The 144,179-nt window shown below is 42.3% G+C and overlaps 1 protein-coding gene across 6 annotated transcripts; it reads right to left on the bottom strand.

The window, feature by feature from the left end:
* Positions 1–39,754: 39,754 nt before the first annotated feature.
* Positions 39,755–138,499, bottom strand: LOC129697135 (pumilio homolog 2-like). Of its 6 annotated transcripts, none has more exons than XM_055635382.1 (22): positions 138,338–138,499; positions 137,637–138,007; positions 127,132–127,200; positions 113,016–113,121; positions 109,277–109,464; positions 96,993–97,159; positions 91,640–91,919; positions 84,392–84,485; positions 83,043–83,165; positions 79,755–79,897; positions 79,005–79,140; positions 73,407–73,550; positions 61,533–61,808; positions 58,960–59,196; positions 57,646–57,913; positions 55,637–55,766; positions 53,545–53,679; positions 53,287–53,424; positions 48,869–48,994; positions 47,911–48,032; positions 47,506–47,698; positions 39,755–44,065 (listed from the first exon to the last, which is right to left on the bottom strand). In XM_055635382.1, exons 2-22 carry the CDS (start codon positions 137,991–137,993, stop codon positions 43,934–43,936), a joined length of 3,564 nt encoding a protein of 1,187 aa, XP_055491357.1. In that variant the 5' UTR covers positions 137,994–138,007; positions 138,338–138,499; the 3' UTR covers positions 39,755–43,933. The 6 variants fall into 6 exon arrangements, with proteins under 6 accessions (XP_055491357.1, XP_055491361.1, XP_055491356.1 ...); XM_055635386.1 differs by having other exon boundaries at positions 53,551–53,679; XM_055635381.1 differs by having other exon boundaries at positions 83,043–83,168; positions 138,338–138,498.
* Between the last annotated feature and the right edge of the window lie 5,680 nt (positions 138,500–144,179).

The following is a 144,179-nucleotide window of genomic DNA, read 5'->3' as shown; positions in this document are numbered from 1 at the left end:
CACAGCCGTCTGGAGCGCGTGATGTCATTTGAAGATGGACACAAAGCTGGAGTAACTTAGCGGGACCGGCAGCATCTCTGGAGAGAAGGAATGGGTGACGTTTCGTGTCGAGACTCTTCTTCAGTCTGAAAAGAAGTGTCTTGACACGAAACGTCGCCCATTGCTTCTCTCCAGAGATGCTGCCGGTCCCGCTGAATCTACTCTTGCATTTTGTGTCTATCTTCAATTTTCTTGGCCCCGCTGTGGGGGTAGGAGTGGGGGTAGACCGTGAGCCACTGGCCGAGTTCGGCGATCATTTGCCTGCTTCTGCTGCTGTTGAAGATGAGGCGTTGCGTCACGCCAGGGTCTTGGGCCTGTCCCACTTTGGCCGTCAGTTCCGCGATAGGCCGTTGGCGCGCAAAGATTTTGTTCACTGCAAGAATTTCGGAGCCCCGCACGATGTCGGGACCAGCCCCGCACAACTCCATACTCCTCCGCGCTTCTAAGTGGGACCGGCCCCGCACGTCCATACGGTGCCCGGACGCCTCAAGCGACCACGAGGTCGCATAATTTGCGAGCCAAGGACGCATAAGTGGGACAGGCCCTTTACACTTATCCTAACCCATCATCAAACAATTGTAGCGCCACAAAAATCAACCTCACATATAAAGTAATGTGTGAAACTGTGATGCAGCCAATTTCCTCACTGCTCTTTCCTGGAGAAGTTGTGCTGAAATACTACTAGATCAGATCTCGCTCTATCAGTCTTTTAAGATTGATGACTTTGAGCCCAGAGGTGGAGTGGTGCACAGTAATGGTTCTCTATGGATTCACCCACCAACCAGAGGCTTGTTCTAGCCCACTATACAATGACAATTATAAGCATTCTCCTCCAGCAGATCATTCAGGCAGTAGATGCCTGTCACTTGAAATGTTCTCTTTAGCTCTTCCACACGTATTCCTTGAATTACTTATGTTACTTTGTGCGCTGAGATTTCTGCATTCCTCGGTTCTACACCCTCAAAGTCTGATGCAGCAACCTCCCTTTGATGATTGTTGCCGAACCTCAGTCACTAATAATTCATAATCAGCAACTTGTGTTCTGAAGTTTAGAAGATATGGCAATCAGTTGGCCTACAACCAAATATTTCTAGAGGAGTATGAATAAATACTATTAATTAAATTGTACCATCAAAAATATTAATTTAAGACAGTTTGAGCACCAATTTGACAAAGTATTAATCAGTAATATTTTCTAATGTATTACTTACCTGAAAAATGAGATGTGAAGAAAATCTTTTTTGCTCAAGACATGTTAGATTATTGTTACCAATTAGCTTTTTTTTGTGCATGCCCATACTGTATATCCCTCTTAAGCTGTCTCCTTTCCTCAATTTTTAGAATACCCTTGTTCATCTTTCTCACAACCCTTAAGGCCCATATTCCTGCTACCTGTCCTTATTTCCCCTCTCGCTCGCAACATTCTCCCTTGAAGTTCTCTCTCTCTAGCTCATTCACAATCTCTCTAGATGTTGAGAAGGGCAAAAGTGGAAGAGAGTGTGGTTGTTGCAGCTGAGGTTCTGAAGGATGTTGGAAGCAAAAGATATCTGAATGATGGCACAGGATCCAGGGATCCAGTCTGCTATCCAGGCAAATCATAACATACATAAGTACAATCAAGTCATAGGCAAGTTCAAAAGGCAATGCAAAATGGATCTAGGAGTACAGGTGCATGGTTCCTTGAAGGTTGACTCGCAGGTAGATAAGGTGGTCAAAAAGACATTTGGCACTTTGGCCTTCATCAGTCAGAGTATTGAGTATAGAAGTTGGGACGTCATGTTGCAATTGAAAAATACGTTGCTGAGACCAAAGATTATAGAGCGGAGCAAGATGCGCCACTCAGCAAAAAAAGCGTAGTATGACATGGGTGATTGTTGACGGTATTTTATCGGGCTGCCTCGACTACCGTCATGGCGTCTACATCTAAATCTTCATCCCGCTGCTCTGCTATCAATTGCTCTAATCGTCAATGTAGACGACCCGACCTGTCATTCTTTAGGTTCCCCAATAAAAAAGAAAGGTGAGAAAATATTATTATTTTCTGTCGATATTATTCTGTCCTGAAAATGTTATTTTCTGTTCTCCCATCAACGGCCATTGGGAAACTAGGTTGTCGGTACATTAGAAAGTTATTTGAATTATTTTTAATAGATCTTTACTTACCACAATTTTAAAGTCATCAATTTTAACACTTCTGTACATTTTTGGTTTTGTTCTTGTAAGGCAGGGGTCTCCAAAATGGCCCGCAGGACACATTAGGTCCATTCGAGTCCGGGAACGCGGCAGCTGTTATCGGTTATGTCCCTCGAATTGTCGAGACATCACAAGCAAATATCACAAGCCCGCCGTGAAGTAGGGTGCAATCAAAGATTATAGAGCTCCGCTCTATAATCTTTGGGTGCAATGGTGGGGTGGGGGGTTCGGCGGCGGCGGTCGGAATGAGACGGCTGCACTTTATAACGTGCCATCGTTCCACTCTCCCTCTCCCCCTTCTTTATGTATGTAAGTGTGTATATGTATGTGCGTGTATATATGTATGTGTGTATATATATGTATATATATATATATATATGCATATATTGATGTATATAATTATATATAAAATTGCCTTTATGGTTTATGTACATCATCTGACATAAGATAAAGAAAGTAATAGTGATGCTGTAAATCAAAGTTGCTTCTGATCCATGAGAATGAACTTTATTATCTCTAACTTGCCTCTCACACACAGGCACACACACACACACATTCATACAAATATATATATATATATATGTTAAATTTAATTTTGTGCACAGTGTGTGCTAAAGCAATACAAGGGAAACTGCACAATACAATGCAAGGGAAATTACGCAAAGGAGGGGGCTGGGGAGGAAAGATCGGAGGGGAAATAGGGGAACAGGGGGAAACATTTACAATAATATTAACTAAAATATGTGAAGTGATAGATGCTATATCAAACACTGTTCCCTACAAAACTGATTACACCAAAGATGATAGAGCGGATCAATCTTTGGAGTGGGTTACACAGCGGGAAGTATAACGGAAGTCGCGTTTTTAACAAATGGCGGCCGTGACATTCCGATACGTACTACACCTCAGTGCGTTGGTTTATGTCGAGTGGAGCATCCTGCTCCACTCTATCATCTTTGGCTGGGACTGCATTTAGAATATTGTGTTCAGTTCTGGACACCATGTTATAGGAAATATATTGTCAAGCTTGAAAAGGTTCCGAAAAGATTTACGAGGATGTTGCCAGGACTAGAGGGTGTGAGCTATAGGTTGAGTAGGCCGGGTCTCTACTCCATGGAGCACAGGAGGATGAGGGGTGATCTTATAGAAGTGTACAAAATCATGATAGGAATAGATGCACAGAGTCTCTTGCCCAGAGTAGGGGAATCGATGACCAAAGGACATAGATTCAAGGTGAAGGGGAAAAGATTTAATAGGAATCCGAGGGGTAACTTTTTCACACAAAAGGTGGTGGGTGTATGGAATACGATGCTACAGTAGGTAGTTGAGGCTGGAACTACCCCATCATTTAATAAACAGTTTGACAGGTACATAGTTAGGACAGATTTAGAGGGAGATGGACAAAGCAAGTGGGACTAGTATAGCTGGGACATTGTTGGCTAGTGTGAGCAAGTTGGGCTGAAGGGCCTGTTCCCACACTGTATGACTCTATGACTCTATGACTATGACTCAAAGAAAATTAACCAGAGGGTAGAATATTGTGTTACTGTGTTATAGTGCTACAGCGAAAGTACAAATAAAAAAAGTGCAAGGGCCACAATGAGGTAGGTTGGGAGATCAGGGAAAAAAAACTTGACTGATGAGAGAACCAATCAGTAGTCTGATAACAGCAGGGAGGAAGTTGTTGTATCTTTTGTCCATTTGGGAGAGAGGAGGAGGGAAGGACAGAGCTACGTGGGAATTGCATTTGTTGCCTGCTTTCAGTGTGAAGTATAGACAGAGTTGATTGGGAGCGGGGTGGTGGTGTGGGGGGAGGGGGGGTAGGAAGCTGATTTGTGTTATGGACTAGGCTACAATGACAACATTGTAAGTTCTTGTTGTCTTGGGCAGAGTAGTTGCCAAGCCAAGTTGTGTTGCATCCCGATAGAACGTTGTCATCCTTTCTGCAGCACATCTGTAGAAATGAGTAAAAGTCATTGAAGACATACCAAATTGCCTTCTTTAGTCTTAGTTTAGCTTTGCTTAGTTTAGCTTAGCCATACAGCGCAAAAACAGACCCTTCAGCCCACCGAATACTCGCCGACCAGTGATCACGGCACATCAACACCAGCCTGCACACACTAGGAACACTTTTACATTTACACCAAGCCAATTAACCTACAAACCTGTACATCTTTAGAGTGTGGGAGGAAACCAAAAATTTCAGAGAAAATCCACACAGATCACAGAGAGCACCGTAGTCAGGATCATACCCGGGTCTCTGGTGCTGTAAGTCAGCAACTCTATCTCTGCACAGCCGTGCCGTTTGTCTTCTGAAAATGTAGAAGTGTTGGTGTGTTTTCTTGGCCTAAACATGTTAGATTGAAAGATACCTAGAATTGAGTAAAGTTTGAAAGGAAAAACAAGAATAATGATGTAATATTTAATAATTGGCATCAGTAAACCAATGTGCTCAACTATGAAATTAGAAAGAGTTAAAAAACAGCTGCTCAAGGGTGCTATGCCATCCAGATCCTACAACTGTAGACATGCACAGGTATAAATCAAGGTCACATACAATAGACAATACACAATAGACAATAGGTGCAGGTGTAGGCCATTCGGCCCTTCGAGCCAGCACCGCCATTCAATGTGATCACGGCTGATCATCCCCAATCAGTACCCCGTTCCTGCCATCTCCCCATATCCCCTGACTCCGCTATCTTTAAGAGCCCTATCTAGCTCTCTCTTGAAAGTATCTAGAGAACTCGCCTCCACCGCCGTCTGAGGCAGAGAATTCCACAGACTCACCACTGTGAGAAAAAGTGTTTCTCAAACTGAACAAGTATGTATGGATAAATTGAAAACTAAACGTCACACTAACCACCTGGGTCTATTGGGTTGTTCCTCCAAAGCACGGTTGCGGGGTGGGAATCTGGGTGGGGCTGGTGCAAAGGCATATGTAAATTACATCCATTCCGATTGAACATATGTTAAAGCATTGGGCATTGTGACATCACATGATGGAACATTCACCAGGGGCTGGGCTGATTCTATGGGTGTGAAGCCAACGCGCGTTTTTGAAATATTGGGGGGGGGGGGGGGGGGCTGCGGCATCACACTCACATTAACCACCCCCCAAACACACAGGTGGGGGGAAGGGGGGGGGGGGGGGGGTATGAGAAGAGGGGAGGACATCACAGGGGAGAGGAGGGGAGAGGAGGAGGAGGGTCGGGACAGATTTGGGAGGAAGAAAGAGGGTAGAGAATAGCCAGAGAAAGGAGGGGGGGGTAGGGGGTAAGAGAGGGGGATGGGGAGAAAGATGTGGGGGAGGGGGGGGGGGAGGGGGAGGGGGGGGGGAGGGGAGGGAGGGAGGGAGGGGGAGAGGGGGAGGGGGGGAGAGAGGGGAGGGAGGGGGAGTGGGGAGGGGGAGTGGAGGGGGTGGGGGGAGAGAAGTGGAAGAGTGGGGGGGGAGGAGGAGAGGGGGGGGAGGGGGAGAGATGATGGGGAGACAGACAGAGGGATAGGGGGAAGGGGGCGGGGGGAGAGAGGGAAGGGGGTGGGGGGAGAGAAGGAGAGGGGAGAGAGGAGGGGTGGGAGGAGGGAGAGGGGGAGGGAGAGAAGAGGGAAGAGAAGTGGATAGGGGGGGGAGGGGAGGGAGTAGGGGGGGGGGTGGAAGAGAGAAGGACAGAGGGGTAAGAGGAAGGGGTGGGGGGGGGGGGGGAGAGAGGGGTGGGTGGGGGAGGGAGAGAGGGAGGAGTGGGGGAGGAGAGGAGGGGTGGGGGGGGGAGAGGGGAGAGGGGGAGTGGGGAGGGAGGGAAGGGACAGAGGGGGGGAAAGGGGGGGCGGGGGGGGGGGGGGGGAGGGGTAAGAGGGGAAGGGGGGGGGGGGAGAGAGAGGGATGGGTGGGGAGAGGGGGAGAGGGGGAGAGGGGTAGGGGGGGGTGAGAGGGGTAGAAAAGGGGGGGGGGGAGAGAGGGAAAGAGGGAATAGAAGAGGGAAACATAGAAACATAGAAATTAAGTGCAGGAGTAGGCCATTCGGCCCTTTGAGCCTGCACCACCATTCAATATGATCATGGCTGATCATCCAACTCAGTATCCTGTACCTGGCTTCTCTCCATACCCCCTGATCCCTTTAGTCACAAGGGCCACATCTAACTCCCTCTTAAGTTCCGATTGGACATATGTGAACATTGGGCATTGTGACATCACACGATGGCACGTTCACCAGGGGCTGGGGCTGGTGCTGCTTCTATGGGTGAGAAGCCAGTTTATTTTTGAAATTTTGGGGGGGTGGGGGGGGGGGGGGGGGGAAGGATTTGATTAAAAATGTGTACTTAAACACGACGAAATGTAATGAGGAGCGGATACTTAGAAAGAAAAGTGAAATCTCTACCGAAATGGAAAATATGTCGGCGATTCTGCGTCTGGTTTCGGAGTTGCAGGAATCAAAGGAAGAAATGCTGCCGGCAGCCGTCCATGTAAATGGATCCATTCCGATTGGACATCTGCGAGCATTGGGCATTGTGATTGGACATTGGGCATTGTGACATCACACGATGGAAACGATTCAAAGGGCAGAAAGGCAGCCGGACGGACGGCAGGCAACAGGCACACACTTTTATATATTAGATAGATGTTCGATTAGTTCAAAATTGCTTCAGACCCACTGTATTAGGATGATGTTCAAATCATTGCTGTGATTGAGTTGTGATAGCTTAACCTCAAAACCCATAGACCACCAATCCACTAATAAAGAGCAGAAGTAGGGTGGGTGCATAATAGAGGCATGATAGACAGGGCAAGCACAGAACGTTTAAAGTGAAATATTTTGTTACATTAATACAAGTATGAATAGTGACACAGAGATTGATATGCCAAACTTTTTTTTTAAAGAGTAAAGACACAGAATGTGGCATATATTTCCTATGGTTACAATTGATAGTTTAAAAAAAAGACCAGAGCTTTTTTACCCCAATAAGTATGATGAAATCAAGTGTAGAAGGACTTAAAAGGAGACACGTGATAGGAATAATGATGGTGCTGGAAGCAGAGAACAGTGAGAAATTTTAATGAAGATATTTGAAAAACAAAACCCCTCCCACAGTCACATGACCAAGGTAACCGACTGCCAGGTTCAACTACCAGCAGGCACCAGAATAGATGATAGTAATGAGGATGTAAGGTTTGACCAAGGGAAGTTGAGGAGATGATTTGCATTGGGGAAGCAATTGGGGAATTTATGAGCACAAAAGACCAAGTCAAAGTATCCTTTATTGTCATTCAGACCTTTTGGCGAAATTTTGTTGCATATAACAAAAATAACAAAAACACACGATAAACACAAATTCAACATCCACCACAACCGAGCCTCTGGTCGGGCTGCCGCCGCCAGAACGCCGCCACAGCTCCAAGTCAGGCCGCCGCCGGAACACCGCCACACCTCAGAGTCGGGCCCGAGGCCGCCCTCCGCCATTAGGCCTCAGCGCAGACGGAGACGGAGACGGGGGACACAACAAGAAAAAGTCGCCTTCCCCCGAAGGAAGAGACTAAAACCCTGCTTCTCCCACCCCGCCCCACACATACACAACCTAATAAACTACATTTAACTAAGTTTAACTAAAACAGACAAATAAAAACAACAACAAAAAAGAAAAAAAGACGTACTGCAGGCGAGCCGCAGCTGCCAGGCAGCGCCGCCACTTCCCACAAGAGTATTTATAGCAGGTTTTTATTGCAGAGAAGGAGGTAATCATGATGTAATGGGTGTATGAGAATTTCAATGTTAACTGATGGGCAGCACAATAGTAATATACATTATTATTGCTGATTTCCTTTTGTACTGCTTCATTTGAACAACCATCAAGATAGCTTTCAGATAAGAGATATTTCTCTGGAGGAAATAAATGAATGAACTCAATTTGTTCTAGTTCGCTGACATTAAACCTACTTTGCTCGCCCTTCACCTAAAGAAATGGAGGGCCATGAGGGTGTACCTGCTTGATGGAACTAAGTAACAAATATTGTTTACAAAAAGTAATGTTATATAAAAATAAAAGTGAATTAAAGCTACTATTGAATGTCTAAATGTGCAGCCATATAAGGATTGTTTGATATAACTATGGGTTTCAACCTGTGTATATTATCTCAACAGCCATAATTACTGCAATAACTTTAAACATGAGAGCCATGCTGGAAATTATATTTTCAAGTGTTTCAGGTCTTTCAAAACGATGTATTTTATAGAAAACTTCCATGCTTATAAATAATCTCAGTGAGATAATAAAAGCTGCGGTTGAGGGCGGTGTGAGCTGAATGATTTACAATGTGTAATTTAAAGTGAGGAAACAATCTGTACACACAGTTTAGAATAGTTTGCTTTGATTCTTGGAGCTATTTTTCACTGCAGGATTGTTGCCATTTGATGACATAAATTGAGCATGTTGAATACTACTCTACGGGATATGGGGAGAAGGCAGGCATGGGTTATTGATTTGGGACGATCAGCCATGATCACAATGAATGGCAGTGCTGGCTCGAAGGGCCAAATGATCTCCTCCAGCACCTATTTTCTATGTTTCTATGTTTCTATGTTTCTATGCTTGCTGCACGCCGGTTGATTCTTCATGCTTTTGCTGTCAACAACAAAACAACAAAGCACACGGTACCGCAGCTGCTTTACTGTGGTAGAGTTGCTGCCACACTGCCCACGAGACCCGGGTTTGATCCTGACTACAGGTGCTGTCTGTATGGAGTTTGTATGTTCTCCCCGTGACCTGCATGGGTTTTCTCCAGGATCTGTGGTTTCCACGCACACTCCAAAGACGTACAGGTTTGTAGGATAATTGGCTCGGTAGAATTGTAAATTGTCCCAAGTATGTGTAGGATAGTGTTAGTGTGTCTGGATTGTTGGTCAGTGCTGACTCGGTGGGCCGAATGGCCTGTTTCCACGCTGTATCTTACAACTAAACTAAATTAAACAGTTGGAGCGATGGAAACAAGAGTGAAAGCGTTAAAGTAGGGATGTGCAAAGGGAATTAAACCACTGTGCCATTAATATTTCCATTCCCAACAGTGTCTGCTATCTCAGCTGGCAAACCCCAGCTGGGTTTCATTGCAATGGCAGAGCAGCCTATTACATTGAGGTGTAATGGATGTATGAGAATTTCAGTGGTAAGCTGATAAGCAGTACAACAGTGACATTATCACAGAACTCCTTTTGTGCTGCTTCATTTGAACAACCACCAAGATGAGTTTCAGGTAAGAGATATTTCTTTGGAGGAAATTAATGAAAGAACAGAAACTGTTTCAGAAAGCACGAAAAGGTGGTGGGGGGAGGGGTTTGTTTCAAATCTGAACACTTTATAGAGAGTGAGTAAAAGACTGTAAGGTTAGGATAAACATCTAATATTTTAAATATTATTTTAATATTTTTAAACCAGTTTTCAAATATTTACCTGAAAGAATATGTCTTTTAGAACTTACTTTTTGCCTTAATCATGTAAAAATCTACCAGCAGAATTTAACAAAATATAAACCTTTCAGGGTTTTAATAGCAACTTTGTGATTTATGTGTATTTCCACAGTGTATTGGTGATCCTGATGTTACTGTCAGTTTGTAAATAAATGCAAATACTGATGTTTTTTTAACCATATAACCATATAACAATTACAGCACGGAAACAGGCCATCTCGGCCCTACAAGTCGGTGCCGAACAACTTTTTTTCCATTAGTCCCACCTGCCTGCACTCATACCATAACCCTCCATTCCCTTCTCATCCATATGCCTATCCAATTTATTTTTAAATGATACCAACGAACCTGCCTTCACCACTTCGACTGGAAGCTCATTCCACACCGCTACCGCTCTCTGAGTAAAGAAGTTCCCCCTCATGTTACCCCTAAACTTCTGTTCCTTAATTCTGAAGTCTGAGATTTTGTAATTCTAAACACAAAACCTGGAGCAAAATCTAAAATCAGAGTTAACTCCACTCCTTTCTGGTGCTTGGGAGATTAAATGCAAGATTAAATGTTGATGCCTTTTGAAGTAACCCCACAGGAAGGTGAAGCATGAATCCCAGAACACCGCACATGCTCAATAACCTATCAGCTTCTGAAAAGAACAAATAATGTAAATGACACGACCTTTTATAGACAAAATAATAGAGATGGAGGTGGAATTTCAAAAAGTAAAATCAGGAGAAAAAATAAGGGGAAAGATACCAGTGTAAGTCAAGAAAATATCTGCAACTATTCTTCCAATTTATTTTATTTACACAAGGGACGTGGGAAGTGTAATCAGACCCAGCATTTAATTAGCCATCCCTACTTGCCTGTGTAAGGATGTGGTGAGTGCCTTCTTGAACCACTACAGTATTTGAGTTCCACGTTTACTATAATGTTGTTGGGGAGGTAGTTCCAGGATTTTGCCCCAGCGACGGTGACGGAACAGCAATTATATTTCCAGACCTGGAAGTTGTGTGGCCTGGAGGGCAACTTTCAAGTGATGATGGTCCCATGTGTTTGCACTCCTCGTCCTTCTAGTTGATGGTGGTTCTGGGTTTGGAAGGTACTGTCTAAGGAGTCTTTGTGAGTTACTGCACTGCAAACTGCTGCTACTATATATTGGTGGTGGAGTGAGTGAATGGTGGTGAATGGTGTATCAAATGGGCTGCTACGTCCTGTATGATGTCGAGCTTCTTGAGTAGCATGCAGGTACAGCAGGCTGAATGTAAGCATGCAGGTAAAGCAAGCAGTGAAGAAAGCGAATGGCATGTTAGCCTTCATAACAAGAGGAGCAGAGTATAGGAGCAAAGAGGTCCCCTGCAGTTGTACAGGACATAGTCAGACCACACTTGGAGTATTGTGTGCAGTTTTGGTCCCCTAATTTGAGGAAGTTTGCGGATGACACAAGCTGGGTGGCAGTGTGAACTGTGAAGAGGATGTTAGGAGGTTGCAGGGTGACCTGGACAGGTGAGTGTGTGGGCAGATGCAGTATAATATAGATAATCGAGAGGTTATCCACTTTGGCGGCAAAAACAAGGGGGTTAGGTTAGGTAAGGGGGAGGTGCAGCGAGACCCGGGTGTCCTTGTACACCTGTCACTGAAAGTTGGCGTGCAGATACAGCAAGCAGTGAAGAAAGCTAATGGAATGTTGGCCTTCATAACAAGATGATTTCAGTATAGGAGTAAAGAGGTTCTTTTGCAGTTGTCTAGGGCTCTGGTAAGACCACATCTGGAGTCGTGTACAGTTTTGGTCTCCTAATTTGAGGAAGAACATCCTTGTGATTGAGGCAGTGCAGTGTAGGTTCACGAGATTGATCCCTGGGATGGCGGGACTGTCATATGAGGAAAGATTGAAAACACTAGGCTTGTATTCACTGGAGTTTAGAAGGATGAGGGGGATTTTATAGAAACATATACAATTATAAAACAATTGGATAAGCTAAATGCAGGAAAAATGTTTCTAATGTTGGGCGAGTCCAGAACCAGGGGCCACAGTCGTAGAATAAAGGGGAAGCCCATTAAGACTGAGGTGAGAAAAAACTTTTTCACCCAGAGAGTTGTGAATTTGTGGAATTGCCTGCAACAGAGGGCAGTGGAGGCCAAACCACTGGATGGATTTAAGAGAGAGTTAGATAGAGCTCTAGGGGCGAGTGGAATGAAGGGATATGGGGTGAAGGCAGGCACGGGTTATTGATTGGGGACAATCAGCCATGATCACAATGAATGGCGGTGCTGGCTCGAAGGGCCGAATGGCCTGCTCCTGCACCTATTTTCTATGTTTCTATGAAGGACATTCTTGCTATTGAGGGAGTGTAGCCTAGGTTCACAAGGTTAATTCCCGGGATGGAGGGACTGTCATATGTTGATAGAATGGAGCGGCGGGGCTTGTATACTTTGCAATTTCGAAGGATGAGAGGGAATCTTATTGAAACATATACGATTATTAAGGGTTTGGACATGCTAGAAGCAGGAAACATGTTCCTGATGTTGGAGTCCAGAACCAGTGGCCACAGTTTAAAGTTTTCACACAGAGGGTTGTGAATCTGTGAAATTCTCAGCCTCAGAAAGCAGTGAAGGCCAATTCTCCAGATGCTTTCAAGAGAGAGTTAGATAGAGCTCTTAAAGATAGCGGAGTCAGGGGATATGGTGAGAAGGCAGGAACGAGGTCCTGATTGTGGATGATCAGCCATGTAGCCATTTTGTGCAGCCATTTTGAGTTGTCTTGATGCCAGCATTGAGTAATATATTAAAGACTTCTGTTGTACCTTGAAGACACTCAAGTTTCTATTTAACGTTCTATTACTGTTGGGAGCCAGTGCAGCCGCAGCTGAGCAGGGCGCCACCATTTTCCGATTTTTCGATCATGCAGACCTAGAAAAAGAACACGAAAGGGGTGTCAGGAGTGGGATACTTCGGATTGTATCCAAAGACCCAGATAAGAGCCTAATTTTCGATTAAAAAAAAAAAAAAAATTTAAATGGAGTTCTGTAGTGTACTAAAAGTAACATGTCTCAGCAATTGGATCGTTTCGATCCCGAGCGAGAAAGGTGGTCGTCGTATTTAATGCGCGCTGAGTTTTATTTTGAAAGTATGGAAATTATGACTAACCTGAGGAAGAAGGCTCTCTTGTGTTCATCAATGTCGGCCAGAAACTTTTGCACTGCTTAAAAATTTACTTGCAGAAGAAGCAACTGAAGTTTCATATGCTGAAATCACAACGACTTTGCAGTTGCATTTCGAAGAAAGTCGAAATTTCCTAGCAGCTCACCTCGATTTCTACCGGATGGTGCAACAGGAAGGGCAATCGATCACCGAATTTCTTGCCGAACTTCACACCAAGGCAAAGGCATGTGATTTTAAAGCTCAATGCTACGAAAAATGCCAAGACAATGCGTTGCGGGATAGACTGGTCATGGGCTGCAGGCACGCATTCATCCAGCAGGCGATACTCAAGGAATTGGATGCCTCATTGAAGAATGTGCTACAGTGTGCTAAGATGGGCGAGCTGCTAAGTTAAGAACTGCACAAAATGGCCGGCGAAACAGCATCGAAGTTCCCTCGGGAGGTCTATACAGTTCATCAGACTCGTCCGCAACACCAGAAACCACTTGATTGACCTAGAGCAAATCCGGAGATGGTGGGACAGTTTCAGAAGAGCTGTCCCCCTGTGGGGGGAGGAACGAAACCCTGCTACCGGTGCGGCTCTACTGCTCATCATCACCGTGAGTACCCGTATATCGAGCCCGTTAGTTATGCCTGTTACCGAAAAGGTCATCTCCAGGCAGTGCGTCAATCCGTAGGAAAGCTGAGAAAGGGCAAGAAAGCGTAAAACACAGTCGACCAAATCGCGGAGACCATTCCTATTGAAGTGTTTACGATCACCGACAATCCGCAGATTTCGCTGCGGGTCTCAAACATCAATCTACAGTTCCAGGTGGACACAGGTGCAGCTGTGTCACTAGTGGGTCAGGACATCTGGGAGAGGATCGGATCGCCAAAACTGAAACCGGCTGACCTGCCTTTTCGGATACAGACGACAGCCCAATCCCACAAAAGGAAAATGCACTGAAGCTGTTTCCTGTAATGGTCTGACACAGATGTTGCCGCTGATCGTCGTTGGCAAAAAAGGAAAATCCCTGTGCGCCATCGACTGGATCCATGCTTTCAAACTTGACATGAACGCCTTGATCTACGATAGATCAAATATGGCATTGTCATCTCCCACGGATTGCAACATGGTCAGCAAGTGCGAGAACAACCTGCAGAAGGTTCTTGACCAGTTTCCAGCCGTTTTTGCTCCTGGACTCGGACATTGCACAAAGGTGAAGCCACGGCTCATACTCAAAGACGATGTAGTCTCTAAGTTCTTCAAACCAAGACCAGTTCTGTTCAGTCGGATGGAGGCCGTCGACAAGGAACCCTGCCGTCTTGAAGAAATGGGAATTATTACCCATGTGGGCCATTCAGAATGGGCCACACCTATAGTTGTCGTTCAGAAGCCTTGCGGCAAGGTGCGCATCTGTGGCAACTACAAAGTGACTGTAAACCCTCAATTACACATTGATCAACACCCCATACCAAGAGTGGACGAGCTGTTCGTGAAGCTGCAAGGAGGACCTTGCTTCTCAAAACTGGACATGTCCGACGCGTATCTCCAAGTGGAACTGGATGATGAAGCAATAAACCTGCTCGTGATCAACACGCACAAGGGACTGTTCAGATAAAACTGATTGTCGTTTGGACCGGCACCGGCGCCAGCCATCTTCCAGAAACTGGTCGACAATCTGGTTGCCGGGATTCCATATGTAGCCGCCCATCTGGATGACATAATTGTCACCGGTCGGACAGAGGAAGAACACCTGCAGAACCTGAAACAGGTCCTCACGGCACTGAACAACTATGGCAAGAAGTTGCGCATGGACAAGTGCACATTCTTCCGACAACAGGTCACATATCTCGGACATGTGAGCTCAGCAAGTGGCCTGAAGCCATCGGAAGAAAGAGTGGACGCCATTGTGAAAATGTGAAGCAGCTTGAAAGCTTCATTGGCAAGTTGAACTACTATGGCAAGTTCATACCGGCACTTTCGACTTTATGCGCACCACTCGTGGGACGACAGATAGCACAATGGGCTAAGAGTTCGGCTGGCGACCGGAAGGTAGCCGGTTCAAATCCCGCTTGGAGTGCATACTGTCGTTGTGACCTTGGGGCAAGACACTTCACCCACCTTTGCCTGTGTGTAATGTAATGTAATTATGTGAAGCACTTTGGGGTCAATGCAAGTTGACTGAAAATGTGCTATATAAATAAGATTATTATTATTATTATTATTACTGAACAACCTGGGAAAACAGGATGTCGAATGGTATTGGTCCAAAGAGTGTGACCTTCAGCAGGTTGAAGGAGATGCTCCGCCAGAAGATGCGTTTGGTCCACTATGACCCATCGAAGCCGATCTCGTTACCGCCGATGCATCGCCGTATGGTCTTGGAGCTGTAATCTCACAAACGGCAAGGAAGAACCAACCGCGTTCGCATCCAAAACGCTGACGACCGCCGAGAAAAACTACAGTCAAGTGGCGAATGAACAACATACAGATAAAGCAAATAATGATGTCTCTTCAAGAGAGAACGCTGAAGAAAAATCTGTTGATTCTGAGCCTTTAGCAAGTGTTGTGAAATGCAAAAAAGGCTGGCCAAAAGAAGTGAAGCGAGGTCCAGCTAAATGGAGACATTTAAACTGGAAAGGGGGAGTGTGATGTTTGGTGGGCTGTGTGGGGTGGGAGGACCCGTTGCTCCTCCAGTGCAGCAGGAGGCACTGCACAGGACAAAGGGAGATGTTTTGTATATAGTTTTTCCTGTCTGTAGACAGGGAGTGTGTAGCCATTTTGAGTTGTCTTGCTGCCAGCATTGAGTTATATATTAAAGACTTCTGTTGTACCTTGAAGACTCTCAAGTTTCATGCAGACCTAGAAAAAGAACACGAAACTCCCAACTCGAGGCTTGTAGATGGTTGGCCATCTTTGGGAAGATAAGAAACAACTTACTCACCACAGTATTCCTAATCTGATGGGGACCAGACTCGCAGCCATTGATTCCATCTACACTTCACGCTGCCTCGGAAAAACAGTCAAAGACTTGTCCCACCCCAGCCAATCCTTCTTCTCCGTGCTCCCACTGACAGAAGGTACAGAAGCTTGAAAGCACATGCCACCACTCAGGAAGAGTTTCTGCCCTTGTAGCCAGCTCTTGTATCTGCTCACATATGCTCTTTTAGCCAGATTGTATATAGGGCTAAATCAATTCCGGGGAATTCAGTGTAAGTAATACCATTGAATGGTATGGTGTGATTGCTGGATTTTCGCATGTTGGATATTGTCAATGCTTGGCACATGTTACTTGCCACATATTAACCCAGGCCTGAATGTTGTTCAAGCTTTGCTGCATTTGGTCATAGACTGCTTCATTATCAGAGAAGTTTGAACTGGTGTTGAACATTGTGCAATCATCAGCGAACATCCTTACTTCAGGTCTTGCAATTTAAAGGAGGTTATCGACGGTGCAGCTGATGATATAGCTGGGCCGAGAACACTACGCTGAGGAAATCCGGATGAGATATTTGACTCCTGTCTACTACAACCATTTTCCTTTGTGCTAGATATGATTCCAACCATGTTATTGCTCCTTTACACAATAATTATATTTTGACCTGTACTGTAAGCCAACATATTAAGTTACACACACAAGAGCTGCCAAGATCCTCATTCAATACCTGTGCAACATAGAAGATCAAGCTTTTCTGTCTCGTCTGGTGCCTGTTCTTATCGCTTTTATAATATCTGTGACCTATAATCAATCAGTATTCCAATTTCATAGAATATCACTTAAAAAAACACTATAATTTAACAAAAGAGTATTCAGTACGGTAAAGGAATGTCAATGCTGAAGCAGGTTACACAAAGTTCAAATAGTTGAGCTCAACCCAGCATTTGGAAGGGAGAGTGCCCAAATGAGCCGCCTTTTGTCATAAATGTCTGAAGTGTTTCCATTTTAGAATCTTTAAGAAAGAACTGCAGATGCTGGAAAAGGTAGACAAAGGCAGACAAAAATGCTGGTATCCATTTAAAATCTTGTAAGTTATAATAAGTTTTGTATTAATTTGTGAGTTTGACACAAAAACAAATTCAAGTGGAATTTACCAACATTCAAGTCTCTTAACGAAATGATAAAGAGTAAATTATGGAAAGAAATGTATGTGAAACTCCTGATTTTATTTACGTCTATGTTCATTTTGAACATGTTCACCTGGAAATTCTTCATCCAACTTAAAAAAAAAGGTGCTCTGTAGTTGGAAACAAAATCTTAACCCAAAGATGGCCAATGGTGCAATGATTCCTATGGCTTTTAGAACCGAGAATAAATCTTTCCATGAGGAGTTTGTTCGTTCTCCAAACCTTTTTTATATTATAAACAGCAATGCAATGCCTTAAATTCATCCGCAGAGTATTTTAATCTTACCGCTCTGAAAGATGATAGTTTGTATTCTGTTGCAGAACATCTGAGTTTTTCTCAGCCCATTTCCCCTACTTAAAGGGGCGGCACAGCAGTAGAGCTGCTGCCTTATAGTGTCAGAGCCCTTGGTTCAACCCAGACTTTGGGTGCTGTCTGAATAGAGTTTGTATGTTCTCCATGTGACTGCATGGGTTTTCTCCTTGTGTTCCAGTTTCCTCAAACACTCCAAAGGCATATAGGTTTGTAGATTAATTGGCTTGTAGAATTGTAAATTGTCCCTAGTACGCAGGATAGTGCTAGTATAGGGAGTGATTGCTGGTTGGCGCGAACTCAATGGGCAGAAGAGTCTGTTCCCGCTCCTTTTTTTCCCGCAAGTTCTCGCTCCAAGAGGAATCGAATATAGGAGCAAAGAGGTCCTTCTGCAGTTGTACAGAGCCCTAGTGAGACCACACCTGGAGTATTGTGTGCAGTTTTGGTTCCCTAATTTGAGGAAGGACATCCTTGCTATTGAGGGAGTGCAGCGTATGTTTACAGGGTTAATTCCCGGGGTGGCGGGACTGTCATATGCTGAGAGAATGGAGCAGCTGGGCTTGTACACCCTGGAGTTTAGAAGGATGAGAGGGCATCTCATTGAAACATATAAGATTGTTAAGGGCTTGGACACGCTAGAGGCAGGAAACATGTTCCCGATGTTGGGGGAGTCCAGAACCAGGGGCCACAGTTTAAGAATAAGGAGTAAGTCATTTGGAACGGAGACGAGGAAACACTTTTTCTCACAGAGAGTGGTGAGTCTGTGGAATTCTCTGCCTCAGAGGGCAGTGGAGGCAGGTTCTCTGGATGCTTTCAAGAGAGAGCTAGATAGGGCTCTTAAGAATAGCGGAGTCAGGGGATATGGGGAGAAGGCAGGAACATGGTACTGATTGGGGATGATCAGCCATGATCACATGGAATGGTGGTGCTGGCTCGAAGGGCCAAATGGCCTACTCCTGCACCTATTGTCTATTGTCTATTGTATTTCTAAAATCTAGAGTCTAAAAGGTCAACACTACATTCTTTGCCCCCAATGAGTTGGCTGCTTTCCATGTCCTGAAAATAGCTCTTAAGGGTAAATACATCCCATACTTTGGGAAAGGCTAATACATTCCGGCAAAGTTACATTTTCTGTTTTAAAAAGGTAGCAAGGAATTCTTTCCCAGATCAGGAAGGAATAATGGAATTTGGTTTTCTTAATCCTGGCTACCATATAACCACCTCAACGAGGTCAAGGCGAGGGAATGATCTGGTTAATTTAAACATAAACTCACTGTTCCATCCAATCCCATTACATTTCATTCTGAACAACTGTTCTGACAACGTTCTCCCTTAGCAAGAAATATGATTTAAAAACGCTTATCACAATTGGGAATTACTTGTGATCATCCACTCACATTCACATGCATCAGGTCACAGCATGTTTTAGTTTATCAATCACTCAAAAGGAATTGTTTGATTACACAGCTGCAGCTGCCTTTTCTTTTTATTACAGCTTCCTGTCTGACTATCCCGAAGGGAGTAACTCACATTATTGAGCAATATAATTAACCTGAGCTAAAGGGGGTTCTTCAGGTATGAGCAGAAACAATGCTTAGTTTAATTTAGAGATACAGTGCGGAAACAGGCCCTTCGGCCCACTGAGTCGAGACCGACCAGCAATCCCCGCACATTAACATTATCCTACACACACTAAGGACAATTTAAAGTGTTGGAGGGAACTGCAGATGCTAGTTTAAACCGAAGATAGACACAAAAAGTTGGAGTAACTCAGCGGCCAGGCAGCATCTCTGGAGAAAAGGAATGGGTGACGCTTCGGGTCGAGACCATTCAAAGGGCCTTGACCCGAAACGTCACCCATTATTTCTATCCAGAGATGCTGCCTGTGCCTCCGAGTTACTCCAGCTTGTTGTGTGTATTGAGGACAATTTGCACTTATACCAAGCCTATCAACCTACAAGCCTGTACGTCTTTGGAGTACCGATGATCTTGGAAAAAACCCACGCAGGTCACAGGGAGAAAATACAAACTCCGTACAGAGAGCACCCGTAGTTGGGATCAAACCTGGGTCTCCGGCGCTGCAAACGCTGTAAGGCTGTAACTCTACTGCTGAGCCACCGTGCCACCCAATGTTATTAATAGTCTACAGTAGCACTGTCCATCACAACTGAGTCCAATCCTCTTCACACTCAAAATCTATCTTTCTGTGTTCAGGTAGAGGATGTTGGATAGTGATGAGGAATGAGAGATCTGAATTCCATTACTCTACCCTGAAGATGGCTCAGTGCTGCCACTGTGCCAAAGATCCGGATTCAATCCTGACCTCATGTGCTGTCTGTGCAGAGTTTGCACATTCTCTCTGTGACCGTGTGGGTTTCATGTGGGTTTTCTCCGGGTGCTCTGGTTTACTCCCACATCCCAAAGACATGTAGGCCTGTAGGTTATTTGGCCTCTGTAATTTGCCCCTAGTGTGTTGGGAGTGTATGCAAAAATGAGATAATGTAGAACCGGTGTGAATACGGTATGTTTCCATGCTGTACCGTTCAATCAATCCTGGAAACATCTTCTATGCCATACTGGTTCAGATGGTCAATTCAGCAAAGGTGAATGAGCAAATCTAGAATCTTGCTGGCTTTGTCAGTCAGTTTCTAATCATCAAATTGGTCATGGAAGCACAGAGAGAGGTGCCTCAGAAACCAGCCTTTTGGCACACCAGGTCCACGTTGGCCATTGAACTACTTTGGGATTGATCCTACACTCATCCATTTTATTCTCCCTACAGACACTTCAACTGCCCCAGATTCTACCACTCCAGCGACAATTTACAGCAGCCAATCAGCCAGTCCGGTGGGCGGCGCGACTCTCGTCAGCAGCGGCCTCTGCAGTCTGTCCGCGGTTTATTATTTTTTGTCTGTGTTTTAATGTAGTTTTTGTTATTTTTTGTTGGGGTGTGTGTGTGTGGGGGGGTGGGGGTGGGGAAACTTTTTAAATCTCTCCCTGCACTGGAGACCCGACCTTTTTTCGTCGGGTTTCCGTTGTCGTTGGGGCCGCAACGAGGAGCGGCCTCCAACAGGAAGAAGCCGGGGACTCTGGTGCTACGACTCACCGTCGCCGTCGCGGGGCTGGCCGAGTCCGGAGCGGGTGGAGCGGTGGAGGAGCGCTGATGCTGCTGCTGCTGCTGCTGCTACCGGAGAGTCGGAGGCTCCAACGGCAGGTCTGTGGATGGTGGCACCAGGAGCCCGCGGCTCCCTGGAGGGAGACCGCTTTTCAGTGCTCTCGCAACGGCGACTTCCCCCGCCCGAGTTGCGGGGTTGAAGAGCTCCTGGAGCGGGGCCTTTACAGCACCACCCCGCGAGGCTTGGAATGGCCTCGGGACTCTGCGAGCGCACGCCGGGGGCTCTAACAGCAAGACCCGGTGTGCGACCTCGCATCACCCGGCGTGGCTTTAATGGCCGCGGGACAATCGCCATCGCCAGCCGGGGGCTTTGACTTTGACTCTGACATCGTGGGGGGGGAGAGTGCAGTGGAGAGATAAGTGTTTTTGGCCTTCCATCACAATGATGTGATGGATGTTTATGTAAATTATGTTGTGTTGTTGTGTCTTGGGTCTATTTGTTTGTAATGTATGGCTGCAGAAACGGCATTTCGTTTGGACCTCAAGGGGTCCAAATGACAATTAAATGTATCTTGTATCTTGTACCAATCCGTACAATTTGGAGATTCAGACTTTACTTTAGACTTTAGAGATACAACACAGAAAACAGATCATTTGGCACATCAGGACTGTGCTGACCAACATCCACCCCATACACTAGCAATACCCTACACACTAGGGACAATTTACAATTTTTCCGAGGCCAATAAACCTACAAACCTGGACACCTTTGTTGTGTGTGTGGAAACCGGAGCACCTGGAGAAAACCCATGCGGTCACAAGGGACTGCACAAACTCTGTACAGGCAGCACCTGTAGTCAGGATCGAACCTGTAAGGCAGCAACTCTACTGCTGCCTCACTGTGCCGTCCCTACAGAAAATCTACGAGGAAATCCATGCAGTTACATGGAGACTGCTCAAACATAAAACAGGCAGTGTCGGAGTTCAGAATGGAACCCAGTTCACTGAACTAGTGAAACAGCAACTCTGTTAGCTACTTCACTGTGCTGCCCACAATGGATTAATCAGATGCTGGCAGATAGGAAAAGTCCATGTACCAGATGCAATGAGTGTGGGCCCAAGACTTTTTTGTGGGTAGGGGCGAATGATTTCCTGAGCTGCCAGAGTGAAATGACGAGATGAATATCACAGCACAACACCAGTGTGGCAGATTTCCTTGCTGCCTACTCACACAACAAGTTAGCACTGGAAATTCTTGCCGAACAACACCCTCAGGGTGGTTTAGTAACCCAGGAGATTTTAATTGACTTTCTGAAAGCTACTCACCAAATCATTTAACCCCTGCTATCCCCATTCATGAATGGTTAAATATTAAAATCCTTAACTAGTAGAGTTGTTATTTCCTATGAAGCATCCTGCCTTGATATTAAGTAGTGATAAGCCATGTTTCTGGGTGCCATACAATGCAATTTGTATGATAAATAAGATATGACAATAGACACAAAGTTCTGGAATAACTCAGCGGGTCAGGCAGCATCTCTGGAGAAAAAGATGGGTGACAGTTTGGATTGGAACCCTTCTTCAGACCCAAAACGTTTCCCAATAATACCGGTGCCCAAGAAGAGCAAGGTGACGTGCCTCAATGACTATTGACCAGTGGCACTAACATCTGTGGTGATGAAGTGCTTTGAGAGGCTGAACATGGCGCAAATCAACTCATACCTCGACAAAAACAGTGGGTGTGATCTCACTGGCCCTCCACTTCGCTCTGGACAACTTGGACAACAAAAACTCATATTTCAGGCTGTTATTGATTGATTACAGCTCAGCATTTAATACCATCATCCCCTCCAAACTGGTTAGCAAGCTCTCAGTTCTGGGTCTCTGCGCATCCCTCTGCAATTGGATCCTCGACTTCATCATTCACAGACCACAGTCTGTCCGTATTGGTGGAAATGTGTCAGCCTCGATAACAATCAGCACGGGTGCTCCTCAAGGCTGTGTGCTCATCCCCCTGCTGTACTCACTCTATACTCACGACTGCGTAGCCGGACATAGTGCGAACTCCATCATCAAGTTTGCCGATGACACCACTGTTGTGGGACGTATCACTGATGGGGATGAGTCAGAGTATAGAAGTGAGATCGACCAATTGACAGCACAAAATTCTAGCTCTCAACACCAGCAAAACCAAGGAACTGATTGTGGACTTCGGAAGGGGTAGGATGGGAACCCACAGTCCTGTTTATATCAATGGGTCGATGGTGGAAAAGGTCAAGAACTTCAAATTCCTGGGCATGCATATTTCCGAAGATCTCTCCTGATCCCAGTACACTGATCATAAAGAAAGCACATCAGCGCCTCTACTTCCTGAGCATATTACGGAGAGTCGGTGTGTCAAGGAGGACTCTCTCGGACTTCTACAGGTGCACAGTAGAGAGCATGCTGACCATTGCATCGTGGCTTGGTTCGGCAACCTGAGCGTTCAGGAGCAGAAAAGGATGCAAAAAGTTGTAAACACTGCCCAGTCCATCATCGGCTCTGACCTCCCCACCATCGAGGGGATCTATCGCAGTCGCTGCCTCAAAAAGCTGCCAGCATCATCAAGGACCCACACCATCCTGGCCACACTCTCATCTCTCCGCTACCATCAGGTAGAAAGTACAGGAGCCTGAAATCTGCAACATCCAGGTTCAGGAACAGATTCTTCCCCACAGCCATCAGACTACTAAACACAATTTCAAACAAACTCTGAACTATAACAGCCTATTGCACTTTATCTGTTTATTTATGTGTGTGTGTATATATATTCTATGGTATATGGACACATTGATCTGATCTGTATTTATGCCTACAATATTCTGTTGTGCTGCAGCAAGCAAGAATTTCATTGTCCTATCTGGGACACATGACAATAAACTCACTTGACTTGATTTGACTCCAGAGATGCTGCCTGATCCATTGAGTTACTCCAGCGCTTGGTGTCTATCTTCGGTGTAAACCAGCATCTGCAGTTCCTTCCTCTTACTTCGACGGAGATGCGATATTTTTCCATATCGTATCTCCATCCCCACTGCGGCCTAACATCGTGGAGTTGGCTGCCTTTTCTGGAGACCGACGGGGGCTCCAAGCTGCGGGAGTCTGCGGGAATTTAACATCGCGGAGCTTGCGATCCCTTTGCCGGGGATCGAAGCTCCGTGGACTTTAACATCGTGAAGCCCGCGGTTTCTAGTAAGAAGAGGCCGACCCGGGAGCTCTATGCTGCGGAGAGAGTTTCAATCGCCCCGACATGAGAGTTTCGATCACCCCGATGGGGGCTTCGTTCATCGGCTGCGGGGGCTTTGATGGCCCCGACTGAAATTTTACTCCAGCCCTCAGATCTTCTCCTAATAAAGGTCATCATTCATAATCACATTGTATCTTTGTGCTCATTTTAAGTAATAGGATAGCGAGGTGCATTGGAACATTAAGTCTGCAATTCTTCACTATTCAAAAAACACTTCTCTATTTGGTGAAAATGTCACATTTCCTCATTATATTGTGGTGATTGTCAAGAGCCAACAAACACCATGATCATAAAAGCCTGGGAAATAAAGAAATTAGGAACTATGCGAAATTCATGCTAACTCTGCTGAAAAGCTGATGAAAGCTTGCTTTTAATTTTTTAAGGCAGTTGTCCAAAGATACTTGCCAACAAGGGGTGAAAGGCTACTGGAGGCTAATGGGAATCCCAGGATGAGATCGCAATCGGATCAGCCGTAATCAGATTAAATGGAGCAGGCTTGAGGGGCCGAGTGTCCTGGTCCTGCTAACTGGGTGAAGTTCTGGTCGCCAAACTACAGGAAAGATGTGATTAAGCTAGAGGGTGGAGAACAGATTCACAAGAACGTTGCCAATAACTGAAGTGTTATAAAGTGAGATTAGATAGGCTGGGACTCTTTTGGCTGGAGTAAAAATGATTGAGCATTGACCTTTTTATAAATTATGTTTGTAACACATAAGAGGCATTAGATGAGGCGACTATCCAGTCTTTTCCCCAGGGTATGGCAGCTTACAACCAGAGGGCATAGATACAAGTGAGAGGGGGGGAAGATTAACAAGGGAACATAAGGAGCAACTTTTTCCCCACACAGGGTATATGGTGCCAAGCTGCTACAAGGGGGTACAATAACAATGTTCAAAATACATTTGGAACAGGTACATGGGTAGAAAAGTTTAAAGGGAGTAAGGAATTAGGAATACTTTGTCACATGTGACTAAGCAATGAGCTTCTTTGCTTGCATGCACATTGTATACAGATAGCAGCCACCTACAGCCCCTATCCCACTTTCATGACCTAAATCGCGACCTCTGACAACCTTAAACGACCTAAAAAAAATCAAGGTTACGGTAACCTACAACCTCCTACGACTATGTGTAGAACCTCCTATGACCTTCCACGACTATGTCTATGGCCTCCTACGACTGTTGAAGACCTCCCACCACTATGAAGAATACCTCCTTCGACCATGTTGAAGATTGGCTTTGACTGTGTACGTTTTACTGCTGTTTGCAGTAGCCCTTTTGCTTCAGCAGCCTTTTAAGAACGGCAGAAGGGGAAGAGCAAGGGTGAAGAGGAAGCAGGAGGTCTAAATTGGTGAATGGAGATGACGTGATGGACTGTCCCAGTACATCAGATGACTGGAAGAGAGAGGCGCTGTGCTTTGACAATAGATGGAACAACCATTCCTTAAGGTCCCCCTCCTGCTGCCTGGTGAAGGTGTAGGGCATTGGATTGGATTTAATTTATTGTCATTGCACCTTTCAGTGCAAAACCTTCCTCCAGCCCTCTCTCACCACCAATGGGGCATCTGCCTCTGATGCTGCGTCAGGCACAGGAGAAAGAGCAGCTTTGCTGCCTTCAATGAGGCAGTGAAGAATGGGTTGGTGGTGGGGACATATACTATCACCCTGCAAATGGTTTGACTGCCCCAACCGTGGGAGAACAAAGAAGAAGAAAATTGAACTTTATTGCCTTCCATCACAGTGAGGAATGTGGAATCCACTGTGGTGGATGTTCATGGTAACTTTTATGTGGTTGTGTGCCTTGTTGCTTTTCACTTAGTATGGCTGTCTGGTAACTCAAATTTCATTGTACCTTAACTGGTATATGTGACAATAAACTGACCTTGAAACCTTGAATGATAATCGTGGATTTGCAGCCTAGTTTGCGAAGTGGACAATTTTTATTGCAGGATCCATCATGAACCCATGTTGCATAGAACAGGAAGAGCCCAGATGTGCACATTGGGGCCGAGGGCAAGTAAATCACATCCAGTCATCACTTGCAACAGTTTCCTTCACATTGGAGTGGCCTGCACTGTGCCTATGTCTCGGAACCCTGCTTCTGTGTAAGTTACGGAAGATCTCATTGAGCAAGTTCCAGCTTAGTATAGGGAATCTGACCCAGGTAGATGAATTTTCAATTATTCAATGTTCTCCTCCAGCCATGCACACTGCTCCACAGTACAGATTGCCACCCCCAACCATCAATCACCAAACCTGCCCACCTTCCCCACCCCTCACATTGGATCCTTTTACTGGAAGCCTTTCCTTCAGATTCTGCATCAGTGCAGAGCAGGCAAAATAAATCATATAGCAGCCCTTTGTATAAAAGGGTTTTTCGAAACTCCTCCTCAAAGCTTTCAATGACAATCTTAAATATATGCTTCAGTACCAAGATCATCTATGTTTACCTGCATTACATCACCTGTCTCCACCCCTTCCTTAACTCATCTTCTGCTAAATTAATCATCCAGGCCTTCGTTTGCTTTGGACTTGACTATGTCTGGTCTTGCACATACTTCTCTGTAGGTCATACAGTCCAGTGCAGGTGGGGGTCTTATCCAGTGCCAATTTCATCCACTGGCACTCTGCTGGTTTGCCTCCAGTAGCAACTCTACTTCAAAACACTCACCCTTGTATCAAACATTTCCCCCGTTTCACCCATTCCACCATTGAAGCCCCTGTTGCAACTGCCTGTACTCAAAGTGCTGTGATGCCCCTGGGAATTCTTCCTCCTTAAAGAAGCTGCTTAAAATTTATCTCTTTGCCAAAGACATTTGAGTAGGTACATGGATAGGAAAAGTTTAGAACGATGTGGGCCAAATGTGGGCAGGTGCGACTAGTGTAGGTATGGTACCTTGGTCAGCATGGACAAGTTGGGTCGAAGGGCCTGTTTCCATGCTGTACCATTCTATGATAATGCTTTTGACATCCACCATAATAAGCTTTCAATGTTGCCATGTTTAATTTTATTTGTTGTATGGCATGTCATGAGACATTTTGCTACAATGGATTAAATTAAAAAAAATAAGAGCAAATTAATGATGTTGTTAAAACACTTTATTTGTCTGGCTCAACTATTTTAAGAATAAGCGTGCTGTAAACAACGCATTATAAAGTTACAAGGTTCCAGATGCATTTCAACAAACTGCCCTACTTTCCAAGGACACAATAAAGCTTTCATTTCCTAAATTACACTGCACAGTACCTTCCTTGATTTAGCCACAGTTGTTAAGTACTATAAATATGCTGAAGTTCATTCATCAATACTTCAAACTCGGCCAAAGATCACTAATTGACACACATTGGTTTAAATATTATCCAATAACCCTATTTCCCATTTGCAGTGCTTCATCTCCTAAATGGATATAAAATATTATTGGCATGCACTCTTGGGAACTCTTGTGTTTAATAAATTAAAAGAGCGCTCAACAAAGAATTACTTGATTTGGCTTCATTGAAGGTTCTTAATCCTGGCAAATAGCTTTCACTTCAAGTCCCTTAGGACTTTCTACCTTGGCCAGATAATCAAACATTGAGGTCATTCAGTAAAGAAAAGATAAAGAGATCCTGTGGATCAAGTGATTGTAACAGGCAGGTTACAGATACAGGGACTGCATTCAACACCATGTTCATTCTGCCAACTTAGAATATTTAGATCCCTTTCCAGCAGGTTTGAAGAAACTATTCACCCAACTATAACTTGGTGAGGGGAAACTTTCAGAAAAGGCCATATATAGCTGTTACTTGGGCAAATATGAATTGATAAGGAAAATGTGGCATAGATTTTCAGCCAATTTTTTTTCTGCTAACATGATAGAGTTTCTGCAGTATTGATGAGGAAAATATGATTGATATGGGCTACCTGAACTTTTAATAGATGTTTGATAAAATATTGCAATAGTGGCTTGCCTATGAGATTGAATCCCTGTGAAGAACAGATCCAGCAGCTGCATGGGTTAAAACAAAATGGCTAAGTGACAGGAAATAGAAGCGGTTTTTAACTTCTTTTTTTCAGGCTGGAGGGAAGTGTACAGTGGAATTCCCCAAACATTGGTACTGGAACGACTTCATTTCTTTATATCAATGACTTGAATGTGGACATAGAAGCAATAATTTCTAGATCAGCAGAGCAAAACATAGAACATGAAAATGTAGTGAACAATGAAGATGATACACGCAGGCTAGGTGGATATGTGACAGATGAATTTCACATTTCACTGGGAAGACTATGGAGGCACAATTCTAAAAACAGTAAACAAGGGAAATCTGGTGTGTAAATGTATAAATTGTTGAGAAACCAGTTAAAGGAATGCATGGGATTCTGGGTGAATCTGCATTGGGAAGAATTATGCCCCTGTCCCACTTAGGAAACCTGAACGGAAACCTCTGCAGACTTTGCGCCCCACCCAAGGTTTCCATGCGGTTCCCGGAAGTTGCAGGTGGTTGCCAGAGGTTGCAGGTAGTGGAAGCAGGTAGGGAGACTGACAAAAACCTCCAGGAACCTCCTGCAACCTCCGGGAACCGCACGGAAACCTTGGGTGGGGCGCAACGTCTCCAGAGGTTTCCGTTCAGGTTTCCTAAGTTGGACAGGGGCGTAAGCATTCATATTCCTAGTCTATCCTAGTGGTTTGTGACTATCATCCTTTGTTGCTATTTTTCTTCATCCATTAGACATGGCAGAAGGATACCAATTTAAAGTGAAGGGCATTGCTAGAATCCCCTTAACATCAGATAGACCTGTGCAGATAGACCTATATTATAAAATAAAATCATTTTATAAATTGTCTACCAAGTCCTACTTAATAGTGGCAAATTGTCATGCAGAAAGAATTTGTAGCATTTTAACTATGGACTATGGTTGAGTAACGTTTAAATATTCCTGTAATTAATGAGCAGATGTAAGTATTGGCATTATATTCCTGGTTCTGCATCGTCATTTGATTCAATTTCTATTCTACGATGAGGATCTGAAATATAAGAGGACATCCTTTTCACCTGAAATGTTGATCCTCTCTATCCCCACTGAACCGCCTGGCCTGCCCAGTGCTGCCAATATTCTCCCACTTTGTTTTGGATTTGCAGCATCTGTGGCGTTTTGCTCCGATTTACGATATTCATTTGAAGAGATTCAGCATGCTGTCGAATACTCTAACAAACTTTGGCAGAGGCACTGTGGAAAGTATCCTGACAGCTTGCATCATGGCTTAGCATGAGCATTTCCAACACTCAATCCAGTCTATCATAGGCATGGCCTTCCCTACCCTTGAAAGCATCCACATGAGATATTGTCTCACAAATGTAACATCAATCTTCATCATCCAGTTAAAACCCTATTTTTGCTGCTACCATTGGATAGGAGATGCAGAAGCCTTAAGTACAAAACCAACAGGTGCAAGAAAATATGTAGGAAGGAACTGCAGATGCTGGTTTACACCAAAAATAGACACAAATTGTTGGAGTAACTCAGTGGGTCAAGCAGCATCTCTGGAAAGCAGTAAAAGGTGATGTTTCGGGTCGAGACTCTTCTTAAGACCGAGACTCAGGGGAGAGAGGTCTGGAGGTATGAAAAGGTTTGGAACAAATCATAGCCGGCACCGATGACCAAGGAAAGGGGGAGCCCACAATGATCCATTGTTGGCTGTCGAAGAGGTTATAATGAAAAGATACATGGATGCAAACTAAACTAGAACAGTTAGTTTCCTACAACCATCAGAGTCTTGAACTAACCTGCGCAACCCTAAACCTACCCCAGCAACGGAACACTATAGTCCACTATAGAACACTATAGTCCAATATGAACTACAATGGACTTGTTTTCTAATTCCATTTTTGAACTAATGTTTTATTTTGCGCCATCATTTTCTATTCACTATTTTATAATCTGTATTTTTTTTGTTGACTGAGTCTATGTGCCTATGGTGCTACTGTGTCAGATTTTCGTTGTACCTGTACCTAACAGCGGGTGTGATGATAAACATGATTTGAACTCGACTTGGAAGCAAAAATAGTATAATGTTTAATTAACAATGTAGTCACTCCACATCCTTGTTTACACAGAGGTTAGATAAAACCCTGCGTATATATCCTGAAACATCATCAGTCGAACTATGATAATATAAGCACTGCTGCAGAAAACAAGCTTCTAAAACAGAGGCTGGTTTTAGGGTCTATGAAATATAAAGGGCTAGGAATATAAAGAAGGGCAGTAATAGCTTCTTTAGATATCTTAAGGGAAAAAGAGTAGCAAAGTTAAATGTCCTGCACGGGAGACTGGTGACTAAAATTAGAGCATGTGGTATTGGGGGTAGGGTGTTGACGTGGATAGAAAATTGGTTGGCAGAGAGGAAGCAAAGAGTAGGAGTGAACAGGACCTTTTCTGAATGGCAAGCAGTGGCGAGTGGAGTGCCGCAAGGCTCAGTGTTGGGGCTGCAACTATTTACCATATATATTAATGATTTGGAAGAGGATATTAGGAGCAACACTAGCAAGTTGGCGGATGACACAAAGCTGGGTGGCAGTGCGAACTGTGAAGAGGATGTTAGGTGGTTGCAGGGTGACCTGGACAGGTTGAGTGAGTGGGCAGATGCGTGGCAGATGCAGTATAATATAGATAAATGTGAGGTTATCCACTTTGGCGGCAAAAACAAGGGGGCAGATTACTATCTCAATGGGGTTAGGTTAGGTAAGGGGGAGGTACAGCAAGACCTGGGTGTCCTTGTACACCGGTCACTGGAAGTTGGCGTTCAGGTATAGCAGGCAGTGAAGAAAGCTAATGGAATGTTAGACAATAGACAATAGGTGCAGGAGTAGGCCATCCGGCCCTTCGAGCCAGCATCGCCATTCAATGTGATCATGGCTGATCATCCCCAATCAGTACCCCGTTCCTGGCTTCTCCCCATATCCCTTGACTCCGCAATTTTTAAGAGACCTATCTAGCTCTCTCTTGAAAGCATCCAGACAACCCGCCTCCACCGCCCTCTGAGGCAGATGTTGGCCTTCATAACAAGAGGATTTCAGTATAGGAGTAGAGAGGTTCTTCTGCAGTTGTATAGGGCTCTGGTAAGACCACATCTGGAGTATTGCGTACAGTTTTGGGCTCCTAATTTGAGGAAACACATCCTTGTGATTGAGGCAGGTTCACGAGATTGATCCCTGGGATGGCGGGACTGTCATTTGAGGAAAGATTGAAAAGACTAGGCTTGTATTCACTGGAGTTTAGAAGGATGAGGGGTTATCTTATAGAAACATGTACAATTATAAAAGGACTGGACAAGCTAGATGCAGGAAAAATGTTCCCAAATGTTGGGCGAGTCCAGAACCAGGAGCCATAGTCTTAGAATAAAGGGGAGGTCATTTAAGACTGATGAGAAAAAACGTTTTCACCCAGAGAGTTGTGAATTAGTGGAAATCCCTGCCACAGAGGGCAGTGGGGGCCAAATCACTGGATGCCTTTAGCCTCCACAGATGCCCAATGATTCATTTATAACTACTATTTATATTCCCTCTAATTGTTCACAATCATACCTTTTGGGCTCATTATTACTATTCTAAACCATTCCGGTAGGTCTGACATCCAGAATTTGCCAGACAAATCTTCCAAGTTATTATGGGGAAGAGTTGGTCCAGATTCTCCTGTCTGCTACTTTAAGTGCCAAGATGGAACCTATCTGATGTAGAAATGTTTCAGGTTCAGTCTCATCAGGGTCCAAGTAATTGAAGAGGGGAAATTTTACTCCAGCCCTCAGATCTTCTCCTAATAAAAGTCATCATTCATATTCACATTGTATCTTTGTGCTCATTTTAAGTAATAGGATAGCGAGGTGCATTGGAACATTAAGTCTGCAATTCTTCACTATTCAAAAAACACTTCTCTATTTGGTGAAAATGTCACATTTCCTCATTATATTGTGGTGATTGTCAAGAGCCAACAAACACCATGATCATAAACGCCTGGGAAATAAAGAAATTAGGAACTATGCGAAATTCATGCTAACTCTGCTGAAAAGCTGATGAAAGCTTGCTTTTAATTTTTTAAGGCAGTTGTCCAAAGATACTTGCCAACAAGGGGTGAAAGGCTACTGGAGGCTAATGGGAATCCCAGGATGAGATCGCAATCGGATCAGCCGTAATCAGATTAAATGGAGCAGGCTTGAGGGGCCGAGTGTCCTGGTCCTGCTAACTGGGTGAAGTTCTGGTCGCCAAACTACAGGAAAGATGTGATTAAGCTAGAGGGTGGAGAACAGATTCACAAGAACGTTGCCAATAACTGATGTGTTATAAAGTGAGATTAGATAGGCTGGGACTCTTTTGGCTGGAGTAAAAATGATTGAGCATTGACCTTTTTATAAATTATGTTTATAACACATAAGAGGCATTAGATGAGGTGACTATCCAGTCTTTTCCCCAGGGTATGGCATCTTACAACCAGAGGGCATAGGTACAAGTGAGAGGGGGGGAAGATTAACAAGGGAACATAAGGAGCAACTTTTTCCCCACACAGGGTATATGGTGCCAAGCTGCTACAAGGGGGTACAATAACAATGTTCAAAATACATTTGGAACAGGTACATGGATAGAAAAGTTTAAAGGGAGGAAGGAATTAGGAATACTTTGTCACATGTGACTAAGCAATGAGCTTCTTTGCTTGCATGCACATTGTATACAGATAGCAGCCACCTACAGCCCTATCCCACTTTCATGACCTAAATCACGACCTCTGACGACCTTAAACGACCTAAAAAAAATCAAGGTCGCGGTAACCTACAACCTCCTACGACCTTCAAAGACTATGTCTATGGCCTCCTACGACTATGTTGAAGACCTCCCACCACTATGAAGAATACCTCCTTCGACCATGTTGAAGATTGGCTTTGACTGTGTACGTTTTACTGCTGTTTGCAGTAGCCCTTTTGCTTCAGCAGCCTTTTAAGAACGGCAGAAGGGGAAGAGCAAGGGTGAAGAGGAAGCAGAAGAGGTCTAAATTGGTGAATGGAGATGACGTGATGGACTGTCCCAGTACATCAGATGACTGGAAGAGAGTGGCGCTGCGCTTTGACAATAGATGGAACAACCATTCCTTAAGGTCCCCCTCCTGCTGCCTGGTGAAGGTGTAGGGCATTGGATTGGATTCAATTTATTGTCATTGCACCTTTCAGTGCAAAACCTTCCTCCAGCCCTCTCTCACCACCAATGGGGCATCTGCCTCTGATGCTGCGTCAGGCACAGGAGAAAGAGCAGCTTTGCTGCCTTCAATGAGGCAGTGAAGAATGGGTTGATGGTGGGGACATATACTATCACCCTGGTCTCCTCCAGGGGTCTCTCATGCAGGGCTACCTCGTCCAGCATTATCACCTCCTGTGGCATCACCTCCTGCCACTCCTCCTCCTGGGTGGGCAACACCTGCAGGGCAGGTTTTTTTTAGGGTTGTGCCCTCCCCCTGCTTTGCTGCCTTTTTGATGCTATCTCTAAAACACAAGTCTCCTCTCCAAAAAACTCTCCAACTATGAATGAACATGCCTTGGAATGACAGAGGTGACGTTCTGCTGATTAAATTATCTTTTTTTTTCTACTGACCTTTTTTTCACCCCGGAGCTATTACCTTCGACTGCCTCCAACCACGTACGACTAGCATCACGACCTACTACGACCTACCTATGAGTAAAAAGTATCAATTTTTTCCATGTCAACTTTTTTTTTTACTCGTGGACATTTTTTATCAGGCTAGAAAAAAACACTGTGACCTACTTGATACCACGGAGTACGTGGAGACCACTCACGAGCATGAAGAAGACCTTCTACGACCTCGTGGTGACCATGCTGCGAGTACGAGTCAAGGGCAAACTCGCAGAGGTCGTGAATAAGGTCGTGAAAGTGGGACAGGGGCTAAAGTTACAAAGCACGCCGGCTTCCCCCTTTTGACTCGGGTATCTTGGTTGGTGTGGACCAAGTTGGGCCAAAAATGCCCATTTCTGTACTGCATGACTCATTTGTAATCAACACTCCTAAAATGTGACTCACTTTCTTGCAACTGTACAATATCTATTTGAATGCACAAGTCCATAGTTACAGAAGTCTGAAGAAGGGTTTCAGCCCGAAACGTTGCCTGTTTCCTTCGCTCCATAGATGCTGCTGCACCCGCTGAGTTTCTCCAGCATTTTTGTCTACCTTCCATAGTTACAGATCCAGGTCTTCCCAGGCACAGGATCTGCCGTGTCTGCGCTTCACAGTTGGAACAAATCCCACAGCAGAGGAAGCTGAGATGAACGGACTGAAATCTGTCAGTGGGTTTGGGACTTCAATGCTCATGTGCCATAGGTCTGAGCTTTCCAGCATCCACAGGGGCAAAATACCAACTCTTTATCTTAGATCAGTTGACACTTACTGGCAAGAATTGTCCACTTTGAATAAAAGTTCAAAGACTCAAAAGTAACATTAAAACTGTGAATATTTAATTTCTGATCTTGACCGCTTTTGGCCTACAGTGCTGCGATTTCCGACAGAACGCCGCCACCTACGGCCGTCATTTTTGGCCACCTCGCCCAGAGCCCCCCTCCGCCTTACGCGTGCGAAGGATTTTTCCCATTGATGACAAATCAGAGAGATATTAATGTTTTTAAAAAATTCACCATTCTCTCTGCTGCCTCTGCTGGAGGGAGGGGGAGGGACTATAAAACCAGGAAGAGGTGTGCCTCACTAATTCTTTGCAAGATGGATGAAGCCAAGGGTCACATCTCTCTGAGCTCTGAATAGCACTGAACAAATGTCTACACATCTGTGAGTACCCTTAATGTGGTTTGAAAATGAAAATATGGTTTGTTTGAAGTAAAAAGACACTGCCTGCAAATGGTTGTTTGAATCCTTTGGCTGTAAGTTCAAAAGCACTACTTACTGCAAATGGTGGCATGAAGTTGAAAGGCACTACTTGCTGCAAATGGTTGTTTGGATGCTTTGGCTTGAAGTTGAAAGGCACTACTTACCGCAAATGGTGGCTTGGGAGCTTTGGCTTGAAGTTGAAAGGCACTACTTACTGCAAATGGTGGCTTGGGTGTTTTGCTTGAAGTTGAAAGGCACTACTTACTACACACGGTGGCTTGGGTGCGTTGGCTTGAAATTAAAAGGCACTACTTACTGCAAATAGCGGCTTGGGTGCTTTGGCTTGAGGTTGAAAGGTACTACTTACTGCAAATGGTGGCTTGGGTGCTTTGGCTCGAGGTTGAAAAGCATTACATACTGCAAATTGTGGCTTAAGTGCTTTGGCTTGAAGTTGAAAGGCGCTACTTACTGCAAATGGTGACTGGGGTGCTTTGGCTTGAAGTCGAAAGGCACTACTTACTGCAAATGGTGGCAGGTGATTTGGCTTGAAGTTGAAAGGCACTTCTTACTGCAAATGGTGGCTTGGGTGCTTTGGCTTGAGGTTGAAAGGCACTACTTACTGCAAATGGTGGCTTGGGAGCTTTGGTTTAAGTTGAAAATGCACTACTTACTTCAAATGGTGGCTTGGGTGCTTTGGCTTGAAGTTGAAAGGCACTGCAAATGGTGGCTTGGGGGCTTTGCTTGAAGTTGAAAGGCACTAACTGCAAATGGTGGCTTGGGTGCTTTGGCTTGAGGTTGAAAGGCACTACTTACTGCAAATGGTGTCTTGTGCTTTGCTTGAAGTTGAAAGGCACTACTTACTGCAAATGATGGCTTGGGTGATCTGGCTTGAAGTTGAAAGGCACTACTTACTGCAAATTGTTGCATGAAGTTGAAATGTACTATTTACAGCAAATGGTGGCTTGGGAGCTTTGGTTTAAAATTCAAAAGACAATACTTACTGCAAATGGTGGCTTGGGAGCTTTGGCTTGAAGTTTAAAAAAATCACCATTCTCTCTGCTGCACCTGCTGGAGGGAGGGGGAGGGACTATACAACCAGGAAGTGGTGTGCCTCACTCACTCTCTGCAAGATGGATGAAGCCAAGGGTCACGTCTCTCTGAGCTCTGAATGACACTGAACAAATGTCTACACAACTGTGAGTACCCTTAATGTGGTTTGAAAATGAAAAAATATATATATTTTTTTTTTGAAGTAAAAAGGAATTGCCTGCAAATGGTTGTTTTGGGTGCTTTGGCTTGAAGTTGAAAGGCACTACTTACTGCAAATGGTAGCTTGGGAGCTTTGGCTTAAAGTTGAAAGGCACTACTTACTGCAAATGGTGGCTTGGGTGCTTTGGCTTGAGGTTGAAAGGCACTACTTACTGCAAATGGTGGCATGAAGTTGAAAGGCACTACTTACTGCAAATGGTGGCTTGGGTGCTTGGCTTGAGGTTGAAAGGCACTACTTACTGCAAATGGTGGCTTGGGTGCTTTGCTTGAAGTTGAAAGGCACTTACTGCAAATAGCGGCTTGGGTGCTTTGGCTTGAAGTTAAAAGGCACTGCTGCAAATGCACTTGCTGTTTGCACTGTATATTGATTTTAGATAAAACGCTACACTTATGGCTGTGATTTTTGGCTATCTTACTCAGTCCCCCCCCTCCGCTGAGCAGGTGCAGAGAATTCTTCCTATCAATGAAAAATAAAAGTGTTATTAGTGTTTAAAAAATGTTGAGAATCTCTCTCCTGTCAATCACGCCCTGAAAGCCACACCTTTTCTGGTGGGAGGGGTTATAAAACGGAGTAAAAAGAAGTGTGGGTGTGGCTCAGTCTCTGCATGATGGGGGAGGGAGAGGTCATGACACTGTCTGACCTGTGAATCAACTGAACACACACTGAATGTCTGCTGAACTGTGAGTTTGGTGTTTTGTGTGGTTTTATGGTGGTTTCACCCCTGCATGAAACGGTATGAAGCTGCATTTGAATTTGGTGGCCTTGGACCCTGCTTGAAGTGGAATAAAACTGCACTGAATTTGGTGGCCTTGCACCCTGCTGAAAGTGGTACGAAACTGCACTTGTATTTGGTGGCCTTGGATCCAGCTTGAAGTGGTATGAAACTGCACTTGCATTCGGTGGCCTTGCACCCTGCTCATAGTGGTAAGAAACTGCACTTGAATTTGGTGGCCTTGAACCCTGCTTGAAATGGTAAGAACATGGATTTGTATTTGGTGAACTTGCACCCTGCTTGAAATGGAATTTCAAGGAATAGTCATGAGTCAACTGCCAGCCCACCAGCTGTGAGTGAGCTGCCAGCAGATCAGGCTTGAGGGACTGAGCTGCCACCCCAAGAACCCATACCAGCACTCCAGAAAGACCCCCCACTGGCCACCAATATTGGAATTGGTGGAATATTGCGTTGGGGAACCAGCCCTCCTGTGTGCACATGGGACCCAACGGGTCCCACTTAGTCTAGTAGAATATAAATCTTGTGTTTCCGTCCCCATCCCGAGGCAGTTCCTCTTCGTTGAAATTTACCAAGTTTACCAAGGTAAAAGATCTCACCGACAAATTCCTCAGAAATATTGCTGCAACTCTATGCTCCATTACTGGGTTCCACAAGCAGTCTAACACTGGATAACATTTGGGAAATACCAGCAAAGCAGTCAATAAGTTTGGGATTTTCACATTTCTGTAGGAATTCTCAACAGTGCAACATATGCAAAGAATTGTCTGCGTTTCCCCACAAGATCTTTGGTCCTTACCACAGACACCATTTCCCTCTAAGGAAACTATCTGAAACTGAGCTGGAGATATAATCTAAGGTAGACAAAAATGCTGGAGAAACTCAGCGGGTGAGGCAGCATCTATGGAGTGAAGGAATAGGTGACATTCCGGGTCAAGACCCTTCTTCAGACTGATGTAGGGGGGCGGGGTGCGAAGAAGAAAGGAAGAGGTGGAGACAGTAGGCTGTGGGAGAGCTGGGTGGGAGGGGAAGGAGGGAGAAAGCAAGGACTACCTAAAATTGGAGAAGTCAATGTTCATACCACTGGGGTGTAAACTGCCCAAGCAAAATATGAGGTGCTGCTCCTCCGATTTGCGGTGGGACTCACGCTGGCCATGGAGGAGGCCCAGGACAGGTCAGATTCAAAATGGGAGGGGGAGTCGAAGTGCTGGGCCACCAGGAGATCAGGTTAGTTATTGCGAACCGAGCGGAGGTGTTGCGCGAAGCTATCGCCAAGCCTATGCTTGGTCTCACCAATATAGAGCAGCTGATGCAATAGATGAGGTTGGAGGAGGTGCAGGTGAATTTCTGCCTCACCTGGAAAGACGGCTTGGGTCCTTGGATGGAGTTGAGGGGGGAGGTAAAGTGACAAGTGTAGCATTTCCTGCGGTTGCAAGGGAAAGTACCAGGGGAGGGGGTGGTTTGGGTGGGAAGGGGCAAATTGACCAGGGAGTTATGGAGGGAGCGGTCTCTACGGAAAGCCAAAATGGGAGGAGATGAGAAGATGTGGCCAGTGGTGGGACCCCATTTATAGAGGTGGCGAAAATGTCGGAGGATTATCTGTTGTATGTGACGTCTAGTGGGGTACAAGGTGAGGACAAGGGGGATTCTGTCCTTGTTACGGGGGTGGGTGGATGGGGAGTGAGAGCGGAGCTACGGGATATAGAGGAGACCCTGGGTGAGAGCCTCATCTATAGTCGAAGAGGGGAAACCCTGTTCCCTAAAGAATGAGGACATCTCCGATGCCCTGGTTTGGAACACCTCATCCTGGGTGCAGATGCGGCATAGACAGAGGAATTGGGAGTAGGGGGGGATAGAGGAAGCTGGGTGGGAGGAAGTGTAGTCCAGATAGTCATGGGAGTCGGTGGGTTTGTAGTAGATGTCAGTCAGTAGTCTGTTACCCGAGATGGAAATAGTGAGGTCTAGAAATAGTCCAGGAGATATAATCTATTTTAGTTATGTTGTTTGAGGGTTAAATAATACTTAGGAATTATGCCTTTGCTTTTCCCTCAGAGTTCCATGGGTCTTTTTGTGTCCATGTGAAAAGATGAGCATCAGTTTAAAATCTCATACAAAATGCAGCCTATCTGACAGTACAAGACTCCCAGTTCCACAGTGGAGGGTCAGCTGAGAGCACAGTGCTCAAATCCCCTCATATGGCATTTTAACCCACAGCTCCCCAGGCAAGAATGCCAACAACTGAACTAATTCAAAATGTATGAAAAAGATTTGTCTTTGAACAGAACAAAAGCAAATTCAAAAAAATAATAATTATATTATTATTATCCCACATGAAAATACGTTTCACATAATTGTCAAGATAGAGCCCACTGATAAATTTCTGCATGGCATTGGGGTTATGGAGACATCCTTTGGACAATTAAGGTATTGCAATCACATTGAACTGCAAAGATTTTAATTAAATGAAACTTAGAACTATGGTGAAACTGCAGCAAAGAAAAATACAGGTTCAAATAATTGTCTCTAATATATATTTAGGGACAGTTCTGATAATGTATCTAATTTGCAGTGAGACATAAATTGTGGAATGCACGATTCTATGCTCAAATTGTTAGACAAATGTGCTGTGTATATCCTGAAACAAAATGCTGTTCTTTTTAATATGACATGAATTGAAATTTAGAAGTTCTCTTCTTCAAATGAAACTGAATTAGATCAACATCAGTATGCTTCAGAACATGACAGAAGTAGGAGTCGACCTGACAATCACAAATATCTGTCTGAGCAATTTCAGCAATGTGAGCAATCAAAAATAGATTAGCAAGCAAAAACTTCAAGCCAGTCTACAATTTTGCTCCTTGAATTCCACCTGCAAAACCATAGATATATTATCTGTGCTCGTGCTTGCCTCTCATTCAAGATCCTACTATATGATCTGTGATATCTAAAGCCGAATATTAAGAAAACAGCAGTGCTTGGAATTTGTCAATTACGGAACCTCCACACTAATAGCATTGTTCTTTCTTGAACAGTTTTCTGCACAGTGAACCATTTGCTCCTTGTGATCATGCTCCCTCATTGTTGCCCATTATGTCTACATTACTGGAACTTACATAGGTAATTGCACTTGAAAATCATCTTATAGAATTACAAAGTGTGCAACTCAATATGTTGGCAGATAGCTTCTGTTAATACTCAATAAACACTGAGGCTGACATGGATAACGTAAAGACATTTTCATACAGAAAGCACAACAGGTTTAATTCATACGTTATTCACATTTTTTATATACAGCATATACAAAAATGAAGATTAGTCTATCTTAACTACCAAGGAGCCAGGTGGCAGACCTTATAACGCAAAAAATGGTCCATCAACTACCCATGGAAATGTCAGAGCTTTCTCTAGTGGTTTTGCGGTTAATTTCATAACAATTCTAATTGAAACTCAAATTTTGTTTCACCAAGACTCCTGCTATTCGAGCTAATACTAGAGCACAATCTCATAAAGTGACCTCCTTAACACGGCAAATAAATAGCTGCCATGGAAACCAGGGCTGTGCTGAAAGATGTTAATAAACTCACCACTGGCTGTGTACAGTGCCCTCCATAATGTTTGGGACAAAGACCCATCATTTATTTATTTGCCTCTCTACTTCACAACTTGCGATTTGTAATTTTAAAAAAATCACATGTGGTTAAAGTGCAAATTGTCAGATTTTATTAAAAGCCATTTTTATACATTTTGGTTTCACCATGTAGAAATGCATACATTTCAGGGCACCATAATGTTTGGGACACATGGCTTCACAGGCATTTGTAGTTGCTCAGGTGTGTTTAATTGCCTCCTTAATGCAGGTACAAGACCTAGTCTTTCCATCACCATTGGAAACTTTCATTGCTGTTTAAAGTTGTGCCAAGGAAAGTCAAAGAAGCCATTATGAGACTGAGAAACAAGAATAAAACTGTTAGAGACATCAGCCCAACCTTAGGCTTACCAAAATCAACTGTTTGGAACATAATTGAGAAGAAAGAGAGCACTGGTGAGTTTACTAATCACAAAGGGACTGGCAGGCCAAGGAAGACCTCCACAGCTGATGACAGAAGAATTCTCTCTCTAATAAAGAAAAATCCCCAAACACCTATCCAACAGATCAGAAACACTCTTCAGGAGTCAGGTACGGATTTATCAATGATCACTGTCCACAGAAGACTACATGAACAGAAAACAGAGGCACGATGCAAGCCACTGGTTAGCCACAAAACTAGAATGGCCAGGTTACAGTTTGCAAAAAGTACTTAAAAGGGCAACCACAGTTCTGGAAAAAGGTCTTGTGGACAGGTGAGACGAAGTTTAACATATCAGAGTGATGGCAAGAGCAACATATAGACAAGAGAAGTAACTGCCCAAGATCCAAGGCATTCCACCTCATCTGTGAAACACAGTGGTGGGGGTGTTATGGCCTGGGCATGTATGGCTGCTGAAGATACTGGCTCTCTTATCTTCATTGATGATACAACTGCTGATGGTAGTAGCATAATGAATTCTGAAATATATAGACACATCCTATCTGTTCAAGTTCAAACAAATGTCTCAAAACTCATTGGCCGTCGGTTCATTCTATAGCAAGACAATGATCCCAAACGTACTGCTAAAGCACCAAAGAAGTTTTTCAAAGCTAAAAAATGGTCAGTTCGAGTGGCCAAATCAATCACCAGATCTGAACCCAATTGAGCATGTCTTTTATATGCTGAAGAGAAAACTTAATGGTACTAGCCCCCAAACAAAGCATAAGCTAAAGATGGTTGTAATAAATCCCTGGCAGAGCATCACCAGAGAAGACCCCCAGAAACTGGTGATGTCCATGAATCACAGACTTCAAGCAGTCATTGCATGCAAAGGACATGCAGCAAAATACTGAACATGACTATTTCATTTACATGACATTATGGTGTCCTGAAATGTGGGGGACTATGTACAAACACTGCTGTAATTTCCATATGGTGAAACCAAAATGTATACAAATACCCTTTACTAAAATCTGACAATGTGCACTTTAACCACATGTGATGTTTTTCTAGTACAAATCTCAAATTGTGGAGTACAGAGGCAAATAAATAAATGATGGGTCTTTGTCCCAAACATTATGCAGGTCACTGTAGATGGTATAGTAAGCAGACCCCAAATTATCTAAATATGGCCAACATGATCTTTCCTGATGATGAATCTGTTTGCAGCTTTCAAAAGGTGTTACATTCCACAAAGCAATTAAAAAACTAGAAAGCAAAGAACGGTACGAAGTACACCTTATCAATGTCAGGTTGAAAATACAGATGTATTGGCAGGTATAAAAGGACTGCCCAAACTAATCGTATAAAATAATCAAAATATTAAAGATTAAACATTGAAATATGAACTAGAATAATTTAAGTTCAATGATCTTTTAGTATACATTTAAAAAATGATGACTGCACAGCCCTAATGAAAACACCTTTTATCTCTTCAATGCTAAGGACATCACATCCAAAGGCATCAAGATAAATATATCCCAATTGTTCCAAATCCAAAAGCCATTCTGTTTATACAAAATACTGACTTATAGGATCACTAAAATACAATCACAATCTTATCTTTCAGAAACTGAATATACAAAGCACGTTTCAAAATATTTCCAGAGGCAAAGAATACAAATAACTATTAATTATACATATGGTTGCAATTCTGCCTGCAAAACGTCATCAGGAAATGTACATAAGGCCTCCAGTAAAATGTACATCTATATGTAGTGTTACAACCGAATGTTCAAATAAAAAATTGACAATATCATACATATTTCCACTTATTAAGGTAGACAATTCCAAAATACAGTACTCTTCTGTACAAAAAGGATTTCACTTTTGAGATGGAAAGCTAGTTTCATTTCCATGGTAACCAGATGCCTCAGTCTAATCCTTTCAATTCTGACTATGCACAACTTTCACTTAGACAATGAAACATTACGATTGTAAATTTTTCAAAAATTACCATGTGAACAGAATCTCAATAGCTACAATTATAAACAAAACGTACTGTCCTAAGAGATAAAAAGCTAGTTCATTTTTTAAGCCATATAAAGAGACAATTTTTAAAAAATCACTTGATTTAAAGAAATTTACATTATACAACACTGCGAGGGAAGGGGAGCGTTAGTGAATGTACATTAAGATGCAAACTTTGTTTTCTAAAGGGTAAAAGACATCTTAACATTTACAGCATCAGGTTTACAAATGTACAATTTTACAACCAAACTATGCATTACTATCAAGTTAGCCAAGCTTCAGATTAAACATTGAAACTGCAGATTATCGTTTGTTTTGAAATAGTAAACTTACACCTATAAATTGCAAGTCTACACATATACATTATGCATTTGGAAGCAAAATCAGTTTCATTCTTTTTACATATGTTAAGTTGGGTAACCAAGACCAACCTTTAAGACCCCCTAATTTGCATATCTGCCCAAAATTTCTAATTGTTTACGTTGAAAAAGTAAAAATAAAACTGCCACACATTCGTAAACCTCATATTAGTTATTCAAAAATACAAATTCCCTCAAATCTTTGCAAAATAGACTGAAAAGCCAAATTTTGTTTAGAAAAAAATCAACTTTTCAGACAATTGTATATTTAGGTAATGTGTTTCATAATGATTCGTTACTGCCACCTTGCCCAATGGTTAAATACATATGTATATACATCACTTCTATACATTGTTGAAATAGAAAAGCAGGGCAGTGTTTATCTCAAAAAATAAAACCTATTGAGTATTGACATCTCTATAGTAAACATCAGGAGTAACATTACATATCAGCCAGTCACTTATGCACTTCCCTGAATTACATCAAATTTCAACATACCATTTGAGGTGCTATTTAAATATTGGTGTCAACAAGGATCTTGCTGAAGAACAATTCAACTTTAAACTATTTTCATAATTTGATGAATGTAGTATTTTAATCAGCATTTCCTGTAAGATTAAACTAATTTACTGGGCCTGAGAATGTACTAAAGAAAGTATCCAAAACTACCAGAATTTAAAGTGGTTAATCTAAAAGTCGAATTCTTATAAAATAAAGGGAAATTATTTTATGAGATATAAATTACAACATTCACAATTTAGTTTAATACAATTATTTTAAATTTATATATTCTGCATTTTACCCAGGTCTTCCCATAATGTGCCAGCAAGAAGAAACAAAATGCACACAGACTTGGAACTGGGCTGTGAGTTGCAATTAATTGGTAAAATATACAATTTACAATTAATAGAAATAATTTATAAAATGCAACAATAAAATGTTAATTTGTCTTTCTATCATTTAGTTTGGTGCACACAATATTTAAGTAGCACAGGTTCCAATATTTCTTGTGTAAATCAACTTTACATTATTCCATTTTGTGGTCCACCAATTGGCCCCAGATCAGTGTTATTCTTCATATAATACTTTTCCAGTTTGGCTAAAATGTGTTTTCCATAAGTGTATTTCCGTAAGGTTGTAATATGAGGACGAATCTGTATGCAAAAAAAAAACATTTTCAGAAACATCTTTTAACGCGATTCATTCAATTGATAGCAACAATTTACTTCAAAGGTTATGCCCACTATAGGTTGGTGTCCATATTTGCTCCTTTCATTCATTTTGTCCAAATATTTGAGTTGCAATTTTAAAGTTGTAAAATACCCATTTTAATTTACCAAAAATTTAAGAATAGATTCATAGACAACACAGAAACAGGCACAAGTCACCTAAGCCAACTAAGGGGCCTGAGCCAGTCCCATTTGCCTGTACTGGGCTCATATGTCCCATAGTGCAAACAAATAATTGTTTGGTTTCTGAAGATCTTCTGGGATAAAGTAGCCTTTCAATTTTATTGGAAAGGTATCATCTTAAGTTGTAATTATACTTTAAAATGTATCCTGACACATTGTAATAATTATTTTGCTAATTGACATTGATAAAGACAGTCATGGAGCATTACATTGGGACATATGGCCCATTGAGCCTGTGTTTTTTTATCAAGCACCTATTTACATTCATTTTAAACTAGTCCTGATTTATTCTCCCCACAGTCACATGGAGAGTACACGCAAACTTCTCTGAACATGGGGAAAATGTGCAAACCCCATCAGTGCATGGGGAGAACACACAAACTAAACATGCACACAGGAAGAATATTGGAACACACGCACACAGGGAGAACATTGGAAGAAAGCACAAATTCCACCTGTCCACAGCTGGAATATGCACGTTTCACCCATGCATGGGGAGAACTTGCTACCTCCACCGGCCCACTGGAAGAACATGCAAACTCAACAAACACAGCAGGATCAGGATTAAATCAATGTTTCTAGGGTTACATATGTAGGAAGGAACAGCAGATGCTGGTTTAAACCAAAGATAGACAAAAAAAGCTGGAATAACTCAATGGGATAGGCAGCATCGCTGGAGACAAGGAATACAAAGGACATTTATTATCACATACACCAAATGGTGTAGTGAAATTTGACTTGCCAATGCAGCTCACGAATAAAGATAAGACACAACATTAAATAATTTAACAACATAAAAACATCCCCCCACAATGGTTCCCACTGTGGGGGAAGGCAGCAAAGTCCAGTCCGATCCCCTGTTCACCCATAGTCGGGCATATTGTGGCCTCCGCAGCAAGTCCGATGTTTTCAGGCCATCTTGCCAGAAAGCTGGAACTTCAGCATCGGGTGAACACTCCTCAGTTGCTTGGAAATGTCTGGAGCGGCTGCTTCCTCCCCGGAGACCGCGGCAACCGTAATCCTCAGGCCGCACTGGCTGGAACTCCGACTCTGGCGATCTCGGATCCCAGGCTCTGCGGTGTTTTGAATCCAGCGCCGCCCGTGGCCGGATGTCGGCTGCCACAGCTCCTCGATGTTGAAGTCGGCTGCCACAGCACTCCGGAGCCCACCGCATGGCGACCTGGTAAGGCATCGCCCGCTCCGTTATGGCGTCCCTGCGCTGCGCCGCTGCCGAAGCTGCAGTCCTGGCCGGTCCCGACAGGAAAGGCCGTTCCAGTCCGATGGTAGGCCGCGAGGAGGGGGGGGGCAAAGAAGCAGCTCGGAGGGAAGCTGCCTCTCTGACCAGGTAGGCACTAGGAATAAGGTTTCCCCCTTGGTGATGTTTTGGGCAGTGACCCTTCTTCAGCTGCTCCACTAGCTTACTGCATTTATATTTTACCAGACCAAAGTGGACCCGTCCCCTCAATAAGCGGGGGGGGGGGGGGGGGGGGGGGGAGGAGGGGGGGAGGGTGAGAGGGGGGGAAAGGGGGGGAGGGTGGGGGGGGAGGAGGGAGGGAGAGGTGGGGGAGGAAGAGAGGTCCTGGAGGTGTGTGGTGAAAGAGAGGCTGGGGAAGAGAGCGGCTGGGGAGAGAGGCTGGGGGAAGGGTGGTGATGAAAGAGAGGCCGGGGGGGGGAAGAGAGTCTGGGGGGGGGGGGGGGGGGGGGGGGTGGGGGTGAGAGAGAGCCCAGGGGGGGTGAGGAGAGAGAGAGGACCCGGGGGGGGGGGGGGGGGGGGGGGCCGACATCCGGCCACGGGTGCGCTGTATTTAAAACACCGCAGAGCCTGGGATCTGAGATCGCCAGAGTCGGAGTTCCAGCCAGCGCGGCCTGAGGATTACGGTTGCCGCGGTCGAAGCGGCCGCTCCAGACATTTCCAAACCACTGAGGAGTGTTCACCCGACGCCGCAGTCTTCAGCGATGATCTTTGGTCTTCAGTCGACAGCCAGACCTTTTTAAATATGGGGGGGGAGGGAGGTGACGTCAGTCGCAGCGTGAGCAGACGGCAGATCCATTGTCACGTCATCAGCGGAAAAAAACAGCCGTTTTGAATTCAAAATTGGATTGGATGTCAACATTTTTATTAATGACTCAAGAAATAAAGCATGAAATTTACAGGTAAGCTGATTTCTGAATCCACGGGATAAAACTCTACAGGAATATGTTAAACTTTTACCATTAGAGCATCGTTTTTTTCGAGCAGATGTGATTATACAAACACAAACATCCAAGATCAGAGTTTTAATAGTTACTAGACCAAGTGCAGACCCATTGGGTCTGTTCCCGCAACGCATGGTTGCGAGGGGAGGGGGCGGCCTGAGGCGTCACACACACACTAACCAACCTCTCACACACAGTAACCACCCCCATCGATATATTAAGAAAGTAGGGAGGAGGGGGGTAGGGCCGCCCAGCAGTCGTCGGCCTCAGAGTGAGCGTGAGCTCCATGGCCTGGCGCATCGTCGACGCTTCAGACCCAGAGTAGTATGGGGGGGGGGGGGTGAAGGGTGGAGTGGGCGGACGGGCGTGATCCCGAGTGAGCCTGCTGGCCGCCAGCGAGGACAGCGGAAAGCAGTGGGGGGGGGGGGGGGGGGGGGGCAGCCGATCTGTGCCTTCCGCCAGCGTGTACGGGAAGGGTGGAGTGGGCGGGCGGGCGGGCGTGATGCCGAGTGAGCCTGCGGGCCGCCAGCAAGGATGGCGAAAAGCAGCTGGGGACTAGCCGATGTTTGGCTTCAGCCAGCGTGTCAGAGCCAGGCCGGGGGGGGAGTGGAGGAGAGTTGGGAGGCAGCAGCCGTTATGGTCGCGCGGGAGACGCGATGAGAAGGTGGTCAGCAGGAAGCGACAAAATGAGTAAGTGGGGGGGGGGGGGGGGGGGGAGTGGGGAGGGGGAATTTATTAAAAAGGTGTACAGAAAAATGACTACATTTAATGAGGATCAGTGAATGTAAAAGTAAAATCGCCAGCGAAATGGTAAAAATCTCGGCGTTTTTGCGACTGGTTTTGGCAGAGTAACGAATCAAAGGCAAAAATAATGACACGCGCCCACACACACAGTTTTAATAGTATATAGATGTTTCTTAGATCACTGAATTGTACGTCAAATATTAATCAATACTTGAATTATCAAAGGAATCAATAAAATTTACCTTGTGCATGATAATTTTACGCTGTGCTGGTTCTGCTACGTCAATCATCTTCTGAACCACATAGTTAGCATATTGATCTTTCATCATTGTGTATAAGGCACTGTGAGGGCCATCATTCTGACAGCAGATCTCATCAATCAATAAAGCACGCTCAGCACGGGAAGCATGGGTGACACACTTTTCAACAACATTGCTGGAAAAAAGTCATTAAATCTAATTTATTGGTCAAACAAAAGATCCTTGTTCAAATTTTGTTGTGCACAATAGCAGTGAGAGGGACTATTAATTAAAGACAATAGATTGTAGAATTTCGGATGTTCTAACAAAATTTGGGAATATATTCGTCTAGTGCTACTATTAATTAGTATGGATGTATACATTCACATGAAATTTCTATTCTTATACCTGGCAAACTTGTGCTGACTTAGAGCAAGAACCTTTCCCCTTATTTCAGCAACAATCTTACTCTTATCTTCAGGGCGTCCATGTTCCAGAACATGCTGAATGACATAATTTCCATACTGATCCTAATTAAACAAACAATAAAGAATGTTACAAATCAATTCAGTGAATCCTCGTAGTCATAAAAGGCATTTTAAAAACAATGTTTTCTGGACCACTACTCACGTACACATCATTCAGTCACCAAATCTCAATTATTAAATAATGGACAATCAATCAATAATTAAACACAAGTATTTTGTTAGATGGGGTTGTTGAATTTTGGTTCGCTCTAATACTGAGTGTATAGGATACTGGAAATCACCACAAACAAAAGTAAAGATTACTAGCTTAAAGAATTAGGTCTACTTCCTTTACAACTGCATAGACAAGTGGTAAACAACATTAGAAAATGGTCAAAGAAAGACACAAAATGCTGGAGTAACTCAGTGGGTCAGGCAGCACCAGTCAGGCTCCTGGAGAAAAGGAATCAGTGATGTTTTGGGTCGAGATCCTTGTTCAGACTTAGAGGTGTATAAAATCATTAGAGGATTAGACAGGGTGGTATAATAACAACATTTAAAATACATTTGGATAGGAAAGGTTTAGAGTGATATGGGCCAAACAATGGGATAAGCTTAAATGGGACAACTTAAGTCAGCATGGATGAGTTGGGCCGAAATCAACTGCAATTTTATAATGGATTGAATACATTTATGCTCAACATACTGAATAATAAAGTAACATCTGAACAAAGTCACTCAATGGAATGAGTGGCAAATCTGAAATCAAAACCATGGTAATGATCCAGAAGTTAAAACAAAGAATGTTTTGTTGGGCAAATCCACAGCCATGTCAATATGAGGGGGCGTAGAATAAATTAATTTATTCTTTGTTTTGGAGTGTTATCGTTTCTCCTTACCTGCACTAACTGTTCAGTGTGCTGATGTAGTTCTTCTAAGATTGGAAGAGTCTGCTCAGATGTGCAGTGCTCTAAAATACGCTGAATAACTCGACAACCATAAGGATGGGTCGACAACACAAACACCTGGAATAAATGACAAAACCATTGCAGAATTATTCAGACTTTTCTTCACCATGAATCTTGCTTCCTTTGAAGCTAACAAAAATAGATATTTTCTTTAGTGAAAATATTTTTAAGGTTACAGGGGCTAAAAAATACCATTCAGGAAACTTATTTCAAAAAGACATGGTTGATGAGATGCACCTATTTCAGAAAACTCTTAAACCCATTTTCAATATGTCCAAGCACTGTTATCCAAGTTGCTGAATAATTCTGTATCTGATAATAAATGATGTCCTCACTACAATCAATAAGCAAGAATTTGTCAATTCTTATTACTTTCCAATTATCTGTGTTTGTAACCGAGATAGAGATTTGTAATATCAAATCCCAAACTTGGCATTTATTTATCAATATATCTCCAATATGAATGAGGCGTTCGTCTTTATCAGATGGAAAAATGTGAGATAAGTATGATAACAAATGCCCATGAGTGAAGCTACTGCCATAATAAAGTTACAGCAGTTGCCCCCCATTTATCTCAGGCAAGTGATTTTGGATAAGTTTTCAACTCATCTGGATGCGTTTAGTTGCAAAGTTTTGGCGCAGCAAACCAGAAAAATAAAACATCAGACATTGGCAATATGAAATTAAAAAAATGGGATATGGGCATCTTCGGAGGGAGAAACACAGGATTAATTCTTAGAGGTGATTGGCTTTTCATCTGTGTTATTTAATCTGGTTTCAGAGGGATGGATGACTCACCTGAAATCAAATTACCTGACCGATCACTTGAGAATAATGGAATTCTCACCTTACATTGTTGGGGTATGAGTGACTAAACACTGAACTCACTTTCATTGGTGGTAAAGTGTTTTGACTACTTATTTCAACAAATATAATCTTTGTTTATAATTCTGGTGACCTCAAATTTATTGGACCTTGCCATAAGGTATGTAAATTGTTCTTCTACTGAAGCTGTCATAATATTACTGTAATAATTGACATTACATATCATTGATATAGCAATGTTGGTATACTGTCTCTTCTAATTTATTTTTAGCTGACACTTCACACTCAATGATGTTTGATCTTTACACAAAAGGCAAATTTGATTTTTTATTTGTCGGGCCATAGATAAAGACAAAGTACATACAAGATCCTCAAAAGTGCAAAGTCTATAGTCACAATCTTCCAATCCACCATGGATATGAGGATTTGTGTCAGAGGAGTGGAGGACTGAAATTGTTGCAACACTAATTTTTTTTAAAAAAGGGGAAGCTAAACATGACAACTATATGGCAGCACATTTCATGCCAGAAAATCCTCAGTTACAAGAAAGCAGAGGAAAATTAAATGAAAAGAAGTTATTTGGAAACTCAGCAGAAGGGGACTACAACCAAGTCGTTTTTTTGTGGTTGACCTCACGTTACAAGCGTCTGATACCACTTTATATTGTTTATATTTGGAAAAGTATAGGCTAACAAATACATTTGTAATATGGACTGGAAATTTGATATATTTCACATAATACATATTTGCAAACTTAGAAGTATGCAATTAAGAAAATGATGGCAGCATGCACACAATATTAGTTAATGGACAGAATCAGAAAATAGTTTCCCAGACCTCAAGGAAGGTAGACAATAGACAATAGGTGCAGGAGTAGGCCATTCGGCCCTTCGAGCCAGCACCACCATTCAATGTGATCATGGCTGATCATCCCTAATCAGTACCCCATTGCTGCCTTATCCCCATATCCCCTGACCGCTATTTTTAAGAGCCCTATCTAGCTCTCTCTTGGAAGCATCCAGAGAACCTGCCTCCACCGCCCTCCGAGGCAGAGAATTCCACAGACTCACCACTCTCTGTGAGAAAATGTGTTTCTTCGTCTTCGTTCTAAATGGCTTACTCCTTATTCTTGAACTGTCGCCCCTGGTTCTGGACTCCCCCAACATCGGGAACACGTTTCCTGCCTCTAGCATTTTCAAACCCTTAACAATCTTATATGTTTCAATGAGATGCCCTTTCATCCTTCTAAACTCCAGAGTGTACAAGCCCAGCTTCTCCATTCTCTCAGCATATGACAGTCCCGCCATCCCAGGAATTAACCTTGTAAACCTACGCTGCACTCCCTCAATAGCAAGAATGTCTTTCCTCAAATTAGGGGACCAAAACTGCACACAATACTGCAGGTGTGGTCTCACTAAGGCTCTGTACAACTGCAGAAGGACCTCTTTGCTCCTATATTCGATTCCTCGTGTTATAAAGGCCAACATGCCATTCGCATTCTTCACTGCCAGCTGTACCTGCATGTTTACTTTCATAGACTGATGTACAAGGACCCCCAGATCCCGTTGTACTTCCCAGTTTCCCAACTTGACTCCATTTAGATAGTAATCTGCCTTCCTGTTTTTGCTACCAAAGTGGATAACCTCACATTTATCCGCATTAAACTTCATCTGCCATGCATCTGCCCACTCCCCCAACCTGTCCAAGTCACCTTGCATTCTCATAGCATCCTCCTCACAGTTCACACTGCCACCCAGCTTTGTGTCATTTGCAAATTTGCTAATGTTACTTTGAATTCCTTCACCCAAATCATTGGTGTATATTGTAAATAGCTGCGGTCCCAGCACCGAGCCTTGCGGTACCCCACTAGTCACTGCCTGTCATTCTGAAAGGGACCCGTTAATCCCTACTCTTTGTTTCCTGTCTGCCAACCACTTCTCTATCCATGTCAGCACTCTACCCCCAATACCATGTGCCCTAATTTGCCCACTAATCTCCTATGTGGGACCTTATCAAATGATTATCCATGAGTCAACATTAGGATCAATGTTGATTTTGGTGTATAATTAACAAGCTTGCCTAGTACACAACCATAATTTCAGTCTCTAAACTAAACTAAACCTAAACGTTGAAGACAATGGCTTTCTGCTTAAATTGATGTTAATCTCCTTAGAACAGAGATTAAGGTTTGAAAGGGTTGCTCTAAACTTTGTGTTTATGGTGTTGATGAAGGAATTAAACATCATTATCTCGTAAAAGCAGATTCAATGACTGGTGAACATACTTAACATTATCGTAAATGAATCAACTGTTCGCATGTAACATTTCTGCAATGAAGGAATGCGATCTGACATGTATTTACAAAAGTGGTGGTAGATTTAAGTGACTATCAAAAGAAAATGATAGGGGACAACGGTAGGGAATTGGAGTAACTGCATAGCTCTGTCAAAGAGAGATTAATTGAACCAAGTGCAGGGGATGCATACTCTCCTGAGCCCACAGCAACTATGCATGAGGAAAATAGGTTTATCTTCAATAATTATTGTTTGGAAAATATATTTTTCTAAAGAACTTGTATGGTTAGTTGGTAGACAAAAATGCTGGAGAAACTCAGCGGGTGAGGCAGCATCTAAGGAGGGAAGGAAATAGTCGACGTTTCGGGTCAAAACCCTTCTTCAGAAGTATGGTTAGTTTGTCTGTTTAACCCTTTGTGAATTTAAACAATGGCCTGGCCATTGTTTTATAACTTTCTAACTCACACATATCAAATTAACAGAAGCTGTCAACAGTTTATTCAGTTAAAAGCTCATGTGTGGTAATAGGTTAAGAAACAAATTATGGAATTATTTCAGAGTTAGATTCAGGTTCATTCAGAGAAAATATTCAAAATAAAACAACAACAAAAAATTGGCTAATTATTCATAATCAATCACAATTGCAACCAAAATGTAGTCTGATAATCTAAAGTACATTTGGGTATATAAAAGTTCCATATAAGTGAATACCTGATAACAGAATAGCTAATTCTAAAATAATTGGTACAGGATATATTTTTTCTCAGGTTGAAATACTGCAGATTTGTAAACTGTCAAATAACTTCTTTATTTAATAGTTTCGTTCAGCTGAGAAAATAACTTAACTCAATGTCAATTATCTGTACATAATTTGCCAGTTAAATAAATTAACCAAGATCATGCAAGAATATCACATGTAGTAAGCACTGTACGATCAGAATATTGTAGCAATTTTACAAAAACATATTCCTGATGTGACTTTTCACATGTTGAAAACTTGTGAACTTTCTCTCCTTGATTTACTGTACTCTTAAAATAAAAGAAAATTGCCATGTACTCATGGCATTTCGACAATCTTCTCAATTGGGTGAGGTTCCAAATTAGAACCATCATTTTATAAATTTGACTAGTTTGAGTGGTAGCTTAATAAGCACTTCGATTGCATCAATTTTGGCACATAGGAATAAAGTGGTCACCACGTGTTAGGTTGTAATAAAAGTAAGTGCTTACCTGCCCTTTGAAAGCATCAATAATGAACTGGAGAGACTGTGGTTGCACACATTCAATGCACTTTTGAACCACATGGTTTCCATTTTGGTCCTTAACACATTTTAAAACGTGTCCATCCAATTCCTTTACCATATCATTCTGCATTGAGAAGAACATCATTAAAATAAAACTTAATTTAAGAAAATTATACTAGAGTATTAATATCTGTGCACCAATGATTATCCAAGTTTTAATTATAAAAAAGCTGTTCAAACTTACAATTACCTGCTGGTCTGCGGAAATGGATTCTAAAGCCTTCTGAATAACACGACAACCATACATCTGTAGAGCCAAGGGTAAAACATGCCCTCGGATGCGCTGGGCTAAAGCTAGTTTCTGATCCAAACTTCCAAACTAAAAAATTCAAACAAATTCATAAATTTCATGTCAAGCGAGATGCAGATCGACCATCTGAAAGGCTGCAAAATGTGTGAGGGAGGGGGGGAGGAAAGGAAGGGTGACGGCAATGGAAGCCGGTAATTAAGTAATGGTATTCAACTATATAATTTAAACAAATATGTAAAGCAGTTTGGACCAAGTATTAACTGACCATTGGAGAGACACAAAAACTACAGATGCTGGAATCTGTGGCAAAAAGGAACATCACGGGTCAAGTAGCATCTGTGAAGGGAATGGACAGGTGACGTTTCAGGTTGGGACCCTTCTTCAAATTGTGGATGAGGGAGGAGGAAGCTGGAGAAAAAAATGTGGGGCACGGCAAAGCCTGGCAGGTGATAGGTAGATACAAGTGAGGGGGTGGCTGATTGGAAGATCTATATTCCCTTAATTTTGAAAGAGCTGGTATTAGAGATGATGGATGCTCTGGTTATCATTTTCCAAAGTTCTGTAGATTCAGGAGTTGCTCCTGTCAATTAGAGGGGGAGAAATTGTGACCCCACTATTTAAGAAAGGGGAAGAGAATAGAGAACTACTAGCAGCAAAAGTGCCAGAATCTGCAATGTAGGATGGAATTTAAAAAAAACGTGAAAAAATTAATAGGATCATGCAATCAATATGGATTTATAAAGTAACAATTGTTTTGGCTAATCTGTTAAGAGTTTCTTTGAGGATGTCTCTAATGGAATAAGTAATGGGGAAACTCAGCAGGACAGGTAACATCTCTGGATCTCTGGTGATGTTTCGGGTCGAGACCCTTCTTTAGACGTGGAAACCCATGGATGTCGGGTATTTGGATTTTCTGCAGGTATACTGACATAGAAAGAGAAGTAGTCATCAGGCATGAAAGCGAGCAAACATACAAATCTTTCTCAGATTGGCCTGCAACGACTAGTGGGTTATCACGACTGATGCTTGGGCCCAGCTTCCTGTGATATATTATCAACACCTTGGCTGAGGGAAAGAAATGGTGTATTTCCAAATTTGCTGATGATAGTAACCAAGGCAGGAAAGTAGTATGTGTCAAAGGATGAGAGAATGGATAGTGCCGATGTTTACATGGACCTCTGTGTGCTTGTACATCACTATGCTGAGGCAGCAGGCAATTAGGAGGGTGAATAGCAATCAGAAACTTTATAGGAAAAGGGGTCAAGGAACTACAAATGCATGGAATCCTGAGCAGCAAATAAACTGCGGAAATCTGTGGGTTAGGCAGCATCTGTGGAGGAAATGAGCAGGCGATGTTTTTGGATGGGACCATTCTTCAGATAGAAAGATTTGATTACACACATAAAGATGTTGTATTCCAATTGCATTGAGTCTTGGTGATTCTAAACCAGGAATATTGTGTACAGTTCTTACCTTCTAGTCAAGAAATTGTGCATTTTACAGAGGAAGTGCAGGAAAGTTTCATTATACTGCTTCCAGGAATTATGCATTTTCCCCCAAGAGAGATTATGTAATTGGGTCTGTACTCCAGAATTATGAAGAATGACATTTATATTCATCGATATTTACAAGTTTCTTATAGAGCTCCATTGGTTAGACAAAACTGCTGGAGAACTTGAAAGTGATAGACAACATTCTGGACGGAAAACTAAGCTTGGACCAGGATAGAGAATTCCAAAGGTGCACCACTATTGCACCAAACCTGGAGTCTCAGTAATTGTGTAAAAATGGATTATTAGATTTGTCAAGGGATATTGGAATGTCAAGGGATATTGAAACGGGCTGGAAAACATCAGATAAAAAGATCAGCCAAGATTCTGATCATGGCAGAGAAGGCTCAAACGGCTGGATAGCCAACTCTTGCTTCTAGTTATGATCCTAACACACCCAAATCCTCAGGATACATAAGTTAATGTAGCTATTATATTCTCAAAACATTGTTTTAAACTTTAGAAAATATGCCTACCTCAAAGAATTTCTGTATTACATAATTTCCAAACACATCAGTCATCAGTTGATAAGCAGCTTGCAGGATCTCACTAAAAACCATCTGACGTTCTGCAGGCGTAGCTCGTTCTAATTTTTGCTGGATGAATCTGTCAGACACCCCCAAATAAAAAATGTAATTGGCTAAATGCTACAACCATTTAAAAATCAATTTTTCCTCAAAACATTTCATCAAGTAAAATTCTTTACAAAACTGATATTCAGGTTAACGAACTGCAGATGCTGGTTTAAATCGAGGGTAGACACAAAATGCTGGAGTAACTAGCGGGACAGGCAGCATCTCTGGAAAGCTGGAATGGGTCTGAAGAAGGGTCTCGATCCAAAACATCACCCATGCCTTCTCTCCAGAGATGCTGCCTGTCCCACTGAGTTATTCCAGCATTTTGTGTCTACACCCGGGTTAATTGCCTACTGAAGCCCACATCTTTTTGCTGTCAAAGCTGAGATGCCATTTTAAAAAGACATGGTCTTATCATGAAATGTCAGAAATCTTCCTCCATCATGGCGGTAAGGGGATGTCTCAGAAATACAAAATATGTATAGCTCCAGCACCATCTAAACAGAACACAGATGCCAAGACACACAAATTACAGCAGTTGCACAAATTAAAAAAAAAAGACAAATCTGAAAATGGTGCATAAAAAGGGGAGACTACAGTCTATTTGGGGCAGTAAATAGTTACCCAACAAGTTTTCTTTTTACATAGCAAGTAGTTAGGATCTGGAATACACTGGCAGCACCAGTAATGGATTGTGATTCATGTTAGCATTCAAAGTGAATTGACTAAATATCCATAGTAATGGGCCTTTTCCACTTGGCGATTTTTTCAGCGACCTACCGACATCATTGACTGGCGTATCAGGTCATCGTAAAGTTTGCGGCGTGACGACATACAAAGCTTGGTGTTTTTTCAAGTGTCGCAACATTTGTCACCGCTGGATTTTGAAATGTGCAAAATCTTTTGGCGACACTGATATGACGCCGGCAGTCGCCAAAAAAAATCGCCACGTGGGACAGCCCCTTAAGTTTTAAGGCTAAGGGAAGATGGCAAGAAAGTGGGATCAGCATGGTTACTCTTACACACAAACGGGTGATCACAACAGGTTGAAAGGCCTCCTTCCTCTGTGCCTTAACTGCTGTGATTCCTTTGACAACACTAAACATAGAAAATACGTGCAGAAGTAGGCCATTTGGTCCTTCGAGGCAGCATCGCCATTCAATGTGATCATGGCTGATTGTCCAAAATCAGTACCTCGTTCTGGCTTTTTCCCCATATCCCTTGATTCCATTAGCCCTAAGAGCTAAATCTAACTCTCTTGAAAACATCCAATGAATTTTCCTCCAACGCCTTCTGTGGCAGAGAATTCCACAGATTCATAACTCTCGGGGTGAAAAAGTTTTTCCTCATCTCATTCCTAAATGGCCTACCCCTTATTCTTAAACTGTGACACCTGGTTCTGGACTCCCCCAACATCGGGAACATTTGTCCCGCCTCTATTTTGTCCAATCCTCTAAGAATTTTATATGTTTCTATAAGATCCCCTCTCATCCTACTAAATTCCTGCGAATACAGGCCCAGTAGACCCATTCTTTCATCGTACGTCAGTCCCGCCAACCCGGGAATTAACCTGGTGAACCTACGCGGCACTCCCTCAATAGCAATAATGTCCTTCCTCAAATTAGGAGACCAAAATTGAACACAATACTTCAGGTGCGGTCTCGCCAGGGCCTGTACAACTGCATTCCTTGCTCCTAAACTCAAATCCTCTCGCAATGAAGGCCAACGTGCCGTGCCATTGGCTTTCTTCAATGTCTGCTGTACCTGCATGTTTACATTCAGTGACTGTACTAAATTTGTACAAATAAATATTGTTCCACATTGTTAATCAATACCATGAAATCAATATTATTAAACTTGAAAACATATGTCCACTTAAAAAAATCAAAAGAATAGTCTGCAGATTTTACCTAGACCCATGTTGGTCCTGGGAGAATTCAACTATGTGACCGACCAGATCACGTAGTTGAAGATTAGGGAAACGGTTATTTCGGAAGTCCTCCAACAGCCTACTACGACCCGAAGGCATGATATCAGATCTGCTGTATCGAAGACGTGAGGGAGGGAACAGCTGACTGCTAGAGCTGAACAGACTTGTTGAACCAGTTCCACTACGACTTTTAGCTTCGGCACCAGGTGCTGCAGAAATGAACCGACCACTGCCATTTGTCAGTCCGCCTGCAGTGAAAATATATGAAGCAACTTACAAGTCTGACCATTTTCAATATGACTGATTGGCATGAAAATCCAAGTTTTACAGTAATGGAATCTAAATTACCACTTAAATCTTAAATTACCACTTTCTTCTATTTCAAAAATGTTGTATACTACCAAAGAACTGATATAAACTCTTTCCCTCCCCTTCCACACACAAAAACAACATTCATGAATTTACTCGATTTAAGATTTATTCTTTATAATTCATTATTCAAGATATTCTTGAAGTTAGTGAAATCTAACAGGAACAATCAAAATGGAGCACTAGCAATGCAATAAAATGAACTTTAACTAAACAACATCCCAGAAATCAGCTGTATTTTTCAATGAATGAAACCCTATCAGAAGTACAAAAGCATTCAATGATAAACACATCAGTCCCGACAGCTGCAGTGCAGATGTGCATATCAGGCAAGATTTTGTATCAGTGATTATCTTACCATAACAAAGGAAATAGAGCTTTCTTTTTAAGAAGATATAGTCTCCACACTTCTGCACATTTCATTAGTGTAGTTAAGGGGCCAGAGATAAACAGCAAAAAAAATGTCACTTTTGATAATCACAGATGGTCATTCTTTTTATTATAAGCAAAAGCCAATAACACCTTTGGCATATCAGGTGTCTGAAGGATTACTGCATTAAATGATAAGGCACAAAATTAATTTGCAAAAACAGAATTATTAAGACTAATGGGACTGTCCCACTTGGGTGATTTTTTTGGGCAACTACAGGCGACTGCTGCAAAATTTTCAACATGTTGAAACATTTTCTGCGACAGTGGCGACAATTTTTGTTGTCGTAGGTTGACGTAGGTGTTGTCGTATGTTGTTGCCAGGTGAATTCCATTAAAATTAGTCCCTGGCAGTCGCCTAAGTGGGACAGGCCCATAAGCTCGCCTAGTTTGTAGAGTAAGCAATGGTCTGTGTAAGACTGAAGAGTTAACAGAAATACAGAAAATTGCACACTAAACCAAATCATTATACATTATGGAATTTAAAAAAACATACCAAGGTGCAGAGTAGATGACGATCCCTGTGAGGAAAGGGATGGAGGTGGTGTTAAAGAATGACCGGGATTCTGGCTGGGAAGGGGCATGCCAATTGGACCAGGCGAGGAGGAGAATCCCAAGCTGCTGTAGAATTGCTGTCCTATGGGAGGCAGATTGCTGTTGGGTCGTTTGTATAGATCAGAGCCAGTAGACAATGAATCTCTTCTGGATACACTGTTGCTTCCAGAACCGCCAACTGTAAAATTCAGTGTTTTGGATGCAAGATCAATAAAAGCATGTCAATATTTTAGTTATCATTGACTATTGAGCTGTAAAAATTATAAACCAACAAAGGATAACTGAGATGATTAACAACTGAATTACTAACTTTGTCTTGGCAATTTTCATGCCATTTCAATTATATTTACCGATGACCACAGAAAATAACAGAACTATTTTCAAGAACAAGACAGGGTATACTTTGTGTTCATTTTTTTTAAAAAAGGTTATACTTTAAAGGAAGAAACATGAGTTTAAGGACAACTACACGAGGGAAAATTTACAGAAAAATATTGACTTTTCTGAACACGCTTCTGAAAGTAGAAAATTGCATTGATACAAATGGAAATCATGTAAAAATAATCTGATAGATTTAAAATATAGATAAATAAAGTGCAACTAATAGCTGCATTTTCAATATGCTTTTAACAAGTACCACATTGTTACTTAATTACTTGGGCAAAAAAACACAAAATACATTGTAACCGGCCAAGTTTCAGTAATGAAAATATAATTTAGAAGCATATGAATCTTTAGGACAACTAAACATTTGTTAGGTCAGATCTTGCTGGCTAAAACTGCACGTTCCAAAATAAGTCACCTCTTTTTAGTCATCTAAATAGAGGCCTGGAATTTACAGACATACACCGTCAATTTCTCAAAAGAATGGAGCATGGGGGTTGGCTTACTTCTTGGATTTCACATCAGGTCAGATATGGCACAGAATTTCAAGGAACTACAGATGTAGGCTTACAATAAAAAATACAGTACTCAGTGACTAGGCGGGTCAGGCAGCAACCATGGAGAATAATGGATAGATGATGCTTCGGGTCGGGACCCTTCTTCAGAACTGATAAGTGAATTGATAGTCAATTAAATAGATCAACTTCTGAAAAGCAAAGTGGTCAAAAAATATGTTGAGAAACAAGTGTGGATGGTCTGGAAGGAAAGGAGGAAAGAAAGTATTTTTGGCTTGCACGAATGCCACAAGTCACGGTGGCTCAGCGGTAGAGTTGCTGCCTTACAGCGAATGCAGTGCCGGGGACCCGGATTCGATCCCGATTGCGGGTGCTGTCTGTACGGAGTTTGTACGTTCACCCCATGACCTGTGTGGGTTTTCTCCGAGATCTTGGGTTTCCTCCCACATTTCAAAGACGTACAGGTTTGTAGGTTAATTGGCTTGGTAAAATTAAAAACTGTCCCTAGTGGATGTAGGATAGTGTTAATGTGCGGGGATCGCTGGTCGGTGCGGACCCAGTGGGCCGGAGGGCCTGTTTCCACACTGTATCTCTAAAACTAAAACTAAAATAACTAAAACTAAAACAAAAACATCTGAATCTGGTATAATTTAAGGGTGCAGAATATATAAGATGCCTGTAAACCTGGTTAAGTTTCTTGATTTAAGACAACCTTCAACAAGGCACATTGTGTTCCTCCATCATTTTCGTACAAGGTGGTATTGAAAAACACATGATGTTTAATTCTTAACTTTAAATTAGCAAGCCTCAAAGACCCGAATTCTTATTAAAAAAGGCACAGCTAAAATAGTTTCTTTAATCAAAGAAAAGCCATGTCAAAATTTACGCGCAGCTTAGCATTTTTCCCGGATACCATAAACTCTCATATGGCCCGTATTTATGCACCCAAATTCTCATGCAACCAGCAAAAATGTCTACAGATTTAAAGCAAATGTGAAATGATATTTTTAGTTGATTATGTTTATGTTTATACATAATGGCACTGCAAGTGTGGGCAGAGTAGAAATCGCCATACTGGGAAGATTTGGCATTTTGTGTGATAGGGAGCCTTCATTCATTTTGATTTATTTTTGTTGCATTTTACACCGAATGTTTAGCCTTAAAATATAGAATTGTAGCGTGCATCATTCATATTTAAAAGGGGGAGGAGATGCAATTTATTTAAAGGTCCAAGCAAAGAATATTAATGTGAGGTGCGCAGAAATGTTTTTGTTTTAGCAATTTTATGCAACTGGCATCCTTCATTACTCATGGATGCAGGATGGCCGAGAGTTTACTATATGTAGACTTTCCCTCTGCAGGTGCACACGGAAATAAGATTACATTAAATTGAAATTTGCATGGTTTCTATTACAAATACATTTTCACTTTAAATTAAACTGAAAATTGTTCAATTATTACAACGCTCAATTTTTTTAAGCACCATTTTCCAGCACACTGAATAGATGCCAATTAAAGAAAAAAGGTTTTGTTTAGCTGTGTCTGGCTGATGTAACTACTGGAACATAGTATTCTTCACTCTATGTAAATGCAAACATACTGATTACTTAGGTACCTGCTGATCCAAATCCTCCAAGTGCTGAGCCAATTGCAGCACCCAGCGAGTTGCTGCTCCCAAAACCAAGCGAAGTGTTGTTTGGTTGGCCTGGCCCATGAGAGAACAATGAACTGCTCTGAGAACTATTTGAAAGGGAGCTACTGCCATAAAATGAGTTTGACTGCAAGTTGTTACTTTGCTGTTGCTGTTGTTGCTGTGGTTGGTTTCCAATTGGACGGAAGAGGCCATTTGCTGCTAGGCTGTTTGCTGTTCCATTAGCTGAAGCTGCCACAGCTGTTTTAAGAACATTGCATTAAAAAAATTAATACCAAGCCAAATAATTTGTTAAAATTGTGAAAACAATGAAATATCACACAAATTAAAACGGTTCCATTGTAATAGCAGATATCAGGCAATTATTTAAAATACCAAATTACATCACCAGAAACATAGAAAATAGGTGGAGTAGGCCATTCGGCCCTTCGAGCCTGCACCGCCATTCAATATGATCATGGCTGATCATCCAACTCAGTATCCTGTACCTGCCTTCTCTCCATACCCCCTGATCCCTTTAGCCACAAGTGCCACATCTAACCCTCTTAAATATAGCCAATGAACTGGCCTCAACTACCTTCTGTGGCAGAGAATTCCAGAGATTCACCATTCTCTGTGTGAAAAATGTTTTCCTCATCTCGGTCCTAAAAGATTTCCCCCTTATCCTTAAATTGTGACCCCTTGTTCTGGACTTCCCCAACATCGGGAACAATCTTCCTGTCTAGCCTGTCCAACCCCTTAAGAATTTTGTAAGTTTCTATAAGATCCCCCCTCAATCTTCTAAATTCTAGCGAGTACAAACCGAGTCTATCCAGTCTTTTTTCATGTGAAAGTCCTGACATCCCAGGAATCAGTCTGGTCAAAAAACGTAGTACAGGTGCACAACCTTTTATCCGGTGTTCCGGAAACCGAAAAACTCCGAAAACCGGCCATTTTTCCCAGGATGTCGTCTGCACACCAAAGCTCGCGTTTGGCGCCAAACTTGACCGAAACGACCCACGGTCAACCCAGGTCTGTACTACTGTCGTGGCTGCCTCCTCCCCGGAGACCGGGGAGACACTTAAACATCTGTAAATCATTGCTTAAATGTTAGTCAGTTAGTTTGGAGGGCTTTTATGTGAAAGGGAGGGGGGTTAAAGGGGTAAACTTTAATTCTTAGTCCCCTACCTGGTCGGAGAGGCGGGGAGCGGTCAATGCCTTACCGGGTCGCCGTGCAGTAAGCTCCGCAGCGCTGTGGCCACCAACTCCCAGCTGGGGCTGCGGGCGGCGCCGGTTGTAGCTCCGACCCCGGCAACTCTACCCCTGGCTGCGAGGCGCTCCAAATCCACCGCCGCCCGCCCGCAGCCCCAGCTCCACGAATGTTGGGAGTCGGCGGCGTCGCAGCGCTGGGATACCAGCGGGGAGCGGGCAATGCCTTATCGGGTCGCCGTGCGGTAAGCTCCGGAGCGCTGTGGCCGCCGACTCCCAACATTCGCGGAGCTGGGACGGCGGGCGTCCAGCCGCGGGCGGTGCTGGATTTGGAGCGCCTCGCAGCCAGGGGTAGAGTTGCCGGGGTCGGAGCTCCAACCGGCGCCACCCGCGGCCGGACGGAGCCCCCAGCTCCGCGATGTTGGGAGTCGCCGACCAGGTAGGGGACTAAGAATTAAAGTTTCCCCCTTCACACCCCACCACCACCCCATAAAATCCCTCCAAACTAACTGACTAACATTTATGCAATGATTCCCCGGTCTCCGGGGAGGAGGCAGCCAGCCGCTCCAGACTTTTCAAGCCGCCCGCGCTACCTACCTAATCTACGCTAAAAATCTTCCATTCGAAAATCCGAAAATGTCCGAAATCCGACAAGTGTCTGGTCCCAAGGCTTTCGGATAAAAGGTTGTGCACCTGTACTGCCATGTGAGGAATTATACACTTCCACAGTAAACTAACTTTCACCGAATTTACAGTTAAATTAAAAATCAAAAATGAGCCTAGGAAATTTATTTGGCAATCTCTCCCAAAAGTAGTTAAAGGTTGGAAGGTGATTAAAATTCTGCAAAACACTCTTCCAATGTGGGCATTTCGGCGAGGATAGTTTCTGTGGAAAATGAAGGGATAGATCAGCAATTTTCCTTCATTTGGAAGCAATGCGAATTGATATTGTGGTCATACTTGGTTAGCAACAAGGCTAACCAAGTATGACCACAAAATTATCTCGAGGCAACAGCAAAGTGTCCTAAAGTTTTCCGCACTATGAATAGTCTTTGATAATTTGGACAGGTTCGAAAAGCAAAACAAATATATTGGGAAATAGGTTTTGAACTATAAGAAATTGAAACAACATATTTTTTAAATAGTATGGTTGTGCCACTTAATTTAGATCAGTGAGGTACATTAAATCAGCCTTGATAAAATCCAGACAAAAGAAGAACTTGCACCACACCCAAAAGTGAATTGTGCAGAGCAAACTAAACACCACCAATCCTTTGTCCATATCTTGGTCAAACAATATTGGTAATTTCCCACCCCCCCCCACCTCTTTCAACACAGAGATAGCTAGGCAGAAAAGTTAATGTTAACACTAGTCTTTTAAAAATAGCGTTTTTAATTTTTCTTTTACAAATTACATCTGACTAAAGATATGTTAAAATTAAGTTGTTTGCCTGTGTATTAAACATCTTTCAAACTATGATGAAAGTTTGTACAATGTCAACAGACAAGGTGGAACAATGCGAACAATGGATATAGGCAAACAAATGTGGCTAAAGTGATCAGCCTGCCTTCCCTCAGCTACAGCTCAAGAATACAGAACAATTAGATTGTTGCACAAAGGGACACAGTGGAAGGGATAGCATGAGTCATTATCTTTCATGTTCTAACCCAAGGATGATTTTTTGAAAATTCTCTTTATTGTGAAATAAAACAATTTGACAAAATGCCCCAAGCCACATTTCATCTCATCTTAATTTCTTCTGGGAAATACAAGAAATGTGCAAAACACAATTGTTTATGGTTCAGGTCATGAAGCAAACTCCCTCAGAAATTCAAGTAGAATAGATTACTTTATCAAATTTCAATAAAAGTAAAAGTCCCAGATTGATTTTTGGATATGCCGATCCCTTGCACAAAAACAAAATCTATGACAAACCTGAATCTCGTTACCTTAATATATACAATGACATGCAACCAAATATTCAATGGAAACATGCCCTTCTTAAAACTTGTTTATGGAAACTAAGCAGGCTTAAATACAAGTGAAGGTGGAAAACAATGGAGTTTAGTTCATCCATTTTAGGCTACAGAAGCATCAAAGGAATTTATGGCCTACCTCTAAAAGTGGGCTTCAGTTCTCATTTTATACTTGAATGACTCCAAGCTGCGGCGGCTCGGCTGGACGGGCAGCATCCCCGGAGAAAAGGAATGGGTGACGTTTTGGGTCGAGATCCTTCTCCGGAGATGTTACCTGGCCCGTCGTAGCGCCCCGTGTGCGTCCGCGCCAGTGGCCAGCGCTCGGCCCCCGCCGCTACCAAACCTCTCCTGCCGAGTCACAACATCCTCCATCAAGGAGCCATTGGACAGGGAGAGAGGCGTGGCCTGCGGTCCCCGGCCCACCGGGGGACGCCCCCCTCCCCCGGTGTCAAAGTTTGTTTCTTAAAAAGCAGATAGCAACAAAATTGTTAAAGGTAATCCATGGCAATCTTTAATTGATTCGTCAGACGGGAGTGGCAAAGATCTACAATGAGCACAAACGTTGCTCAGCGCTTCTCGGGCTCCACTCACAGAACAAAGGAATGATAGCACAATTATAATTTTTCTTATCAGTAAAGCACTCCTACCAAGTCTGAATATGGCATGACTGAAGGTTTTTATAGCCTTTCACAATATAGGAAAGCTGGGTTCAAATCAAGCTCATCCAATAACAATTTATTACTCATCTCTGGAACGTCAGCTATTTTTTCAATCTTGGCTTCTTTATGGCCTTGAAAGAAGCACATGTTATTACTGCAGGATTCCATCTTAATTTCTTTATTGAAAAGACAACCTGTCCTCCATATTGCGTTCCATATAATTTAGTCATTCAGTCATGGCACCGAGCCATTCTTTTGTTCTGCTAGACCATGCTTTTGTAGAAAAATGACCCCATTTTAGATCTGACAATTAGATTTGACTATTAGCTCTTTCATTCCCTCATTTTTATCAAACATGATAACATTCACAGTCCTCGGTAGGTACACACAATGGTCGCAAGTATTAGAACAATGATTAGCAGAATGATATAGCCATAATGTATCACAGTACCCCAACGTCCACCAAACCAAAGTTATGGCTACCAGTTGAATAGTACCCCAAAGTCCATCAAACCAATGGTATGGCAACCATTTCTCACTCTCTTCATTGACAACCATCCTGATGAAGTAGGGTCAATGGATCAGGTGCGACCTGTAGGCAGTGTAATCCTTTCAGCCGATATTCTGGTTGTGCCATAAAGTTCTCACCTGTCCGAGGGTGTTGCCAGTCTCTTCGTAGATCGTTGCACAGGTGAGGTGCTCCCCCCCTCTCATCCTGTGGTGGGGTTTATCACCTTGATCTAGACGCTAGCGTATCCGTGGGTTCTCTTCCCAGTAGGTTTGGTTGGCCTACTTTCACATCACCACGTAGTAGCAGCTGCTGGACTGGATGCCACAGACAAAGCCAACATAATTATGATCTGTGTTGACATAGAAGGTGCCACTGAAGTTTATGACGTTGAACTCCTCAAATCCGACAGTAAGGCCAGGGTCAGAGTTGGCGGTCTGAAGTAACTCCCTGCCCTTGTTGCGCACTACCCAGTTAGGAACGATCTGCATCGTACCCTTTGGAACTTCCTCAGGTCAGTCTCACTGATGGGGCTGTTCTCTGGGCATACGTCATGGATATCTGGGATGTTGTTGTCAAAGTCGTCCTTGTTGGCACCTCCTTTGCTGTCACCATTGACATCTGGTCAGGGTTGGGAACAAAACGGCAATTGACTTCTCATCAGAAACGCCATCACTGCCATCCTCATCACACTGATTACCCACCAGGTCTGAGTCATTGTCTTCCTGGATAGGGTTATGCATAGTCTCTTTCAAGATGATCTGTTTTAAAATGTTCAGCTTCTCCCCGTCTAGACCCTTGGTCATACGGTAGAGCTCAAAATGCTTCAAAATTGTTGATCAAATGTGGTTTGTCTTTCTGAAGTTGTGACCAAAGGCTTTGCACTACCTCCTGATCTGTAAAGATGTTCTTTCTTCTGTATGGATCAGCTTTACATGTCATTGGAGGCAGCGATCAATCAGAAACACCTTGTTACCCCTCCTGGGTGGGGGCAAAGTCTTTCACACACCTCTTCATGCTGCTCTTTTATATGTTTAAGTCAGTCAACTCCTTTGTAAACAGCACAGCAACCCTTATACTGACATCGATACATGGTGAGGAAATCTTCCCTTTCCAAGTTTGGTTTATGGCCATGTTTTTGTTCAGATTGTTTCTTCACATCCTTAATACTGCACTTCTTAACTGGTAACTTACACTTCTTCTTCCAATATGGTTCAAAAGACTCATCTGAATAACCATTCTAAACTTTTGTTTCTCTGTCATCTTCACTTGATAAATACCTTTCAGAAAGATCACTGGACTCCAATCCATCCACAACATCATTTCTTATAGAACAAGATGCTTCATTGCAGTTAACTGTTTTTCTTTTCACATCAAATGGTTGAGTTTCATCTTGTACCTGAACTTTTTCCCAAGAACCCTCTATATATTCAGGATCTGAGCACAAGAACATATCCTTCTTCAATGAGGATTCCGAGTTGTCCACATCCATTGACCGCGAAGTGCTTCCACTATATGTACAAGTGTGAAAGTATGCTAACATTGGGACAAGTTGATGCTTCGCAACATTATCACCCTCACCATTTTCAGCCACTGTTCCATTCCGAGACAAAAGGGTTATTGAACCACCCAGAACTTCCTCCATTGAGTCCTTATTTCTACTGGATGGGCACTGTCACCTCATTCAAAACAACGCTGCGACTTGAATGCATGCCCATATAACCATATAACAATTACAGCACGGAAACAGGCCATCTCGACCCTTCCAGTCCGTGCCGAACGTGTCCAGGATGTAACTGTGGCAAAGTGGAATCCTGCCTCACCACAACACCAACTAGCTTTTTGCCCTCTGTTATCAGTTCTGAACAGTCCTTCCAATTGCTAGGATTCTGCCCCATTGCAGACATTGGACTTTGTCTCTGGAACTGGTGTGTTATAATGCTCAGAACTATATTCTCCATACTAACCTTTCCCTTGCTCTACCCATTTAGGTGAACCTGACTGGATTGCATTTATTCATGTTAATTTGTTGTGTTTTACTGACATTGAAAATGGGTGCAAGATTCTTTAGACTGATCATTTAGCTGTTTAATAACTGTTAACTAGGTTCCTGCTTAATTAATGCTTCTATACTTAGCTGATTTGATTCAATTTCAATAGGTTTGTTTTAATCTGTATTCTGGGTCAAGGGACATATGAACATTCAAATTGTGAGCCTTCTCAAACCGCTTCTCACATTGGTCACAACCAAATTAAAGTTCGGCTTCTGCCTTGTGCTTGGTCATATGGTATTTCAAGGATGCTCTTTGCCTGCACCGGAAACCACAAACTTCACGATGTAAAGGTTTTGCTCCAGTATGGCTCATTGTTGAACTGACAGTTGTTTCCGTTGTTTGAAAGTCTGTCCACATTCATCACAAATGTAGTTTCTTTTCACAAACGAGTTGTTTCTTTCTCCCACGTTGTCCATCAGCATATGATGAAACCAGCATTCTTTTTCCTTCTCCATCAATGCCAACTGGCTGTCTGAACCGTCCCAACTCAGCTGCTCACTTTGATCCCGGCTGGGATTTAACTCAATCCAGTTCTGTGAGTTGCACTCCAAAATCAAGGCTTTTCAACCCCACAACCCGATTGCTCTCCTTCAGCTGCTGTGTGATGGAAGCGAGATGGTCATTTAAAGAACGGGCATTGGTGAGCACATTTCTCATCTGTTTCAGCTCGGAATGTAGCTCTGGGATAAGCTGCCACCTTCTTTTTGTTATTTCAAGAACCTGTGGTATTGGATCCATCTTGGTCAGTGTTATAAACGCAAGGACAGTCGTCAGCCTTATTCAGGACGTCTTGGTGCTGGGTTGTTTCCCCAAGTCCAGCCCATCTGGGCCAACCTCAGGATGAAAAGTAGGGTCAATAGCCCCATTGTCCTTACTTGGTTCTCCTCTATTTACAGTCAATCGTATCAGATGTCTCCAACGGGGGTAATCTTCAAACTTCACGGCGGTTGATGTCGTAGTAGCACCTGGTATAGTCCACTCCAACAGAGTCCCAATTTTGTCCGATCCCAGTAGTATGGTCTGTGTCTGTGTTCAACTGGCAGTGGCTTCTGCATATTCACCCCCTGTGAATGCAAGACTGACAAGGTTGTGCTTAATTGCTGTGCGTATGTAATTAATTCATTGCTGTGGTTATAACTAACTTCCACACTCTTTAGTGTCCTATTCATTCCCTCCACTAATCCAGAATTCTACGGGTGGTGGGGGATGTGAGATCACTCTTTAACTACCTATAAGGCAGACTCTTTGAAAATAGATCATTATTTTAAAAAAAATCCCAATTGTTCCAATCTATCTCCCCAAATTTACAATGTCAAATTAACAGATTTTGTTCTAAGATAAAGGCATCTCCAATCTCATCTGACACATCTACCTGAATGCTACGTGGCCATCATGGAATTCAGGTCTCTATTTGCACTCAATTCAAAAGATAAGAAATAGGAAGAAAGTATACTTAAAGTTAAGAGAAAACAAAGACTAAACAATTAATTTTCATAATTGCAAGCTCATGCAATGATATCCTATTTCATCTGACACGGACCATTTCATCAAAATAAGAATATATAAATATAGCCTGGGACTGAATGACAAGTATCCCGATGGCTTTGAGAGAAATGAAACATACACAGCAAAATCCCGAACACAGTAGTAGCTGCCAGTTTCTTGGCAACATAGTCACGAAAAAAAACAGTGAACTCTCTAGTTAGACACGAAACAGAACTTGGATTAGTGACAACTCAAAAGAACATGGAGATCCGTCTAATTAGATAAGAGCCAGAACTTGGATGAGTGATAACTTGAAAGAACATTTTAGAGTACTTTTTAGAGAGCTTTTGGATTTGTAACAAATACCACCCTTCGAACATTGAAAGAAAACTAGTACAAAACTAGTACAAAAACAGGCAAAATATACATCGGGTATCCAAGAGGAGTTAGCCAAAGTTTCGCAGCCCCTCACGCTTCCAAAATAAAATCACGCAAAACATTAGAGACGTCTCTCTATATTAACTTTACATCCCCCTCTTGTCTGACAAAAGCCGTTTTGTTTAAAACAGTCTTTGTTTCTGTGGGGATCAATTTGCAGAATTGATGCATAATTAGCAAGCTAGGAAATTCCACTGGGACTTTGTGAACGGGGATTGGTACGCTTTGCAAAAGTTGTCTTCTGTTGGAGTTGCTAATTTAAAATGAAAAAAGGAAGTAGTTTAACGTAATGGTGGGCGGGCTAATGTTCAAAATGGGAGTGGTCTGAGCTGCGATTGGACAGTGATCCAGATTGTGATTGCAATATTTAATTGCATTATTCTATACACAGGGTCACCATTGCCAGACATAGGGTCTCGAGAGGACCTCGAGAGGACTTACCAGTACCGGCTTTGTTCGCTGAACTCTTATCAGCACTTTCTTTCTCTGCCTTAGCCATTATCTCCTATTCCTCTGCCCACTGGCATTCCATCTGAAATACTTTCCATTCTTTTAAAAGTTCTGTCTTCATTCCACAATTCAATCCCTTTTTTACGAGCATAATCCATCCAACGCCTATCTCTGCCGACTACAACCAAATTTCAGTTTGTTTCTTAAAAAGTAGATAACAACAAAATTGGCAATCTTTAATTGATTCGTCAGACGGGAGTGGCAAAGATCTACAATGAGCACAAACATTGCTCAGTCAGGCTCCACTCAAATCAAGCTCATCCAATAACAAGTTATTACTTATCTCTGGAGCGTCAGCTATTTTTTTCAATCTTGGCTTCTTTATGGCTTTGAAAGAAGCACGTTATTACTGCAGGATTCCATCTTAATTTCTTTATTGAAAAGACAACCTGTCCTCCATATTGTGTTCCATATAATTTACAAAAAGTCACACAGACTTTGCATCGAGCCATTCTTTTGTTCTGCTAGACCATGCTTTTGTAGAAGAATGACCATTTTTGATTTGACTATTAGCTCCTTCACCGGAAGTCTGGCTGTAGCCGGTGCCGCGCCCCCCCTGTGCAGGCGGCCAAGCCCGGCCCGACACTTCCCGGCCATGGACGGGACACCCGGGGGAGAACAGGGAAGTCCCAGCAGCGGCTTGGCGGCACCCGCGACCAGACCCCATGGAGCTGGGCATGTGCCGGCGGAATACCGAACTCGCTTATAGGCCACAATCAAATAATCCATGATCTTCCTGAAGGCTCGAGGGCCATATGGCCTTCTCCCAATTCCCTTTATATGTTTTTAGAGTAACTTTGTTTTTCACATTATACACAATTCATACTAAAAGAGTGAGTGAACTGTTAGAATTATATTTAAGTTTGAAAGCTATCAGGGATAGGGTACATTGCACAATGCATCTATGGATTTCAAAGAAAAAGGCTAAGAACTGTTGATTGGGAATATCAAAGGGCAGTTAGGAAGTTACATTTCAAAGGCAACCCAATATAATAAAGGCATGTTTATTATTTTGAGCCACATTCAAAACTGAAAGACTATGGAAAATTAAAAACTTGGAAAGATATATTAGCCATAATTCTAGCACACAAATGGTTTCAATACAATTTCAAGAAATGGTTAACTACAAGAAAAAAACATGAAATCCATGTATTGAAACATAATCTGTGGTTGAAGCATAAGAAACCGTTCCTAACATCTTGTATTCAAAGCATTTATCCTGCTTATCTGTGGCATCATTCCATCAGAATCTCATTGCTGCTTTGAAGGAGAAATAATGACAATTCCTTCTGAGAAAATTTACAACACGGGAATTGCTTGCATGAGCTGGATAAAGCTATCCACCTAAATCCAGCATAAGGTCTATAGTCTTGGTCAGGGTTCTTCATGGAAACATCCAAATACTGTTTAAATGTGACAAGGGTTTCTGCCTCCACCGTCCTGTCAAACATAGAGTACGACCTCTTATCTCCCATAAATCAATCACTTTAAACCTCTGCCCCTTTTGTATCCAACCTCTTTGTTAAAGATGACAAGTTGCTCCTATCTACTGTCTTTTGGACCCTCAAAAGTCAGCCTCTTCTTTTTCAAATAAACCAACCCATACATCCCATTTTTTCCCACAAAGTTAAGATTTTCAGGGCCTGGAAACATGTTTGTAAATTGCCCCTGGTGACCAGACATATTTACAAGTGCTTAAGCCATGAGCACTTCAAGAAAGAAAATGTTAACCACAACATTTTCACTGACTTAAATATAGGGAAAGCTGTCTGTTACCCAGAAATATAGGTTTTTAAATTAACTGAATTTCATAAAATAATTAACTTCTCTTGCTTTCACAAACAAGAGAGACTGACAATAATCGGTGTTCAAAACTAAGACTACGTGCCAAAGCATTCAACAAGTAATAACAAAATAACATGAATGTTTGATCTGGCTTATTTCTATTACAGGCAACCATAAATACTGCAAATTGCAAGTGAACACAGTATATATAAAATATTAAAAAAGACATGGCAATAATTCCATGGACAAACCATTGAGCTAGAAGACATTACAATGGCCAGTGCCAAAATCTAGGTAAATTAACATAACATGCTCATAAACACAGGGTATGATTAGACACACAAAGCTGGAGTAATTCAGCGGGTCAAACAGCAACTCTGGAGAAAATAGGTGACGTTTCGGGTTAAGACCCTTTGCAGAATGAGTCAGGGGAATGGGAAATGAGAGATATAGACAGTGATTATAGAGAGATATAGAGCACATGAATGAAATATATGCAAAAAAGAAATGATAAAGGAAACAGGCCATTGTTAGCTGTGGGATAGGTGAGAATGAGTTAGACCATGAGGTCATACATGATGACTTTGAAGCCAGTACAACGATTTGGGTGGAAGATGAGTAAGAGGGGATGCAAAGGGTTATTTGAAGTTAGAGAAATCAATATTCATACCGCTGGGTTATAAGTTGCCGAAGCAAAATATGAAGTACTGTTCCTCCAATCTGCGGTTGGCCTCACTCTGACAATGGAGGAGGCCCAAGACAGAAAAGACAGTGTGGGAATGGGAAGGGGTATTAAAGTGTTTGGCAACCGGAAGATCAGGTAGGCCCAGGCAGATTGAACGAAGGTGTTCAGCGATATGATCGCCCAGTCTACATTTGGTCTCGCCAATGTACAAAAGTCCGCACCTTGAACAACAGATACAGTAGATGAGATTGGAGGAGGTTCAAGTGAACCTCTGCCTAACTTGAAAGGACTGTCAGGATCCCTGGAGAGTTGAGGGGGGTGCTATCAGGACAGATGTTGAATTGCCTGCGGAACATCTAAGAACATCTAACAGCTAAGGAACCGCTAGTCACATCTTCTCATCTCCACCCCTTGCGCAAGGCGGAAAGGGGTGGAGATGAGATGTAACTAGCGGTGACTAGAAGCAGACAAGCATCAGGTTAGACATTCCATCCATATCCACTTGAAAGCAGGGAATTATTAGCACTTTATGTTAACATCAGAACCTACCAGCTTGTGCTGCAGCAGAGCTGATGATAACTGGCGTCGATGCTACCAGCCTAACTGGTGTCCCTAATCCAGTCCTTGCGCCAGGACCCACCACCAATGTGCCAGTTTGATCATAGTATGCAGCTGGGGCTAGAACTTGATAACCTAAAGAGAGACAATTTGGTAAATAGAAAAATATCAACTGCCTACACTTCCTGTCCACAATTCAGAAAGCAACAGTTCTCAACTAATATCCTCACTGCTCTAAATTAGGTGCAACATTTAATTGCATTATTCAGATCTAGTACAAATGGTAATTCTAAGTGTTTAAAGAATTCTTAAATAATTAATTTCCTCTTGTCCATAAAATTACTCTTGGGCACTTAAATTGCATGTTATGTTGTTCGGATGCAGGATAATTTGCAAAATAAATGTGAAGAGTATTAAGAAGCAGTGGTATGACTATGACTGCTATGCATGCAACAGTTCCTCTCATTAAAAAAAGACAGAAACAATTTCTAACTGGAAACAAAATAATATAATGCAGTCTCTTCCCCCAGAGTAGGGGATTCACGGACTAGAGGGCTAGGTTTAAGGTGAGTGGAGAAAGATTTAATAGGAAGCTGAAGGGCAACTTTTTCCACAGAGGGTGGTAGGTATGTTCAATGAGCTGCCAGAGGAAGAGATAGGGAAAGATGCAATGTGGAAATTTAAAAAGCATTTGGATCGGCCAAATGCAAGCAAATGGGACGAGTTCAGGAAGCCACCTTGATCGTCAGGGATAAATTGGACTGAAATTTACATAAATTGACAAGCCCATCTACATAGTCCTCTTTCATATCTGTGTTTACATGTCATGCTCATGGGTCTTTTTTTTGCTAATACCTTCTAGCAATTGGACAGAAAAAAAGGCCTTGTCGATTCATAGCGACATACCATAAAGAAATAGGTCCTACATCCCATCTCATCCATTGATTTTTTTTGCCTATTTGTACTAATTCAATTAGGGTAGTATCCTTCTATGTCGTCCTATTTAACTGTTTATCTATATGCCTCTTAAATGTGCTATCTTATCGAATCACCTTGACTGGCAGTGTGTTCTAAATATGAACAATATGCTGTAAAAACATTACTCCTTAGATCCCCTTTCTTTACTCCTTAAAACACTGTTTTTGACACTCCGTTGCATGGGAAACAGATGTTGGCTATCCATAGCTCTCATTATCTTACATACAGTATGCTCCATAATGTTTGGGGCAAAGACCCACCATTTATTTATTTGCCTCTGTACTCCACAATTTGAGATTTATAATAGAAAAAAAAATCATATGCGGTTAAAGTGCACTTTGTCAGATTTTAATCAAGTCCATTTTTATACATGTAGAAATTACAGCTGTGTTTATACATAGGCCCCCTCGTTTGAGGGCACCATAATGTTTGGGACACAGCAATGTCATGTAAATGAAAGTAGTCATGTATATTATTTTTTTGCATATCCTTTCCATGCAAGACTGCTTGAAATCTGTGATTCATGGACATCACCAGTTGCTGGGTGTCTTCTCTGATGATGCTCTGCAAGGCCTGTATTGCAGCCATCTTTAGATTATGCTTGTTTTGGGGGCTAGTCCCCATCAGTTTTCTCTTCAGCATATAAAAGGCATACTCAATTGGGTTCAGATCGGGTGATTGACTTGGCCACGCAAGAATTGACAATTTTTTAGCTTTGAAAAACCCCTTTGTTGCTTTAGCAGTATGTTTGGTATCATTGCTACCTCTCACACTGCTTCCTCACCCAGTTTGACCTGGTCACCCCTACTGAAATCTCCAAACTCATCAGCTCTTCCAAACCCCACTACCTGCTCCCTCGACCCTCTCCCCACTCCCCTGCTGAAGTCCTGCCTCCCCGTTCTCTGCCCCTACCTCATTAATCTCTTCAACTTCTCATTGTCCCAAGGAATTGTCCCCTCTGCTTTCAAAACTGCTGCTGTCACAACAATCTTAAAAAAACCTGGTCTTGATGCCTCCTCTCTCATTAACTACTGCCCAATCTCAAACCTCCCCTTTCTTTCAAAAACCCTGGAGCGTATCGTCGCATCACAACTTCATTCCCACCTCCTCGCGTATTACCTATTCGAACCCCTCCAATCTGGATTTCGCCCCCTCCATAAGACAGAAACTGCTCTCCTCAAAGTCCTCAACGACCTCCTCACCTCTGCTGACACTGGTTCCCTCAACATCCTCATCCTCCTCGACCTGAGTGCGGCCTTCGATACTGTGAACCATAACATCCTGCTTACCAGACTTAAAGACCTTGGCATTGAAGGTTCTGCACTCAGCTGGCTCCGTTCCTACCTTTGCAACCGATCCCACTTCATCTCTCTCCATAACCACACCTCTGCTACAGCCACTGTCACTCAAGGCGTTCCCCAAGGCTCCGTTCTCGGTCCCCTCCTCTTCATCATCTACATCCTCCCCCTTGGTCATATACTCCGTCACTTCAAACTGGACTTCCATTGCTATGCTGATGACACCCAGATCTATCTCAGCACCAAGTCCCCCCACCACCATCTCCCAAATCAACTCCTGCCTGTCAGCCATCAAATCTTGGATGCACCTCAACTTCCTTAAATTAAACAGTAACAAAACAGAATTTCTCCTCATTGGCTCCAAATCAACACTTACCAAAATTAACAACCCCACTCTCACTATTGACGGCACCACTGTCTCCCCATCTCCTCAGGCCCGCAACCTTGGCGTGATCTTTGACTCAACCCTCTCCCTCGAGCCTCACATCCGCCATGTTGTCAAAACATCATTTTTTCACCTCTGCAACATTGCCAAAATCAGACCCTCTCTCACACCCCCCGCTGCTGAAAGACTCATCCATGCCTTCATCTCCTCCCAACTGGACTACCGTAACTCTCTTCTCTTTGGCATTAATTCCAGCAACATCAACCGACTCCAACTGGTCCAGAATGCAGCCGCCCGACTCATCACCCACACCAAATCCTGGCACCACATCACCCCAGTCCTCACAGAACTTCACTGGCTTCCCATTTCCCACCGGATCATCTACAAAATCCTGGTCCTCACCTACAAAGCTCTCAACCACTTGGCCCCCCCTTATCTCACCGACCTCCTCTCCCCCTACCAACCCTCACGGTCCCTCAGATCCATTTCAGCCGGTCTCCTCTCCATTCTGAAATCCAACCTCTGCTCTTTTGGAGCCTTCTCCAGGGCAGCCCCCAGGCTCTGGAACTCCCTCCCACAATTGATCCAAAATTCTGAGTCCCTCACCATCTTCCAGTCCCGCCTCAAGACCCATCTCTTCACCTCTGCATACCCTTAGTCCCATGTCCCCCTCCCCTTTGCATCTCTGTCTTACTGCTCTATTTTGTTTTGTTCTTGACTCACCATGTAAAGCGACTTTGAGTCCTTGAAAAGCGCTATACAAATAAAATGTATTATTATTATTATTGTCTTGCTGTAGAATGAACTGCTGGCTAATGAGTTTTGAGGCATTTGTTTGAACTTGAGTAGATAGGGGATGTGTCTATACACTTCAGAATTCATTATGCTACTACCATCAGCAGTTGTATCATCAATGAAGATAAGTGAGCCAATTTCTTCAGCAGCCATACATGCTCAGGCCATAACACCCCCACCACCATGTTTCACAGATGATGTGGCATGCTTTGGATCTTGAGCAATTCCTTCTCTCCTCCATACTTTGCTCTTGCCATCACTCTTATATAAGTTAATATTCGTCTCATCGGTCCACAAGATCTTTTTCCAGAACTGTGGTTGATCTTTTAAACACTTCTTGGTAAACTGTAACCTGGCCATCCTATTTTTGCAGCTAACCAGTGGTTTGCATCTTGCAGAATAGCCTCTGTATTTCTGTTCATGAAGTCTTCTATGGACAGTGATCATTGATAAATCCACACCTAACTCCTGAAGAGTATTTCTAATTTGTTGGACAGGTGTTTGGGGATATTTCTTTAATATAGAGAGAATTCTTCTGTCATCTGTTGTGGGGGTCTTCCTTGGCCTGTCAGCAGTCCCTTTGCGATTCATAAGTTCACCAGTGCTCTCTTTCTTCTTAATGATGTTACAAACAGTTGATTTTGGTAAGCCTAACATTTTTATTCTTGTTTCTCAGTCTCAGGAAACTAAGCCGAGCTAGCTTTGTTAACAACAGGCGCTTGGACTTCCAACAAACACCCACTTACGGCGTAAAGCTGGACAGGTCGCTTACATTTCGTCAACACCTGGCTGATCTCCGTGACAAGGTCATGGCATGTAGCGGCCTCATCAGACGCCTGGCAGGTAAAAGTTGGGGAGCCAGACCATCAATTCTCCGCACCTCTGCCTTAGCTCTTGTGTATGCCCCAGTTGAGTACTGCACACCCGTATGGAGGAGAAGTAGACATACTGGCCTGGTAGACATGAGCCTGAACAGCACCTTGCGCACCATCACTGGGTGCCTTCAACCTACTCCAGTCGACCAGCTCCCTATACTTGCATGCATTCCGCCTGCAGGGGTCCGAAGGCAAACAGCAACTCTGGCAATATCTTGTCATGTCATGGACCCAGATCACCTCCTCCATCAGGCTATCAGCAGAGAGCAGAGGCCACCCCGACTGAAGTCCCGTCACCCCTTTGCTCCACATGGAAAACAACTCCTAACATCCACCCAGCCAACTGAGACAAAAGCACCCTGGATAGCCACAAAGTGGTCACAGGAGTGGAAGGCAACCTCATCTCCATTACACAGCTACATCTCTTCACCAGATAAAAGCTGTCCAGGGTCTGACCTCACCAGAGGAGCATGGGTGGAGCTCAACAGACTTGGTACTGGAGTTGGGCGTTTCAATGCCAATGTGTGGAGATGGGGACTCAGCCAGAGCCCAGCCTGTGAATGCGGAGCAGAACAACAGACAGCCAACCATGTCATCCCTGGGTGCCCGCTCTACCACCCACCAAATGGAGCTCAGTGACACAGAGACAACAACCTGGCTGCTCAACACCCGGCTTGAGATCTAACTATTCCTTTGGTTTATGTTTCATTCGCAGGAAGAAGAAGTCTCATAATGGCTGTTTTGACTTTCATTGGCACAACTTTGGTCCTCATGTTGCTAAATAGCCAAAAAAAGTGTCCAAAGGGGATGGAAAGATTGGAGGAAAGACTAGGTGCTGAGAGCTCTCTTATACCTGCATTAAGGAGGCAATTAACCTGAACAATTACAAACACCTGTGAAGCAATGTGTCCCAAACATTACGATGCACTGAAATGGGGGGGGGGGGGGGAGGACTATGAATAAACACAGCTGCAATTTCTACATGGTGAAAGCAAAATGTATAAAAATGGCCTTTATTAAAGATGATTTTTTTCTATTACAAATCTCAAATTGTGGAGTACAGAGGCAAATAAATAAATGATGGATATTTGTCCCAAACATTATGGAGGGCACTGTAAATCTATCAGATCACCCCTTAGTCTCCTTCACTGAGGGAAACTGCACTCTTCCAGGAATACTCCAGTCAGTCATGATAGAGAGAAATGCAAATGTTTCAACTAGCTTGCCTCTCCAAAAACAATGCAACAAATGCATATACCTGGCAATCCTGTAGCAAGGCCTTGACTGAAGGCAAGAGCTGAATTGGTTGCAGCAGCTGCTGCCATTGAGTCAGCTTGTTGACCCTGCTGACCCTGATTTGGAGTTAGTGGGCGCTGATTGCCACCTCGTAGAACCTACAAATAATGTAGAAAAATTAATTAATATTTTACTATTTTCATGATACATATCAGCCAGCTAAACTCATGAATAAATAGATTCTCAGCACCAAAAGTCAATTACTTGGGTATGCTCTGTCACTAGTCTTAAAATGTTGAGGTTAAAAAAAAAACAATACAATTTGTGCCACACATCTCCAGAGATCCAGATTTGATCCTAGCTTTTCAGTGTTGTCCTTACAGAGCCCGCATATTCTTCTTGTGACTGGGTGGGTTTCCAGGGCCTTGGCAAAGATGGGATGATTGATTTGTGAATTGGCATCCATAAAATGTGACTAGTGAGAGTGGGTGGGAGGAAAATGAAATGATTGGTTGGGGGACGACGACTCTATGCTAATGTAAAAGTAAAAATAGGTATTTGTGTGGAGTGGTGCTTGAAGATCAATTGGTTAGGCTGAAAGGCCGGTTCTTTTGCGGGTTCATCATGACAAAATCAACAAAAACGTGTCATCCAGTATCTAATTAAATTTGTCTGGAAAAATATAAAGAATTCAGTACAACACTACAGCATTTAAAGTAATTATTTTATTAGAAGGGAGTACTAGACCTTGAAATTAATTGGAAACACATACTTGTTGTCCTTGCTGTGCCTGTGATGCAGCCTGCTGGTTAGCAGAATTATTTGCAGCTGCTGCAGCTGCTTGCTGTTGGAACAGATTTGCTGGATACACACCCCATGGAACTCCATAATACTGAGGTGGGACAACTGTAGGACCTAGCACAAAGACACGCAGTGGTGAGTCAGCCATGTTCACTGGTCTTTTTTCAGCTTCCACTGGAATAAATTGTTCACAAATGCTATTGGAATTACTCTAACATTTTCTTTACTGTTATTGCCCCTTTAAACATCTATCTTCTAAACTCATGTTTCAATATGCCCTGGTCATCTGAAACTTTATTCAACCGTCCTCTCCTGTGTGTATGCTGCTATCACGTAATTACCAATCCTGCACTGCCTATTTTGGCGCAACGTTTCCATTTATATTAGGTTATTAGTTACTGAAATGATGAGCACTCCAAATCTGCCAGTAATGTGATCTTTTGAATTACTAGCATTTTCCACCCTGCAATCACATAACATTTCAAACTTTTTTAATAATTGGAACTAAATTGAGAAAAAATATTGCAGGTGAATGGAAATGGATTGGGAAAGAGGAAAGGATTTAGAAAAATTATTTTAACATGAATGAATGTGGTTGAATATCTAGATCGAAAATTAGAAAACCCGTGCCAAGGATTGAGCCAAAGTGGCAAATATTAAGTATATCAGGAATACATCTGCTGCTGGAGGTGTTGAATTTCACATACTATGGTAAACATCAACTGTCTGCTCTCTGAGGACTCAAAAGATCACATTCATTATTCACAGCATTTGTTATAAAATCAATAAATCAATGGCACAAATTGTGAAAAATTGGTTTGCTATAAAAACCATTACTGAGATAAGGTTATTTGATAGCCAAGATTTTGGAAATAATTATTCTAGGCTACTTGATATTTAGAAAAGAGAGAGAATGGAAACTGGTTTGGTGTGAGACATCTGATCCTCATAATGAAGAAAGACAAAGTAGCAACGATAGCTCTTACCTTAGAAAGGAGACAAGTAAAATGAGCACGAATCACGACAGAGTTGAAGAGAGTTCAAAACCATTGGCTATTTAATAGCAGCTATATCAGGGGACTGTTATTCCATTAATACAAAGATTTAGGGGGGTCAAGGAAAGAGCGTTCACGTCGCGGCCCTGTTTCCTCCCATCTTTCCCCCACCACACACAAGAAGCCTCTGCAGCCCGTCCGCGTTTTTATTATTTTTTGTCTATGTTTCTATGTAGTTTTTGTTATTTTATGTTGGGGTGTGTGTGTGGGGGCAACTTTTAAATCTCTCCCTGCACGGGAGACCCGACCTTTTCTTGTCGGGTCTCCGTTGTCGTTGGGGCTGCAATGAGGAGCGGCCTCCAACAGAAGAAGACCGGGGACCCTGGTGCCGACGACTGACCGTCACCGTCGCGGAGCTGGCTGAGTCTGGAGCGGGTGGAGCGGTGGTGGAGCGCTGCTGCGGGTCTGCGGACGGCGGCACCGGGAGCCCGCGGGTCCCTGGAGGGAGACCGCTTTTCAGGGCTCCTGCAACGGCGACTTTTCCACCTGAGTTGAGGGGTCGAAGAGCTCCTGGAGCGGGGCTTGACATCACCGCCCCGCGCGGCTTGGAATGGCCCCGGGACTTTGCGAGCGCACGCCGGGGGCTCCAACATCAAGAACCCGGTGTGCGATCTTGCACCACTCGGCGTGGCTTTAATGGCCGCGGGACAATCGCCATCGCCAGCCGGGGGCTTTGACATCGGGGGGGGGGGGGGGGGGGGGGGAGTGGGGGGGGAGAGTTAAGTTTTTTTTTTGCCATCCATCACAGCAATGTGATGGATGTTTATGTAAAATGTAAATTATGTTCTGTCTTGGGTCTATTTGTTTGTAATGTATGGCTGCAGAAACGGCATTTCGTTTGGACCTCAAGGGGTCCAAATGACAATTAAATTGACTCTTGACTCTTGAAGCGCAACACAGACACCATTGTATGCAGATGCCGAGAAGCGTGTTCAGCTCTGGTGTGGACTCGATAAGATTTAGTAGTAAAAACAAAACAATATCACAGAGCCTTGAATTTTTACATTAACTACAAATGAAAACAAGTTCAGTCCAAGCATTCAGAGGCTTACTGGAAGCCCACCTCATGAGATCAACAAGAGAAATAGCTATTTGAGAGAAATGATTGATCAGCAACCTCAGAATGTGATTCGCTGGAGAAAACAGGTTTATAGCACTATCAAAGGTAACGTAGAAGGCCACATTTGGCATTTAATTATCAAAGAACGCCCCAAAAAAAACAATATATAGAAAATAAAAAGTGCAATAGTATATGTTATGGAAAATTATGGTGTGGGGCATGGCAAGCTATAATGGGGAAAAATAAAAGTGTTTTCAAATCCTGAACTGATTGACAGATTTGAAATGCCTTTAGTTAGTTCCACCTCCGGACTCCACAAAGAACCCTCTAGAGCATGATGATTGCTGGGACTCCCTTGCATTAGTCTCAGTTAGATCTGGCACAAATTTTAAAAATCGCCAATTTTAACATGGATTCTACAGCAGAAAAAAACAAAGTAAAGAAGGAACGATCCATTAAAACTATTTTGCTTCAATCCAACTCTTAATTAGCTTGTATCAAATAAAGGCTAATTAAAAAAAAAAAAATAAATGTTTTAGCTCATTTTGTGACATTTAAAAATCCTTATAATATTATCATTGGAGACATATAATTTATGACAGTCCTTTGCATTCAGATCTGGAAATAATGAGTGTGGGGGAACAAAATAGCAATTCCAAATAAAATGGGATAGACCAGGATTCACCCCAAGATAGACCAGGATTCACCCCAATACTTAATAGTTGCAACTTAAATGTACAAGACTGAATTGCAGAGCAGATGTGAGGTATATAATGGCCTACATCCATTCTTATTCATATCATCAATAATCCATTTTGTATTCAAAACAGAATGCATAGCATATCACCGTTGCCTCATATTAAGCCATGCTGTTTACCCACGCATGTCCCAACCTCTCCATGCAGTCTCGCCTCAATGGTAAGTGATTGGAACTGGAAATATTTAGCACATTTTCCTCACCAAAGCCCAGGCTATGCATCCACACTGTCAATGTGGCTCAAAGCAGTTAGTTCAAATGCAAATCATGAGCTATATGGAAGTGCACTGAATCAAATGGCTGCCTTTTACTTCTTCAAAAGCCATCAAGAGAGACCTATATAATCTTATTTAGTCCTTTAATATTTAATGTAATCTGGTTGATCACCTGCTAACGTAGCTGCTGCAGCCAGTCCTGCTGCAGTATATGGATCAGTGCCTGGCGGAGCTGCGCTGATTATGTATGGGTTTGGCATAAAGGCAGCTGGAGCAAGACCTGCTGAAAATACACCTGCTTTTTAAGACAAAAATATTAATTACTCACTCTATTCAAAACAATTCACAAAACACATTTTTGAACATGTTCACCCTTCATCCCTGCTGACAAACACTCTCCTCCCCCCAACAAAAAATCTAAATAACTCCTCTCAGCGGTATGTCTGATTTACCTATAGCACGCGCAACAATAACACGAGTTGCAACACCAGTGCTGATAAGGTTGTGTAGATATTAAACAGTATGTGAGGGAGGTTAACGCAGTGGGACTGCCAATTGCAGAATTTCTGGGAAGGGCTTCATAGTCCATTGAACAATCATTTAAAAATGCGCTGCGTCCTGCTGCCATTCCACCCAATTATTTCAAACATTAGTTCCAGCACTTGAGGTTACATATACAAGATGTTCAAATAATCCTTTGTAACCACATAGGTGTGAGAATGAGAATGTTATTGGACATGCCTACTAAGATGTGCCTAATTCATTTTATTCTCAGGTAAGAAATCAAGCGGCAAGTGAGATTCCATACCAAAGTAGTTAAGCATTCTTGCTTCCACAATTTCTACTGCTGATATCACGCTGCATATTCTACACCCCCCCACCCCAACAGAGTGTAGAGATGGTCAAAGTCTGTCCATAATAGTTTATGGTAGTGTCTGTGCTTCACATAAACCTTCCTTCATTCGTCTTGGTCTAAGTCATAACGTTCCAGTTTTCTCCTCGCTCTATGGGTTCAGTCTTCTAATAAACATTATTTGACATTCTAAACGATCAATATGAACAAGGTAGACAAAAATGCTGGAGAAACTCAGCGGGTGAGGCAGCATCTAGGGAGCGATAGAAATGGGCAACGTTTCGGGTCGAGACCGTTCTTCAGACTGATGTGAAGGTGGGGGAAGAAGAAAGGAAGAGGCAGAGACAGTGGGCTGAGGGAGAGCAGAAAAGGGGAGGAGAAAGCAGGGACCACCTGAAATTAGAGAAGTGAATGTTCATACTGCTGGGGTGTAAACTGCCCAAGCGAAATATGAGGTGCCACTCAATCAATTTACGGTGGTCCTCACTCTGGCCATGGAGGAGGCCCAGGACAGAAAGGTCGGTTTCGGAATGGGAGGGAGCCAGGAAGATAATCAAAAGGGACTTATTTTTCACCCAGACTTGCTTTCACCAAGGTTAAAGTATTTAACCTTTCATTTTACTTTACCCAATCATATATTGATTAGATATCTTATACTTGCTCCTTACCTATATGTGGCTGCTGGCTTGCTGCCAGGGCATACTGCTGCTGTTGGGCTGCAGTCAGCTGCTGTACTGTCAGTGCATTTTGTCGTTGGAAGAGCTGCAATGCACAATTACAAAATGAATGTGGAGCACCACAGCAAAGCACTCATATATTTTACCTTACAGTTTCTTCAAGAATTACACATAACAGCAGAGAAGGAAGAATGACAAAAGAAAATAAATATTTTGATCACCATTCTAATACACTCCTACAAGTATCTTGTAAAACAGCATTCAAGATAATTAACTATAACAGAATAATTTAGTCACAAATTGTGGGCAAAAGCTCAATTTGAATGCAACCTGACTTGTTGCGAGTTGGAGAAATTTATTAGCCTGCTTCCAGTATGTCTGCTGTTAGTAAGTGACTATAGATGATTGTCAGAAACCACTCATTGTGTGATAGTATTTTGCAATTTTAAGTAATAATGTTAACAAACGTTCATTATTTTAGTTTCACAACATAACTGGAATGAACACATCTTAAAAATATTACTGGGTTCAAATGCTTTCTCAATCATACTCCAAAAACGGGTTCTCCAACTATTACCCGAGTGAAAACGTCCTCTCTCAAATCCCCTGTAAATCTTCTACTCCTGATCTTAAACCGGTCTCTGGTTTTACACACCTCTGCTTTGCACAGCAAATTCACGGCAGTTATCTAATCTGTGTCCCTCAATTTTGTATACCTCAATCAGTCTCCCTCAATATCATCTGTTCCGCCCCCGCCCATTTAGTCTCTCCGCATACTTGAAATGCTCGATACCACGCATCATCCTGATATTCCGTAGACTCATTATCGCAAGTCCTACCGAACTCAATTAAGTGTCATGAGTAGAGCCAGGATGTTTAGGCACTAAAAAAACACTGAAATAGGCAGGCAAAACGGCATAATAAAATTACAAAAAAGGCATGAAAAGGCAGTTATTGACCAAAAAAGGCACCAAAAATATGGTTTAAAATGATAATATAAAGGTATACTACATTAAATGACCACAGTTGCCTGGTTGCACATAATTACTAGCATTTTATTCATATTATCACGTGTTAAACCATGCCGTTTGCCAGACAGAATATGCTTCAGTTGTGAAAAACCTCTTTCTACCTCAGCTAAGGTCACTGGTGCAAACCCAAAAGAAGCTACAGACTCTATATTCATGTTGATATATTGTGCATTACAACTACCTTCGAGAACTTTAGCTAGGTTTTGTATTTCTTCAAGATCTTTGTTAGCTAAAATCCCTCTCTCACACATTTTCCTTGTATTTCTTTACCTACATCGCCAGCTTTACGAATATCGACAGTTACTTTGTAGAAAACCTGCAAGTTATTCACTAATTTTTGCCATGTTTCTCAAGGGAAGTTTGCAAAATTGGAAGTAATAAACACAAGATCACGGTGGAGGGACTTTTCCTACATGATTTCACTGACAATCCTGACTGCAGCAGATTCTTCTTCTTCAAAACAGTTGACAATGTATTTTATCTTTTCAAAACTTGCAGCATAGTAGAGTACAGCAGAGAGCCATGTACCCCACCTAGTCAAAACGGGCTGAGGACGTAGCGGAATCTCGTGCGCCATTTCCTTGAATAACTGCACACGTGACGGTGCTTTGAGGAAGATTTTCTTGACATTGGAAACTAGGCGATCGACATTTGGATACAAGCTACGTATGTGCTTGGCAATTCTATGAAGTCATTGAGCTAAGCATGTCAAATGCAACATTTTGGGGAATAAAACTTTTAAGTCACAAACAGAAGAACATTCTCGTGTTTTATACCTTACAGACAAGTGAAGATGTAAACAACTGAGCAATAGTTGAAGTTTGACTTCTCCAATACTTCCGATGTCAACAAATACTCCTTTGATGGTTGACCTGCCTCCAGTGTACCGATGACCACATTGGCAACATATCTCCCCACAGCATCGGTTGGCTCGTTTATTGAGATCCATATTTTGTCACATGCAATTTCATCTCTAATTTTCAGTACAACAATGTTGAAGTTGCTGTCAACATAATTTTTTCGTAATGATGACTCGCTTGGTATATGTTCCTCTGTGTATTTCCACAGTGGAATTCCAGCATCAATGAATGCCTTGCACAGATCACTCGAAAACTCAGATTTGTGACAGGAGCCAGCAGTAAATAAGTGAGGAGACAAGCTTGGGTAGTCTCCACCCCAGCGATATCAACATTGACTTCTCTAATTTTAGATAGCCCTTGTCTTCTCCCCCCTCCCCCTTCCCAACTCTCCTTCTAGTCCTACTGTCTCCACCTCTTCCTTTCTCTCCTCCCCCCCCCCCCCCCCCATATCAGTCTGAAGAAGGGTCTTGAACCGAAACATCGCCTATTCCTACTCTCCATAGATGCTGCCCACTCGCTGAGTTTCTCCAGCATTTTTTGTCTCCCTTCAATTTTTCCAGCATCTGCAGTTCTTTCTTAAATAGATCTTGGAGAAGATTGAACCAGCGTGCAGCAGCACGAACGAATGAATGACTGACGGTTGTGCCCCCCGTTTCGCCCCGGTGGCGGAAGTTTTCTTGTAAGTTATACTATGTTAACACGTTAATAATAACATTAATATTAACATGTTAACATAGAAAACATCATTGTAATCACAGTACAACTAGAGAAAATAGCACGACCTTTTAGCAAAACTGCAAAAAAAGGCTGATTTAGGCACTCGATTGTGAAAAAGGCATTATCCTGGTGAAATCGTCAAAAAAGGCATGAAAAGGCAATTATGGCATTTAAGGGAAAATCCTGGCTCTAGTCATGAGTTTTTGGGTAATTATCACAATGGTTCACAATGTTAAAATTAACAAAATCAATTCGTAAAGTCATCCAAAAATACTGTAAGTGTAATTTCACAATTTAGTGATACTCTCTGTGAAGTTATAACCATGATCTGACATAGATTATCTGAAACAAATAAATGCTTTGAAATAATATTTGTTTCTGTTTTAAATTGTTTGAACATGAAATAAATATATTACATACACATACATTTTGGAATGAGAAAAAGATAAAATTGAAGTCAGAAGCTACTTCAGATGTAATGTAGTTGAAGACAGAATCAATATGTAAATTATATCTACATATTTCATCTCAGTTATCAACTGATTTCAAATAATGAATGCTATCCAATAACAAATTCAAATATGGAAGTTCCAAAGTGCATCATGTTTAGTTGTATAAAATCTCCTCGATCCACCTTTTTCTCAGTAAGCCATTCTTGTTATCTTTCTTCTTTGCAATTACTATTGGTATCCATTTTGCAAATTCTGACCGCTAACCCATCATTGCCGTGACAGATCTCGTAATAAAAATCATTGAATCACTGTGAGAAATTGGTTTTCTTTTTAAAATTTGCATAGATTCAATCTTCTTGATAAAACTTTATCAAATTAGTGTTATTTTTGTCAGCTTCCCAATCTGACATTTCTGACTGCCAAACCAATTCTGATACAGTCCTCACCACTTTGACACAAAATTAACCCAGAACGAACATCTTTATTGTAAAACTTCATAACTGTAGTTTCTGCATTAACTGTTTCAGATAATTAGACACTGGATATACATCAGACAATGCGGAAGGAAAATAAACCGAAAAAGTGCAAAAGGTTACTAGGAAAAACAAAAATGCCCAGTGCATAAATGCCCCGCCGGGCTGCAGCTGCGGACTGGGAATGCGGCCAGAGGCCTTTATTAAGGCACCGCGGTCTCAATGCCTGGATGGCCGCAGAGATGCCCAGGCCTCGTGGGTCGGAGCCCGGGTCGGCAGAGCGGACGACAGATCACTCGACTTGGGCTACGGTCGGCACCACAGAGACCTCAGGAGAGGACCTGGCAGCGTTGTGGAGAGGTCGGTGCGGCCTCGCGGCAGTGGGGCCTCGGCAAAGCAAAGAATTTCACTGTGCCTTGTCACATGTGACAATAAAGTATTTCATCCATCCAAGAAAGAAAGGTTATTATTTTATGCTATTTCCATCATATTCTGAAGGGAATGAGCACAAAACTGTTCACCGATACTGACGTTACCCATGCCAAATGGGTCATTTCCAAATTTCCTACATACTCAGTTTATGTAGAAATGAAATTAGTCGCTGATTAATATTTGTGATCCCAATTCTTCCAATGCGACAGTTACTGAGACAATCTGAAATCAATGAACACTCTGGGAGCTTTGCAAAGTGTGAGCTCATAATAACAAATACAAAGACGAGGCAACGTAATAATGCGAAGACCATGTGTGAAGTTGGACACTTGAAAGGAATGCACTAAATGAATATCATAAATAAATGAAAGTTGCAAAGCAAATAAATAGCTTGTGAATTCAGTAAATTAAGCAACTGAAATGCTGACAGGAGAATTTGTGTAAGTTTTCCTGCCTTGTAATTCACAGAATCAATTGCACAAAAGGTTGTATGATCCATTGTAAAAGTGATGATTCTTTGAAAGAGTTCTCCAATTAGTCCAATGCATATTGACCCAGTAACTATTTCCCCTTTTCAAGCATGTATCTACTGTTTTGCGTTACAATGACTTGATTTATGAAAGCACCACGCTGTCTGGTTCTTTTGACAAATACAATAACTTTTTTCCCTCTGATTACCTATCTTTCTGCATGAAACAATTCCATTTGTTCACTTTGATGAAAACCACAAATTGCAATTTTTAATAACCTGAATTGAATGAATGCCCTGGCATAGCAAAAAATGCGAAAGAAAATTAAAATGAGCAAAAACACCAAACATGACGATGCCACATTATGATTTATGAATATCAAAACTGTAGAGAATGGGAAAAAATGTGGCTTCAAGTAAACTTTAAACAATGCAAGCCATTTCTGTCCAAATTAAAATCAAGGCATGATGCACGTTGAGCAAAAATCCTGAAACCTTCTATCTTTCACAATTATCTAGCATAAAATTGTGATCTGAAAATTGTGATCTGAAAATAGTGTTCTGAAAATTGGTATTAGCGGACAACTGTATATAATAAGGATTGTTATGGGAGCTGTTAGTACACTAAACAATTATTATACGAGTTTTCTGTTTATTTTGCTAGTTATAGATTATGCCTAGATATAGGCTAAAATTCTACAATTCCAGTCGATAAAACAACAGCTTCAGATGGAACTTTAAGGGGAGCAATGAGTTTATATTTTGCCCTGTTGCTTACAATCTTAACTTTCATTGTTTTTAAGAGAAAAACCCTAGCCTCTTTCATTTCTGCATTACAGGATGCTATTCCAGTAAATCTCTTCTCAACTGTAGAAAGAGTATAGTACTTACTTAACATTGTACCTAAATTCCACTACCTTTAATACATTGAATATTGCAGGTACATGCTGGATTTGTTTAGCTCAACTAATAATGCTTGTTTAAAGCTCCAAGTGATATTCAAAATAGTTTCTTTCACTTTCTATGATAACACAGCCTTAACTTATATGTATTAAGCAAATTTCGAAATCAGCAATGCAAGATGACTGTGAAGAAAACATAAAACGGTGGCTAAATCGTAAACATTTTGAACAAGTCCTTTATCCATAACTGGTTTGAACAGCGGTTTCAGCCGCACGCCATACCCTTCCGGTCAGAACAGATTCATCTGATGGAATACTTTTCCTGAAATTTTCCTCTAATGTTCTACTTCAAGCTATTAGCTTGTAAAAAATAATTTTAACTCTATTAAATAGAAACTGACTATGTGCTACATCCAGGACATTTTGCAAACATTCTTACGACTGTCTTGAACCTTAACTTCAGGCACTATGTAAAGATCTTGAGAACCATTGCTATAAAATTCAACATTTCAGGCAGTTTTAATCAGTAGGAACAAATCAAAACTTCTTTGCTGAATCTCAATGCACTTAGCTTTGCATTAGAAGTCCTTGTTTGTTGTTACTTCTTATGCCAATTTCCATATATTTCACAGATCAACCAAGATTTAAATATTGCATAAATAGAGCATGGAAAAATTAAAGCACCAAATTCTGAAAGATAAATTCTAAAAAAAAACCTTAAAGTAATAAAATGTGAAAATACAGCTGAACAACAAACCATGCTAACGAACATAAATGATAATTTTCTTATAAGCTTTTGAACTACGTCAAATCACATCTCCATGGCAGGAAAAGTTTTGAAAATTGACACTGGCAAAATCCTGCAGTGGTATTGGTCAAGTTTTCTTGGATTGTAGATTGTGGATTGCAAAAATGGTTAAACCCTCTGCTAGCATTTATTTCAAGAGGGCTTGAATACAAAAACAGTGGTGTAATGCTGAGGCTCTATAAGGCACTGGTCAGGCCGCATTTGGCGTATTGTGAGCGATTTTGGGCACCATATCTGAGGAAGGATGTGGTGGACCTGGAGAGGGTCCAGAGGAGTTTCATAAGAATGATCCCAGAAATTAGTGGGTTAACTTATGATGAGTGTTTGATGGTACTGGGTCTGTACTCGCTGGAATTTAGAAGAATGAGGGAGGGACCTCATTGAAATGCAACAAATAGTGAAAGGTTTGGATAGAGTGGATGTGGAAAGAATGTTTCCACTAGTGGGAGAGTCTAGGACTAGAGGCCATAGCCTAAGAATGAGAAGACGTTCCTTTAGGAAGGAGGCGATGAGGAACTTCTTTAGTCAGAGGGTGGTGAATCTGTGAAATTTTTGATTAGTATGGGTGTCAGGGATTATGGGGAGAAAGCAGGAGAATGGGGTTAGAATGGAGCGATAGATCAGCCATGATTTAATGGCAGAGTAGACTTGATGGGTTGAATGGCCTAATTCTGCTCCTATTACATGTGACCATATGATTAACTAAACACCTTCAAGCACAACTAAGAATTAAGGGTATTTGCCTGTGGAGTGAACAAATTTAAATTATGAAAACGTTTATAATTCCAATCGGCTCTTGAAAAATTGGCATTGGTTATGGTTGATTTTACATTCAAACTAAATGAATGTTTTATTCTCATTTTTTGAGCATTGGCAAAGAGATGCCCCAATTCCAATAAGGTGAAAATCTGTAAAATCATGTTCTGGTCTAGGCTTTACTGTAGTTAATCTGGCACTGAATCTGAGCAAGTTTTTGCAAATGATTTGGGTCTTAGAGCATTCTGATATACTTTTCTATTTCAAATGTACTCAACTCTGTATATGATGCTTTATCTCAAGGGAGAAACAAACACCAAATCACTCAGCAGGACTAACCTGATGCTGGGAGCTGTAGTCAAAAAGACCCACAGCTGCTGCTGCTGCTGAAGAGTCCATGGATACTTGATTGCTTGAATAGTCAAACTGCAAATGATCTAAGCCAACTGTGGCCTCAATGCTGTCTAAATTTTGAGTGTCAGAATTATGAAACTCTTCTCCAGGTGGTTTATTTGCTGTAGCATTGGACAATTGGCCTAAACCTTCTGAAGTGTTCTGGTTTGGACCCAGGCGTTCAGCCATTTCCGTGGGAGGCGCTTGATGGCTTCCAAGAGTACGGCTGTGCAGCATAAAGATACAAATATGGGTTTATAGTTTTCTGTTAAATGCAACATACATACTCTTTAAAAAAGGCAATTGATTTTGAATCATTAAGAAGCTAGCTTAAAAAAAGAGGGGCTTCTCATCGTGTAATTATTAAAACAATCCTTAATTAACATTACAAATACAAATGGATATTGGACATATATTAAAGAGATTTCCGTACATTTCAAATTAATTGGATAAATCCAAATTGGTAACATAATGATGTGCTTAGCGAAAATAACTTATTTTCAATACCAAATTAATTGACACACTAAACAGGTTAATAAACACTGTGGTTCTTAATACTCGAATGATAACCTGTTTATCGTAGGATTCATTAACTAAATATAAAATACACAATTATTGCCAAAAAGGTATCGTACAGTGCCCTCCATGTTTGGGACAAAGACCCATCATTTATTTATTTTCCTCTGTACTCCACAATTTGAGATTTGTAATAGAAAAACAAAAAAAATCACTATGTTAAAGTGCATATTGTCTGATTTTATTAAAGGCCATTTTTACACATTTTGTTCACCATGTAGAAATAACAGCTTTGTTTATACATAGTCCCCCCATTTCAGGGCACTATAATATTTGACACAATAATGTCATGTCAATGAAAGTAGTCATGTTTAGTATTTAGGTGCATATCCTTTGCATTAAATAACTGCTTGAAGTCTGCGATTTATGGACATCACCAGTGCTGGGTGCCTTCTCTGGTGATGCTCTGCCAGGTCCGTATTGCAGCCATCTTTAGCTTATGCTAGTTGTGGGGGCTAGTCCCCTTCAGTTTTCTCTGCAGCATATAAAAGGAATGCTCAATTGGATTCAGATCAGGTGATTGGCTTGGCCACTCATGAATTTACCATTTTGTAACTTTGATAAACTCCTTCGCTGCTTTAGGAGTATGTTTGGCATTGTCTTGCTGTAGAATGAACCGCCAGCCAATGCGTTTTGAGGCATTTGGTTGAAATTGAGCAGATAGGATGTGTCTAAACTCTGTGTCCCCAGAGTCAGAACTAAACATGGAGAGGCAGCATTTAGTTTTCATGCACCTCATATCTGGAACAAACTCCCAGAAAACTGCAGGTCTGCTGCAACTCTCAGCTCTTTTAAATCTAAACTGAAGACTTTTCTGTTTGCCGCTGCCTTTCAGTAAACAATACAATTTATTAATTACCTATACTGCACTGTAACTTCTATTCCTGGTTTTATTCTATTTTAAATATTTTATTTGATTGCTTTTAATTTTGTAATTATTTTATCTGAATAATCTAATAATCGTTTTACATCTAAATGTCATTTTATATGCGTTTCTTTCCAATGCTTTTAATGTTTTATGTAAAGCACTTTGAATTACCTTGTTGTTGAAAGGTGCTATATAAACTTGCCTTGCCTTGCCTAAACACTTCAGAATTAATTATGCTGCTACCGTCCGCAGTTGTATTATCAATGAAGATAAGTGAGCCAGTACCTTCAGCAGCCATACATGCCCAGGCCACAACACCCCCACCACCGTGTTCTGGGGGTGTTGATCTGGGGGTCCTTGTTCACCAGTCAATGAAAGTAAGCATACAGGTACAGCAGGCAGTGAAGAAAGCAAATGGCATGTTGGCCTTCATAACAAGAGGGGTTGAGTATAGGAGCAAAGAGGTCCTTCTGCAGTTGTACAGGGCCCTAGTGAGAGCACACCTGTAGTATTGTGTGCATTTTAGGTGCCCTAATTTGAGGATGGACATTCTTGCTATTGAGGGCGTGCAGCATAGGTTTACAAGGTTAATTCCCAGGATGGCAGGGCAGTCATATGCTGAGAGAATGGACTGGGCTGGGCTTGTATACTCGGGAATTTAGAAGGATGAGAGGGTATCTTATTAAAACATATTAAATTATTAAGGGTTTGGACACACTAGAGGCAGGAAACATGTTCCTGATGTTGGGGGAGTCCAGAACCAGGAGCCACAGTTTAAGAATAAGGGGTAAGCCATTCAGAACGGAGATGAGGAAACACTTTTTCACACAGAGAGTTGCGAGTCTGTGGAATTCACTGCCTCAGAGGGCGGTGGAGGCCGGTTCTCTGGATACTTTCAAGAGAGAGCTAGATGGGGCTCATAAAGATAGCAGAGTCAGGGGATATGGGGAGAAGGCAGGAACGGGGTACTGATTGGGGATGATCAGCCATGATCACATTGAATGGTGGTGCAGGCTCGAAGGACCAAATGGCCTACTCCTGCACCTATTGTGTTTCACAGATGCGGTGGTATGCTTTGGATTTTGGGCAGTTCCTTCACTCCTCCATACTTTACTCTTGTCATCACTCGGATATAAGTTAATTTGTCCACAAACTTTTTCCAGGACTGCGGTTGCTCTTTTAAGTACTTCTTGGCAAACTGTAACCTGGCCATCCCATTTTTGCGGCTAACCAGTGATTTGCAACTTGCAATGTGGCCTCTGTATTTCTGTTCATGAAGTCTTCCGCGGACAGTGGTCATTGACAAATCCACACCTGACTCCTGAAGAGTGTTTCTGATCTGTCGGACAAGTGTTTGGGGATTTTTCTTTATTATGGAGAGAATTCTTCTGTCATCAGCTGTGGAGGTCTTCCTTGACCTGCCAGACTCTTTGCAATTAGCAAGCTCACCAGTGGTCTCTTTCTTCTTAATGATGTTCCAAACAGCTGATTTTGGTAAGCCTATGGTTTGGCTGAGGTCACTAACAGTTTTGTTATTGTTTCTCAGTCTCATAATGACTTTTTTGACTTTCATTGGCACACCTTTGGTCCTCATGTTGATAAACAGCAACAAAGGTTTCCAAATGTGATGGAAAGACTGGAGGACCACTAGGTGCTGAGAGCACTCTTGCACCTGCATTAAGGAGGCAACCAAACGCACCTGAGCAGCCATGTCCCAAACATTATGGTGCCCTGAAATGGGGGGGGGGGGGGGGGGGGGGCGGACTATGTATAGACAGCTGTAATTTCTACATGGTGGAACCAAAATGTATAAAAATGGCCTTTAATAAAATCTGACAATGTGTGTTCTCCTTTTAAAAACATACCGGGTCATGTCTTACATACATGCCCTCCAAAACTGCACATCATTATCAAAGCAAAATGACTTCCAAATTATAGATTTTTTTTTCCCCCAATGGAACATAGGCCATATCCTATTCTGCAGAATATTTTCTCAGAATCGAAAATCGTCCTTGATAAGCGTGGTTGAACTGTTATTCATTGAGAGATACAACTCTTCATCAGCTTCTTTCATTTGTGCCCAAAAATGGGTTTCACTCATATTAAAACAAACCATCAGTTCAAAATAGTACGTTTTTAACTTAGAAGTGACATCAAGACATTAGGAATGCCTATGAGCTGCCGAAGAGTGAAAGTTGCCTATGAGTGATAGAGCTCCCTAAAAGTATTAAAGTCCTTCATGGTTCACAAGACTTTCCCACCTGTTAGAAAACTGCGCTAGTTGCAACTGTCAGCTAACCACTGCTGATATTACTTCTATTTACCATACGAGACTGCAGACCTAATAGTTGATTTGCCTTCTACGATGAACTGTGAACTGACATTAATGTCACTGAAGCACAAATTCTATTTTTCAATTATTTGGGTAAGAGAAGAATAACTGGACATTAGCACATGATCATTGTGAGCAAATTCAATGCACTTCTGCATAAGGTCACTTGCACTGCTTAAACTTTTCTTCCAGTTAAAGTGGCAACAACAGAAGCAATTTCATATTCATATCGTGAGAAGTCTTTATACAAATATAATTACATTAAGTTAACTACTTTCATAAGTATCAAATACATTTTAATCAGCTAACAACTGTTTATTTTAAAATTAAAAGCCAGGCAGCAACATTTAGAATTATCTCAAAACAGATTGCTGCCAATACACTGGATGAATATTTTCCCTAATTCTTGGTATCAAGGACTTACCATTGAACAAGTATTATCTCACTTAAGTCATAGTACTGACCTCATACATGGTCCTCTTAACTCAAAAGTAAATGGATTAAGCCTATCTGCAAAATCTTTCTTCCAACATCAAATACAGCTCCAAACAATCTGAAAAGTCTATATGATGGCTTCTTCCATATTTTTGATCTTAACATATTAATGATCAGGAAGTTCTCTTTTCCAGGTGAACTATAACAACAATTGAGCCCAGCTACTTCTATCCTTAAATTGTTCAATTCAAACTTTCAAAAAAATTGCTTGCTGCGTTTTTGACCGCCCCACCCACCCCTCTAAGTCTATTGGAAATTTGGATATTTCTAATCACAGGAAAGGCAGCAAAACACATGGAACTTTTCTCCCAACAAAACTTTCAAAATCCTGATGGCTGAACAATTGCAGGAAGTACTTATCTACGGGTACATGTAGTGAATGGAACAGAATGCCCCGGGGTAATAAAAATTATGAAAGAAAACTTAAATGAGCAAATACACCAAATATGACTGCCACATTATGATTTAAGAATGTAAAAATTGCACTGTAAAGAATGAAAAAAATGTGGCTTCAAGTAAACCTTAAACAATGCAAGCCATTTCTCTATCCAAATTAAAATCAAGGCATGATACAAGTTTGCAAAAAAAATGTAACCATTCATCTTCCAAAATTATCTAGCATAAAATTGTGATTATAAAGTGTTTCTAAAAATTGGTATTAGCCGACAACAGTATATATTGTTAAGGCAACTGTTAGTACACTGAATGATTATTGTGACACAAGTTTTCTATTTATTTTGCCAGTTCTTGAATATGCCTATATAGGATAGCGCATGGCAATGCCAAAAGTAGATAAAACTTAAGGGAGCAACAAGAATTTATATTTTGCCCTGTTGCTTACATTTGGAAACAAGGAATTTCAATTCATCCTTATACAATACATATGCCTGGTCTGCTCAAACCTGCATTGCTAAAAGACTTGGAACCAGACTATCTGATCACTTTACTATATGCAACACTTTAAGAAAATAAATTTGACAGCTTAAAAACCTTTACAGAATTTTTGAATACCAAAATTAGACACTTACTTGAAGTCTTTGCAGTCTGTATCTATTCCATTCTGCAAAACTAGCCCATTAGCTTTGGAAATATCATCTCCTTGTTTCAGATCTCTATTTTTATCTTCCTCGAATGGTGATGATTTCCCTTTCTGATCAGCCTTGTCATTCTCATCAGGCTCTGGGTCTCCAGCACCCTAATGAAACAAATCCACTAAGGCAGGTATACTACAGAGGCAAACTGTTCAGTGTCCTCATCATTAGTTTACATCAGGATATTTTCATGCAGAACCTTGCCAAATATTTAAAATGCCCTGGAGGACATTTATAAGCCTTTCAAGGTAAAAGTTGTATTTCCTCCAAAATATTAAATGTCATAAAGACAAGGTAAGCCCCTGGTTCAATCTCCAGTCTATCTCAATCCAACAGATCTCAGCTGAATAGTGGCAAGGCTGCTAAGATTGACTTCAATGATCTTTGTTTAAAATTTGCTCTGGCACCAAATCATAATCCAGCAATCTTTCCAGGAAATCTGTATAGGATATGAAAGAAGTTAAGGCTAGCTCTATTTTCTCTCCATAAAATATACTCCAATTAGAGCTTCATTTTCTTTCATCAATCATCTTCAAAAATGTTTCACCTTATAAATGTTTTACCTTATAGATAAGATTCATTTGTTTAATGTTTCGTCTTGTCCCTAAACTCATGATTTTGAACTTATCATTGCATTGTTTTGTAGCTCAGTTTGGTACTTTGTATATTTAGTTTATGCTCAACATTTCTTTCACAAGTTCATAAGTTATAGGAACAGAATTGGGACATTCGGCCCCATCAAGTCTACTCTGCCATTCAATCATGGCATATTTCTTTATATAACAATCTACAAAGAAATTGAGATAAATTGCAGTGATTTTACAGTTAGTAGAAACAAAATCGTGCACACTTAGAAAGAAGTAGAAAGAGCCAGTGTGGTAGGATACGTTAACTGTTTTTTCTTTAATTTCTAATATCAATCATTATTATGCTTTACTCAAAGTATATTAACTTTATATTTAGAGTGTTTGGCTTTGGCAAAAATCATGCCCCAAAGGTTCATGCATTTCACTTTAGATAGATGCTAATTTTCCATGAGTGATCTGGACTGTGGATGTCTTCATTCAATGGCAATGGGCTGATTTTGAATTATTTTGCACCTACAAATCTTACAGGCATTTCCAGCAAGTGTCACTACACAGCAACACAGGGACATAGTCAAAGATCTGCTCCCTGATCAGCAGCCAACTGCAATAACCATTATTCCCAAGCTGCAATAAGTAGGAGCAGTCATCAGCCAGATACAAGCAGTTTAAAGTACGAGGAAAATGATGACAAGGAGACCATTACATCGAATCACTGGTATACTTTGATATTTGGAAGCACATACCTACATTTCCAGTAATTGTTTAAAAGCAGGAAACCCAAAGGTAATAAAATTGTATGTCAAATATCACCTCAATTTAAATTATAGGAACTTACAAAGCAGATAGAGGTCAAACTAATGTGCAACATCAGGCTAATATCAGATAATCAACATTAAAGTGGATTTCCAAGTGGAGGAATGGATAATGTCTGGATACACTAAAAAAAACGATGAAATATGCCAGAATGGTGCACCTGAATGGCTGAAATTACTTGAATAATTTTAATTTATGAATTACTCTTTCAGGAATACTGCCCTCTAGAGTAAATTAATAAATTACTTTCATTGAATTGAATAGCAAATGACTAATGAAAGGTATTTGCACTAAAATGAAAAGACCAAGGGAAAATGGAGAGGATTAGATCAAAGCATACAATGTTTCTTAATACCAAGTGGATTGTCACCAGATTCTTGCCACAAAATTAAACAGCATTTGGTTTAACCATTGCTGCAAATAATTGATCATTCTATGCTGTTTGTTTGTTGTTTCATTTGTGCACCACAAGTACCCACTGTAAGTTAGCCAATTCTTTCTTAAAATAAATATTCACCTTATATTTGATAGCCACACTCTACCTCCACACTGAGAATTAGTTAATTATACTGCAATACTACCAGGTTTACATTTATACCGGCCCCCTAAAGGAACTCAACAAAGAACAATGAACTATCTTTACTGTTACATTTTTCCACTGTTCCATCTTATATTTTAAGACTCGTTTGAAAAGTTCCAAAACAAACCTGTAAAGTTTAGTATTTTCTTCTGTACATTGAAAATAGAGGAAAGTTTTCTCAAAATTTCTCAATAAGTGCACTTTTTTAATGATATATACAAAAATCCCTTAAAAATATGAAAGAATGTTACAGTGAAGCTAATGTGAGATCTCATAGGCTCGGTGGGCCAAAGGGCCTCCTTCCATGGTGTAAGGAAATATAAAATAGGTTAAATTAATTTATGCCACTACATATAAAATACATTGCTGAGCAACACTCATTCACTGTATAGTTTAGTTTAGTTTAGTTTACAGCACAGAAACAGGCCCTTCAGCCCACCAAGTCCGCATCGACTAACGATCCCTGCAAATTAACAACTATCCTATACACTCTAGGGACAATTTTATATTTATACCAAGCCAATTAACCTACAAACCTTTGGAGTGTGAGAGGAAACCAAAGATCTTGGAGGAAGCCCATGCAGTCACAGGGAGAACGTACAGACAGAACCTGTAGTCAGGATTGAACCCAGATCTCTGGCGCTGCAAGCGCTGTAAGGCAGTAACTCTACAGCGGTGCCACTATGTCATATCTCACATTCCAAATGTTTTAGTCTTGAATTATACATTTCCTTCCTATCTCTCAGAATATCTTATTTTCCAATAAAAAAATATCTAACTACCTAATCTTTCTGTTATAAACTGTTTGCCACATGTGTACATTATGTCTGGGAAGACCTGTTCATCTCTTAAAGTACCATGAATCTTATCCAAGATGCATAACACAGCCCTAAATTTCTATCATGCCATAAACCATAATATATCTAAAGTCCCACCCAGAAATTGTGTCAATGTTCAATACCGGTGAACAATGAAATATTGGGGCAAATGAGAAGTACTTGGACAAAGCAGCTTAAGGGCTGCTGCATATAAGGAAGGGAGGCAGTTAAGCCGAGGGAGGAGTTGGAATTATAGGAACAAAATGCAACCAGTTGAAAGCTTGACTTCCAATGAGAAGACGAATTAAAGAGAATGGTGTCTTTTCCTCCTGTTTTGTTTCAGCTTTCATAATAATCGCAGCTAACAAAACCAATACAAGCATAGATGACCAAAACACAACCACATGTGGCTGAAGTTTTGATACAGGCAAGATAAACTATTAATTAACTAGGCCACTGAAGACTATCAATTTGCAACTAACAAAGAATACACCTTAAAACAGATTAGGAAGAGGCAAGGTAATACTGTAAATGACTTGGAAAGACCTGGGCAGTTGATGGTGAGTAGAAAAGACATTGAAGAGGACAATACTTAAATGGAGATGTTGCAAGAAGATGGACGAGACAATGTGACCACAGCATCAGAGGCAGTTTGTATGGTTGGTGCTTGATATTACAGCCAAATAGGAAATGAACAGATACATGGACAAGCAAATTGTATAATCAGTAATTAAGTCAGTGGCAGTACATTACGAGAATTGGAAAAAGCTTGGAGTGGCACCTTTATGTGTTACCAGATTGGCTAGATCAGACGTCAGTGCTCTTAGGATCTACTGCCGGTAAAGAGACATCAATGCCAGGAGACCAACATGGGAGATGCTGAAGGGGCAGGAGAAAACTATTCAAAAAACCAAAAAAGCGAAAGATAATATGCCCACGAGGAGGAATGTGGAGCTCAACATTTCTCGTGCACAAGGAGTTAATTTCTAACCAATGAATCAAATTAAATTACTGAGATTTCATTAGTAATCCCCACAGACTTGGACATGGTTCTGTTGCTTATGACAAAGAAAACAATTTACACTGCATACTTCAATAATTTAGAAACATAGAAAATAGGTGCAGGATTAGGCCATTCGGCTGAGCAAGCACTGCCATTCAATATGACCATGGCTGATTACCCAGAATCAGTAACCTCTTCCCGCTTTTTCCCCCATATCCCCCCCTTGATTCTGTTAGCCCGAAGAGCTGTATTTAACTCTCTCTTGAATACATCCAGTGAATTAGCCTCCACTGCCTTCTCTGGGAGAGAAGTCCACAGATTCACAACTCTCTGGCTGAAAAGGTTTTTCCTTATCTCAGTCCTAAATGGCCTACCCCTTATTCTTAAACTGTGAGCCCTGGTTCTGGACTCCCCCAACATGGGGAACATCTTTCCTGCATCTAGCCTGTCCAACCCCTTTTAATTGTATATGTTTCTATAAGATCCCCTCTCACCCGTCTAAATTCCAGTGAATATAAGCCCTGTCGATCCATTCTTTCATCATAGTCCCACCATCCCGGGATTTAACTTGGTGAACCTATGCTGCACTCCCTCAATAGCAAGAATGTCGTTCCTCAAATTAGGAGACCAAAATTGCACACAATGCTCCAGGTGCGGTCTCACTAGGGCCCTGTACAACTGCAGTAGGACCTCCTTGCTCCTATACTCAAATTCTCTCGCATTGAAGGCCAACATGCCATTAGCTTTCTTCGCTGCCTGCTGTACCTACATGCTTACTTTCAGTGACCGATGTACAAGGACACCCAGGTCTCGTAGCACCCCCGCTTTTCCTAGACTGACACCATTCAGATAATCACAAAAAGCTGGAATAACTCAGCGGGACAGGCAGCATTTCTGGAGAAGGAATGGGTGATGTTTCAGGGCGAGACCCTTCTTCTGACTGCAGTCTGATGAAGGATCTCGACCAGAAACTTCACCCATTCCTGTTCTCCAGACATGCTGCCTGTCCCGCTGAGTAACTCCAGCTTTTTGTGTCTATCTTCGGTTTAAACCTGCATCTGTAATTCCTTCTTACACCATTCAGATAATCTGCCTTCTTGTTCTTGCCACAAGTGGATAACCACACATTTATACTGCACATGCCATGCATCTGCCCACCTACCCAACCTATCCAAGTCTCCCTGCAGCCTCATAGCATCCTCCTCACAGCCCCCACTGCCACCCAGCTTTGTGTCATTTTCTCTTTTTAAAAAGCAAGCACACACACACACATGTAGTTGAATTCTAAATTTCTACTTATGCTGATTTTAATTTAACAAATTACATAGTCCAGTAGCAATAAATGTGAAATCATTAATCAAGTGCAAAGTTTCATTGTGATTGAAATGGAACAAAGTTGAAAATTATGAACCAATGAAAAACCTGAGTGAGTTGGAATACTCATCTCACTTTTGGAGGATCCATGAATGTTTTTGTTTCTTTTAGATCAAACAAGATAAAGGGATGGTTCAACAGAGGTGTTAGAAATTATAAGATGAAATTGACAGCTGATTTGTTTTTATATACATAGGCCCTCATTGACTGATAACAGATTTCAGTTATAGCAGACTGAACTACCGATAGCTGTCCACGCCACACCTGGCTCACACAACCTCACACGATAGAGCCTGCGCCGCCTCCCCAGCATCTTCCAGCACCTGCTGCCCCCGCGCCGTCTCCGGCTTGCAGGCTTGACCTTCTGCAACCACCAACGGCCTACACAGCTTCCTTAGCTGCTGCAAGGCTGTGCCTGCTGCTGCTGACTCTCACCTGCACTCCGGCTGCCCACAGGCCACCACCATTGGCTTCATCAATCCTTGCCTCTCCTCCAGCTGGGGTCATCAACTCTCCTCAATTCCAGGCCCAGTTCCAGGCCAAGAGTCTGAAGAAGGGTCATCCCAAAACGTCACCTATCCATGTTCTCCAGAGATGCTGCCCGACCCACTGAGTTACTCCAGCACTTTGTGTCCTTTTGTGTATTAACCAGCTACTACAGTAGCTTGTTTCTTATACATGTACAATACCTTCTCATTTACAGCGGACAATCGGCAATAACTGACAGCATTTCCCCTATCATGGTCTGCTATAACGAGGGTTTACTGTATACGACTCTTGGCTGTTGTTGCTATCTAAGAGGACAATGCATACTTGTTAATGACCCCTTGTCTGCCTGTGAGCGCAAATAGAGGGAGATGATTGAGGATAGTAGAGTTGGGGAAAAGTGTTGGAATTGAGAGATGCAACTGGATATGGAACTGCTGTAAAACTGAGAGCTTCTGTGAAGTTAAAAAAACTGTTTCGCCTGTTACTTTAATTGTAGATCCCACCAACTACTCTGCCTTTTGCCTCCTGCGTTGTTCCTGTATAAATTTAAGAAACACCATTTTATATACCCAACTTTCCTCTGTGTCATAACCAGCCAATTCTGATGCAAGGTCACCTACAGTGCCCTCCATAATGTTCGGGACAAAGACCCGTCATTTATTTATTTGTGTCTGTACTTCACAATTTAAGATTTGTAATAGAAAAAATAACCACATGTAGTTAAAGTGTCAGATAAAGGCCATTTTTATACATTTTGGTTTCACCATGTATAAATTACAGCAGTGTTTATACGTAGTCCCCCCATTTCAGGGCACGAGAATGTTTGGGACACAGCAATGTCATGTAAATGAAAGTAGTCATGTTTAGTATTTTGTTTCATATCCTTTGCATGCAATGACTGCTTGAAGTCTGCGATTCATGGACATCACCAGTTGCTGGGTGTCTTCTCTGATGATGCTCTGCCTGGCCTGTATTAGAGCCATCTATAGCTTATGCTTGTTATGGGGGTTAGTACCCTTCAGTTTTCTCTTCAGCATTTAAAATACATGCTTAATTGGGTTCAGATCGGATGATTGACGTGACCGCTCAAGAATTGACCATATTTTAGCTTTGAAAAACTCCTTTGTTGCTTTAGCAGTATGTTTGAGATCATTGTCTTGCTGTAGAATGAACCGCTGGCCAATGAGTTTTGAGACATTTGTTTGAACTTCTATATACTTCAGAATTCATTATGCTACTAACATCAGCAATTGTATCATCAATGAAGATAAGTGAGCCAGTACCTTCAGCAGCCATACATGCCCAGGCCATAACACACCCACCATCGTACAATACAATACAATACAATACAATACAATACAATTTATTTATTGTAATTTGAACCCAGAGGTTCAAACGAAATTTGGTTTCTGCAGTCATACAAACAAGAAGAAGAACCAAGACACAACACAATTTACACGAACATCCATCACAGCGAATCTCCTCCTCACTGTGATGGAAGACAAAGTCTTATCTCTCCCCTGCACTCCTCGTTCTCCTCCCGATGTCAGAGTCAAAGCCCCCGGTGGGCGATGGTAAATAAGTCCCGCGGCAATTATAAAGCCGCGCCAGGGTGATGCAAGGCCGCGCTCCGGCTTTTGGTGTTGGAGTCCTGGCGTGCGCTAACAAGTCCTGCGGCCATTTAAAGCCGCGCCGGGCGATGTAAGGCCCCGCTCCAGGTCATCCTCAACCCCGCAACTCGGGCGGGAGAAGTCGCCGTTGCGGAAGCCCCGAAAAGCGGTCTCCCAGCAGGGACCCGCGGGCTCCCGGTGTCACCGTCCACCGGGTCGGCGGCTGGAGCCCCCGAATCTCCTGGGTCGGGCAGCAGCAGCGCGCCACCACCGCTCCTCCCGCTGCAAACTCGGCCAGCTCTGCAATGGTGGGTAAGTCCGCAGCTCCGCGACTGGAGCCCCAGGTCGTTCCAGTTGGAGACCACTCCACGGTGCTCGGCCCCAACGACAACGGAGACCCGACAGAGAAAAGGTCGGGTTCTCCGTGCAGGGGAAAGATTTTAAAAAGTCCCCCCCCCCCCCCCCCACACCCAGTTTAAAAAAAAAAAAAAAAAAACTACATACAAACGAGACAAAAAAAAAAAAACGACAGACGGACTGCAGAGGCCGCTGCGACGCGAGTCGCGCCGCCCACCCAGATTGGTGTTTCACAGATGAGGTTGTATGCTTTGCATCTTGGGCAGTTCCTTGCAGGTGCAGGAGTAGGCCATTCGGCCCTTCGAGCCTGCACCGCCATTCAATATGATCATGGCTGATCATCCAACTCAGTATCCCGTACCTGCCTTCTCTCCATACCCCCTGATCCCCCTAGCCACAAGGGCCACATCTAACTCCCTCTTAAATATAGCCAATGAACTGGCCTCAACTACCCTCTGTGGCAGAGAGTTCCAGAGATTCACCACTCTCTGCGTGAAAAAAGTTCTTCTCATCTCGGTTTTAAAGGATTTCCCCTTTATCCTTAAGCTGTGACCCCTTGTCCTGTACTTCCCTAACATCGGGAACAATCTTCCTGCATCTAGCCTGTCCAACCCCTTAAGAATTTTGTAAGTTTCTATAAGATCCCCTCTCAATCTTCTAAATTCTAGAGAGTATAAACCAAGTCTATCCAGTCTTTCTTCATAAGACAGTCCTGACATCCCAGGAATCAGTCTGGTGAATCGTCTCTGCACTCCCTCTATGGCAATAATGTCCTTCCTCAGATTTGGAGACCAAAACTGTACGCAATACTCCAGGTGTGGTCTCACCAAGACCCTGTACAACTGCAGTAGAACCTCTCTGCTCCTATACTCAAATCCTTTTGCAATGAAAGCTAACATACCATTCGCTTTCTTCGCTGCCTGCTGCACCTGCATGCCTACCTTCAATGACTGGTGTACCATGACACCCAGGTCTCGCTGCATCTCCCCCTTTCCCAATCGGCCACCATTTAGATAATAGTCTGCTTTCCTGTTTTTGCCACCAAAATGGATAACCTCACATTTATCCACATTATACTGCATCTGCCAAACATTTGCCCACTCACCCAGCCTATCCAAGTCACCCTGCAGTCTCCTAGCATCCTCCTCACAGCTAACACTGCCCCCCAGCTTAGTGTCATCCGCAAACTTGGAGATATTGCCTTCAATTCCCTCATCCAGATCATTAATATATATTGTAAATAGCTGGGGTCCCAGTACTGAGCCTTGGGGTACCCCACTAGTCACTGCCTGCCATTGTGAAAAGGACCCGTTTACTCCTACTCTTTGCTTCCTGTTTGCCAGCCAGTTCTCTATATTATTATGGAGAGAATCCTTCTGTCATCGGCTGTGGAGATCTTCCTTGGCCTGCCAGACCCTTTGCGATTAGTAAGCTCACCAGTACTCTTTCTTCTTAATGATTTTCCAAACAGTTAATTTTGGAAGGCCTAACATTTGGCTGATGTATCTAACAGTTTTATTCTTGTTTCTCATTCTCATAATAGCTTCTTTGACTTTCATTGGCACAACTTTGGTCCTCATGTTGATATAAACAGCAACAAAGGTTTCCAAATGTGATGGAAAGACTGGAGGACCACTAGGTGCTGAGAGCTCCCTTGCACCTGCATTAAGGAGGCAATTAAACACACCTGAGCAATTACAAACGCCTGTGAAGCCATGTCCCAAACATTATGGTGCCCTGAAATGGTGGGACTATGTATAAACACAGCTGTAATTTCTACATGGTGAAACCAAAATGTATAATAATGGCCTTTATTAAAATCTAACAATGTGCACCAATGTGCATGGGATTGTTTTCTATTACAAATCTTAAATTGTGGAGTTCAGAGGCAAATAAATAAATGATGGGTCTTTGTCCCAAACATTATGGAGGTCACTGTGTCTTCATTGATGATACAACTGCTGATGGTAGTAGCATAATGAATTCTGAAGTGTATAAACACATCCTATCTGCTCAAGTTTAAAGAAATGCCTCAAAACTCATTGGCCAGCAGTTCATTCTAAAGCAAGACAACAATCCCAAACATACTGCTAAAGCAACAATGGAGTTTTTCAAAGTTAGAAAATAGTAAATTCTTGAGTGCCATGTCAATCACCCGATCCGAACCCAATTGAGCATGGCTTTTATATGCTGAAAAGAAAACTAAAGGGGACTAGCCCCCAAAACAAGCACAATCTAAAGATAGCTGCAATACCGGCCTGGCAGAGCATCACCAGAGAAGATACCCAGCAACTGGTGATGTCCATGAATCGCAGACATCAAGCAGTCATTGCATGCAAAGGATAGGCAACAAAATACTAAATATGACTACTTTCATTTACATGACATTGCTGTGTCCCAAACATTATGGTGTCCTGAAATGAGGGGGCTATGTATAAACACCGCTGTGATTTCTACATGGTTAAACCAAAATGTATAAAAATGACCTTTATTAAAATCTGACAATGTGCACTTTAACCACATATGATTTTCTTTATTACAAATCTCAAATTGTGCAGTACAGGGGCAAATAAATAAATGATGGGTCTTTGTCCCAAACATTATGGAGGACACTCTACCTGTAACATTAAATCAAATTCTATCTCGCTGTACAGATAATGTATCTGCTGTGGATTTGTGGCATTCTTCATGTTTAGATTTTCAGCAACTATTGCTTCAGCATTTCATAGTGCTAACATTACATTTTATTCCTTCTCTACAGTTTCCATTTACCTCCCGCTATTTACAGCTTTCTAGACTGATCTGTTGTGATGAACACGCTTTCATCACTTTCTCTGAAATGGCATTAACACCATGTGTTTCTTGGGTAATCTTGGTCTCTAACCTATTGCAGACATTTTATTTGGATCTTGCCCTTTATTTGGATCTCGTCTGCGGGAACTGTTGGAATTAGTGACTAGAGAAGGATGTTTATGATGGGGACTGCAGAACTTCAATCTTGCCAAAGATAACAATAGACAATAGGTGCAGGAGTAGGCCATTCGGCCCTTCGAGCCAGCACCGCCATTCAATGTTATCATGGCTGATCATCCACAATCAGTACCCTGTTCCTGCCTTCTCCCCATATCCCCCGACTCCTCTATCTTTAAGAGCCCTATCTAGCTCTCTCTTGAAAGTATCCAGAGAACTGACCTCCACCCGAGGCAGAGAATTCCACAGACTCACAATTCTCTGTGAGAAAAAGTGATTCCTCGTCTCCGTTCTAAATGGCTTACCCCTTATTCTTAAACTGTGGCCCCTGGTTCTGGACTCCCCCAACATGTTTCCTACCTCTAGCGTGTCCAAACCCTTAATAATCTTATATGTTTCAATAAGATTACCTCTCATCCTTCTAAACTCCAGAATATACAAGCCCAGCCGCTCCATTCTCTGAGCATATGAGTCCCGCCATCCTGGGAATTAACCTTGTAAACCTATGCTGCACTCCCTCAATAGCAAGAATGTCCTTCCTCAAATTAGGGGACCAAAACTGCACACAATACTCCAGGTGTGGTCTCACTAGGCCCCTATACAACTGCAGAAGGACCTCTTTGCTCTTATAATCAACTCCTCTTGTTATAAAGGCCAACATGCCATTCGCTTTCTTCACTACCTGCTGTACCTGCATGCTTACTTTCATTGACTGATGAACGAGGACCCCCAGATCCCGTTGTACTTCCCCTTTTCCCAACTTGACACCTTTTAGATAGTAATCTGCCTTCCTGTTTTTGCTACCAAAGTGGATAGCCTCACATTTATCCACATTAAACTGCATTTGCCATGCATCTGCCCACTCACCCAACCTGTCCAAGTCACACTGCATTCTCATAGCATCCTCCTCGCAGTACACACTACCACCCAGCTTTGTGTCATCTGCAAATTTGCTAATGTTACTTTGCATCCCTTCATCTAAGTCATTGATGTATATTGTAAATAGCTGCCGTCCCAGGACCGAGTCTTGCGGTACCCCCACTTAACGACATTTGAGATTGAGTGTTAGACATGCAGTCTAATAGCAAAATGAAAAGCAATCCAGGAGGGGTGATAGAAATGTTGTGCTGAGTACCTGTGCATTTGAAAGCTGATCAGCCAGAACATGCACGAAAATAAAACATCCAGTGACTTCAATGGAGACGATGCAAGTGAGTGGAGAGAAAGCTTGACTGAATTTGCATGGAATCACTGCATGCAAAACCAGTCTGCGTAATAACAGAATAAAGAGGATGCGGTAGGAAAATGAAACCGTCAATCACACTGATTACTATGAGGAGGTCAGAAGATGAGCAGGGCCAAAGCACTACAGTAACTTCAAGCTCTTGCATCATTTGAATATTTCTTATCAAATTCAAATATCTTATCAATCATAGTCGAAAGCACTGATTTTGGTCTTGCTAATAAGACCACAGATATCAAGAATAACGTTAAATTACTGCTCACAATTTAATTCTGGATAATAGTATACCGAAGGCTGGAGATTAGATCATTTAAATTTAAGTAAAGTGAAATACTTAACTTTATTAGGTCAATATTATTTGTGGGTTGTTTACTTACAAATGGTCCTTTTCTAAAACGAGTATCCAGTTTATCCCCAGGTGAAGATCTCAAGACGTACTCCACCATGCTTACTCCTAGGCCGCCACTTTCAGAACGGGGAGATAGAACAGAGCCAACTTCACTGTTTACATGAAATCCTTGACCAGGCCTTCTTTGAACCATGATTGGCTGAGACACAGTATGGTCTGGATAAAATAAATGTAAACGTAAAATAAATTTTTGTTTGCTAGGAACAACAGAATTTTACAATTGCTGCAAGAAGCTAACATAAGCTGGGGAAAAAATCATACATTGTGATCCTATGAAGGAAAATAACAGACCAATAAAGTTTGTCAGAAAATCTACTTAAATGTACTAAATTATTTTATTCTCCTTGGCAGTGACAAAAATGCTGAACAGAGAGGGTCAGAATATATAGTGAATGGAAATAAAATTCAAGACAACTAATGAGCAGAAAACGATGATTAAGAAGCACTTTCTGTTCCTATATCTCATCCCTCATCCTAACACCCCAGCAGTCCTTTTGGGTGAGACAGAGGTTCACATGCATCTCCTTTAACCTTATCAACTGTAGATGATGTTCCAATGTGGCTCCTTTTACATTGGCAGGACCAAGCTTATGCATAGACTCTCCAACAGTTTCACTGAACAGTTGCACTCGGTCCACCAAGGACCGCTGGATCTCCCAGTTGCTAACCATGTTAACTCTTCCCGTTCCCATACTGACCTTTCTGTCCTGGGCCTCCTCCATTGTGAGAGGGAGGCCACACGCAACCTGGAAGAACAGCACCTCATATTCTGCTTTGGTAATGATCAACCCAATGATATGAACACTGAATTCTCCAATACCAAATAATATCATAAGCTTTCCCCCGCCCCTCTACATACACATTTCTCTCGCTGTATCCCACAACCCCGTCACCCTGAACCTTGTCTCTCCTTTGTACTCTCATCACCCAATCCCAAGTTGAGTTGTAAGCTACCCAAGTGGAATATAAAGTGCTGGTCCTTCAGCTTACTGGATATCCCATTTGGTAACCATTTTAACACCCCTTCACATACTGACCTTTCTGTCCTGGGTCTCTTACATTGCCAGAGTGAAGCCATGCACAAATTGATGCAACAGAATCTCATATTTCGCTGAGGTAGCTTACAATCCAATGACCATTTATGAACATTGAATTCTCCAATTTAGATAGCTAACTAACCCCCGCCCCCGCCCCATCATGCCGCATCTGGACTCGCACCAATTTCTCCCTCCCGACGAAATTCCTTCCCAACTTCACAAATCTTCTATTCTTATCTCACACCTTTTTTTCCTCATCTCTGGCCATTGTCCAACCATCTGCCTGTCAAAACACTCTTCACCTATAATCTACCTTTCACTTGCCAGGTTTTGCCCTGCCCCATCTCACTTCCAGCTTTCTTCCTTCCCCACCACAATCATTCTGGAGAAGGGTCCCGACTCAAAACACCACTTGTCCATGTTCTCCAGAGATGCTGCATGACCCACTGAGTTACTCCAGCATTGTCTTTTTATGTAAACTGGCATCTGCAGTTCTTGGTTTCTACACTTTGCGCTATTCAGTGTAATGTTGGAAATGGATAAATCTAAGAATCTGAAATACAAAATCTGCTGGAAATTGGGCTTTGAGTAAAAAAGAATCAGCATTTTCTATGCAATGTTTAATTGTCACAGCATTTTTTTCTCCCAAAGAAAGATGTGAGAAAATAACAAGATTGTCAAATTCAGGCCGAGTTGTTTTTGGAATCAAAGAAAAATCCCTCATGGTAGTAATCAAAAGGTGTAAGAGTCAACAGACACAAAAGGTGCAAGAGTTAAGAGTAAACAGCATTAACAGAGTAAAAAGTATGTATTATGGAAAGAGCAATCTTGAGTCTCTAATTTGTTATTTTACATTCCATGATTATGTTATGGAGAAACAAAGATTCATTGAAATGCAGACTAAATGCTGGAGTAATTCAGCAGATCAGGCAGCATTTCTGTAGAACATGGAGAGGCAATGTTTTGGGTCAGGGCCCTTCTTCAGTCTGCTTGCAGTAGGGGGACGGGGACGGGGGGGGGGGGGGGGGGGGGGGGGGGGGGGGGGAAAAAGTGCCCAGACTATCCATATTCTCCAGAGATGCAGCCTGGCCCTTCGAGTTACTCCAATACTTTGTGTCTTTGTGTAAATCAGCATTGGCAATTTGATGTGTCTTCATTGAAAAGCAAAGACTTTAAAAGGTTTATTACTTGAATTCATTAGTATTTCAAACAAACACATAAGAAGATTCTTAAGTATATGTGGGAGGCATTAAAGTAAACAATACCAAACACAAAAAAAAAGGTAGAGGCGTCTAAAGGAAAGATAGAGAAGAATTATTGCAGGAAGTTTAAGAATAGCACAATTAGATTGTACCAATAGCACAATTATGCTGATTATGCAAGGTTATTAGTTCATTATAATAGAACTGTGGTTGAATTCATTTTCTGAAATGTCATCACAAGGAATTGGAGAATATTCCTTGAAACAAAAATGTTCAATGCCATTAAGCAAATGCTACTTAACACAACATTATATTCCATCCATCATTGTAGTTTCAAGGACATTTCAACATAACATTTTCATATAATCACATACAATCCTGAACACAATTAGCTCTATCAGTTCTACAATGGGATGGGAGACTGCAACCTGGCAATCAACCTGGTATGCACAGTCAAAGAAGTTCAAATAGAACAAGTTGTCCTACAACTTTAGGCTGTGCACGCCATACGGAAGAAGAAGTTCTACAATGCAGATGAGATGTTGCAAGCTTGCATCCATTATTCATCGCAGTAAGCTCTTGATTTCAACCAAGCTTCTGCAGAATACCAAGTTGAAACGAGATGAGACACTTTACCCGAGAAGATGTTGATGACATTATCATGAGAAATTATTGGCGATTTAAATAAAGGTAAGAGTCTGAAGAAGGGTCCTGACCAAAAACAAAATATGAATAGGCTGGGGACCTCTCCTCCAGCTTTCTAAACCTCCCCCCCTCCTGCAAACAGTCTGAAGAAAGGCCCTGACCTAAAACATCACCTCTCCGAGTTACCCCAGCACTTTGTCTCTTTTTGTAAACATACATCTGGAGTTCCTCGTTTCTAAATAAAGGCAATGGTGTACTGCACAAGCAAGTATGAGACGTTGCATTTTGGGAGGTTTTCTTGTTTGACCTCACCCTGACAGTGGAGAAGGCCAAGCACAAACATGGCCATGTCAGTGTGGGAAATGGATAGGGAGTTAAAACAGCTTGCAACCAGGATGTCCATTGTGGACAGAGCAAATGGGCTCTGCAAAAGTTACTCTCCTCAAAAGAAACCCCAAGAGATTATAGCTAATTATTTTTGTCAAGATTTCTAAGCAATCTACACTTGCAAATGCTAATTTGGCATATCTGTCAAAAACATTGTCCTGTGTTTGCCACTTCAATGGCAATGTGAAATATCACGGTAAAATATTCAAATCTAAGTTTACAGTACATTCCATATAAAGTTGCACACCTGGTTTTCTCCATGTAAGGTGCAATTTTGTTTTAGGTGAGCATATTTATGTTCACCTAAAATTGTATTCACAAAATCACAGTAATTAAACAATAATGTTGTTTTCTATGCTCAATTTCAACGACATTTTACTAAAAGTAGAAACCATATTTTACACAAAACAGGAAAAATATTGTCAGTGAGACTTACGAGATGCTCCCCATGCAGTGTCCCTCCACTCATCTCCTAGGAAAATCCCCTTTTGGCCATCTTTTGCTGAATCATCTGATTCCCAGAATTTCTTAGCAGGTAAAAGCTAAAAATAAGCAAACAGTAAATATGTGACAACTATTTTAAATAGTTAAATTTAGAGAAACATCTATATTTTAATGTAGAAGCAAACTGGTAATCTCATGGAAAGAGAAAAGCACAACATTTTCATTTATTTTCTATTTCAATATTAATAACTGGGGACTTTTGCAAACATGTCAGCAAACCATATTTACCCAAAGCTGCCAGGACTGGTTTTGACACAGGATATCAGCTACTTTTAGAGATACATATGCTGTTCACTTCATTTATTTTCAAACTGATGAGTTTGAATTCGACCATCAATTGCACATTGCAAACTGCAATGGTTTAAATCAAAATGCCATTCCATATTTGCTTCAAGCTTCTACAACAGGCTAACAAGAGACAGGAACATACAAAATACAAGCAGAAGAAAGTTATCTAGTCTTCCCTGCCTGTTTTGTCAATCAAAAAACCACATGAGCCAAACCATGAACTGATCCACAAGGTTGTAGGTTCAAGTCCCACATCAAGAAGCTAGCACACGTAAGGCTGACATTAATGAAATGTTACCATGGTAATGCCGACTTTCTGATGAGTCATTAAACCCAAGATCATTTCATATGTGAATATATGTATGCACCTGTAAGCATTTTAATGTTATTGGCATTATGAGGACTATGCTGTGCAAAAATACTCTGGTCCAAAATCTGAAGCCACACCTGGCTGCATGAAGTCAGATGGACAATGACATGAGCTCTTTTAAGCAAAATCATTTGTCCAAGTTGAGCACCTGCATTATTTCTCAGACTATCTGGAAAGCCATTTAAAAGGGGCCAATAAATACAGCCACCATTATTATTTGTTCTCCAGAAGGACAGCAAACATTTAAGGCAATGGCCATCTTGTCAACAAAAATGAAAATGGGCAATACATGAATACAGTCTTATGGTAAATGTCAATTGTAAATACTCTAATAATAAAAGTCCTTTTGGGTGACAAGAAAATGGCAACCACCACTGATAAGAAGGCAGCATGAAATCCCTATTCCTTCATTTATTCAGCCGACATCCAGGCAGCATTAAGCACTTCAAGCATCGGCATCTTTTTTCCCCCCTTTCTAATGGTATAAAGCAAAGATACTAGAGGAGCGTTACTAGGATACTAGTATCTTTAGTATAAAGGGTGATATGCAATTAAAAAAATTGCGATGGAGTGTAACTCTCAAGAATAGGATTTCCAGAACCTTGGACACACTACACAAAGTCAAAAAGTACCCATGACAAAATTGGAAAAATGACAATTTGTTAAGGAGCTGGGGGAAGAAATAAAAGTAGCCAACTATTTCTCTGACAAATCAAACAAATATTTTAATACTTCAAGAAAAAAAAAGCAAATCTGATGGGAAGAATACCTAAATCAGTGTTATCTTTACGTTGTTCATGTCATTGCGAGTTGGATGGTTTCGTACATCAGAGCCGCATACTTAAGTGGCATGTTATTTCCACTTTGGGATTACAGAATATTTTTGTGACTTGAAAGTGCATCCACCAGTGCAAGAGCAGCATTAAAACAGCCAAATCTTAAAACAAAGCCCACAACACACAAATCACTCAAGTTTTAAAATTCAACTTGCAAGAATTTAGCGATTGCACAGCATTCGAATGAGCTCCCACATATCAACAAATGAAATGCAACAAATGAAAAGATAACTTTCATCTGTAAATCTATTTAATTCATCTTTTAATGGAAACTATTACTTTCATTTCAACATTTCTTTGCCATCTTCGAAAGCATTACCACTTCCCAATTTTTGCCATAATTCCACCAGCTGCCTATTTATATGCATATTCAAATTCAATCACTCAGTATCATATAAGCTGTATTTTAAGTAATGGTATGCTGAGCGTACATAAAATGTTCCAAAGCAATCTTACTCCTTAAATTGTTCCAGAGCAAAATATATTCTTTCTTCAATATACGGGGTTTCACCCCCGCAGATGGAACAAGAATAGTGTTCCCTGGTCCTCAACTCTCATCCCACCAGCCTCCATATTCACCATATCCTTTTCTGGCATTTTTGCCACCTTCAAAGTGATTCTGCCACCAGTCACATCTTTTCACAGTCTATAGAGATCACTTCCTCTGCAACTCCTTGGTTTGCTCATCCTTTCCCACCCATCCAGCCCCCAAGGCACTTTCCCCTGCAATCACAGGAGATGTAACACCTGCCTGTACATCTCTCTCCAGGGACCACAGCAGCCCTTCCAGGTGACACTCACATATCTTCTACTGCATTTGGTGCTGCTGATACAGCCTACTTTACATCGGTGAGACCAAGCGTACTTAGGTGGCTGTTTTGCTAACCATTTCCATGGCAACGTTTCTGTCCTTGGCCTCCCACATTATCGGATTGAGGCCAAATGCAAACTAGATGAACACCTTTTCAAATTCCGCTTGGGAGATTACAATTCAGCGGCATTAATATCAAAGGTAGACACAAAATGCTGGAGTAACTCATCGGGCCAGGTAGAATCTCTGGAGAGAAGGAATGGGTGACATTTCGTGTCGAATCCCTTCTTCAGGCCGATGTCAGTGGGCGGGACAGAGATAGAATGTAGTCGGAGACAGTAAGACTGGTCGGAGAACTGGGAAAGGGGGAGGGGATGGAGAAAGCAAGGGCTATTTGAAGTTAGAGAAGTTCATGTTCATACCGCTGGGGTGTAAGCTACCCAAGCAAAATATGACGTCCTGTTCTTCCAATTTCCACTGGGCCTCACTCTGACAAAGGAGGCCCATGACAGAAAGATCAGATTGGGAATGGGAGGGGGAGTTAAAGTGCTGAGCAACTGGGAGATCAGGTTAGTTAAGGCAGACTGAGCAGAGGTGTTCAGCGAAACGATCGCCGACCCTGCGCTTGGTCTCGCCGAAGTACAGGAGTTGACACCTGACAGCGGATACAGTAGATGAGGTTGGAGGAGATGCAAGTGAACCTCTGCCTCACCTGGAAAGACTGCCAGGATCCTTGGATGGAGGGGGGGGGGGGGGGGGGGAGTAAAGGGGCAGCTGTTGCATCTCCTGCGGTTGCAGGGGAAAGTACCGGGGAGGGGGTGGTTTGGGCGGGATGGGACGAGTTGACCAGGGAACCATCTCTGTGGAAAGCAGAAAGGTGTGGAGATGGGAAGGTGTGGCCAGTAGTGGGACCCCGTTGGAGGTGGCAAAAATGTTGGAGGATTTTGTGCTGCATGCGAAGGCTGATGGTGTGGAAAAGGTGATGACAAGGGGGGCTCTGTCCTTGTTACGAATGGGGAGCAAGTGGGAGCAAGAGCAGAGCTGCGGGATTTCGAGGATACCCTAGTGAGCCTCATCTATAATGCAAGATGGGAACTCACGTTTCTTAAAGGATGGGGACATCTCCGATGACCTGGTATGGAAAACCTCATCTTGGGCACAGATGCGACGTAGATGTAGGAATTGGCAGTAGGGGATAGAGTCTTTACAGGAAGCAGGGTGGGATGAAGTGTTGTCTAGATAGCTATGGGAGTCAGTGGGTTTGTAATAGATGCCGGAGCAGTTCTTTCCTAGGCATTAACATTGAATTCTCCAATGTCCCCCATTCCCTCTTTATCCCCTGACCCATACTATCCCAATGCCTGCATACATTTCTCCCAACATCCCTGACAGCCTGTTCCTTTCCCCCTCCTCCGTATATTCATCTGCCACTCCACAGTCCCACAATTACTATTTAACTGATTGCTTGGCCCTCCATCCATACAATTCCCTCGGTTTTACATTTCACACCTCATATTCTCTCCTTATCAGACACTCTTTTGGTAACCTGCCAGGCCTTGTCCCATTTTCAAATATTTATTACCAAAACAATGTCATTATGTGGAACTGTCGTTAATCAGTGGTCAACACAGTAAATATTAATAAGTCACACGACACCGGGTGGCGCCATCCCTTCTCTGTTTTTATTATCACCCAGATGATCATGTTCGTGAAGGCCGTAGTGCAGCTACCAAGAACCAAAGCAGCCAGGAATCAATAGACAATAGGTGCAGGAGTAGGCCATTTAGACCTTCTAGCCAGCACCGCCATTCAATGTGATCATGGCTGATCATCCCCAATCAGTACCCCATTCCTGCCTTCTCCCCATATCCCCTGACTGCTATTTTTAAGAGCCCTATCTTGTTCTCTCTTGAAAGCATCCAGAGAACCTGCCTCCACCGCCCTCTGAGGCAGAGAATTCCACACTCACCACACTCTGTGAGGAAAAAACAGTTTCCTCGTCTCCGTTCTAAATGTCTTACTCCTTATTCTTAAACTGTGATCCCTGGATCTTATATGTTTCAATGAGATCGCCTCTCATCCTTCTAACCTCCAGAGTGTACAAGCCCAGCTGCTCCAATCTCTCAGCATATGACAGTCCCACCATCCCGGAAATTAACATTGTAAACCTATGCTGCACTCCCTCAAGAGCAAGAATGTCCTTCCTCAAATGAGGGGACCAAAACTGCACACAATACCCCAGGTGTGGTCTCACTAGGGCTCTGTACAACTGCAGAAGGACCTCTTTGCTCCTATATTCGAATCCTCTTGTTATAAAGGCCAACGTGCCATTCGCTTTCTTCACTGCCTGCTGTACCTGCATGCTTACTTTCATAGACTGATGTACATGGACCCCCAGATCCCGTTGTACTTCCCCTTTTTCCAACTTGACGCCATTTAGATAGTAATCTGCCTTCCTGTATTTGCCACCAAAGTGGATAACCTCACATTTATCCGCAATAAACTTCATCTGCCATGCATGTTAAGGAATGCAGTCAGGAATCCCGGCGACTGCGCAGGACTGGCAGCTTTCTGTAGACCTGGTGAAACAGCTGAAGTTCCCACAGCACATTGCCACGACCACTCTGAGGCCAGACATCTTCCTGGTCTCAGAGGCGACCAAAAATATAATCTTGTTGGAACTGACAGTGCCGTGGGAGGACCATCTGGAGGAGGCCCACGAGTGGAAGATGACCAAGTACGAAGAGCTGGTCATAGACTGCCGTAAGCAGGGCTGGAAAGCAAGGTGTATGCCCATCGAGGTTTTGCAGGGCAATCACTCTACAAAGCTTTGAGTGCGCTGGGCATCAACGGAATGGAGAGGAGAAGAGCCATCAAGAACACCACAGAGGCAGCGGAGAAGGCCTCGAGATGACTCTGGGTCAGGAGTGGAGGTCCATGGGGAGGAGCAAATGCCACCTGAACACGTCGTGGTCTGATCAAGAAGCAGCCGACTCGGGAACTCCGAGTGTTCAGAGTCGTCCTGACGTCGGAATTTCAATCATACCGAAGGGAGGGCCTAAACATCAGAACGTCTGTAGCAGTGAACTGCGGAGGGTTCAAAGGCTCCGACCACGGGTGAACAAAGGAGGAAGATGACTGAACTTTATTGCCTTCCATCACAGTGAGGAATGTTGATTCCACTGCAGTGGATGTTTATGTTACATTTTATTTTATGTGTGTATTGTGTTCTTTTCACTTAGTATGGCTGTACGATAACTCAAATATCACTGAATATATGCGAACGCGAACTTGAACTCATACATTTATGGGGATATTAACCTAGAATGAACCCTAGCTTTGCTCATAGTATGCAGGCCTGACAATTGTTGCAACCTGAGAGCAGAACTAAAAGAGCATTAACTTAAAACAAGTAAATGAGCTGTAACAGCTAACTTCCACACAAGACGTACAGGAAATTAATTATTTATCTCATTGGCACCATTTTCTGGTGGTGCTGGTTAAAGATGAATTGGTCAGATCATAATAACCACATATACCTCTTGAAACATCTCAATGAATTAATAATGCACATGTGGACAAGCTGGTAAACAGAACACCAAGAACAATCAATACGTTATTCCCATAATAGAACAGTGAAGTGCATAGTCAACATTTCTTCATGAGCAATCCCCAGTTTGAGAATGATAAAATTTCACTCCAGATTTGTGAGTCCTGAAGTGTGTAATAAAACTAACGTGGGAACTCTTTCACAGATGAGGCAGGTGGCAGCAGACAGGGCAAGTAGGCAGGTAGTTTGTGTTCACTCCATTGCTTCCAAAGTACCACTGTGTGCTCTCAATGCATGACCATCATACCATCCTGAATGTTCTTTTTCCATGTGGAGTGATCATGGCCCAGGGATTTCCAGGAATTGGGGAGATTGCTGCATTACAACAAAATAAATACTGAGCATATCTTCGAATCTTTACCTCTGTGCATCCGAGAATCCTTCCCTGATAGAGCTCATAATACTATGCGTTTCAAGCCTGTCTGACAAAGACAATCTTAGCCCTCTCTACAGAGGATACCGATTTTGGAGACGGTACTAATGTTCGTTAGTTTGTCAGTATATTTGGGGGATCTTAAGGAGATGGTATGTGTGATATGTTTCCAGCGCCTCAAAGTGCCTGCTGCAGGCAGTTCAAGTCTCACGAACATATGAAAGGGTACGTATCACTGCTGTCTAATAGATGACAACTTTTGTGAAATTTTGGATTTCAAATATCCTTTTCTTCAATAGGCCAAAGAATGCGCAGACGCATTTAAATTGGCAGTAATCATCATCACCAGTATATGTTTTTGCACAAGGAGCTCCCGAGATTTACAAAGTGGTTTACAAAGTGACCCCAGCAACTAAGACTCAACCCTCCATCTGCAACTGGATCCTTGTCTTCCCTTCAATATTCTATTGGGAAAAATCAGTCAGGATAGCTGATAAAACATCCCGCACAATAATTCTCAACATGGATCTGTTCTCAGCCATTCACTATACCACCTATACACTCACGACCAAGCAGTCAAATTCTGCTCTAACTCCATTTACAAGCTTGCAGATGGAGCCATGGTTGTGTACACCATAAACAAAGACGCGATGGAGCACAGGAAGGAGAGAGCTTAGCAACATGATGTTAACACAACAATCTCTTCAACAATGTCAGCAAAATGAAGAAGTTGGTCGTTGACTTCAGGAATTGGGATGGTGATACCCCAATTAGAATCAATGAAGCTGAAATGGAGATGATAATATCAACAATTGGTCCTGGTCTATCCACAAAGACACTGTGGCCTAGAAAGTACACCGACTATGCCACTTCCAAGGAAATTTGGCATGTCTCCAATGGCTCCTGCGAATTTCTACAGATGCACATTGGAAAGCATCCCATCAGGAAGTATCACAACTTGATTTTTCAACTGGTCTGTCCAAGACCACAAGAATTGCAGAATTGTGGACACAGCCCATGCATCATGCAAACCAGCCAACCCCACTTCTCTGTTTTACGGAGCTTGGGAAGGGAGGTGCAGATGGCTCATTTTATATTTACAATAAACAATCCAGCTCAGAGTGCATCAGTATAGTATATGGATAGAAAATGAGAATTACTTTAGCTGTGAATTCTACAACAATTCCCACAACATTCACTCCAGGACAATGAGCATTAGGGTGATGTACCAAATGTTCCTCATATCTTGAGGGAGAAGAGCTTTTGATATTTATATCAATTTTATGATTATATTTCAAAATGTAGTATTATAATGCAGAATTGACTATGTGCAACATGTGAAAATGTAAATGTGTATAAGAGACAATGGAAACATTCTCCCAATCATGAAAAAAATCTTCAGGATAATTCTATCATGTAGGAGGACAAAACCCAAGAAAAAGTATGAAGTTGCAACAGAATTTCCAAGTGAAGATTCAAGAAACTATTCCTTCAAGATGGCACAGCATGGTCCAAACCTTCCACAGTCTTTCAACATTTTACCTTAGATAAGGATTTGTTCTGGAAACATCACTGTTCTCGAATTGAAGGAGGCAGCAATCAAATTCCAACAATACAGCATCAAAACCTACAGAAAGACAAATGCAGGATAGGTAGACTGCAACCTGTGCGTAGAGGTTGAACTGCTTTGAAGAACGGAGAAACCCAAACTTTAGCAATCTAATTATTCCACCAACCTGCAATTACAAACAAATGTATTCCAAAGTGGAGTAAATTGAAGGCAATGGCAGTAAGCCAGTTTAATTCTGAACTAGTCACACTGCAGCATTAGACTAAAGCCAATATATGAGAAAACTGGCAAGACTATGCGGGAATTCTGCCCCAATGCTAAGATTGCAGGTGCACAAGCAAAGATAGCACACGTTTTCCAGGTGGATTAAAAAATTCAAAAACCTACAAAGAAATGCCCTAACTTTAATTTAATGTGCTAACCTTAGTTCAAAATTAAAATTAAGCAATTCAACACAAAACAATTTGCAAGGGTTGGTAAAGACCTCGCGCTCTATCTGCATGCAAAACGAACCCTGAAAAAAATGATCAATTGATGCCTTCATTAAATGGGAGTAACAAGCAATGTCAGGCAAAATCTTGGGAATTGTTGCACTTCTATAAAGGACCATAAAGTGGCGGTAAACATTTGATGGAAGAGAAATCTAACCTATGTCTATATTTACTGACAACAATTTTGTAGACAAGTGGGATCCTTCCAAAGAGGCAAATTGAAGAAGATATTAATTAAAGAGCAAAGAATCACAGTGGCTCGTATATCATGACATAAGAGAGAGATCCTCTTAAGCAAATAATCACTATATTTTTGAAAAAACTGAAATGGGAATCAGAAAACAGAAAAGTAGTCATTGGTTTCAGATGGAAAAAAAAATGCCGAGAGGTACCATATGAATCTGAAGCTGTTATGTCCGGTCAAAAACAGCAGAATTGCATACAACACCAAACCCATGTCATAATAAGAGACAGGCGGTGACAATCAGATGACAGTGTCATGCTGAAACAACAACTCCAAAGAATGAAGGACCAAGTTATTTTTGACAAAATAAATACAATGTGTTGTTAGAAAAGTAGTATATACATTTTCTTCTGTTCTGCAATGATTTCACTCAGCACTAACTGTGTTAAGATTGACTGGAAGGGCAACAGTGAGAAAATAAATAAAATAGTGTAAGACACATCGATCACTAACATGTGCTCAAAGTGCTGAGCTCTACGACTGGCCAAAACGACAACAAAAAAGGTGAATTAGGCCTTGAAGCCTTACATGATTCACCACTTATCCCATGCTGCATACACCATACTAAATTTGAACTCCAAATTAAACTCAGCACTATGTTCAGGACAACAAATTATAATTTTTGCTCTGTTGTATAGAATTAGTGTAAAAAAATAGATCAGTAACAAGTATTAATGAAAGGGAATCGCTCATCTAGTCTACATAATCACATGTTAAAGGTTTGAAGGAACTGAGTTCTTGGGCCATCATACTCATGTCATTATGATTGAAAGGAGAAATAATATAGCAATCAACTGAATGGTATGTCAATTTCCATGATCGCATTGGTTCTTCTGACAATGTGAAGGGAAAGTTGATACACTATTCATAACCACAAATTTCCAAAGTGTTAGTAATAAATTAGGTAGAACAAGGCTATTTAACACCTAGTATAAGTTATCATACATTCATACCTCAAGAATTATCAACTTTCACCTTAAATAAGTTCCATTGCCTAACAGAACATAAAATACTACAGCACAGGAATGGACGATTCTGCCCACAATGAACATAAGGGCGGCACGGTGGCATAGCAGTAGAGTTACTGCCTAACAGCGCCAGAGACCGGGGTTCGATCCTGACTATGGGAACTCGTCTATGCGAAGTTTATACTTTCTCCACGTGACCTGCGTGGGTTTTCTCAGAGATCTTAGGCTTCTCCCACACTCCAAAGACATATAGGTTTGTCGGTTAATTGGCTTGGTATAAATGTAAAGGGTAGTGTTAATGTGCGGGGATTGATAGTCGGTGCGGACTCATTGGGCTGAAGAGCCTGTTTCCACGCTGTATCTCTAAACAAAACATGATACCAAGTTAAACTGATATCATCTGCTTGTACATGATCCATATCCTTATATTCTCTGCACTTCCATGTGCCTATCTAAAAGCTTCCTAATTGCCACTATCATATGTGCGTCCACCAGACCCCATCAGCCACACATCTCCATTAAACTCACCTTATAGCTATGCCCTCTAGTCATGGACATTTCCACCATGGGCAAAGGGACCTGAGTGTCTACCCTATCTATGCCCCTCAAATTTTATTTACTTCTATCAAGTCTCCTCTCAACCTCCGAAGTTCCAGAGAAAACAATCCAAGTTTATCTAACCTCTCTACTCTAGGCAGCATTCTGGTAAACCTGCTCCGCACCCTCTCCAAAGCCTCCACATATTTCCTGAAATGGGGCAACCAGAACTGCACGCACAGCTCCAAATGTAGCCTAACCAAAGTCCTATAGCATCTTAACTTTCTGGCTCCTATTTTCAATGGGTACCATATGCCTTCTTTACTATCCTATGATGAACAGCCACCTTCAATGAGTTTTGGACTCCCCTCTGTACATTAATTCTGTTAAACATCTTGTTATTTACTGTATACATGTCCCTTACATTCAGCCTCCCAAAGCACTACATCTCACACTTGCTCGGGTTAGTTCCATCTACCATTTCTTCACCCATTCTCACTGTCTGTAATCCCTCCAATTTTGGTTTTCGCAGCAAAATTACTGTCCAAGCGATCTACATTTCGGTCCAGGATGTTCATTTATATCACAAACTACAAATAATAATTTATTTTGGATGATTACAAAATAATGAAGTCCACAGAAAAAGGAGGTTCGAGAGCGAGGGAAAAGCTACAAGGAAAGGTTGGCTGACAAGTCTTGGTTAACAGCTTCTCACACTCCACAGGCAGTGGGTGCTGGTGAAGGATGCAGAATCATTATAACCACGTGCTTAAATATGGAACATGTTTCAGATCAAGGACTACCCACTGAGAGGGAACCAGTTCCAGGCTAATTGATCAAAATTTACTATTGCCCCAGGTCATAACGCAAGAAAATAGGAGTAGGCTATTAAGACCGCTCAAACCTGCTCTGCCATTCATGACAATCATGCTGATCTGCCGTAGGCCTCAACACTCCGTGCCAGCTCCACAAAGCTCTCAATTTTCCAAACCTTTAAGAATTGATTGAGTAATGAGGTCAGTTATGAGTGGGATTGTTGAAGCTGGTAAATGCTGGAGAAGGGTGCAGGAAATATTCAGCAAATCAAGCAATGTTAGTGGAAATAGAAAACGTTTGTCCCATTCATCCTTCTCACACACTCTCAAACCTGAAACCATTTCCCTTTTCCTAGGTGTAACAAAGCATCTTTGACCTGAAATGTTAACATCAGCTGTTTCCAGAGATGTTGCCTGACCCGAGTTGTTCCTAACCTTATTTCAAATTTCAGTACTTGCAGTTTGTTTTTCTAAATGGGGAGAGAATCCAGAAATAGGAGGAGCAAAGAGACTGGTGCAGGACTCCCAAAAAGTTAATTTGCAAGTCAAATCAGTAGAAAGGAAGGGAAATTCAATGCTAGCATTTTTATCAAGAGGACTGGAATACAAAAATAGCGATGTAATGCTGAGGCTCTACAAGGCGCTGGTCAGGACACATTTGGAGTGCGGCGAGCAAATTTGGGCCCCATATCTGAGGAAGGATGTGCTGGCTCTGGAGAGGGTTAGTAACCCTCCAGATATGGGTTACAAGAATGATTCCAGGAATTAGTGGGTTAGCATATGATGAGCGCTTGACAGCACTGGGCCTCTACTAGTTGGAGTTTTAGAAGATTGAGGGGGGACCAAATTGAAACTTACAGAATAATGAAAGGCATAGAGTGGATGTGGAAAGGATGTTTCCACTGATGGGAAAGTCTAGGTCATATCCTCAGAATTAAAGGCTGCTCTTTTGAATAGGTGGTGAAGAGAAACTTTGTTAGTCACAGGGTAGTTAATCAGGGGAACTCATTGCCACAGAGGGCTGTGGGGGCCAAGTCGGTGGATATTTTTAAGGCAAAGATAGACAAGTTCTTGATCAGAATGGGTGTCAAGGGTTATGGGGAGAAGGCAGGAAAGTGGGGTTAGGTGGCAGAGATCATCCATGATTGAATGGCAGAGTAGACTCGATGGGCCGAATGGCCTAATTCCACTCTAAGAACATGAACTTATTTTTACTGTTGTCAGAAATCACAGTGCTAATCAAGCCAACCTCCAGACTGAAAGAACAGAACCCTCCATCCCGGTGCCCATCTCACTTTCCTTCAATCCACCCGTATATTCTTTGCTCCCTTCACAATCTCTCCCTTTGAGAGACAAAGTTATTTACCCATTTACCCAATGTTACTAATACTTCATGAGCACACTCCAGTAGCTGGCCTACCAACAAGTCATAATGTGAAACTTAAAATTCATAAAATTTCAACAGACCATAGTCTGTTTCAATTATGAACAGTGAAAATATGTTGCTTACATGCTAACATCTTTCTAGGGATAATTTTATTAAATAAAATAGATTTGCTCATCCCAGAGTAGACTGCTGAGACACAACTGCTCCATGGAAGGACTGGGAGAAGAGTAGCAAAACTGAGAAGCAATTTGATTAATGACGGATGCGATTGACACCATTCCTTGCACGACGTTTCTTCCCAGATTGCCAGCATGCAGAAATTAATTTTCGAACTACATAAAACATTGAATTTACAGACTAAAGACTCACCTGTCAGTGGCATCGCACATGCAGCATGTTGACTTCCATGAACCTGAAGCTGTATTCTGAAACCCGATCTTCTCAAAATTTGAATCAGAATGAAGTTCACCACTACACTCCCATGAGTTCATGGCAAATAACTGACACTAACCAAAAACGATGCAAGGTGAAGAGCCAAATGAATGCAACATTAAAACAAATGGCGGGGTAGAATTTTCTAATTCTAAATGTCTTGAGATTAACAAATGGCAATTCTCTATGCTAGACTATGTTTAGTGGCTAGATTGATGGGTGAACTTTTAAAAAGCTACTTAAAGATTTTGCTGCCTGCCTACACAAGACAATTTTTGTGGTCCAATTTTGCTGATGTGCTGCACCAAGAAGCCAGGTAGCAAAACCTGAGTAACAAACAGACGTGTTCTTTTAAATACCAAGACACTACGCCGAAATGTCCGAATAACATTTTGACATGTTTTAGACAGAACTTTGGCTTCATCGAAACAAACAAGGTGTTTTTTTTAAAATGACTATGATGTAAATAATTTTAAGAATTAAATTAAAATCCAACAAAACACATAATTAATAACATTGAACTACATTGATTTTTTTTTTTAAACAATTGGCTTGCCCATATTCCAGGATAAGAATGGGTGCTCCACTACAGTATCAAGGTTGTTTGGCTTCGGATCAGAGCCAGGGTGCCTAATAATCCCATAAAGGCTAAATTTCACAGCTGAACTCCATGTGGAATCCAGTGATGCAGCCGTGACCAATTCAGTAGCAATGTCATTCATTAAGTCATGTCAACGGGTTCACCCAAGTCCCGAACTTACTTTCATGGTAACAGCCACACACCCACCAGCTGTTCACTTCAAGATCACTGATAGCAGCCTACCATTAGAAGATCCGCTGTCTCAATTACTGACAAGGGTTCAAAGTCAGAACTCCAAAGGTTTTTGACTATTTGACTTTTACATATCAACTTCCCCTCCCTCTCATCTTGGATAGTCATCTTCACCAAGAACCCCTGCTTCAATCTCTTCAGCCAAAAGGTGGAAAATAATCTGTAATATCCTCCCAAAATGTCTTGCATCTCACTGCATTGTGTGAACCCTCTATAAAATCTATTAGTTTCCATCAAGTTTCCAGTCACCTGATATAAAAAAACTTTTCCAGTTTATCGTTTCTGTTATTTATATTATTTTCTGCCGAAAGCCACCATATAAATACAAGTCTCTGGTAAGCAGGTTGTTAAGAGAGTATTTTTTAAAAGTGAGAGTTCAGCAGGCACACGATGTATGTTCTACTAAGAATATGGTGAAAACTAACAAGTCTTTTTCCAGGTCGAGCAGCCAGAGCGGAAGAATTCCAAATTTTGGCCAACTTACTTCGCCCATTCCCCGTCCCTCCAGTGCAAGAGCTTGAAAGTCATGATTCATCTCGTCCACAGATCGAACCTGCACGAAACACAGTTCCATTATTTAAATGTGATGTGCTAATAATGCATATTTTTGTGAAGCTTTCTCTTAAATAATAAAATAAAATACTTAAATTGAGATTTGTTCACAAGTCATATAGAAGTCTTTCACAAATAGATGAACAGTAAAATTCCACTCAGAAGAGTGGTCAAATGGAAGGTGCAACTAATCATGGGTCAGAAAGTAAAATACTTTCACCAGTCTTTACGTAAGAAGGGAATTCGACCAATATCATGATGAAATTGGAAAAGAAAAGACCAAGGATTTAAAATGTTAGCAGCACTGAACACAAGTATCATTGTGCAAGGGAATAAGTTCAAAATTATCACGGCTCTCATCATAATATTTAAGATCTCCTTGTATGCGAGATCGTCACTGAAGTGGATGGATGCAAGAAATTAAACTGCAGTTTAATGCATTCAATGTTGTCTTCGGCAATGAGCATTGGGAGAAACTAGTGACACTCGTTGGGAAATCTGTAACAGGAAAGCAGAACATTTGAATAAAAACTTTCCAAAGCTCAGCAGGTGGGGAAAAAACAATGAGCATAATGCAGTATCCAAAATACTGCATTGGTATGGTGAAACCAAAATCTATGGACTTTAATACAATTAATACCACTACATACACAAACAATAAATATTGAGTGTTCCATTGGATTATTAGGTCAACAAAAACCATAGGTCAACTAAAATAATTTAACACTGCCAAAAGCAAATCTTAATTCAATAACCACAGAATGGAATTTCAGAGACTGCATGAGATGTAATTAATACAACATAATGTTACTTCTTCGCTACTAAAAGACTGATTGAAACTCTAAATGAGTTGCATACAATGAGACTCAACATTTTCACCGAGGCTACAGTCCGTCTCCTTTATCATCATTACATTTTTGCATATCTTTCATTCATTTGTTCAATATCTCCCTATATCACCATGTAGATCTGTTTCCCTTTCCCGTCTGAAGAAGGGTCTCAACCCGAAAAGTCACCTTTTCTCCAAAGATGCTGTCTGACCCGCTGAGTTACTCCAGCCTTTTTTGTCTACCTTTATGTGTAGTTTGTTATAATAAAGCATTCTTTCAAGAGACAATCTATAATAACCAAAACTAACAGCATCATGGCATCCACAACCATCCCGTGGAGCAAATTCCACATTATTCTGACAAATAATTGTACTGAAAGCTAAACATACAAGTTTGTTTTAGCCACCAGAAAACACCAAGATGGTACAATGATTCACACCATCTCCTTGGTGAATGGCGAAACAAGTTACGAGTTAGCGTATTTCCCGGCAATGAAGACGCAGCTGTGTCGAAGACGAACCCCCAATTTAAGTAGCAAAATTTTGGAAAACGGATGGCAAGACAGGATCAGGGGTATGGATCGGAGAGAAAGAGAGAAGCTAACTCCACTGCTTCAGGCCTATGTCCCGTCAGTCCAGGGCTGTCGGTTAATCCGGCGGGAAAGGCAGAGTTGTAGGCTGCCCCCAGACAGGGATGGAACACTCGGGAGGGGACGGGGACAGTCTAGTAGCAATTCAACAGTGCTTGCAACGCCGGAGACTTGGGTTCGATCCCGACTACGGATGAAACGCAGGACTATTCAATAAACGATTAGGATGTGGAAACGATACCAATCAAGCAGGCTACTGCGAGGAAAATCAGAATTGGAAACCTATTATGATTCTATTATCAAACAGTGGGGTTTGATGTATATGAATTAGTTGCCATGACATCTCAGAGATAGATGCAGAATAAATCAAGGTATCATGAATCTGTGTCTCACTTTAACACAGATGCTGATAACCAGTCATCAGTCTATATGCTCCAACTATGGAACACTGGAAGCATTAAAAGAAGCCATGCATGACTGCTATGTTTTGAAAAACCCCGTATCACAGAGGAAGACATATTGATTTTCAACAGCAGTCAGATAGGTCTTAGGACACAACGCTCTAGCAGGTTAAGAATAGGTAAAGCTGATCCCAACAAAGGTCTCTTCCCTGCAAAATCTTTAGAACACAGTTTTAACACAAAAAATACTTTGTTTTATCAGAGAGATAAGCAAAATATTATTTCAACATCCTCACACACAGGAGTGACACATGTAAAATTATGTTTTCACCTGAGCAAGAGAACAATGTCACCTGTGCATGACCAGGTGATCCAGCAGTTAATTCACTACAATGGCATGGTGCACTTGGATTGAAATTGCACTATATTTCAAAAGGCTAACAAAACAAAAGCTCTATGGATAATCGAAGGTCAAAGTCCAACAGAATATCTGTGATTTACAGATTAAATGTTAAATGGAAAGACAGCAAGAAGTACTACAATTAATTGGTAACCATGGCACACACAGATTTATCAACATTGTGAAGACAATCCACAGTTCAGACAATCCAAGGACTCACCCGGAGCTAAGGTGGGTTATCTCTATTAGTCAACACCCAATGGAAATAACACTTTGAAGAACAGCAAACCTGCTATTTGTCCAGAACAACAAAAGATTGAAAAGCTTACATGCAAAAAAATAAATAAAAAATAAAGAAATAAATGGATCATAGCCTCAGGTGCAGAACGTCTCCCAGCTAAAAAATGTCAATTGACCAGAAAGGAATTTCAGTCTCAAATTCACATGGTCGTCTTTTGCATCAGGGAAGAGTTGGACATATCCATAAACATCAGGAGGCAAGGCCAATTGCAGTGAATATAGAAGAGTTTCCCTGTTGTCAAATCATTGAACCATTATACCAGGGGTGGGGTACTGCATGCGGCATTCTAGGCCATTAAGTGTGGCCTTTTGAATGAATTCAAATTTTGTAGAACAATTTTTTATTAATATGTTTCTGTTCGTCTTTTATTATATTTATTTTAATCTTAAAATGAACGTATTTAAAACACCAAAGAGTAAAAGAAGATTCAACTAAATAATCCTTCCCGATTGACGGCTGCAATTAAAACATTAGTAAGTCATGAGGGCTATTATAACACCAGTTATGCTCATGATTTAGTTCTAATGCGCCTTTAGAATGTACGTTAACTTTGACATACACAAAAAATGCTTTCTTGCTTTTCAACTAATTATTGCTGCGAATCTACATTCTCCTACCTAACCCAAATCAAGATGCCCTTAAGGTCACAAATGACGGATACCCATCTAGAAGATCAGCTGAAAATGCGTACCTCCATGTTGCAACCAAATATTCAAATGCTTTCCCGCAAAAAGCAGTCACAACTAAGTCATTAAAACCTTAATTAACTTTAGAATTAACATTTTTTTTTCGTTTTCTTGAAGTTAGTACATAGTAGTTAGATTTTTACAAAATAATGTACATTTTGAAGTATATCTAATTGAAGTTTCTTGGAGTTTAAGAAGGAACTGCAGATGCTGGAAAATCGAAGGTACATTCTTGGATGTGGCCTTGTTAGATTACAGCTAACTTACTGTGGCATTCCAACATGAAAAGGTTCCCCACCCCTGCACTAGACATTGCTATTTTGGTCACAAATGCCTGCAACTCTATCAACTGAAAACTGTGAAGTATTCTATACACATTTGGCTGCTTGCTAAAATTTGTCCCCATCTTATTTCTGCCACCAAAGGCATAACCCTAACAAAGCTGTCCAAAGCATACCTAATCTCAGCACCGGGTTGCATTGTTGTACCTATTTTCAACCTTTCCTGATCCAGTAATGCACCTCATCTCCAACAAGTTTCCTGCTAAAGTGGAGTGACAATAGACAATAGGTGCAGCAGTAGGCCATTCGGCCCTTCGAGCCAGCACCGCCATTCAATGTGATCATGGTTGATCATCCACAATCAGTACCCCATTCCTGCCTTCTCCCCATATCCCCTGACTCCGCTATCTTTAAGAGTCCTATCTAGCTCTCTCTTGAAAGTATCCAGAGAAAGAATTCTAGACTCACAACTCTGTGTGAAAAAGTGTTTCCTCATCTCCGCTTACCCCTTATTCTTAAACTTTGTGGCCCCTGGTTCTGGACTCCCCAACATCAGGAACATGATTCTCGCCTCAAGCATGTCCAAACCCTTAACAATCGTAATAGTCTTATACGTTTCAATAAGATCTCCTCTCATCCTTCTAATTTCCAGAGTATACAAGCCCAGTCGCTCCATTCTCTCAGCATATGACAGTCCCGCCATCCCGGGAATTAACCTTGTGAATCTACGCTGCACAATAGCAAGAATGTCCTTCCTCAAATTTGGAGACCAATACTACACACAATACTCCAGGTGTGGGCTCACTAGGGCCCTGTACAACTGCACGAGAACCTCTTTGCTCCTATACTCAACTCCTCTTGTTATGAAGACCAACATGCCATTCGTTTTCTTCACTGCCTGCCGCACCTGCATGCTTATTTTCATTGACTGATGAACAAGGACCCCCAGATCCCGTTGTACTTCCCCTTTTCCCCAACAATTACAGAACATATGGTAACCTCTTCAATCCACATCCCATGCTATCTCCACTCAAGGCCATTCCATGTCAGAACTGCTATTATTTGTCAATTCAGAAGCCAGGATGTGTATCTGTTATCGTGTCTAGTCTTTCCACTGACAGGGTTGAACACAACAAAAAAAGCTTTTCACCTGACCTCGGTGCATGTGACAATAAACTAAACTAAGGACTCAAATCACTATTGTCAACTTGTTAGCTGAACCATGAGAAAATAGGCCCAGCGCATCCAGACATACAGTATCAACCTGCAACAGCAAGAAAAAAGGTTTGCAATCAGATACGAAAAAGCACCGACCAGTTCCCATATCTTAGCACACTGTTCAGCAACAATGATAATGTTCACCAATGCCTTCAATGCACTTGTTCAATTTGGCCATCTGAAGGAAAGTGTATCTGTAGATAGACATAAAATCTCACAAAACAGTCCAATGAACAGCGATCATCTCTGCCATTCTGTAGATTTCTTAGTTATGGACTACCTTTAGGATATACCTTGAAGCACCGGAGATTACTGTCATTGTGTGTGGAAAATCCAAATCAATGGCAGAAGATATCACCCCACTCGTCCCAAGTTTTGAGGCAGTAATTACATGCAGTCTGCACCAATGAATAGGCCATATCATACATATGCCAGGATTCTCCATTATGAGCTTCACCATAGAATAACATGAGAAGCAATTCAAGATTGGGCTCAAAATCTCCTTGAAAAACATACAATCTGCAGAAAACTGGAGGAATCCTGGGCCTATGTTCATTCAAAATGGAAAATGAGTCATAAAACCCAGCAATAGAACAGTACCACAATCTAACCACTTGCCTGCCCCATTAGGCACATCCTATTCAACCTGGAGTAGGATTACACTATGCATTCATCAACTGAAAATCAATGGCACAGTACAGGAAGCAGGTAGTCTTTGATTCCAACTAAGGACCAAGAACTTTGGTAAAGTTCAATATTCTAGCACAATTCAGGACAAAAGCATATACAGAAATTCTACCACAACTGATCACCAAGGATTTATCTACGCTATGACACCATGCTCTTTCATGGATCCCAGTGAACAAGCACGAATTTCCAGTTTCCAACCAATCACGTTGGGAGCCTGCACGAGATAAACAGAGCTGCCAAGTTTTGTCAGAGCATTTCAGTATTCTAGTACCTGAAAATCAGTATTTTGCTGAATAAAATGTTGTTTTTTATGTGCAGTCATACCCATGTAAGAGTACAAGAATGCATAACTTTGCTACCAATTGACATGTCTTCTACGCACCTTACTTGACAGTGCATTCATTGCCATCTCTTTGTCTAGGAAGGTTGCATGCAATCGAGGTCACGACCCATGACCGGTACCGTTGCCACGCAACGCCAATTGGACTGCACGCGTGAACTGCAAGTAAGCATATACTATGGCTGCCAACACAGCAGGCCCTTCTTCTGGCCCAGCATCCGGACTGGTTGCACACTCGCGGACCCCAGGCCATCTATCCCCGCAGCCCGGGGGGGGAGGTAGAGGTCGGGGTGTCGGTGCAGTGCGGTCAGTGACTCTGGGTAGGCAGAGGGAGCAGACCATCCCCAGCTTTGCTGCAGCTGATGTCGCCCAGAGCGGCCCCACCTCACCCCACACGCGGCCCCACCTCACCCGGCCCCGTGTGGCTGGACAGCTCTGCAAAAATCCTCATCAACCAGATACCAGCTTCTTGGAGGATGCTTACACAAGAGAACCAGGCCCCAGTATCGAGCAGATTCAGCAAGTGGTAACCTTGGGCAGCTTGCCATTCAGCAGAAGGTTTGAGCCTATCTCCTTAAACCAGTTAAATGCAACTTTTAAGACACATTCACCTTTCATTTTAACTTTGATTCTGGGAGGCACAAAACTAAATTAGCTCTCTTGTCAACTCTATCAGATGGGGGTTTCTTAACCCTACAACATCTGGTGAATGCAAATGCTATCATAAAGAGATTTAATAATGCTACTAGATCATGATCACAGATTATAGTTTGAGAATTCCAGTTGGAGTACTTCATGGCCAGCAGAGTTTATCAACTGAAGCACCTCCACTGCACAATAAAATGCACAGCAGATACACAGCATGCATTTTCCTTCGCAAATGTTAGAACAAAAATGGGGAACCAAAAGTTTTAAAACTGCAATGGTTAATAAATGCAATAGAATAACAGAAAAATGAACAAGCTGATTCTGTCCTTGTTTCTGCAGCAGTGAAAGAGTCATTCAACTTGATTTGCAGCTCCTTACATATCATAAGTCTTCAAGTAGCAGTGGCTTCTGCCTCTACCACCCTATCCAGTAACAAACCCCAGTAAACAGGTTTGGACTGAAAAAGATTTTCATCATCTACCTTCTCTGCTTTCACCCATTTAGTTCAGATTTATTTCCCAAATGTTTGATATGTCAGGGAAAAAGAGCCTGCTCACTTCATCACAATCAAATCTCCTTTCACCCTTTCTTATTCCAAAAAAGTAACTCGTAGCTGCAAAATCTTTCCTTATCACTGAAGTTTTCCAACCTTGGCAACAGTCTCATAATCTTCTTTACATCCTCTCCAGTGCAACCTCCTTTTTCCTGTATTCTGGTAACCAGAAGCATTCACAATATCCAAACTAAGGTGTAATAAACAAATTATACATTCTAGTGCAACCTCCATACCCTAACATTGCAATCCTTGGCTCAAGGAAAACATCCCAAATATTTTTTTAACCACCATCTTCCCTATGACTTGCAACCCCTGGTAGAAAACCTCAAATTGTGCAAAAACGGACACCAGCAGAATCAAGGACGTGTCTAACCCAGTACGCACCCTTTATCTCCCTTTCTCACCAAGCAAGAGACATTAAACATGTTTAATCTTTTATGTGTCATTCTTAACTGTCACTGTACGTCATGTTGTCATTTGCGGGTGGAGCACCAAGGCAAACTCCTGGTATGTGAATACTTGGCCAATAAACATATGCATTCATTCATTATGTAAAAATGCCTACCTCCCGATTCAGGGATGGATGCTTCCCAGTTGTTATCAGGCAACTGAACCATCCTATCGCCAACTAGAGAGCAGTCCTGAGCTGCCATCTACCTCACTGGACACTCTTGGACAATTTTTAAACCGGATTTTACTGTACTTTATCTTGTACTAAATGTTAATCCCTTTATTTATCCTGTCCACATTAGACAGCTTGACCGTAATCATGTAATCCCTAACTAACATGCGACAAAAAAAGCTTTTCACTGTCCCTCGGTACACGTGACAAGAAACTAAACTTGAAAAAGCTCAATGCAACGTATTACAGAATTACAGCGCTCTTGGTAGTCAAGCATGGTGCCATGGTCAGAAGGAAGCTCACATGCAACCATTCAATTCTATCCTCAAGAGCAAAACAGTGGAGAATAAAAAAGGAAACTAATTAATGGATGCAACAGTCTGAAAGGGAGGATGATAAATTTGTGCTTTCAGGTCTAGTTTAGCTTCTGCCAAGAATTATGTGGTGTCACATGTTTCCCCACATTAAGAAGTTGCATACATGCGTCTTCCATACCTTTCTGACTTGCTACCCTTAAGAACCTGTGGGCATGCACTCTGTGGTTCCTGTTTCTCCGCATTTCTCTATTATTTCCATGTATTATACACTTGATTACCCAATTACTCTCTACATATCCTTTACCTTGCATTCCTTCAGATTAAATTCCAAGTATCCAACTGACTTTTGGTCTCCTAATCTGAGGAGACATTCTTGCCATAGAGGGAGTACAGAGAAGGTTCACCAGACTGATTCCTGGGATGTCAGAACTTTCATATTAAGAAAGACTGGATAGACTCGGCTTGTACTCACTAGAATTTAGAAGATTGAGGGGGGAATCATATAGAAACTTACAAAATTCTTAAGGGGTTGGACAGGCTAGATGCAGGAAGATTGTTCCCGATGGTGGGGAAGTCCAGAACAAGGGGTCACAGTTTAAGGATAAAGGGGAAATCTTTTAGGACCAAGATGAGAAAAACATTTTAACACAGAGTGGTGAATATCTGGAATTCTGCCACAGAAGGTAGTTGAGGCCAGTTCATTGGCTATATTTAAGAGAGTTAGATGTGGCCCTTGTGGCTAAAGGTATCAGGGAGGATGGAGAGAAGGCAGGTACAGGATACTGAGTTGGATGATCAGCAATGATCATATTGAATGGCGGTGCAGGCTCGAAGGGCCGAAGGGCCTACTCCTGCACTATTTTCTATGTTTCTTTGTTTCTATGACTAGATCGTCCATATCATCCACAAGTCAAAAGTTTTCATCATCCAAATCAAACTCAAACCCTTTTTATCTCTAAATATCTTTGCTGCATTCTATAGATTTAACTCCATATTATTATTTGCCCTACCACTTGGCCTCACCTTGTTATAGGGTGATTTCACTAAAGGTCACTGGAGCGTAGATCCGCACCCACGTGACCAAAATTCTCAAGTGGAGGACACTCGAGGGTTCGGTACGTTAGTGGATGGGAAAAAACGCATTTTCCCACCCGCTAAAAACATAGAAAACGGCGAGGTTGTGAGCTGCAATTTACTGTGCCAGTCGGGGTGACCGTGAGGCACAGCTACCTAGATTTACAGGAAAAAAAAAGATAGCAAGTAAGGTAAATTCAAGAGGGAACTGAAGGTGCCAAACCGGCGGAAATGAACAGCCGACATTTGCCGTGGATATTTACAGGTCCAAAATATCGGGGATTATCGCATTGCTCGCTGAATTTATCAAAAGTAAGTTAATAACTGCCTTACTTTTGATGAAATTCAGCGAGCAAACGCGATAATTCCCGATATTTGGACCTGTAAATATCCACAAATGTCGGACATTTCTCTCACCTTCAGTTCCCTCTTGAATTTACCTTACTTGCTATCTTTTTTTTTCCTGTAAATCTAGGTAGCTGTGCCTCACGGTCACCCCGACTGGCACAGTAAATTGCAGCTCACAACCTCGCCGTTTTCTATGTTTTTAACGGGTGGGAAAATGCGTTTTTTCCCATCCACTAACATGTACCGAACCCTCGAGTGTCCTCCACTTGAGAATTTTGGTCACGTGGGTGCGGATCTACGCTCCAGTGACCTTTAGTGAAATCACCCTATACTGGCTTACTCCCCTCTACACTTTCAGTCCAAATGAAGGATTGCGACTCAGAACATCAACTGTCCATTTTCCTCCATATATGTTGCCTGACCCACTGACTTTCTCTCAAAGATCGACACACAATGCTGGAGTAACTCAGCTGGACAGATGGCATCTCTCGAAAGAAACAATGGGTGATGTTTCGGGTCAAGACCCTTCTTCAGATTAGTCTGAAGAAGGGTCTCGACCCGAAATGTCACCAGTTCCGTCTCTCCAGAGATGCTGCCTGTCCCGCTGAGGTACTCCAGCATTTTGTGTCTATCTTCAGTTTAAACCAGCATCTGCAGTTCCTTCCTATATATTTCTCTAGCAGATTGTTTTGTTCCAGATTCCAGCTTTAGCAGTCTCTTGGAATTCCAAATAATATGGAAACCCTCTTTGGGAAAAGGCATTGAATAAATAAAATGTGTATCAAAGCAGGAAGTTACACGAGGCACTGTATACAATAAAGGAGCAACAGGTTTTGTGGCACAAAATGTGGAAGTAAAATTTTAAAAGAGTCAAGAGAGAGTCAAGAGTCAAAAGTGATTATAAATTGGTGAAAAACCGACATTTAATGGTTTAAAAGCTGATGTTGCCCAACTACTGTGAACTGAATCTAAGTAAAAACTATTTTTATTCCAAATCAGGAACATACAAACTGAACAAAATTGAAGAGGCTGCAATGAAACTTCCAGCAAGGGGACACTTCAGTATATTTCATATTGCCCTATTATCCAACCCGAAATTACTGCGATCTCATTGTTTATGTTAACCGAATACCCACCTGATGCTCAATGTGAACTCCATCGCCCGTGGGCCACCGGTGTTTGTTGGAGTAGCCGCCCAGCTGCTCGCCCGGCTGCCGCTGGAAGAAGTAGCCCACCGTGGCGTCGTCTTGAGAGCGTCCGCTGAGGAGGTGCTGCGCCCCGGGGTGGCCGGGCGCTATGGCCGGGACGGCGCCGGGGCCCAACGCTCCGGGTGCCGCCGCCGCCGCACTCAACACAAGGCCGTCGTTGACGCCGCCACCGCCGCCGCCATCCGAGGGAGCGCCGCCACCGCCGATGCCCCCATGCATTATCCGTGCCGACTCCTGCTGCCAGGCCGCTTCATTCATGCCCAGCAGGACACATGGAGTATTCATCCCCCCGCGGCAACCTGTAGGGGCGGGAAGAGCGGGTCAACAAGCCGGACTGCGGCCCAGGGGACTCCCACCCCCACCCCCACCCCACAGATACCCCAGACACAGGAGGCCGAGCCGGAGCGGGGAGCGGAGCGGCCCGGACAGCCCAGCCCTCCCTCCCTCCCTCTGGCCGGGCAGAGACACAGACGCCTCCCTCCCTCTTTGTTCCGGCTGCTGCCTGTGCAGGGTGTGTTTACCCGGGTGTTTCTCAACACGACCGCCGCCGCCGCCGCCGCTCGATCACCCAGCCGTCGAGGGACTTCCGCGTTGTGGTCGTCGGTGGCGGCGGCCCCGGTCGTACTCACCGGCGCGGGGTATGTGTGTGGATGCACGGCGAAGGGCCGGGCCTGGCGGGCGGGCGGGCAAGCTTCCTTCCTTCCTTCTCTCTCCTTCACTCTACAGCCACTCGCCGAGCTCACAGTAACATGGCGCCCGGCATCTTGTCCGCGCAAAGCACGCCGGCACCGCTCGCTCCTCCCCCCGGCTGGCGTCCTGGGCAGAGACGGCGCAAGCCAACCATCCTATTGCAAGCTAGCTATAGCTCCGCCCGCTATAGGATCTTTGGTGCAAGCCGGCGGGACCGGAGACGGAGCAAGTTGTACCGCCAGAGGTGGTATCGCACAAAGATCTTATAGCTATAAGATCTTTGAAAGATACTAGAACATGATCTTTTGTATCAGAGAGCGAAGGATAGGGTGCAACTTAACCCGCGTTGCCTGAATGCATTTCGTTGTCTCTGTACTGTACACTGACAATGACAATTAAAATTGAATTTGAATTTGATTTGGATTTGATTTGAAGTGGTATCAGAGACGGTGCACACCAAGGATACTAGAGGACGTGCAAACCGCCCTACGGAGTAGGTTACACCGCCTGAAATGGTATTAGAGACAAAGTGTTAAAGAAGGAACTGCAGATGCTGGAAAATCGAAGGTACACAAAGAAGAAGGGTTTCGGCCCGAAACGTTGCCTATCTCCTTCGCTCCATAGATGCTGCTGCGCCCGCTGAGTTTCTCCAGCATTTGTGTGTGTCTTCTGGTATTAGAGACAAATGTTTAAGAAAATACTGCAGATGCTGGAACAATCGAAGGTAGACCAAAAATGCTGGAGAAACTCAGCGGGTGAGGCAGCCTCTGTGGAAAGAAGGAATAGGCGATGTTTCGGGTTGAGACCCTTCTTCAGACTGATGTCGGGTGCGGGAAAAAGAAAGGAAGGGAGAATGTGCAAGTTACAAGGCGGTGGTATCAGAGACCGAGGGATTGGGTGCAAGTCGCGCTGTCGGAGACGGAGTATGTTGTGCCACCGCCAGACGTGGTATCGGAAACCAAACCAAGGGAGATGCTGCAATCGCGCTGCCGGAGGCAGGACGAGAGATGGGGCAAATTGCACCGCCAGACGTGGTATCAGAGACCAAAGGAGACGTTACAAGCCGCGCTGCCGTATTCGGGTCAAGAGAACGGAGGAAGTTACACTGCTAGAAGTGGTACCGAGGGCGACGGTGCAAGCCGCGCGGCTACACTACCAGAGACGGTCGGAGCCTCAACTAGTCCACTACAGAGGGTAGATGGACAGGGCAAGTTGAGAGGTAAACTGAAAAAGTTGCACCGCCGGAGTAAGGAATACTGGACAAACTCCGCAACATGCGTCCAAAGTAAGAGTATGGGCTCGACCGATGCCGCAACACAGACGGAAAATCTACGAAATCCAGTAACTGTATGAAATGACCCATGTTTGTTCATCTCCCAAACTCATGACCGCTGACACCTAGGCTAGGGACTGTATAGGAATACTATAAATTCTCGTCGAAGTTTGGAAATACGTTTTCCTTCACTAGGGTCAAAATCCTAGACCGTCTTCATTTCTCAACACTGGAGTACTTTTGCCACAAACGTGTGAGCATCTGGAAAAGGTGGCTCGCTCACCACCACTACCTCAACAGCAATAAATAGTTTTTTTTTGTAAAAACAAAACATCACCGCGTCAGAGGGAAAGACTGATGAAAACTGCTGCCCCCTGCCCTCCCTCATTCGCTCAGGAAATATAAACATTTGTTCTGTATTTCATGATGAAAGTGAACATTTATGGGAACTATTTTGTAATTTTGCTATTAATATTTGATTTTGACAGCTGCACCGTCTTCGGCACAAATATTTTGAAGTTATCAGCATCGGTATAATATAATTTGCATTACTTAAATGTGTTTTCTCAGGGAACGTGATGGAAAGTTTATTTGGTTGATTCTCAAGATGAATCAATCTAATGAATGAAGATAGACTGAGCTAGTTGGACACATGTTCACTGAAAGAAGATGAATGAAAGGTGATAGAAAATAGAAAAATATTAGACTAAGTGGGACCCGTTGGGTCCCAGCGTCACCCGGGAGGCCTGGTCCCCCAACGCAATATTCCACATCGCCACCAATTCCAATATCGGTGACCAGGGGGGGGGGGGGGGGGGGGGGATTTTCTGGAGCGCTAGTATGCGTGTTGTGCGCTGAAGGGACTGGTTTCCAGAGGGCTAGTATAGACATTGTGGGCCGAATGGATTATTGGGCTGGTGGCTCAGTCACTCAAGCCTGGTGTGCTGGCAGCTCACTCACTCACAGCTGGTGGGCTCGCAGTTGACTCGCGGCTATTCCTTGAAATTCCATTTCATGCAGGGTGCAAGGGCACCAAATTCATGTGCAGTTTAATACCATTTCAAGCAGGGTGCAAGGACACTAAAGACAGCGAGTCGTGACCTCTCCCCCATCTTGCAGAGACTGAGCCATGTCCACACTTCTGGGTTTTATAGTCCCTCCCCAGAAGGCACGATTCATGGCATGATTGACAGGAGAGAGAATCTCAACATTTTTTAAACACCAATAACTCTTTTATTTTTCATCGATGAGAAAAATCCTCAGCACCTGATGAGCGGAGTGCGACTCTGAGTAAGATAGCCAAAAATCATAGCTGTATGTGGTAGCGTTTTTTTCTAAAATCAATATAAAGCGCAAAAGGCAAGTGGTCAAAATTAGACTTTTAATTATATAGAATGCAAGGCAGCTCTAATTAGGCAAGGCAGCTCGCTTTAGCACTTTCAAAACCAAAGGCAACACAGCTCGCTTTAGCACTTTCAAACCAAAACACACTTTTGCATTTTCAAACTACATTTTCAAACCACATTAAGGGATGTAAAACCACTCACAGATTAGTAGACATGTGTTCAGTGTTATTCACAGCTCAGACTGAGAATTGCGACCTCACACTCCCCCATCTTGCCAAGAACTGAGGCACCTCCACACTTCCGGGTCTTTTGTCCCTCCGGAAGGGGCGTGGCCTTTAGGAGAGAGAATCACAACATTTTTTAAACACTAATAACTCTTTTAATTTTAATCGATGGGAAAATCCTTTTGCCGTGCGCAGCGGAGGGGGACTCTGAGTAAGACGTCCACATCTGTGCAAGGTGCGTCGAGATGGGGCTCCGAAGGGACCGTGTCAGGAACCTGGAACAGCAACTCGATGACCTCTGTCTGCTCAGGGAGAGTGAGGAGGTCATAGAAAGGAGTTACAGGGAGGTGGTCACTCCAAGACCATGGGAGACAGAAAACTGGGTCACAGTTAGGAAGGGCAATGGGCAGAGGCAGGGACTGGTGAGTACCACCTTGAAAATAAGTACAATAAAATAAGTATAATAAAATAAGTACTCATGCTTGAGTAAGGGTGGGGGAGACAGCCTACCTGGGGGCAGCGACAGCGGCCGGGCCTCTGGCACAAAGACCTCCTGTTGCTCAGAAGGGTAAGGAAAAGAAGGGGAGGGCAATTGTAATAGGGGACTCTACAGTCAGTGGGTCGGATAGGCGATTCTGTGGACGCAGACAGGAGACCCGGATGGTAGTTTGCCTCCCTGGTGCCAGGGTCAGGGATGTGTCTGAAAGGGTCCAAGAAATCCTGAAATGGGAAGGAGAGGAGCCTGAGGTTGTGGTACATATAGGTACCAATGACATAGGTAAAAAAAGAGAAGAGGTCCTGAAAGAAGAATTTAGGGAGTTAGGTAGAGAGTTAAGGAGAAGGACTGCAAAGGTAACAATCTCAGGATTAGTGCCTGTGCCACGCGACAGTGAGAGTAGGAATGGAGCGAGGTGGAGGATAAATGAGTGGATGAGGGACTGGTGCAGTGGGTACGGATTCAAGTTTCTGGATCATTGGGACCTCTTTTGGGGAAGGTGCGACCTGTACAGAAAGGACGGGTTGCACTTGAACTCAAGGGGGACCAATATCCTGGCGGGGAGATTTGCAGAGGCTACTGGGGAGACTTTAAACTAGTATGGTTGGGGGGAGGGACTCAAATTGGGAAAGCTAGCAGTCAGTGTGTGAGGCAGGGGGCAGAGAATGGTAGCACTCTGACCCAAAATGTAGGGGAGAGAGAAGAAAAAGACAATAAACAGAGAATAAGAGAGGGTGGGTTTCTTAAATGTGTATATTTTAATGCTAGGAGCATTGTAAGAAAGGTGGATGAGCTTAGAGTCTGGATTGACACCTGGAAGTATGATGTTGTGGCGATCAGTGAAATATGGTTGCAGGAGGGCTGTGATTGGAAACTAAATATTCCAGGATTTCGTTGCTTCAGGTGTGATAGAATTGGGGGGGGCAAGAGGTGGAGGTGTTGCATTGCTTATCAGGGAAGATATTACAGCAGTGCTTTGGCAGGATAGATTAAAGGGCTCGTCTAGGGAGGCTATTTGGGTGGAACTGAGAAATGGGAAAGGGGTAGCAACACTTATAGGGGTGTATTATAGACCGCCAAATGGGGAGCGAGAATTGGAAGAGCAAATATGTAAGGAGATTGCAGATATTAGTAGTAAGCACAAGGTAGTGATTGTGGGAGATTTCAATTTTCCACACATAGACTGGGAAACACATTCTGTAAATGGACTGGATGGGTTGGAGTTTGTAAAATGTGTGCAGGATAGTTTTTTGCAGCAATACATAGAAGTACCTACTAGAGAAGGGGCGGTGCTGGACCTCCTGTTAGGAAATGAGATGGTTCAGGTGGCAGAGGTATGCGTTGGGGAACAGTTCGGGTCCAGTGATCACAATACCATTAGTTTCAATATAATTATGGAGAGGGACAGAACTGGACCTAGGGTTGAGATTTTTGATTGGAGAAAGGCTAACTTTGAGGAGATGCGAAAGGATTTAAAAGGAGTAAAATGAGACAGTTTGTTTTATGGGAAAGATGTGGAAGAGAAATGGAGTACATTTAAAGGTGAAATTTTAAGAGTACAGAATCTTTATGTCCCTGTTCGGTTGGAAGGAAATCGTAAAAATTGTAAAGAGCCATGGTTTTCAAGGGAAATTGGACACTTGGTTTGGAAAAAGAGGGAGATCTACAATAATTATAGGCAGAATGGAGTAAATGAGGAGCTTGAGGAGTATAAAGAATGTAAAAAGAATCTTAAGAAAGAAATTAGAAAAGCTAAAAGAAGATATGAGGTTGCTTTGGCAAGTAAGGTAAAAGTAAATCCGAAGGGTTTCTACCGCTATATTAATAGCAAAAGGATAACGAGGGATAAAATTGGTCCATTAGAGAGTCAGAGTGGACAACTATCTGCAGAGCCAAAAGAGATGGGGGAGATATTGAACAGTTTATTTTCTTCGGTATTCACCAAGGAGAAGGATATTGAATTATGTGAGGTAAGGGAAACAAGTAGAGTAGCTATGGAAACTATGAGATTCAAAGAAGAGGAAGTACTGACACTTTTGAGAAATATAAAAGTGGATAAGTCTCCAGGTCCGGACAGGATATTCCCTAGGACATTGAGGGAAGTTAGTGTAGAAATAGCAGTGGCTATGGCAGAAATATTTCAAGTGTCATTAGAAACAGGAATAGTGCCGGGGTATTGGCGTACTGCGCATGTTGTTCCATTGTTTAAAAAGGGGTCTAAGAGTAAACCTAGCAATTACAGACCTGTTAGTTTGACGTCAGTGGTGGGCAAATTAATGGAAAGAATACTTAGAGATAATATATATAAGCATCTGGATAAACAGGGTCTGATTAGGAACAGTCAACATGGATTTGTGCCTGGAAGGTCATGTTTGACTAATCTTCTTGAATGTTTGGAGATGTTACTCGGGAAATTGATGAGGGTAAAGCAGTGGATGTTGT

Source organism: Leucoraja erinacea, chromosome 5, assembly GCF_028641065.1.
Source record: "Leucoraja erinacea ecotype New England chromosome 5, Leri_hhj_1, whole genome shotgun sequence".
NCBI classification, from domain to species: domain Eukaryota; kingdom Metazoa; phylum Chordata; class Chondrichthyes; order Rajiformes; family Rajidae; genus Leucoraja; species Leucoraja erinaceus.
This window is presented reverse-complemented; position numbering and strand designations above follow the sequence as displayed.

Excerpts from the sequence above, each read along its gene's own strand:
- LOC129697135 (XM_055635381.1), bottom strand. The coding sequence starts at position 137,993 with ATGAATACTCCATGTGTCCTGCTGGGCATGAATGAAGCGGCCTGGCAG. Across the intron at positions 57,914-58,959 it reads GTCATCTACTCTGCACCTTG|GCGGACTGACAAATGGCAGT; the intron begins GTATGTTTTTTT and ends TTTTCACTGCAG. Across the intron at positions 47,699-47,910 it reads AGTCAGCACAAGTTTGCCAG|CAATGTTGTTGAAAAGTGTG; the intron begins GTATAAGAATAG and ends ACTTTTTTCCAG.